The sequence below is a fragment of the Panicum virgatum genome, chromosome 4N (assembly GCF_016808335.1).
Source record: "Panicum virgatum strain AP13 chromosome 4N, P.virgatum_v5, whole genome shotgun sequence".
NCBI lineage: Eukaryota > Viridiplantae > Streptophyta > Magnoliopsida > Poales > Poaceae > Panicum > Panicum virgatum.
Window position 1 is genome coordinate 46,342,376 of NC_053148.1, and position 135,250 is coordinate 46,477,625.

At 50.3% G+C, this 135,250-nt stretch overlaps 6 protein-coding genes across 13 annotated transcripts in view; 1 reads left to right on the forward strand and 5 right to left on the reverse strand.

The window, feature by feature from the left end:
- LOC120668883 overlaps positions 1-4,359 on the forward strand; it is a 7,505-nt gene extending 3,146 nt beyond the window's left edge. Inside the window, exons 3-7 of the mRNA XM_039948675.1 lie at positions 156-248; positions 812-877; positions 950-1,047; positions 1,130-1,197; positions 4,069-4,359. Coding sequence (XP_039804609.1) covers positions 156-248; positions 812-877; positions 950-1,047; positions 1,130-1,166 — 294 coding nt within the window. The 3' untranslated portion in view covers positions 1,167-1,197; positions 4,069-4,359. The remainder of the gene's footprint in view (positions 1-155; positions 249-811; positions 878-949; positions 1,048-1,129; positions 1,198-4,068) is intronic.
- A 663-nt stretch (positions 4,360-5,022) lies between these two features.
- On the reverse strand, positions 5,023-15,169 carry LOC120668446. Its single transcript, XM_039948158.1, has 7 exons — positions 14,902-15,169; positions 13,439-13,569; positions 12,318-12,435; positions 12,036-12,128; positions 5,714-5,806; positions 5,529-5,599; positions 5,023-5,439 (listed from the first exon to the last, which is right to left on the reverse strand). Exons 1-7 carry the CDS (start codon positions 15,061-15,063, stop codon positions 5,259-5,261), a joined length of 849 nt encoding a protein of 282 aa, XP_039804092.1. The 5' UTR covers positions 15,064-15,169; the 3' UTR covers positions 5,023-5,258.
- A 799-nt stretch (positions 15,170-15,968) lies between these two features.
- Positions 15,969-18,943, reverse strand: LOC120669466. The gene is made up of 4 exons (XM_039949213.1): positions 18,806-18,943; positions 16,621-16,713; positions 16,198-16,456; positions 15,969-16,108 (listed from the first exon to the last, which is right to left on the reverse strand). The coding sequence occupies exons 1-4, from the start codon at positions 18,941-18,943 to the stop codon at positions 15,969-15,971; spliced, it is 630 nt and encodes a 209-aa protein (XP_039805147.1).
- Positions 18,944-27,870: 8,927 nt separating this feature from the next.
- Positions 27,871-78,864, reverse strand: LOC120668450 (BEACH domain-containing protein B-like). Of its 8 annotated transcripts, XM_039948164.1 has the most exons (41): positions 78,451-78,864; positions 70,562-70,625; positions 69,673-69,877; positions 68,369-68,545; positions 66,786-67,106; positions 66,206-66,425; positions 57,435-57,488; positions 56,787-57,191; positions 56,278-56,447; positions 56,129-56,187; positions 55,562-56,008; positions 55,300-55,458; positions 55,042-55,191; positions 54,815-54,970; positions 54,644-54,685; positions 54,207-54,551; positions 53,304-53,477; positions 51,808-51,968; positions 50,705-50,993; positions 44,212-44,629; positions 43,789-44,125; positions 43,393-43,581; positions 42,517-42,778; positions 42,209-42,412; positions 41,921-42,142; positions 41,642-41,818; positions 41,446-41,558; positions 34,605-35,063; positions 34,324-34,534; positions 33,940-34,161; positions 33,394-33,852; positions 33,023-33,313; positions 32,501-32,953; positions 32,372-32,418; positions 32,180-32,273; positions 31,780-31,986; positions 31,200-31,325; positions 30,747-31,118; positions 30,427-30,658; positions 28,964-29,715; positions 27,871-28,397 (listed from the first exon to the last, which is right to left on the reverse strand). In XM_039948164.1, exons 1-40 carry the CDS (start codon positions 78,597-78,599, stop codon positions 29,018-29,020), a joined length of 9,540 nt encoding a protein of 3,179 aa, XP_039804098.1. In that variant the 5' UTR covers positions 78,600-78,864; the 3' UTR covers positions 27,871-28,397; positions 28,964-29,017. The 8 variants fall into 8 exon arrangements, with proteins under 8 accessions (XP_039804098.1, XP_039804099.1, XP_039804097.1 ...); XM_039948165.1 differs by lacking the exon at positions 56,129-56,187 and having other exon boundaries at positions 56,351-56,447; XM_039948163.1 differs by having other exon boundaries at positions 31,272-31,325; positions 56,129-56,447.
- A 257-nt stretch (positions 78,865-79,121) lies between these two features.
- On the reverse strand, positions 79,122-83,133 carry LOC120668452 (L-ascorbate oxidase homolog). Its single transcript, XM_039948170.1, has 8 exons — positions 82,690-83,133; positions 82,434-82,543; positions 81,141-81,411; positions 80,951-81,053; positions 80,513-80,858; positions 79,982-80,347; positions 79,807-79,885; positions 79,122-79,619 (listed from the first exon to the last, which is right to left on the reverse strand). Exons 1-8 carry the CDS (start codon positions 82,843-82,845, stop codon positions 79,407-79,409), a joined length of 1,644 nt encoding a protein of 547 aa, XP_039804104.1. The 5' UTR covers positions 82,846-83,133; the 3' UTR covers positions 79,122-79,406.
- Positions 83,134-112,795: 29,662 nt separating this feature from the next.
- LOC120671309 (transcription factor MYB97-like) lies at positions 112,796-114,623 on the reverse strand. Its single transcript, XM_039951607.1, has 3 exons — positions 114,027-114,623; positions 113,167-113,890; positions 112,796-113,043 (listed from the first exon to the last, which is right to left on the reverse strand). The coding sequence occupies exons 1-3, from the start codon at positions 114,312-114,314 to the stop codon at positions 112,811-112,813; spliced, it is 1,245 nt and encodes a 414-aa protein (XP_039807541.1). The 5' UTR covers positions 114,315-114,623; the 3' UTR covers positions 112,796-112,810.
- Between the last annotated feature and the right edge of the window lie 20,627 nt (positions 114,624-135,250).

Sequence of the window (135,250 nt, forward strand, 5' to 3'; positions counted from 1 at the left end):
TATACATCTTTGTTTGTTTAATTTTTCTTGAGATAGATAGCTAACCAAGCCATGCAAGATAATTTGTTCAAATACATGTTTGTAATAGTCAGAATGAGACTATCGTTACTTTCTTGGTGTGCGTAAACTTATTCTTAATCCTATGCACACTGTAGATTTGTGAGATATCAGCAGAAAAGTGTGGAGGAGTTGTGATTGGTGATATCATCTCTGAACTTGACGGGATAACTCTTTACTCCGCAGCACAGGTATCACATTTGTTTATAGATTATCACTTTCCGTGTCATTTTGCTGAAGTTTTTAGTGAATGTATCTGTCCTATATAACAAATTCATATAAAACCTTGTACCCTTTTCACAACATGATAATTCTTTTAATCATTTGAAAAAATGATAAAGTCCTAAAATTGTAATATTGGGAAGAAATATTTGTTCCTGGCCTCATGATGCACTATTTGGCATTTCATTTCTGAGCCATGAGAAATATGTCGACTTGTCTATATGTTTATAATGACTTACTAGTTACTCCCTATTAGTCGTTGTCACAAGGGAGGTGGACAAACATTTTGAAATGGATGCTCGTGGGACCATGCATTGCAAAACAGAGAGAGTATTACAGTAGAATATTCCTCTTCATTCATTTTATCATCAACTGATATGGTTTTATCTCTTTTTACTCACCACTTCATCACCACATTGCTCTGCTTCCATTGCATTCTGGTTAGAGAGTTCGAATATGTTTGCATATCATTTTAACGGGAGGTTCTGATAACACCTGGAGCTGATGCCTGTGTATTTTGTGCTTTTCTCAGTTTACAGCGATTCTTCTAGATAAAATGGAGGTTGCATCGAATCCACAGAATACACAGACACTCCAGGTTAGTTTGAATAGTAATTAGTCGATAATGATTTGCTTACTATGTTAACTTTTGCTACTTACAACTGAGCAGGCAGTTGTACGGAGACCCACAGATCAGACTATATTTGTTGCAAAGCTGAATGTTCAAGAGATAGCCTCTGATGAATGTGAAGAGTCATTCCAAAATAAGTCTGTCTTCTAAAAAACACCTTTGAGACTTGTGTGTCCTTTTATTTTTGTTGATGATTGATACAATTTGCTTCAATTATAGATGGATATGGTGGAAGCAGCAGCAATGGTTTCCATGAACAGTTGTAGTGATGATACTTCAAAGACAATGTGAGTACATCATTAGATACTGGTATAATTAGGTTATGAAGGCTTATTACATCTGTTTCATCTTAGTGCATCAACCACCTCTACCCTCATGATACACTTCACACAGTTTACTAAGACAACATCTCTCTCCACCGCGCCAGTTGTGGAGCTATCTTGAAACATACCTTTTTGCTTGCATGAATACCCAAAGTTAGGATTAGTGATCAACCCTAGAACAATATGGAAATTATATAAAGGACTGACCTTACAAGCTGCAAGGCCTGTTCCTTCATTGCTATGAACCAGAACTTAACTTTATTGCCTGGCCTTAGGTATGGTGCATAAGTGGCTCTCCATTTTGTTCCTGTTTGTTACGTGTAGTTTATATAGGAGGAGCACAAAAGAGTTTGATTATGTTGTTCAGGGACTCAAATTTTGTCTGTTTTGTTTTCAATGCTGAGAAAGAAATAGAATAGGAATTAGCTAATTCTAGTTTTCTAGTTCACTGTTTAAACGTTTAACATTTCATCCAGTGTTTATGATCTTTCTCAAGGGTATGCGATGGTGTTTTACATGGTCAAATCAGAGAATGTTGAACATAAAAGATATGTTGTGTGATGACAGCCCATTGATGTTTAATTGATCTCTCATTCAGCATAATGCCCATATAGTGCTGTTTCTTGTTTTGCTGGTAGAAAAGTATAGATTCTCCCTTTTACTACCTCTGTCAATGGGATGGAAACACCTGCATCACCAATTCACCCTTTGTTTATTTGGTGCTAAGTCCTCATATCCTTTTGTCCTTTGAAGCTGATTTTATTTCATTTGGCTACATAGATTTTGCCATGGTCCATTAGCATGACACAAGCTATAATGAAATGACTGCATGTTCTATATAAGCTTGTGCCATATAAGGGAATAATGTGATATCTAGAAAATAAATAAGTTACTTATGTCTTCCTATGTGATGCGCAAAATCTATTTTCAGTTCCCAAAGGTCAACTACCATTGCTATGGGAAGTGTAGAAGGAAAAAGTTTATTTTTGACCATCCAACTATTGTCCGAGTTTGATTTTGGCCATGCAACTCTACAACCGGGTATTCTTGATTACCAAACTATCAAAACCGTTCATATTTGACCATTCGGCTGTTTTGAAAGGTGATTTCGCTGACGTCGATGACACGTGGCAGTGGGACCCACATGTCAGCCCATTTTCCTCTTTTCTCTCATCTCTCTATTTCTTCTCTCCCTCCTATCTCTCTCTTCGAGCCCCTGCTCGCGTGCGACCCCTTCGTCCTTGGCGGAGGGCGCCGCCCCGCGCTGCGCTACGCCGAGATGGCGGCATGGCTTGCCGTGCTCTTCTACTTGCTCGCCGACACGGCGGCAGTCTACCTCTACCCCAGCCTTGAGGGCCTCGCGTGCCTACTCGGCCTACCGCCAGCCATCGCTGGGGCCACATTGCTCTCGCTCAGGAATGGGGCGCCCGACGCACTCTCCGCACTGTCGTCCTTCGTTGCCGGGGGCGGCAGAGGGGCAGCCACTGTCAGGCTCAACGGCAATGTTTGTGTCCGCCGCCGTGCTCGACGCTGTCGCCCTCCACATCGCCGGCCATGGGGTCACCGTCGATCGCGTCAGCTTCTTTCGTGATTCGGGCATCCTTCTCCTAGCCCTCGCCGCCGTGGTCGTCGTCCTCGCTTTTTATCTCCCCCAGCGGCTGATGATCCCATTGTGGAGCAGAGGCGGAGGTGCTCAGGGAGCGTGGCCCTGTGGCAGAGGCGGGGGTGCGTGGATGCTCGGGGAGCGCGGACGCCCAGGAGCAGCGGCGTGGGGCCTGCGGGTGAGACGGGAAGCTCATGGCGAGCTCGAGGACGGGGACCTAGGCCGGATGATGGGGAGGCGGAGGGTGGCGGCGCTAGAGGCGCCGCTCGCTGCCGGGTAGCGCGGTGGCGTTGGCGGCTCGGCCTACCCTGCCTCGCGGTGTCCGCCCAGTCCGGTGGAGGGCGGAGCGGATCCGCGCTGCTGGAGCCCCAGCTCTGGGCCTGGCAGGAGGCTCCCTTGTGCTGCTCGATCTGCTCCGCCTCCGCACCGCGCGCTTCCGCGGCGGCGAGCAGGAAGGAGAGAGAGACATGAGAGATAAAGAGGGAGATAGAGAGAAGAAAGATAGAGGGGGTAACACTGATAAGTGGGCCCCACCTCCATGTGGCGTCCATGTCAGCAAAACCGCCATGCAAAATTACTGGATGGCCAAATGTGAACGATTTTGATAGTTGACTGGTCGAAAATACTCGGTTTTGAAGTTCGATGGTCAAAACCAAACCGGGGCTAAAGTTCAATGATCAAAAATGGACTTTTTCCAGTGTAGAATGGTTCTGTTTCGTTTTCTTGCTATAGCAAATGGTCAGGAAAGAACCTAACAGAATCTGGTTGGTTTTTATCAAAAAAGTTAAAACTGGGCTCAAATCTAGAATCTAACCTGCCAAAGCCCAAATCTGTAATCTTTTTGCTTCCAAAATAACTGTTGTTTACCTTGGAACTGAACCTCTCTCGTTTTGAGCGCGGTTCAGATTTCCAAAGTACGTGGTGATAGCCTCCCTCTCTTAACCTGCTAATTGAGATGCCCTTGCAAAGCATAGAAATGTATATGCCTCAGCTTTTTTTCTACAAGAAATGTTTGAAAAGATGAATTCTGCATGGTCTGCTGATATGCTTTCATTGTAGCACCACCGAATTGCAATTCTGTTATTATGTTTTTCCTCGGCTGTTCATGTGTCTCAAGTTCTTTATTTCTGCTATAAATATGCTGTAATTAGGTATCTAGTCTGTTATTATGTTTTTCCTTGGCTATTCATGTGTCAAGTTCTTTATTTCTGCTGTAAATATGCTGTAATTAGGTATCTAGGATGAGGAGTGCTGATGACCTAAGATATGGAAGGCCAACAAATGTTTGTAAATGTGGGAGCCAAGACTAAAGCAAGAACTAAAATAATTGTTGGAATAGGCTGGAGACCCTACTTTGTGCTGAATTTGTAATCCATCTCTGGGGCCATCAGAGTGTTGTATTTTCAGTTCAGTTCATTTGTAGCACGGTTCACCAACCACTAGTTCATTTGTCTAAACTAGCGATGTGACTAGGCAGCGGTAACTGAACAATGACTGTTTTCAAAGTTTCAGATTTCGGGCTAGTGCTGCTGTGATGGGTTTTTTTTTTATCGTGCTGCTGCGATGGTTGGCTATTAATTATGCATTGCATGTGTTGATGCGAGACAATTTCTCGCGCACCCGTGCTACCTAAAAGTTACGACCACGGGACCACATCTTCGTCATTGTCACACCGGTTGGGCTCTCCAACCAATTCCTGAGTGAGATATTGTCAAAAAAAATTCCTGAGATGTTCCAATTTTAGAAAAGATTTGTTGCAGTTGCAAAAATCGAACCTTCAAACTCCCGACACTACCTGCCACCTGTATTATAGGCGTGAAGGTGGGGATTGGGGAAGAAGCACCAGAGGGGACTGGAGCACCAGTGCACCACCCTAGCGGACATATGAGCACGGAAGAATAAACGTCTGGGATGGCGCCGGGAGCCGGTAGAGCGAGCGAGCTCGTGAAAAAGGCGGCCCACCGGGCAGTGCTCTGTGCTCCCGGCAAAGTGTTTGTAGTTCCTATTTTATTTGCGTTCACCAGGCCTTATCTAATGAACAACTTTCAAAGATTATTAAAAATTCGCATATATGATTCTAGGTTTACACTGATGTCAATAAATATAACAAACTGTTACCACAACTTTTTTTTAAAAAAAAATCTACTACATAATTTCTTGATCCACTATATAACTTTAATTGTTGATCTACATAATTTGTTGGCAGGAGTTTCAAAATAATTGATACTCCGGTTCCAAATACATCAAGTTATCCTAACACCTTATATTTAAGACAATAGGAGGGAGCATGTTCCATTGGCAAATTCATATGCTGCTCATATGTCCATACTGGCAGTTTTTAAAATTCTAATATGGACAAAATTGCGTCAACCAAAAGCTCAGAATGCTGGCAACAAGAAATAAGAGAGTACATGTACTCGTCCTAGAATGAAATCCATACACAATTCTGGCATCCAAGAGTTTGATACCCAGGTCCCAGGACCATTGGTTTATTGCTAGACTCTGAGGATTTCCATGAGAAGGATTCCCATGCATACCATTTTTCGTCTTGAAGTATCCCGCCTACATAGGTCTTAAGAATTATTGGCTTTGGAAAAGGCCACCTGGAATTAAACAAAGAGACTAGTCATTGCCTATTATTTTTCACTAATTTCACACATGGCAAGTTTAATTTAATATTCAATAATATTACTTGTTTAAACCACCGGTTGTAAGCTTGTTAACGACAATCGTTCTTTCATGTTTACCGTTCCTCAGACCAAACTGGATTTGACATACAAACAAGAGAAGCAGCAGTGATTAGAACATTCAACAACTTGATCCACAGCAACATCTTATAATGGATTCTTTTTTGTGTTACTATTCAATAGACCGAACCTTAATGCATATTGCCATCTTGTTGGAGTCTGCAAGGTCAGAGCTCGGGTTGTCCATGCGATAAGTACCTATATCCAGCAGTATGCCACCAAGCTGGTACAAAAAAAGATAGGTTAGAAAAGAGTGGTTCGTTTCGCTACGCTTTTACCGCAGGCTTTCACTTCTTGTCTACAGCAGTTCAAGTACGAGATAATGAATCAACATCAAAGATTCATTATACAATATTATGGGGTGAATTCAATTGCCTCCAGCAAACCTTGTATGAAAAATAGCATGCTAGAACGAGTGTTTTGGATGCCTCCTAGCAGGACAGCCTAAACAATCAAATGCATATGCATTTGCTTCCACTGATTCTCATGGCGAGCATGAGTGGATCCAGCACCTAGGGAGCAGCTAATGGCTGACCAACCCAGATGTTTGGATACAGAAGTTATTCAAATGCACCATTGAATAAAAATACAGAAATGCAGTTTCCCATGGGTATGAAATATGAAAAGACATGGACACTTCTGTTGGCACTCCCTCACACACACACGACACCCTCTTGCTTGCAGGTGGAGGAAGAAGATGAGAGGAAGAAGGACTCAGGAAGAGCACACGAAGTGGAGCTGCTTAAGACTCTGAGCTGCAACTGCTCTCCTCTTTATAGACACACCGGTCAAAGTGAGAATTTACAAGGCATGACTCTACAGTACAATGCAGCCATGACTATTACATGTACAGCCATCTACTGCTACCATGCTGCAACTTGCAGCGGCTACTATGCACAACAGTCCTTTGCCGCCCAAGAGTAAATGGCAGGCTTGACTGAGTACAAGCTAGTGCTACTACTACTACTAGGCATGGAAAAGCAAGCATGAGCATGGGTAATTATCTATCAATTCTTCCTCTAATTGCACTGCTCTTGCTTGATCTCCTCAACTCCAATCTTGGTCCTCAACTCTGTGAGTCGAATGCGCCCAAGTGGTTTGGTGAGGATGTCCCCGAGCTGTCGAGCTGTCTCGACATACTCGAGCCTGATCTGTCCACCATCGACGCAATCACGGATGAAGTGATACTTGGTGTTGATGTGCTTGCTCCGGTCGTGGTGGACAGGGTTCTTTGCTAAGGCGATGGCGGACTGGTTGTCCACCATCAGGATGGGTGCCCGAGCTTCTTCTCTGGTGAGCTCTGCTAGCAGCCGCCCCAGCCAAACTCCCTGGCAACATGCTGTCGCCGCCGCAATGTACTCTGCCTCGCAAGTGCTCAACGCAACGACCTTCTGTTTCATCGATTGCCAGGAGATCGGGCACACTCTAAGGAAGAAGAGCACACCAGTCGTGCTCCTTCGTCCATCAACGCCGCCCGCCATATCGCTGTTGCTGAACCCAATCAGCTCCAGCTCTCCTCTGCTCCTCCTTGGGTAGATGAGCCCGTAGTCGCACGTCCCTGCCACATAGCGGAGCAGATGCTTGACCGCGGCGAGGTGATCCTCCCGCGACTCCACCATGAACCGGCTCATGTACCCCACGGCGAACCCAATGTCCGGCCGCGTGTGTGTGAGGTAACGCAGTGCGCCGACGATGCTCCGATAGCTCGTGGCGTCCACCAAGGGGGCAGTGCTGTCCTTTGACAGCTTCACCTTCTCCTCCATGGACGTCTGGCACGCCTTGCACTAGCCCAATCCGCTCCGCTCCAGCAGCTTCCTCGCGTAGGCGCTCTGGCGGAGCGTGATGGCATTCCCGGTCTGCTCCACCTCAATGCCGAGGTAGTAGGTGAGTAGACCGAGGTCTGACATGCGGAACATCGACTTCATCTTCTCCTTGAATGCGTCGATGTCCCGCTGCTCAGCTCCGGTGACGATGAGGTCGTCGACGTACACGCCGACGATCACCAAGCCTCCATTCGACCGCCGTGTGTAGAGGGCATGCTCGGTGGCGCACTTGGTGAAGCCGAGCGACGCGAGGCTGGCGTCGAGCTTGATGTTCCACGCGCGCGGTGCCTGATGCAGCCCATACAGGGCCTTGCGCAGGCGGAGCACCCTGTGCTCCTTGCCGGCGATGACAAATCCTGGCGGCTGCTGCACGTACACCTCTTCGGCGAGCTCTCTGTTGAGGAATGATGATTTCACGTCCAGGTGATGGACCTTCCAGCACCTCACCACCGCCAGCGCCAACAGCAAGCGCACGGACTCCATGCGCGCCACCGGCGCAAAGACTTCCTCGAAGTCGATGCCCTCGCGCTGCACGAATCCCTTGGTGACGAGCCGCGCCTTGTGCCGCACCACCTCGCCGCGCTAGTTCTGCTTCACCTTGAACACCCACTTGAGCCCAATTGGCCGGCAACCGGCCGGCGGATCCACCAGCTCCCACGTGCGGTTCTCTTCCACCGCCGCCATCTCCTCCAGCATCACCGCCCGCTAGCGTGCCTCCTGTTCTGCTGCGGTGAAGTTTGGTGGCTCCTCTGCGCTGCCCAGATGTAGCTCGAGGTCGTCCAGCACATGGGCCGCCTGCCCGGGCGGACTCCCCATGCCAACGATGTCATCCACCAGACGGAATTGGAGTGGCTCGCCGGAGTAATCGGCGTCGATGTTCGGGGAGGCACTCGGCGGAGGCGTGACAAAGCAAATCAACGAAACAGTGCTCGTTGCGGCGGAGATCGGAGTCCCCTACCCCGCTCCCGAGGGTGTCACCTACGCCTCGCTCGAGGGTGTCACCTGTGCCGCTCTCGAGGGTGCCCCCTACGCCTCGCTCGAGGGTGCCCCCTGTGTCGCACTCGAGGGAGTCCCCTGCGACTCGCTCGAGGGTGCCCCTTGTGCCGCTCTTGAGTGTGTCCCCTGCGACTCGCTCGAGGGTGCCCCTGTGTCGCACTCGAGGGTGTCCCCTGCGACTCGCTCGAGGGTGTTGCTTCCCCTTCGTCGTGAGCCAGCTCCCCCGCACTGGAGTACACCATGTACTTGATGGTGAAAGAACTGCTCAGGCCGCCTGGCGTCGCTTCCCCATCACCGGACTCCCAGCCCCAGCACGCCACCTCGTCGAAGACGACGTCGCGGGACACGACCACCTTGCTGCTGGCCGGGTCGTAGAGCCGATAAGCCTTGCTCCCGCGCTCATACCCTAGGAACACCATGGGAGTGCTCCTGTCTTCCAGCTTGGTGAGGTTGGGATTCGTCTTCTTCACATGCCCGACGCAGCCGAATGTCCTGAGGAAGGACACGTCCTGCTTCCTCCCGTGCGAAGCCTCGAATGGCGGCGTGCCCTTCAGGCTCTTGGTGGGCGCGCGGTTCAGGATGAACACCACCATGCTCACCGCCTTGCCCCAGAATGCCGCCGGCATCTTCTTGGCCTTCAGCATGCTCCTAGCCATGCCAACCACCGTCTGATTCCTCCTCTCCACGACGCCATTCTGCTGCGGCGAGTACGACGTCATGAGGTGGCGTTCAATGCCCTGTCCCGTGCAGTAGAGGCCGAACTCGACCGAGGTGAACTCGCCGCCGCGATCCGTCCGCAGCACGCGTAGCTTCTTCCCCGTCTCAATCTTCACCTGCGCCTGGAACTCCTTGATCACCGCTGGCGCCTCGTCCTTGCTCGACAGCAGGTGCAGCCACATGTAGCGGCTGCAGTCGTCCACTAGGAGCAAGAAATAGCGTCGTCCACCGTGTGTTGCCGGTGTGATTGGCCCGCAGAGGTCGCCGTGGACGAGCTCGAGGGTGTCGCCAGCGCGGTAGCTCGCCTTCTTGGGGAACGGCAGCCTCCTCTGCTTCCCGGCAAGGCAGCTGTCCCACAGCTCGCCGACATGCTCGATCAGTGACAGCCCTCGCACCATACCTTGCCGCGCCATCCTGGCCAGAGCATCGAAGCTCAAATGGTCGAAGCGCGCGTGCCAGCGCCACGCCACATCGTCGCACCTTGCCGCCAAGCACATCGGGCGCGCAACGCGCAGCGCCAAGGTGTAGAGGCGATTCCTGCCACGCTCGACCTTGGTGAGCAGCTTCCGCTCGCGGTCCCTGATCCGGAGCATGCCACAGTAGATCATCACCGGGCAGCCTCGCTCGTCGAGCTGGCCAATGCTCACGATGTTGCTCCAGAGCTTGGGGATGTAGTACACATCCATCAGCACCTTGTGCTCGCCATTCTTGCACTGGAACACGACCGTGCCGCGCCCCTGGATGTCGACGCCGGAGTTGTCCCCGAACTTCACGGTGCCGACGACTCCGGTGTCGAGCTCGGAAAAGGCCGCGCGGTTCCGGGTCATGTGGTTGCTCGCGCCGGTGTTGAGGTACCACAGCTCCTCTGCCTCCTCATCTGCTCGCCCGAAGTTGACCCGCGCGCGCGGCTCGTCGAGCTCGACGTGCCCGACGCAGTCCTCTGCCTCGATGTTGATGGCGCAGACCTGCGCCATGACCAGCGCAGGCTATTCCTCGTCATCCTGGGCGAGGTGCGCCCGCTCCTGGCGCCGCGGCTCCTTGCAGTCGCGGGCCTAGTGCCCAATCTTGCCGCAATTGCAGCAACGATCTTTGTCGGCGGCACGATCTTCGCGCGTCCTTGCCGGCGCCCTCCGTCTTCCGCCGTGGCTTGCCGCACCGCCTACCGCGCGCGCCGCCTCCGCCGCCACTGCGCGAAACAGAGGAGCCATCCCCCTGCTTCCTCTCGCGCAGGCGCGCTGCCCACTGCTCCTCCGTGAGCAGTAGCTGGCCATCGGCAGTCGTGCGGGCGGGGGCCTCCGTGCGGTCCTCGACCGCCTTGAGCCGCCTGGTGATGTCCTCGATCGAGAGCGTGTTCATGTCGAGCAGCGTCTCGATTGAGAGCGCAATCTGCGCGAACCGGGGCGACACGACCCGCAGGTACTTGGTCACCGCTTCCTCCTCTCCGATGTTGACGCCAACCTGCGCTAGCTGGCTTACCAGTGAGGTGAGACGCAGCGCGAAGTCCTCGATGGCCTCTCCATCGCGGAATGCGAACGCCTCGTACTCCCGCCTGAGCTGCTGCGCCTTCGCCTTGCGCACGCGGTCGCCGCCCGGCCGCATCGTCTCCAGGCTTTCCCACGCCTCCTTGGCGGAGTCCTTGGCGCCGAGCGGGACGACGTACTCTGCCGGCACGGACTTTAGGATGGCCTCCATGGCCGACTGGTCATCTTCTTCGTCAGCGGTGCCCACAGTCACTGCCGCCCACAGGCGCCTCGCCTTGAGCATCACCTTCATCAGCACCACCCACTCGGCGTAGTTCGTGCGAGTGAGCATGGGGTACTGCGCACCGCCGACATCTCGCACCGTCTTCTTCACGACATACGTCATCTGGCTCCCACGGCCACGCTCCTGAGAACGCCCGCGCCCATGCTCACGATCCAAGGAAGCCATGGCCACCAAGCTCGAACACTCAAGCTCTGATACCACTTGTTGGCACTCCCTCACACACACAACACCCTCTTGCTTGCAGGTGGAGGAAGAAGATGAGAGGAAGAAGAAGGACTCAGAAAGAGCACACGAAGTGGAGCTGCTTAAGACTCTGAGCTGCAGTTGCTCTCCTCTTTATAGACACACGAGTCAAAGTGAGAATTTACAAGGCATGGCTCTACAGTACAATGTAGCCATGACTATTACATGTACAGCCATCTACTACTACCATGCTGCAACTTGCAGCGGCTACTATGCACAACAGTTCTTTGCCGCCCAAGAGTAAATGGCAGGCTTGACTGAGTACAAGCTAGTGCTGCTACTACTACTAGGCATGGAAAAGCAAGCATGAGCATGGGTAATTATCTATCAACTTCTGCCTCTTGGAAACCCAGCAGTATATGTTGTAGATTGTCTTCCAAAGCCCATAGCTTCCTTTCACATAGTTTAAATTTGATACATGAGTAATGCACATTGTCGATATGATATTTACAACTTAGTAGTAATGTGAAATTTCAAAAAAGTTGACTTATGTGCCTCAGAATCCATCTAAAGTTTCCTAACGCTAATCCTTCCACCCAGTAGTTCAAGTTTCACACAAACTTGTATTCTCATTCTTATTAGAGTTCTAAAATAAATATCTAAATGCATTAAAAAATAAAAATATTTTACTTCTGCAAATTGTTTAAGTGTTTTGTACGTTCTCAGAAACATGTGATTGTGTTGTACTCATGTTTGGCAGCATTTGTATATTCAATACTATCCTAGTAGCATGTGCCCTTGCTGACTGTTGTGATCAGCCCCTATACCATAATAGAATACAAATCTGATCCAAAGAAACATCTCACATCTGGCCCATAAAAGCCAAGCAACCAAACACATCCAGCTTGCATTCATTCAGCCTTCAAGCTCAAGTTGGGTGCCTCATACAAGGACATATCCAGAACATACCTCTGCTGCATTAGAGACATAAACACCATTGACTTGATTGATGATATCCCCTTCATTCAAACTAGATGCTTTGGAAAAAGAATATTCTTCAATCTACAATTCCAACATGCCCATCAAATCGAAAACCAAAAATACGCAAATCAGAACGTCACTGTAACAAGGTAAGACCACCACAAGACAAAGATTTCCTTTAATAGAACCAACATTTATGTCCTAAGTTTCATATGTTCTGTATCGATTCACTAGGAAGAAAGAGGCAAACAAGAAGACAGAAAAGCAAACCTTCTCAATAATAACACCAGAGGCCCCATGGGAGTTCGTTTGCATCTTTTCATGTGCAATAGATCCTTCTGCATGAAGAGTTTTAACTCGTAGCCCATGCCATGGTCTTACAATAGTACTGCATCACCGTTGCAATGGAAACAAAAAAATATATTAAAATTTGTGATTCTGACAAACCATGTATTGTTTTCTGCATCAGAAAGCTGACCAGCACCTTTCCTATTGCATGAAATGGCATGCAAGAGTTCTCAGAAACAAATAAAGTAAACAGATAGGTAAGTTCATATACACAATGAAGAGTTCTCACATTAAGATTAATACAGATATAATTGGTAGGTATCCACAAATAAGCAAACTAAAACCCTAAATCCCTGACAAACATAGGGAGAAGGATTGCCCCACCATAGTTCATAACAATTCACACTAAGTGAAGAAAGGCAACGTACTATTCTGATATAGTCATGAAGCTTTATGGCATTTCGCTAAGTAAAGAAGAGTACGCGTGCTACGGCTTACACCATGGATCTTCGGGCAACCAACCCGGTACCAAGACTTATTTGCAGGAATCATAGCCAGCCAATAGAACTACTCTACGGATATAGCAGCGGTGACACCATGGATCAAGGAAGAAGGTTTTGTCTTATCCCAGCAGCAATGAGAGCCTCATTCTTCTCCTGATGTGAATACACACCTTACATCGCATGCTCCTATACCAAGCATCTACCACATTTAGCACCACAAGTTCACAACATCACCGTCCCAAATCATAATTACTTTCAACCATAGAATAAATAATACTCCCTCCGTCCCAAATTATATGCCGTTTTGGCTTTTCTAGGTTCATATATTTTGTTATGCATGTAGATATACACCGTGTCTAGATACATAGCAAAATCTAAGAATCTAGAAAGGCCAAAATGGCTTATAATTTGAAACTGAGAGAGTAATAGCTAAACTTATGAAGAATTTTGCCAGTCATGAACATGTCATGCTAGCCAATTAGCCAAAGCTCCAATCTAGGGATTCCTGGTGATCCCAGGTCCCAAGGGACATGTAGAGATAGAATTCACCGAACCTATTTAGTATTTCTTTAAGTAAAGCGAGAACAATTAAGTGCATACCGGAATAATTTGAACTTCTGCAAACACTTCAACACAATGAAACTTGGCACAAAAGGAGTTTCCTTAGCGTCATAATAGTTCATCCCAATGAAATTTCCTTCTAAGTCCATCAGCGGACCCCCAACTTCTACCTGCAAAATATAATGGAAGTCACTATATCATTCAAAAAGGACATAGAAGGGTGAGCTTATAAAGTTTGGATTACATAAAGGAAAGGTCCATTTTACTTCTCAAGCCTTTTCATTTGCCCAGATAACCCCCTACTTTTTTCTCAACAAAGGACTTAACTAAAACTACAAGCGGGCCAGTTTCACTCCTGTCCCTTTTTTCTCCTTACAAAAGTTGCATTTGAAGTTAAAATTTTGTGAGATGATATATGTCGCCATACCCTAAGCAAAAAAAATTATTCAAAATGGTTTTTGGGACCATTTGCCTGTACTTTTACATCTCGAGCTCTAAAGATATCTTCCCAACCTATGAAGACAATCATCCCACAAAATTTCAACTAAAAACATGAGTTAGAGAATAAACAAAAAGGATAAAATAGTGAGACAAGAAAGTGGTTAGGGGTTCCAGACAACTGAAAAACAAAAAAACGTTGGCCAAGTAATAAGGATTAACCCTTACATAGAAAAGAAGGAATGTTACTTATGTGAAGTGGTTGTATATAAGCCTAGTTTCTATGCATATTGATATTCATCTAATAATATAAATGTATCACATAAAAGAGGGTCAACTTCATTGTTCCCAAGAGCATAGAGATGGCAAACTAGGCGTGGGCAAAGAGGTGACTACTTGTCAAGTGGACATTACATCTGACTTGATATAAACGGACATGGAGCATGGCTGCAGCAACAACAACTGTCAGGCAGCCATGAGATTCATTTTGATAATTCAATTGGGAGATAGAATTATTTAGTTTATTAATTAGCTATAATGTCTATTGTAGGATGTGTTCAGAAGCATAGTACACAGCATAGGGCAAATTAGCATTTGTGATTGGCCAAGTAGGAGAAAAGCTTTGGTAGTTGTTTGGGATAGCTCACTAAGTTAGCTCAAACATTTAGGGGCACCTATTTAATAAAGTTAACTTTATTGTCACAGAATTAAGTCTAATAAAAAAAGTTCTACATATGTTCAGAAAGAAGCATATGGCACAGTAATAGGGGAATTAAACAGATAGGTCAATCTAGGCGATAAAATTTGCTAGGTCTCTACACCCTCAAGGAGGTCACCCTCATTGTCATTGGCTTAAGCATTATCAATAATCAATAAACACCTAAAGTCCTTTTGCCAATCCTGTATGTATGGCCTAAAATAACAGCCTTCAGCTATAAAAGGGCAAAAGACTAATGAACCAAAATTAATTAGCATGGGCGTGGAAGTATTGGATGAAATTCAAATGGGGACTGCAACAATAGACACCATGATATCAACATAAATACATTCTATAATATACTCACCCTTGAAATCCTGCATGTTGATACTAAAAGTTCGTCACAGTCAAACTTGCTACTTTTTGGAACAATCTTTCCTGTAGTAACCAGTAAGTGACGATACTCTCTGTCACGACCCAATGTAACCACATCTCTTGAACAGATCTTGTCAAAGTTGATCGCCTCCATATTTGAACTAAATCTTTTTTCTGGCAGATGGAAAGGAGACTGAATCTGAATCACACAGATGTTGTGATAAAAATCATAATAGGACAGGTGGCCTTCCAAAGTTCTATTATCTTGCAGAAAATATACAGATATCTACAACAAATAAAAAAGAGTAAAAGGGAAAGCCGACCAAAACTTCACTGATTATTATAATAAAAAGATGGAGCCAACCTTCAGATTGTCAGCTACTTTAACAGCATCTGGACTTTTAACCAAATTTGCAACTGTCACAATCATGCTACTCTCTTCGAAAAAATCAACAATGGTACCAGAGCAAGAAAAAAGGTACGTGTCTCCTAAAATAAGCAAAAGCAAATCACTGAATCATTTTAAAATATAAACAAGTCAAGACTCAAGAGAAGAATAAGCAACAAATCAAATTGACAATCAGTGAAAAAATCACCTGTAAAAGATTGCAGTGCAACCACAGAAGCACCAGCCTGCAAAGCCAATCTCTCAACTTCCCAATTAGCACCCTTCAGTGTAGTTTTGAAAAGCCCAATATCCGAGGCTTCAAAATATGGGACCCATGCTGGTAAATTTTAAATAGAAAGTAACACCGAATATTACAACATTTTTTAAACGTTTACTTAATAAGGTTCTCATTAAAAAGTAGTGTGTATTCTGAGCCACTGTGAGCTACATAAAGAATAATGGTAAATAATGATAAACATGCTGTAAATGAGATCATTTGGTTTTCACTGATCAGTACCTGGTAATATTGTTGCACAAGTTTTAAATGTGACAATTTGCATGCATAACTGGCTCTTTTGTTCTCTCATGTTTCATTATTCTTATGCATAACTATGATTATGTTATTTTAAATTGTTTATCGCATGGTGTGTGACAGGATGCCATGAGTATTTTTAATAAATCATTGCTTGTACTACTCGGATAGAAAAACTCTCCTGATACCTTCCCAAAACCTGCTCATAAAATTCTTGACTAGAATACAACTCACCTCCCATGCCCATTTTATCAATTGTATCACCAACTACTACCTTAGCTGCATGGAGTAGAAGATAGAGCATAGTCAGTGACAGTATTCAATATAAGAATGAGGGGAGAAGAGAAAAAAAAGGGTCGAACGCTTACTTATATCTTCCAAATCATTATCACTAGTTTCAGGCAGTGCTTCCAGATCCAGATTCTTCCAGACATTGTTGTGGGAAAATTGCTCATAAGCACTTATCTCTTCCTTGCGCTTATTTCTTCTCTGATTCTGCTGCTCCTGCCTCAATCTCGCAAATTCTGATCTCCTTTGAATGGTAACTGAATCATCCTTCCGAGGGCGAAGGTTATAAGCCCTTTGCTCCACATGTGAACTTAGTAACCCAGTAATAGAACTCTGGCCCTAAGTGTTTGAGAGGAATAATAATATGTCACCATATGGAAACAGTGTGCATTCAGTATAGACCAATGATATATGCTAATATTCTGATTTTGTATCAAAATAGAACCATATCCACCAATGAAGTTCATGGAATAAACATAGAAATAAGTGTGCACAATAGTTACCTCTACTAGCTCTCTCCTCTGCTGGCTTGCATTTTGATCTTCACTAAATGGATCAGATGAGGATAAATCTCCATATGACAGGAAAGGCATATCCTAGCAAATGCACAAGGAACACATAAATCATATGACCACATATGATGTTCATGTAGCAACTGTGACATAAATATAAAGGTGTAAATCTTTAGATAGATACTAGATATCCATAGAACTTGAAGACTAGTCGGAAACCCTAACCTAGCCACCACCATGCCTCAATCCGAGAGAGGGATGAGGAGCAGGCAGCAGCGGCGGATCCAGCAGGGGGGCTAGGGGGGCTCCAGCCCCCCAAGCTCCCCTAATTACATGTAAAACACTGTAGCAAAAGCATCAAATCACCATTAAATTTTCACACAAATCAACATCTCTATTGTTTCAGCCCCCCCTTGCCTCTCATCCTGCATCCACCACTGGCAGGCAGGACCCACCCCGTCGCTGGCCGTCTACCGCTACCCACCAGAGTTGGACGAGTAAGAATCGTCGGAGAGAAGAGAGAGTTGTTGCGAAAGAGCGGAGAAGGCGCGGCTCTGGCTGTGGACACAAGAGCATCTCCAAGCCGAACCGACCTCTCATCCGAGCCCCGACAGAGGAAGCCCCCTCTTTCCTCTCCTCCCCGTACACCTCGCTCCCCGACAGGGGAGCAGCGCGCGACACCGTGGACCCGGAGCGCCAGAGGATAGGAGCAGCAGTAGCAACGTACCTCGTGGATCCGGCACCGCCAGTTGTTGCCCGCGACTCCCCGTCCCGTCCGCGCGGGCGCGACCGTGCTGCCGCGTGGAGGCTGCCTGTGAGGGGCCGCTATTCCTGGCTGCGATGGGAGAAGTGGAGAACGGTGGGCGGCGGCAGCGAGGGAGAGAGATCTGATCAGCGAAGGGCGGCGGCAGCGAGACCAGAGGAGAGAAGCAGTGGTAGCCGCCGTTAGGGGAGGCCGGGGAGTCGAAAAGAAGATTTCTCTCATGCAAAACCCTGCATGAGATTTTTCATCTCGCCTCTACCTCTTAAAAGGATGGACGAGAGGGTGCGTGTGCGCCGTTTGAACACGGAGATGCATCTCTACGTTTTCCAAGAATCATTAAATCAATGTAAAACACGGACGCCGCCGGTAAAATCAAATTGTGAAAGATACAAATGTTGACTTCAGCACCACCTCTAGGGCAGCTACCCTATCCTGCCATAACAGACGCTCCGCCTCTGCTTGCAACGAAGGGGATCGGAGGGCCGCGCGCCGTCTCGTCGTGCCTGGCGCGTGGACGTGACAGAGCTCCGACAAGTTCCTAGGCTCCTAGCGGCGAGCTGAGCAGATCCGGCGAAACAAGGGTGTGAGAGGCTGTGGACACAAGAGCATCTCCGAGATGAATCATGTATACCTTTATGTAAGTTGTGGCGGCGACGCTGTCCTCGAGGACGGCGGCGGCGAAGCAAGAGGGACGCCAACGAGGGATGCTTGGACGGCAGAGGGAGGCGGAAGCGGGACCGCGGAAGAGCGACGGCAGGGCCGTCCATGGGCCTGTGCAGTTCGCCCCAAATTATGGGCTTCGTTTCGTCCAGCCCAGTAATCGCACCTAGATTTAAGCAATTTCGTCCATAAACTCAACTCAAATTAGATCTTTCCTAGGCACCCATTAATCGCACTCGACATATGTCACGTGACCACGTAACGTTCCGGTAACCGCTCTCGACACGTTTCAGTCCCTCGATGATGTGTCACGACCTGCATGGGTGCCAACCTGCAGCTCATTGGGGAATTTCTCTCAAGATCTAATTGAAGCTCATCTTAGAGTTGGAAGAGTTGAAATCAAGCACAAGCCTTAGAACACTAAGGTGTTGTAATCATTGTTGTTTCGGAAACACAACGAACGAATTGAGGAGAAGCGAGCCGTCTAGCCACATTAAGCTACCAATTCAATGCAAATGCACAACGCGATTAATTTGCCACTGCTACGGAGTCCGGCCATCTATATGGCGACGAGGAGGAGGAGGAGGAGGAGGAGGCGGCGGCGGCGGCGGGTGAGCTCTCGAGGCGTCGACGGCGACTTGCGTCAGGCGACGTCGCCTTCTTCTTCCGGCCTTCCAGGAAGCACTCGAGCGACCTCTTCAGCGACGGTTTCTCGCCGCCGCCGCCCCCTCTGATCTTGGCCGCCTCCTCCACCGCCCTCGTCGCCGCGCAGATGATCGCCCTCGCCTGCTCCTCCGTAGTGGCCTCGACGCCACGGCCGCCCACTGCCGCCTTCTCCGTCACCGGCGCGCTGACGACGGCGGCCGCCGCGGTGGCGCTCTGCTTCGTCATGATCGATTGATTGGTCGTCTCGTTCAGTAGCTGATGATCTCTCGCTAGCTTCTCTGACAGCCTCTCTTCTTCTTCTCTCCGGACACGATTACGAGTCCCGGAGATAAGATAGAGAGAGGCTAGAGAGAGAAGCACGAAGGAACGTGGAATGGCCACGGGAGGCGATGGGGGGCGAAGAAGAGATAGCCGGCGTGCCTTTAAACCCGCCGGCCGGCTCCCTGCTTGGGCTGTCTGGCGCGCGCCAGCGCATGTGCGTTTTGCATGGTTAGTTGGTTAGCGCCCGCACACACATGGCACTTACCAGTTTGGGAAAGTTTGGCCTGGTTATTTGACCATGCATACCAGGCTAGAACATGAGGAGCACGTGGCCAGAAAATATTTAGGAGCGCGTTATCTCAGGCGACCAGTAAGTGTTTTTGGAGCGAGAATAAACTGGAATAAACTGAAATAAGAGCCAAAACCTTAAAGATCGGGTTGGGCTAGTGACGTGGCATCGAGCTTGCTAGCGCATGTGTATTTGGACCACAGAAAGGATTTGCGTGCTAAAATAGGAATTTAAGATCGTGCGAGATATCAATTGAATGTCGTAGATGCTCTTCTTAGTGAACTGATATTAGGAAGATATTCAAAATTTCCAAAAAAAAATACTTGACCAGAAACACTACTTCATTTTCCAAAATTTCTTGATGAGAGCGCACAATAAACGTCTGCATTTGTACTATGTTTTGTAAAAAATATAATATATCTAAATAAAAAACCTTCAAGTTCGAGCTGACGTTTGCGGAGTGGATCCATGGTGGTGGATCAATCGGTCCCATCTTTAAACACAAAATGTTAGGCTATGCACGCGGTCGCTTGTTGGACCATGAACAAAGTCTAGTAGTCTAGTAGCCTACCACTACTACAAAAAGAGCTATAGGCACCGGTCGAAAAGAGCCTTAGGTACCGGTTCTATAACTGGTACCCGGAAACCGAGACCAATAGAGTCTGCTTTTTGCATCGGGTAAATCACCTGGTGCCTATAACCTCCTTTAGTACCGGTTGGAATATCAACCGGTACCAAGGGCCGCTACGCCATTCGCTTGCATCCTCCCTCGTTCCCCGCATCCTCTCTCCGTTCCCCTGGCATGCTCCACTAGTGGTATCAGCGATTCATTCGAAAGAATCAAACACAGAATATTGAATTGACGAACACACAATACTCATAGATCCCACAAATTATTCAAAAAATTGTTCACAAGATAGATGCAATCCATACAACATGCATCTCTATTTCAGAAATCAGAAAAGAAAAAGAAAAAAGAAAAAATCACCCACGGTGGCAGCGGCAGCGGCCAGCTGCCCGTGCGTCTGCACCCCACGGCCGGCTCCCGCGGCGGTGGCCCTCGCGCCACACCCCACGGCCAGCTCCCGGCCAGCTCCTGCAGATCCGCAGCGGTGGCTGGTGGCGGCCGTCGCGCCCCATGGCTCTGCAGCGGCGGCCGCTGGTGTCTTGCGCGTCCCGCAGCGGCGGCCGGCGCGGCCCGCAGTAGCGCCCCGCAGCGGCGATCCGCGCGCCCCACAGCGCCCAGCACTCCAAAGGATAAGATAGAGAGATGAGAGGTAGAGAAATGAGCTGAGCGGTGGAGAGATAAGAGCGGCGCCCAGCACTTAGAAATATCTGGAACGAGAGGCCGCCCACAATCTTTTGGTACCGGGTGGTTGTTTCCACCGGTGATGAAACTTGACTTTTGGCACCGGTGCGTGCTATCACCCGGTACCAAAATATATCTCTTTCATTGGTTCCGAGTTTTGGCATAAACCGGTGCCAATTTTTAATCATTGGTACCGGGTTGTGCCATGACCCGGTGCCAAAGGCTCTTCTGGACACCTCGGGCTATTGGTCCAGATCAAAAAGTACCTGTTGTCATTGCATCCGATACTGATGCTCGTATTAGTACCGGGTGAAACAACAAGTGGTACTTTTGGTCTGGACCGATGACCCGTTTTCTAGTAGTGTACGAACTGTTATGAATGTATATCATGTTATGAATAGCACTTGTATTCATCATGAGGGCTCTAGGCCCGAATATATACATGTACAGGTATTAGGAAATATGCACAAAACCCCTTATACAATGGGGGAAAATACAAGAGATACATATACATCTAATACCCCCCTCAAACTCAAGGTGTATCAACGACACTGAGTTTGGAGAGATAGAACCTGTGCTGAACTCTGGTCTGTGCCTTCATAAAGAAATCTGCCAACTGAAGCTCTGAAGGCACATACTGAAGAGTAATAACATCATCCTGTACATGTGCTCGTGTATATGAAGCATCAACACCAATGTGTTTAGTAAGCTCATGCTTCACTGGATCACGAGCAATGCTGATGGCACCTGTATTGTCAGACAAAAGAGGAGTCGGCCCAGAAACAGAAACACCAAAATCCTCAAGCAACTACCGCAGCCAAGTAACCTCTGCTGTCACAAGAGCCAAAGCTCGCAACTCAGCCTCTGCACTCGAACGAGAAAATGCTACTTGCTTCTTAGTCTTCCAAGCAATGAGAGAACCACCAAGAAAAACACAGTAAGTAGAAAGAGATCGACGATCAGAGGAATCACTAGCCCAAGTAGCATCAGAATATGCCTGAAGCTGTAAAGAGCTGGAGCGCGGAAAGAACAAGTGACAAGATATGATCCCACGAAGATAACGTAGAACACGAAGGAGATGACTATAGTGAACTTGAGTGGGAGCAGACACAAACTGACTCAGGATATGTACAGCATATGAGATATCAGGACGAGTAACACCAAGATAGACAAGACTCCCAACAATATGACTATAACGAGTGGGATCTGCAAGAAACTCCCCATCAGTGGCACGAAGATGAACATTAAGTTCCATGGGAGTCTCTACAGTACGATGGTCAGTGAGAGAAGCACGATCAAGAAGATTCTGAATGTACTTTTCTTGAGACAGATAAAAATCCTGAGGTGTGGAAGAAACCTCGATCCCAAGAAAGTAACGGAGAGGACCTAGATCAGACATAAGAAAGTGCTCACTGAGACGTGCCTTCGCAAAGGCAATAAATTGAGGGTCATCTCCTGTGATGATCATGTCATCAGCATAAAGAAGGAGAAGAGTCCGACCACGAGAGGAAGTGTGAACAAAGAGCACAGGATCATGAGTACTGGCAGAAAAGCCAGCAGCAGTGACCACAGAGGCAAAACGTTGAAACCAAGCACGAGGAGCTTGCTTGAGGCCATAAAGCGAGCGGCGAAGACGACAAACCATACCCTCAGGGACCGAATACCCAGGTGGTGGCTGCATATACACTTCCTCACAGAGTTCACCATTAAGGAAAGCATTCTTCACATCAAGTTGAGATATAGACCACTCACGAACAGAAGCCACAGCAAGGAGAGTGCGAACCGTGGTCATATGAGCCACAGGTGCAAAAGTCTTATCATAGTCCCGACCATACTCTTGCTGAAAACCACGCGCTACAAGACGAGCTTTGTAGCGCTCAAGAGAACCATCAGAGCGGGTCTTAACCTTGTAAACCCACTTACAAGTGATAGGACGAACATGTGCGGGAATAGGAACAAGATCCCATGTGCCAGTGCGCTCAAGAGCAGCAATCTCCTCTGCCATAGCATGCTGCCATTCCTGATGATGAATGGCATCACAGTAAGAAGTAGGCTCAGAAAGAACAGTACAACCAAATCCAAGCCTATCTGGAGGCCGAATCGACTGCCGATCACGAAGAGCATATCATGTAGAACCCACAGCAGAAGCTGTCTCATCAGGAAGAGATGATACATCAGAAGAAGATGAATCATCAAGAGGAGAAGGTGCAACAAAGGTAGATGGCTCATCAGAAGCAGATGGCGCATCAGAAGATGGTTTCGCAACCCGCGGAGTACGTGTGTAAACATGTGTGACAAGCAGTTTACTGTCATAAGCAGTGCCCACAGGAACCGGTGGAATATCCTCCGAAAAAGAAGGGGCCACAGATGAAGGAGCCATAGAAGAAGGCTCCACAGGTGAAGGAACTACAGGAGACTCAACAGAAACCTCAGAGGAAGGCACTAGGTGTGGAGAGGCAATAGGAGTATCAGGAAACAGTAGGAAAGAGAGTGGCTCAATGACAGATGCATGAGAAGCATTAGGAGAAGGACGAGGATAAAAAGGATGAGACTCATCAAAAGTAACATCCCGTGAAACCCTTATCCGACGGCCAACAGGATCCCAACAACGATACCCCTTATGCTTAGCACTATATCCCAAGAAAACACACTCAACAGATTGAGCGATCAACTTAGTGCGCTCACGAGGTGCAAGAAGCACATAGCACACACATCCAAAAAGGCGAAGACAAGAATAGTCAGGAAGCTTGCCACAAAGACGCTCATACGAAATCCCGCCATGAAGAGAGGATGATGGCTGAATATTAATAAGATAAGTGGCAGGGGAAATAGCTTCAGCCCAAAAATGGGGTGGAATAGAAGAAGCAATCATAAGAGCACGAGCAGTCTCAAGCAAATGACGATGCTTACGCTCAGCGACACCATTCTGAGCATGAGCACCAGGACAAGAGAATTAAGCAAGAGTGCCTTGCTCAGAAAGGAACTGACGAAGTGCTCCAGATAAATACTCCCCAGCAGAATCAGCACGAAAGACCCTAATAGGAGTATCAAACTGAGTACGGATCATGATTGCAAAATTTTTATAGATAGACAAAGCCTCACTATGATTTTTCATAAAGTAAACCCATGTGTGGCGAGAAAAATCATCTATAAAAATGATATAATATCTATGGCCTCCTTTCGAAACGAAGAGAGCCGGACCCCATACATCAGAATGAATAAGATCAAAAGAATGTTTCAACACCGAATCACTAGAATAGTAAGGAAGCTGGAGCTGTTTTCCTAGACGACAACCCTGACACTGTTCTAAAGAGACATCACCAGAGACTGACCCTAAAAGACCACAACGAACGAGCATAGACAGACGCGAGCCACAGAGATGTCCCAAGCGATGATGCCACTAAGCAAAAGATGATGTGGATGACGTAGATGCAGGAGACCCAACAAGACCGGCAGAGGCAGTGGAAGGAAGACGAAGCCAGTCAAGCTCCCAAAGAAGTTGAGAATCACGCCGACGAGGGCCAGTACCAACCAGGAGACCAGTGCGGTCCTGAATACAACAAGAGTCAGAATCAAGGATCACACGACAACCATGATCAGTGAGCTGGCCAGCAGAGATAAGCTGCATGGTTAGTTTGGGAAGATAAGAAACAGCAGGGACATGAAAAGAGGGAGACGAAAGAGTTCCCTGCCCTGCAACAGAGAGAGATGATCCATCCGCAGTTTGAACAGTGATAGGAATAGATGGTGTACTAATGGAAGAAAGACTGGTGCGATCAGGAGTTATATGAAAAGAAGCACTAGAATCTAGAATCCAAGGAAAATTACTTGAAGAAGACTGAGAAGCAGTAGCAGCATCTGACTGTGCAGAGGACTGAGTAACAGAACCAGCAGCTCCCGATGGCGCAGAGGCAGCAAGGCGATGAAGCAACATGAGCATCTCCTGTGTCTCAGAACCAGCAGAACTCCGCTGAGTGCCTCCAGTATCAGAACCACCAGCACTACCTGTACCCTGTGAAGCACGACCACTACCACCTTGGCGAGGCTGATCTTTCTTCTTCTTGAAGCAGAATGCCTCCACATGAGTTTTCTTACCACAATAGCCACAGTGAAGACGACAACCCCCTCCTCCCTCAGAAGAAGACGCCGCTGAAAGAGGCGCCTTAGGTGGAGGGGTGACAGCTGTAGACGAAGAAGACCGAGCAGCCAATACTGAAGAAAACGAAGACTGCAATAGACCAGAACTGCGAAGACGAAGCTCCTCATTACGAACAGCAGCAAGAGCCTCCATCAGAGGAACACAAGGCAAACGAGAGACCAACTGAGCTCGAAGCTGCTCAAACTCATCACAAAGATGACTCAAAAAGTCATAAGTGCGCCTAGTCTCCAGAGCAACCTTCTGAGCCTTACATGAGTCACAAGTGCTGGGTGATAGTGGAGGACCAATAGAATCAAGCTGACGCCACACTGCAGACATCTGAGCATAGAAATCATCAACTGTAGAATCACCCTGGCGCAAGAGCTGCTCCTGACGTAGAGCAGCAATATAGGTAGACTGACCAGTAGGCTCATAACACTCATGAAGAAAAGCCCAGTCGCGATAGTTGGTGCCATTGAAAAGCACCGAACATCGCGTAATCTGCACACCACCGGACGACGGAACGGAAGAGGACGACATCCCAAACAGCAACGGGCGACGGCGAGAGCGCAAAGGAAAAGCGGCGGTCGACGGCGAGAGCGCAAATGAAAGCGGCGGCGGCAGTAGCAATTTTTTTTGAGTACCCTACTGATAAATCCGGGGCAAATGAAGCGACAGATCGAATTGCAAGAAGCCACCAGATCAAAACAGTAGTCCTCTTTTTTTTCTTTTTTTTACACGAGAGAAGTGCTTCTGTTAGGCTCGGATGAGAACCGCGGAAACAGAGGATGACGACTCACGCAAAACAGAGGACCCCAACTCGCGCCCGACCAGGAGACCTGGGGGCCCCGACCAGAGGCGGATGGCGGCCGCACGGGATGGGCGGCGGCCGGAGGGTGGGGCGACGGCGCGGCACAGCCCGACCAGGAGGCGCGGCCCGACGGCGCGGTCCGGCCCCGGGGCGGGAGATGCTAGCGGCGGCGCGGAGAGATCCAGACGGGCGGTCCGGCCTCGGGGCGGAAGATGCTGGTGGCGGCGCTGAGGGATCTCGACTGCGGCGCAGAGGAATCCAGTCGGCGATGCAGCTCGGGGCGGAAGATCTCGGCAGCGGCGCGGAGGGATCCCGACGACGGCGCGGCTCGGGGCGGAAGATCCCGACGGCGGCGCGGAGGAATCCCGGCGGCGATGCGAACGATCGATCGCGATGAAGAAGCTGCACAACGAAGCAGCAAGGGATTTGCACGCAAGTGCCACGTGCAGAGGACCAGGGAGAGAGAAGAGGAACCCTAACCCTAAAGTTTGGCTCTGATACCATGTTATGAATATATACCATGTTATGAATAGCACTTGTATTCATCATGAGGGTTCTAGGCCCGAATATATACATATACAGGTATTAGGAAATATGCATAAAACCCCTTATACAATGGAGAAAATACAAGAGATACATATACATCTAACACGAACCACCTTACTTTCTTTCATGTGTCGAGGCTGATGGGTCGTCCAACACTACTAGAAAAAGAGCTTTTAGTACCGTTTGAAAACAAACTTCAGTCCCGGTTCTCCAACCGATGCTAGCAAAGTGAGACTAATGACGTCTGACTATGTCACCGGGTAAATCACCCGGTACCAAAGGCCGCTACGCCCCGTTCCCCCTCTCATCCTCTCCCGTTTTGTTCCTTGCACTCTCTCCTGTTCCCCTCCCATCCTCCACTAGCAGTACAGAGATTCATTCGAAAGAATGAACCACCAAATATTAAATCGACCCAAACAAAAAACTCATAGATCCGACAAATCATTCAAAGAATCGTTCACAAAATAGATACAATTCATACAATCTCATAAAATAGATACAATCCATAGAATCCCACATGCATCTCTATTTCAAAAAAAAGTAAGAAAAAAAGAGCACCCATGGCCGGCGCAGACCTGTGCACCCACGGCGTCGGCGGCTGGCTCCCGTAGCCATGGCGGCCCATGCTCCCCACGGCGGCAGCGGCCGGCTCCCGCGCCGGCGGCGGCCCTCAGCAGCGCCCTGCGGCGGCGGCCGGCGCCCAGCACTCCAAAGGATAAGGTAGAGAGATGAGAGGCAGAGAAATGAGAGCGGTGGAGAGATAAGAGCGGCGCGCAGTACTTACAAATATCTGGAACGGAGAGGCCGCCCACAATCTTTTGGTACCGGGTGGTTGTTTCCACTGGTGCTAAAACTCGACTTTTAGTGCCGGTGCGTGCTATCACCCGGTGCCAAAATGTATTTCTTTCATTAGTTCCAGGTTTTGGCACAAGCCGGTGCCAATTTTTAATCATTGGTACCGGGTTGTGCCATAGCCCAGTGCCAAAGGCTCTTCTGGACACCTCGTGCTATTGGTCCAGATAAAAAAGTACCAGTTGTCGTTGCACCCGGTACTGATGCTCGTATCAGTACCGGGTGAAACAGCAATGGTATTTTTGGTCTGGACCGATGACCCGTTTTCTAGTAGTGCGAGAAAGGCAAATTTCCAAGCATTACTCTTCCCCGCCAGCAAATTTCCAAGCATTACTCTTCCCCGCCAGCTTATCCTACCCGAATAGGCACACAAATGAAAGTTGTGGGCGTGTGGCGCTGGGAAGAATCAGTAACCAACAGATTTGAAACCAGCAGCTGTGCTCATCAGCTAGTCACAGCTCGTGCCGAAATCTGGCAGCTGGAATAGAGGCCTGTTCTCCATGCGTGTGAGTATGATATGATGGAGATTCCGGCCTCAAGCAGCAGGAGTTCGGCAATCGGCACAACGGAGGGAGACAGATTCAGATTTCAGAATAGTGCCACAACGGAGTAAGAGCACATCGTTTGACTCTCCGTGCCGACCGCACCAAACCTCATCACACATATCAGGCAAAAGGATGAGCGTGTGCGTACCTTTCTCTTTTTTTTAAAAAAAAAATTTGCATGTGCACGACTAGTGTGAGCCGAGTAACATGACATCATACCCAATAAACCGAATCAAACAGCAGCCGCGAGCCGAAAATCAATGATGATTTTGGACATACCAGAACGTCTTGATCAATCGACAGATAAAGCCATAAATGAGTGCAATGGCGTATGCATTTTCAGTTGGTGCAGAGACCGGAAGTTGTACTTCATTTGAAAATCCTAAAATTTGACGCCATGCTTCGATAAAATTGCAAGAGCTGATAATTGAAGATGCTTTCTAACGCTCTTCACATCGAAATGGTCCATTTACAATTTGTATTTTGGTAACTACAAAACGCATTGGCTAATCTAATACATACAAGAGAACCCTACATACAAAGACTGTTGCAGGGAGTCTGTCTACCCTCTCCACAAACACCTGAAGTGGAGTGCTCCGCCCGCTAACAATTGTGTAGGCTGGACAAGTAAAGTTGCTACGCGTCTACCCTAAAGTCAACTATGGATCTAGTGTCAATCAGCATAAGTCCGATGCAGTCAGATTGAGTGCTTAATAAGGGCCATCATCAACTGAATATCTTGATGTACCCTGAAGCGCATAAGTTCAATGCATCCAGATTGAGCGCTCAATGGCCATCAGAAGCTGAATATCATGACAATGCTCATTCCTGAATGTCAGCTTTATGTAGTGATCTCGAAAGACAGAACTGTGCTTTATTATGTACAGAGTACATTGTCGCGAGAACAGTTCTATAAGCTGGTAATGACCTGCATAGGGTTTCAAGGAAATTCAGCACTTAGTATTTTCAGCCAAAGAAAAGGTAGAGTAGTTTGCTAAAGCCAAGAAATCAGTCTATAAGATGAAACTCGGCATTTTACTACTACTCAGGAATTCAGCAGTAAACAATGTTTTACAGAAGTCTAGAACTAAACCTGACATGAAGTTTTTGGATCTGATAGGTTAAAGACCTTGAATTACCAAACATAACATAGATTCAGTTCATTATATGGTATTAAAGCGTGACTAACTGTAATCAACTGCATTCTTGTTGCTTTTCTTGTTCAATGTTTTTTTTGTAAGAGTTACAGTCTTAACTCTTATTGTTCCAGATAAAACAGACACTGATCTGACCTACATTAAAAACAGTAAACAGTGGGGCAGTTCATCTCGCAGTTATATTGAGATGAACACAGGACTAGTTCTACAAGGCATAAAAACAATGTGAGTTGATAGAACATAATTATGGTGTAAGGAATATATAGCATCAAAGAAAAAGCATGAAAAGGGCCCTGCGGTTCAAAAAACAACAACAGAGAAGCAACTCTTTGCACACCTTACATGAAGCTATAATTTTTCATCTGGTGGATTTCTTGTTGCCACATGAAACTTATCCAGTTGTGGAGGTCTTTATTCTATTTCGTTGCAAGCTCCCCCTTCGAACAAGAGGGTTTTCTATTGAGAACACTAGCAAGCTACCATCCTTGGTTCCTGCTAGGATGCACTCCTCAGGGGTCACAGCTAGAGAAGTAATTGTCTTCCCAGCTCCATCATACATCCAAACAATATCCAGAGAATGCATAGAACGTAACACTACCTGTCCCTTCTCACCAGCACAAGCAATGAACTCACCACAACAACTAAGTTCCATGCAATTGAGACGTCCACTGGTTGCTGAAGAAGCAATATGTCTTCCATTGATGGAGTACATGTGCAACGAGAGGTCATTCTCAGAATATAATACCACTCTCCCATGCTGTGATGCAACCAATTTCGACAAACCAACACCAGAAGGATGCTGAATGGACCGAACGTATCTCCCTTCACGCAGTGTATGAAAAATACAAGTCCCATCTTTTGAACCACTAATTACAATGTCCAGTTCCGTGCTAACAAATAAGCATGTTATGATGTCATCATGACCACAAAAGATATGAACAGGCCTTTCCACTATAACATGTTCCTTTTCTGAAAGTTCAAAATTGGCAGTCCTCAATTTCTTATCAATCGGTCTTCCTCGAAATGCATGCCAGATCATAACAGTTGTGTCATAACCACCAGTTGCAACCACATTTCCATCAGATGAAACTGCAGGGTAAACGATCGATTTGTCTTATGTTATTGACAAAAAGGGAAAATACCACAGTTAATTTTATAGGATGAAGTAATATTTGGGATATTGAGGACCATCATATTATTTCAATATGCCGGAATTGTAATGAAGATGGAAAGATAGCAGCATAGTTACCTTGCCCAGGAAATATCTAATTAGATATCATCACAGTATTGAAAATATACAAATGGGTCTGTTTTCTCTTTCTGTTTCTTTAGCTCTCTCACAGCTTTATAGCTGCTCTGTAAGTATTCCTTTACTTTCGTTTTATTTACAATAAAGTTTCAGCAGGGGCCTCCCTTGCTGTGTTTCCCTCAAACCCCAAAAAAAAATACGAATGGACTTGCTGCACCATGTTGTTATCCAACTTAGTAAGCCTAAAATTGTTCTATGCAGTGGTCGACAGACTATATTCATATTAAAAAAATCCTATAATGTTACAGAATGCATAGTTTTCAAAAATGTTACAGAATGCATGCATGCCACAAACACAATAAGAAGAGATACATCAACTGGCTACTGTCCTTTTTTAGGGGTTTAAGCCTGAAAAAGATCTTTGTATGTTATTATTTGGAATATTTTTGTTTGAATATAATTATTTTTGCTCACTGCCAAAATCTAGTAGCTTAATTCAGGAAACTTTGGAAGAAAATGGATAACGTAAACTCACTAAATGTCTCTTGTACCTGCCACACAGCCAACAACATCCTTATGTTGCCTGATGCTCTGCATAATTCTTCCATCACTAAGAGAGATTATTTGGAAACTGTTCTCCCAATTTCCACATAAAATCAAATAATTGTCACCATTATTTTGCATTGTTGCTAAGCAATGTCTTCCAAACTTGACGTTTTCAGCAAGGAAAGTGCCAATTTTACGAGGAGAGATAACATCTGAACTGATTCCAAATAAATGTTCCTACAAAAATAAAGAACAAATGTAATAAACAAAATTGACTGGGATACCAATGTTTTAATGTCCAGTAGTGTGTTTAGTCAGGAAGAACCTGTGGTCCAGAATATGTGAAATTTCCAACTGACTGCAGCTGTGTTGTCAACCACAGCTTTACTGACAATATGAGACCCTCATTCATCAATACAACTGTGTTCTCCAACAAACCTATAAATAGCACAGCACACATGTGGCTGATTGACCTAGAAACACTCGAAGTCAATGTTATCGACTGTGGTGCAAAATACAGTGGATGAGCAATTGGGATGGGAGGTCCTCTTCTTGGATGTTTCATCCGGAAGATCTGGATTGGTGTCTGTCCAAAATTCGCTATCTGATCCTCAATAGCAGATTTATGCAACATGTCATTCATATTTTCCAGATCAACTGCACCTTCATATGTCACATAGTAAAATATGTTTGCTGCCTATCCAAAATATATGCAATAGTTAGGTAATATTCTACTGGTAATGTTTCAAGAATGCTGAAAATAGCAACAAAGTTGCACCTCAACAGCTGGTTGTCCACGTTGCTTGTAACCAAAGATGAGGTCAATCCAGTGATGGAGATTAGAGCTCACATATTCACTTTCAAGGGCTTCTCTGTTGATGTGGATGAATTCGTCAGGCGAACCCTACAATTTTGTATCGATTAATCATAGAGGGAAGTACCATACTATTATATAATATAAGAAATGTACTGTATATGTGAAAGCTAACACATCATCACCTTCAAAATTGACGTTGTGAACTGACATAATTATATACAAAAGTTGGTAACATTACAACTTACGAGGTTTGATTTTGCAAACTGAAAATGGACAAATTCAGAATACAAAAAAAATATTATCCCAACTAAGCCTGGGATGTCTTGCATGAGGAAATCTATTTTATATTGAGAAAGCTAGATATGTTAGGCTATTTAATTCTAAAATTCTGTATTTGAGAACAGTAGAGATTTTTCACATTAGGTTTGCAAAGCGGAACTAACTTTCATTAGAATAGCAACAGAACTATCCTGGTGCACAAGGAATTCATCCTCAAGAAAAGAAATATGACAAATATAACTGACACAAGAAGAATTAATACCTTCGCCCATGGAGGGAGAGCAACATTGCCTATGGGCTCACCATCCTGCTTAACACCAAGATGATACGAATTTGAATTTTCAAGAAACTCAGGCATGTAAAAGAATTCTGGAATAAGCTCTTTGACATCACTTGTACTTGATAAGCTATTTCTGTAAGCGCTATCAATGCTCTGGAACAGACGATCAGCATGGTCAAACTTGCCACCCTGCACAAGTCAGACAGACATAATGGTAAAATACTGTGACAAAATTACATTTTTTTTGAACTGTGGTGAAATACGACATGAGAAGTTCTGTATTAACAAGTCATGATTCATGAATAATGTTTCGATAAGAAGAGGAAATATGTTCAGTTTTCAAGGAAGTGTGATAATATTCCATGATGAGCGAAGTGAGAACCTGAAAGCTTAGATGCAGAGTTGTAAATGGCTCGAGCCTAAGCATGTAATGAAGAACGATTCCCATGCTAGAGTAGTGAGATCCGTAATAAAAACTGCAGGGAACAAAGTCATGGTTACTGGTGCAAATATAGTAAATTCAAACAAGGAGAACAATTGGGAATGGATGAAATTAAACTCATTAAGGTCCAACCTCGGTATATCAGGATCACAGAAACTAAGATATCTATCTTCAAAAACCTGCCCAATAAGAAGTTATGATAAGGGGAATAGGGGATGATGACAGCCTACAAATACAAATAACTACTCAGCAGTAACACACCTTGAAGCGGTTTTCATCCAAAGCACCAACTGGTTTTGAAAGATCCCTAAAAGTTGATGACTTGTTGAAATCAAGCTTTTCTGAGGTGTAATCAGCCAATACCCATGGAAATATAGGATACTGAGTTAAGTCATTGTAAGATCTTCCAGCAAGGGTGTTTAAAATCACAAGGTACTCAAAGTTACTGATCTCCCTCCTTTTCCATCTTTCTCCAGCATTCTCAGCCATTTCAAGAGCAACTCGCCTGTCGACAAATGAAATGATACTGTTTTTGCCTTTGGTACTTCCTTTCGGGAACAAAGCTTCATTCCTGAGAGAAACCAACAGAGTCCCAGCATTTTTAGTATCCTTTTGAGAGGAAAAATTTAAAAATATAGGTGCACTTGAATCATCAAAGAAGATCTCCATCGCAGTATATTGTAGTAGGTAGCGTGTCCAATGAACTCCTTTTATCTGTAAACATGTGTGGAAGGAGATCAAGGGAGTGAGCAAATGACAGGTAAGAACAGAGGAGAAAGATACCTTGGCTATGTTCCACCTTCTGTGACGTTTAATCTTGTTAGATTGGTTTTGCATCAAGACACCATTGGTTTCAATCATACCATCTCGACATCCATCAAGTCTGTCAAAACCTCCCAGATCGTTCTTGCAATCTGAATCTTTTTTGTCTTTAAATTTGCTGAATACAGATGATCCTCCAGTTCCTTCAACCAAAAATTCAAAAGAAAAATGCATAACAGTTCGTGTGATATCTAAGTATCCTGCTAATTTTCGCTTTGGGGTTACAAGAACACAACGAACTGAACAAAGAACCTGCAAAATGGAGAATCAACAAAAATCAGCAATTGTTCTGTACCTTCAGCTAAAATTTATACAGAAGTTTTTTTCTTTACCTTTGTATAATCATTATCTCCATTAGTAGATGATGGCTCTTTCTTGTCGTGTACAGTAGCATGATAATCAGAGGAATCTGCAGCATTATTCAGGTTTTGGTTTTCTAAAGGATTAATCTGGGTAGATTCATTCGCATTGCTAGTGTCTTCAAATGGTTCATAGCCAATGTCCTCTGTGATTCCCCGTACTCCTTTAAGAAGGAATCGCTTCATTTTCTCAGGAATTTTGGCACTAATGTATGGTTGGTCAGCTGAAGGACCTGTATTTTCATTCCTTGACTGTGAAGGTTGACATAGGCGTTCATCAAATTTGTAATTACGTTTGAGCTTGAACCGTCGCCGCCATCTATCCTCTGTCTTGTCAAGTTTCCAGTGAGTCACCACATCATTTGGAAAAGGGTTAGCAGACCATGGTCCCCTCTCATCCATCAAAGCACGGGAAATATGAATCCACTTATCCTGATACATAAAGTAAATAGTTATTGCATGACAATTTTCTCCTAAATTAGTATTTTCCTTGGTTGAATCAAAAAAATACTTAGTTACCGCGATCATTTGCTGATCCTCATGGAAAGCAAGTTGAGAAGCTGCTTTTCTACTGTCATCTGCTGAAAGGACTGCAGTGACAGTAAAATGTATCTCATCTTCAATGGCCTGCACTAACCATGTCTCCTTTGCGGAACTCTCATTAAGCATAAACTGAAGTTCCTGCAGCTGCTTTAAGCGATCAGCCTGAACAGCCTTCATGTGCTTAACCTCATTAGTAGCCTGAAAAGCAATAAAGCTGATCTGTTAGGGGGATGAGCACTCAGCAGAACTGATCAAATATACGAAACTTGAAACACATCCTCTCAAAGTCATGAATTTTCATTCTGTACATGCCAACAAAACAATTCCAGACAAGGCAAGAAAAAGGGCACAGAAACAAACCGCGGCAAGAACACGATCCTTCTGTATAAAGCTAAGAATGAATCCAGTCTCTTTATTGTTCGTGACTTCCGTTGAATCATCTCTGCCTAAGATATTAGTAACCAACATGGACTTTCCATATATAATAGTTTCCAGAATCAAGTGTGAAAAAACATGGAAACGTGCGCCATCATCAAGCTGCCCATACTGAGCTCTTACAATTAGTAAAGACCTGTACAAAGAAAGAATAAGGGGAAGGCATTATACACATTCAGAGGGACAGCTCAGAGTATCAAACATACCAGATCAAAAAGTGCAGCTTATTTTTGCTTTGATCATCTTCTGAAATAAGAAGAATTGGAAGCAATGACATGAACTGCAGGACACACTTGGATGCATTTTCTGATCCAGCTTTGCAGAGGTACAGAATCACAAGGTGGAAGAAAACTCTTGGAATTATCTCCTCCCTTGACGTTATAGTTTTCTCAGCAAATCTATTCGCTTTTACACCTAATGCAGTACCGATACCTCCAGATACAACAACAGCAGCCTTTTCAGCAGCTGGGACATTTACAGACTCCACCAATCCACATGGCCTTTGCTCCAAAGATGCAACCTCAACATTTGGATCCTTCTGCAGCAATTTGCTTGGTCCTTTCCCGTTCAAATTACATATAATACTCCACACCTTGTCAAAGAAGCTCCACCGATCATCACTGATATCATTTCCATCAGAATATTTGCAAGCCGTCCAAAGCAAGCTGGGAATTAACACATTTATTAGGGGCGATGCCAGTGCCCAACTACTTCGAATTCGCAAACTTCACATAATTCAAACAAAGGGAAGGATACAGAAAAGATGCATGTTCATGTGAAGAAGATTAGGTCATCTAGATCCTGGAAAACAAAATGGCACTCACTGAACCTTAACTCTTTGGTTAGCTTCATTTTCCGTGTTAATGTCGAGTGTTTAACTAACAATAACATGTACACTATTGCTTATGCAGTACATTCTAGTTGTGTCTGTTGATTAACGTGTACATCTTATACTGTTGGTGTGTATAGTTTGGCCCATCTAGAGGCCCATGTAAAGGCTACTATATTGCCCACCCATTAGGGTTTGGAGGAATACAGGGAAATCAATCCCAAACATGGTATCTAGCCTCTTCCCTCTCCCTCACTCCCTCTAGCCGCGCCGCCGGCCCCACCCGCCGCCGCTGGCGTCATGGCCGGCCGCCGGCCGCCGCCGCCGCCTCCCCTCTCCTCCTTCCCTCCCCTCTCCTCCCTCTCCTCTGCTCTAGATCTGGGCGCCTCCTCTGCTCTGGCTCTGGGCGCCGCCGGGGCCGGCGCGCCGCCACCGCCGCCCGCATCCGCCTGGGCTGGTGCTCGGCCGCCGCCGCCCATCTCTGCCTGGGCCGCCTGCGGCCCGGATCTGGGCACCGCAGGGGCCGGCGTGCCGCCGCCGCCGCCACTCGCCTCTCCCGCCGCCGCCTTTGCCGCCTTTGCCACCATTGCAGAGGCCGCGGGTGGCGCCCCTCCTCCCTCGGCTGCTGCAGGGACCGGCGCCGCGGCCACTGCCGCCGCCGCCGCCCCGGGCGCCGGCGCAGAGGCAGCTGCCGCAGCTGCCACCCCGGGTGCTGGCGCAGCGGCCAACGCCGCCGCCGTGGCCGCTGCTGCTGCCGCTGCTGGCCTGGATCCATTCCGCTGCCTTCCGCGGGAAGCAGATCGTCGCCGGAGCTACTACAGCTGACGCTGCTCTCGTCGCGGCCCTCCTCGCCGCCAAGTCGGAGGCTTCGGCGGCTCAGGAGCAGGTCCGCGCGGCTGCCCTCGCTCCCAAGCGCGAGCGCTCCGCGGCCGACGCCCTCGCTCTCCGGGTCGCCGAGGCGGAGCACTACTTCCGCGTCTCCTCCGGCCAGCTGCCCGTCGTCCCCGAGCACGGCGCCTCTTCCTCCCACCAGGCCCCGCCCGCTGGTTCTGGACCCCGGCACGACCCGATCGACCCCATGGTCGCCCAGCTCCACCTCTAGGCCGCCGGCGTTCAGAACATCCGGGCCCTGGTCACCGTCCTCCTCGACCCCACGTCCTCCTCCTACGGACGCTGGCGGGACCAGGTCCTCCTCGCCCTACACCGCTACGCCCTCGACGACCACGTCCTTGTCGATTCGCCGATCGAGGCGCGGGACGTAGTGTGGCTGCGCGGCCTGCGCCTCGACAGTGTCGCCATGTCCTGGATCTTTGGGACCATCTCCCTAGATCTTCAGGACCTCGTCAGGACCCACGGCGGCACCGCGTGACAGGCCTGGCTGGCGCTAGAGGGGCAAATCCTCGGCAACGCCGAGTTCCGCGCTCTCCAGCTCGACGCCAGCTTCCGCACCTTCGAGCAGGGGGACCTCTCCGTCTGTGAGTTCTACCGACGGATGAAGGGCATAGCTGATGCTCTTCACGACGTCGGGTGTCCGGTGTCCGATCGGGTCTTGGTGCTCAATGTCGTGCGAGCCCTGAGCAGCACCTATGACCACCTGAAGACATGGATCACCAGCCAAAGGCCCTTCCCCTCCTTCCTGCAGGTCTGTGACGACCTCGCCCTCGAGGAGATCACCAGGGGTCTCGCGCCCGGATTGTCCTCGTCCACCCCCACTGCGCTCGTTGCTGCTCCACCGGCTTCCTCCGACGCTCCTGCCACCTCCCTCCTTGGTGCTGCTCCCGCCGGGCAGACCGGAGGTGGGGGGGGGGGGGCGTGGACGTCGTCGGCGGGGGGGGGGGGGGGGGGACGGGGTGGTGGTGGTACTGGTGGCCCTGCTTCTGAAGGTATCGGTACCGGTGGGGGCCGTTGGGGCGTGCCGACTCCGGCTCCCGCTCCCGCCTCTGCCCCTAGAGGTACGCCCTGGCCATGCTTCAGCAACCCTTGGTCAGGGCGCATCTCGATGTGGCCCTTCTAGGGTCCGGGGGGGGGGGCTCGTCCTCAGCTCCAGCTGGCGGCCATGTTCACCGGTGCGGCTCCGCTCTTCTCGCCGTCCTGGACCCCGCCTACTCAGCCTATCCAGCAACCGACCTGGCCTGGGGGGGTGGGACCAGGCTGCTCTAGCGCAGTCCTTCAGCATCATAGGACTGACGCTGCCGGTCAGTACCGAGTGGATCGCCGACTCGGGTGCCTCCTTCCACACCACCCCAGATGCCGGTATCCTCTCCTCTGTTCGACCCCCACACCCCTCTTGTCCTTCTTCCATCATGGTTGGTGATAGGTCTTGTCTTCCTGTCACCGCCGTGGGTTCTGCTCCTAGCTCTTTTCGTCTTCCCAATGTCTTTGTTGCTCCTCAGATGGTTCACAACCTCCTTTCCATTCGCCAGTTTACTGCTGACAATTCTTGTTCCATTGAGTTTGACTCTTCTGGTCTTACTGTGAAGGATTCGGCTTCCCGGCATCCGCTCCTCCGATGTGACAGCTCGGGGCCCCTTTACACCCTTCGCCTTCCTGCTTCCGCTGCTCCGCCTTCGACTTCTTCTCCGTCTGCTGCTTTTGCCGTGACGCCGTCTTCCACCACCTGGCATCGCCGGCTTGGTCACCCCGGCCGCGACGTTTTGGCTCAGCTCGGCCGTAGTACCGATGTTCCATGTACTAGGACTCCTGCTGAGCACTTTTATCATGCGTGCCAGTTAGGTCGTCATGTCAGACTTCCTTTTTCTCCGTCTTCTTCGCATGCTGCGCATGCCTTTGATCTTATTCACTGTGATCTGTGGACATCTCCTGTACTCAACATGTCGGGTTATAAATATTATCTGGTGGTGGTTGATGATTTTTCTCATTACTCTTGGACTTTTCCTTTGCGCGCCAAGTCTGAGACCTTCCCCACCCTCCTCCACTTCTGTGTCTGGGTGTCCACTCAATTCGGCCTCACCATTAAGGCCGTCCAGTGCGACAACGGGCGTGAGTTCGATAACTCCACCTCCCGTTCCTTCTCCTCTCTCGGGGTGTTCAGCTGCGTATGTCTTGTCCGTATACCTCTCCTCAGAACGGCAAGGCTGAGCGGATGATTCGCACGACGAACGACGTCGTGCGCACCCTTCTGATCCAGGCCTCTCCCCCGCGCTTCTGGGCTGAGAGCCTCCACACCGCCACCTACTTGCTTAACCGTCTTCCGTCCACTGCTTCTCCTGCTCCCACTCCACACCACGCTCTTTTCGGTACCCCTCCTCGCTACGACCACCTTCGGGTCTTCGGGTGTGCATGTTACCCTAACATCTCTGCCACTGCTTCTCACAAGTTGGCGCCCCGCTCGACTTGTTATGTGTTTCTTGGTTACTCCTCTGACCACAAGGGGTACCGATGCTTTGACCTCACCTCTCGCCGCGTCCTGATCTCCCGACACGTCGTGTTTGACGAGTCGGATTTTCCCTACTCCACCTCCTCCACACCTTCTCCTGATCCCGAGCTGGAGTCGCTGTTTTCGACTGACCCGGTGGTTCAGCCACCTTTACCTGTCTGTCCTTTCCCTGCAGGTTTTCCCGGTGCACCGGCACCGCTTCCGGTGATCCCTGCTGCGCACAGTGCGGCCCCGGTGCCTCTTGTCGTGCCGTGCGTGGTCCCGGGGTCTCCTGCTGTGCCACGCGCGGTCCCGGGGTCTCCTGCTGTGCCACGCGCGGTCCCGGTGCCTCCCCCTGCACCTGCGTGGTACGCTCAACCGGTGCAGGTGTACCGGCGTTGTTCGACGCCGACACCGGCGCCGAAGGCCCATGCGACACCTACACCAGAGCTGTCGCCGCCGCCGCCTCGCTCTCGTGTCGAGCCGGCGGTGTACCACCCGCCAGTCATCTATCGGGATCCTTAACATATCCATCCCATGGTGACTCGGCGGATGGCGTCTCAGGCCGCGACTCTCTCCGCCGCCGAGGGGGAGCCGCGAGTCTCTCCGGTACCCTCCTCTGTCCGCGATGCCCTGGTGGATCCTCACTGGCGTCGTGCGATGGAAGAGGAGTACGCGGCTCTTCTTGCTAACCAGACGTGGGACCTCGTGCCGCGTCCATCTGGTTGCAATGTGGTCACCGGCAAGTGGATCTGGACGCATAAGCGTCAGGCTTACGGCACACTGGAGCGCTACAAGGCTCGCTGGGTTCTCTAGGGTTTCACCCAGCGGCCTGGTGTGGACTATGATGAGACATTCAGTCCAGTGGTGAAGCCTGCTACTGTGCGCACGGTCCTCTCGGTTGCGCTCTCTCGCTCTTGGCCTGTGCACCAGCTGGATATGAAGAATGCGTTTCTTCATAGCACTCTGTCCGAGACAGTCTACTGCTTTCAGCCAGCGGGATTTGTGGACTCCAGTCATCCGGACATGGTCTGCCGGCTCAACAAGTCTCTCTATGGTCTGAAGCAGACTCCTCGGGCTTGGTATTCTCGGTTCGCCACGTTCTTGCTGACATTGGGGGTTCACCGAGGCCAAGTCTGACACGTCTCTCTTCATCTACCGCCGTGGGGATGAGACTGCCTATCTGCTGCTCTATGTCGATGACATTGTGCTCATAGCTTCCAGTCAGCAGTTGCTTCAGCGTGTCATCTCCTCTCTGCAGCAGGAGTTTGCTATGAAGGATCTTGGTCAGCTCCACCACTTCTTGGGCGTTACTGTTGAGCCTCGCCCGTCTGGCTTCCTCCTTCACCAGCGGCAATATGCCCTCGATATTCTGGAGCGGGCTGTGATGACTGATTGCAAGCTCTGCTCCACTCCTGTCGACACTCAGGCGAAGCTATCTGCTGATCTAGGTAATCCTGTGGCTGATCCTACTGCCTACCGGAGTCTTGCCGGTGCCTTGCAGTACCTCACCTTCACCAGGCCGGATCTCACCTACGCTGTTCAGCAGGTCTGTCTCCATATGCATGGTCCCCAGGAGTCACACCTTGCTGCGCTGAAGCGTCTCCTCCGCTACGTCCATGGCACTGTGGACCTCGGTCTGGTCCTTCACCGCTCGACCTCTGCTGAGCTGGTTGTCTACACCGACGCTGACTGGGCTGGATGTCCGGACACTCGCCGCTCCACGTCCGGCTATGCTGTCTTCCTGGGCGGCAACCTTGTCTCCTGGTCGTCCAAGCGGCAGCCGGTTGTCTCCCGCTCCAGTGCCGAGGCGGAGTACCGTGCTGTTGCTAACGGTGTGGCGGAGGCGTCCTGACTTCGACAGCTCTTGGCGGAGCTCCATAGCCCGCTCGCCAAGAGCACACTCGTCTACTGCGACAACGTCAGCGCCGTGTACCTCTCCACCAACCCCGTCCAGCATCAGCGGACGAAGCATGTGGAGATCGACTTGCACCTCGTTCGCGACCGGGTCGCTGGGTCGCTATCGGCGATGTTTGGGTCCTCCATGTCCCGACCACCTCCCAGTTTGCCGACATCTTCACCAAGGGTCTTCCCTCCTCGACTTTCTCTGAGTTTCGCTCCAGCCTCAACGTCGCAGGTGGCTAGTTGTGGCTGCGGGGGGTGTTGTCCCTGTGTGTGCTTTCTTTGTTCTTCAGTCTTGAACTCCGCTGCGCCGGTAGTTCAGACTGCGGGGGGGGGGGGGGGGGGGTTGGTGTGTATAGTTTGGCCGATCTAAAGGCCCATGTAAAGGCTACTATATTGCCCACCCATTAGGGTTTGGAGGAATACAAGGAAATCAATCCCAAACATATACGTTAGAGAAAAACTGTACATCCTACAAGGGAACAACGAAGAAATGATATAGTACTGAGGCTAGTGAATGAAAGGACAGAAATATGTGGCCATAGGGTTTCATCTTGTAATCTGTGACTAATGACTGGTGATTGTTGAAAGGCCTCATCTGCAATGACTTTTGCACCACCTTTCATGGATTGTGATCATAATGACATACAGAATGGGTACCCATGTATCATTTATATATACCACTATCCAAAGGAACAAGGGCGGTGATCCTAAGCTTTGTACCATAAAACACCAGAGCCACTACACTTACCTGGTAAAAAGTTTTGTACAACTAGTAGACACACATAGTCGACTTTTGCACTGGTGTATTGGCCAGAAAAGGTGCAGACAAAAGCTCCAGGACTACCGACATTAGATTATAATCCATTTCTAAGGTACCTATTACAAAATATTTGAACACATATTTAGAAATAGGTTGGAATGCATATTTGACTAGTACCTTGTACATTGACCATTGCTCTCAGTATTTAAAATATCATTTACTGTTGACTTAATATCTTCTTTCCACATGTTTTCATGTGAAGATTCCTCTGATAGATTGGGAGATGGAAACTGCAGAAAAAAAGAACAGATATTGCTCATGCATGTGTTAATATGCCTTTTTCTGTTCAATACAAGTATGTTTAGAAGCATACCAAGAGCTTAATTCCCATTTGATTGACAAGCAACTCATGTATAAGGTTCAAAAAATGCAATACATTATCACAGCAAGGCTGAAAAAGGAAAATATTATCTTTCACAGATTTCTGAAGCAGGCTCCCCGCAATATCATCAAATATGTCCCTCAGCAAATCAAGGCTTGATAGCTGTCCCTGCATGGTCATGAATCTCAATATCATCATTCATGCAAAACAGCATACACCACCAAGCTGGTCAAATAAATTAAATAAAGAAAGAATGAGACAACACCCAACCTGTTCAAGTTTGAAAAGGAAAAAATTAGCAGTAGCCTCGAGTTGATGCCAGCCACCTCTAACAGAGCGCAGGTAGTATGAAAGGACCACAGAATACAAGTTCCTCACAAGATTTAGTTCATCTGTCTCCACATCATTGAGCTCATCTTTAGAAACTGATTTGTAGTCCTTAAATACATCAAGCTTTGTGGATGTTTCAAGCCAAGAGTTCCAACTGTGCTCCTGATAAAATCATTTCAGGATCAACACCTCATAACTAACAAGTTAATCTAAGAAAATAATGCATACCATTAAGGCCTCAATGTTTGAAGGATTTGAGTCCAGCAAACCAAGAAGATCATTCAAGATTCTTCTGCGTGCTGAGGAATCTTGACAAGAATGCATATATCTAAAGATGCAGACCAAAATCTGAGGAACGGAAAAGGGTGGCAAGCTTGAAAGATTGCAATTTTTATCCCTTGATGGATCAGACTGAGAATTTTCCTGGAGGACCTATACAGTGAAAACAACAGATCACATCTACAACTTATACTCAAACGATTGGTGAAAGAAAATTAAAGATAAACAGCAATATGACATGAAGTTGGTACAATAACCTGTTGTGGAGTGATTCCACCAAGAACACTGAAAAGAGCTGCACATAAATTGTCTGATAGCGGAAAGTTGAATAGCCTTTCAGAAATTGTACAGAAGAACAATTGAGGTGCAGCTGTTATTTCTTTCATGAGGTTCTCAGAGATGCATCTAGACTGCCCTAAGGGTAAGGAAAAAAAATTTGTTCCTTTCTTCTCAGAAGGAACCCCAGCCAAGAGCTTTCCAAAGAGCTGAAGCCCCAACAAACGGACTGGCTCAAATTCCCTGAAGAAAAATCTAGTGTTAGATAAATTAAATAGTAACTGCCTACATTAAATACATCTGATGCATTGTTGTTCTCAAATCATGTTTTACTCTGATAACAATATGCAACATTTGAAAGCATAATTCATAAAACATGAAGGCAAACAGAAGGACCTTGCAAAACAATTTATAAGGAACATAGATATGAATCTCGAATTTAAAATAGAAAGCGCATGAGGAATATGGGAACATGATTCAGTGGTTTGATAAGTATATAAGTAACTAAATCTTCTCCCTTAGAATGTTCTTTCTCCCCTCTTTCTGGAGACCTATCTCCTATTGCTGACTCTCGTTCAGCCAATGGTATAAGGTCATTACAACTTCAGGATTTTACCTTTGCCTTTGCTTGATAAGGACAAACACAATGACACTCATTATATAGTTGAGTCAAAGATAACAACTTGTTGAAATTAATTTGTTGTCTTCTAGGGTTGTCAAGCCTACCCCAACTTGCTTGGGAAAAAAGGCTATGTTGTTGTTGTTGTTGTTGTTGTCTTCTAGGGTTGTCAAGCAGCTCAAAATTTATATTAGCGATAGAAGTTGGCTCTGGGTTCAGAGAATTAAAAATATATTACCTCTTAAGGAGGTTAATGAAAATGCAACAACCACCAAGGCAATTTACGTTCTCCACAAAGGATGACAAAACTGAGCCCTGTGAGAGAGCACGTATGATCATGTCCAGTATATCCCTTATACATGCCATGTCTTGACTCCTCTCGAAAAATGCTACAAGCGCTCTTATGTCATCTGGAGAAATTCTTAGCCTGTGAACCAACATGTCATATTACGAATAGAAAATGCTTATAGATTGCTACAAACTTCTATGAAAATGTAATGTTGTCTGTGGAAAGAAAGAGTACTACTTAGAGATATCTATCATCTATAGAAGAGATCAAAACAAAAGGATACTACTTTGAGATATATATCATCTATGGAATCGAAAAGACTTGGTAGGAAGTGGAAGTGCTTACTTTAAGCTCATTTCTGCTAAACTTAAAAAGAGAAGACGAAGCTTGCGAATTTCAACTATCTTAGGTCTCTCTCCGATAACTTCTTTGGTAACTGGATGCAGCAAAGGCTTGGAAGCAACAACATGCCTAGAATCAGCCTTTTCCCAGTAATATCGGCACACAATATCAATAATCCAAGGAAGTCCACATAGAAGTGGTAAAAGCCTCCCGTCTGTTTCAAAATATTTTATCACAAGCATATAAAGATCCCTTTGTACTTCATAGCTTGCATATACCCATATTTGTGGATTTAAATAAATATGTGAGATAGCATCTTTCAGGAGAACTTTTGACATGCCTGAATATGCAGAAAAAGTATTAGTAATGAACATCTTATTGCATGAGAGAGAGAGGGAGGGATGGGGGGAGGGAGAGAGAGATTACCGCATTTCCTTAGAATGTTGAATGTATACTTTAGTGCGGAAAGAGTTTTGGTTGTGAAGAGCTGTGGTGTAGCTGATTGAAGCAAGAAGCCTAGAATAGGTAACCCAGAAAGAAGATACATCTGTTGTTGATTTGATACATTTCCATCCAGAACAGTTGCGACTAGCTCAATCACCTCAGCTGCCAATTTGTCATTGTCGACAGATGAATGGCAAGATTGCACAACATCAGTTGCAGCATCAAAAAATTGAGTGAAGAGTGGGAAGAATACAGAGACACCACCAACACAGTAAATAATGTCCTGAGGCAAGTGCCGCGAGCATAACTTTGTTCCCCCCATAATTGCTGCTTCAAATGTACTTTGGTCTGCATTATCAAGTGCTGATGACACACTGAACAAACTCCGGCCATCACTAGCCTAGGGAGAAGGGGAAAACAAAACGTATTTTATTAGTAGATCCAAGGTTTGGCTCTTGATATTAGTGTTTAACACCCAAGGGCCCAAATTTTACTCAAGTTGCACCCAGCCCCCAAAGAGGACAGACTCCGGAAACATATAGCAACTCACTTGGGTTTATATGATATGCAAATCCAATTAACAACTACTGAGTAGAACTAGCCTCATTGTTGGAGTATATTGAGCCCATGTGTATAGAGGCCCATCTAGAGGCCCATCTAGAGGCCCATGTATAGATTCTATATATACCCACCCATCTAGGGTTAGAGGAATAGAGCAATTATTCCCGTCATTATGGTATCAATAGCCTAGGTTAGGGTTTCACGCCTCCTCTGTTTCCAGCCGCCGGCTCCCCTGGTGCCCGCCACCGCCAGCCATGGCCGGCCGGCCGCCGGCGCCGCCGGCCCCCACCTTTCCCCTCTCCTCATTCCCTCCCTCCCCCTCTGCTCCGAGCGCGCAGGGCGCCGCCGCCGTCGCCTGGCCCCTCTCCTCCTCTGCTGCAGACGCGATGCGTGCCCTGGGAGGCCCGCGGCCGCCCTACGCCGCCGTCGCGATGACTGCAGCCACTGGCGCGGGTTCTCCCGGCGCAGGCGCAGCCGCGGGCGGCACTGCGGCCGCCGGCGCGGGCCATCCCGCTCCGATCCGCCCTGGGCCCGCCGCCCTGGCCGCCCCGGCGGGTCCTGGCGCCGCTGCAGCCGTGGGAGCTCCGACCCGCCCTGGGGCCGCCGCCCTGGCCGCCCCGGCGGGTCCTGGCGCCGCCGCAGCCGCACAGGCAGGGTCTGTGGCCGCCGCAGCCGCCCAGACCACCGCCGCTGCCGCCCAGGACGTTCCTGGCGCGATCGCGGGCGCGCGTGGGCCTCCTGACGCCGCTCAGGACGACGCCGTCGCCGCCGCGGCCGCCGTCGATCCCACGTGGCCCGAGCTCGGGATGCCTCCCATGAATGCGCTGCTATCCGCCGCCGCCTTCCGTGGTCAGCAGGCCGACGCGGCTCTTGCTGCGGCACTCCTCGCCGCCAAGTCGGAAGCTTCGGCGGCCCAGGAGCGGGTCCGCGTGGCTGCCCTCGCCTGGGAGCGCGAGCGCGCCACGGCCGACGCCCTCGCCCTCCGGGTCGCCGAGGCGGAGCGCTTCCTCTGCGTCTCCTCCGGCTAGCCCGTCGACCCCGAGCACGGCACCTCCTCCCACCAGGCCCCGCCCGCTGGATCTGGAGCTCGGTATGACCCGACTGACCCCATGGTCGCCCAGCTCCACCTCCAGGCGGCCGGCGTCCAGAACATCAGGGCTCTGGTCTCCGTCATCCTCGACCCCGCGTCCTCCTCCTATGGCCGCTGGCGGGACCAGGTCCTCCTCACCCTCCGCCGCTACGTCCTCGTCGACTCACCGATCGAGGCGCGTGACGTGACGTGGCTGCGCCTCGACAGCGTCGCCCTGTCCTGGATCTTCGGGACCATCTCCCTGGATCTTCAGGACCTCGTCAGGACCCACGGCGGCACCGCGCGGCAGGCCTGGGTGGCGCTCGAGGGGCAGTTCCTCGGCAACGCCGAGTACCGCGCCCTCCAGCTCGACCCCACCTTCCGCATCTTCGTGCAGGGGGACCTCTCCGTCGGTGAGTACTGCCGGCGGATGAAGAGCATGGCCGATGCTCTTCACGACCTCGGGGATCCAGTGTCCGATCGGGTCTTGGTGCTCAATGTCCTACGGGGACTGAGCAGCACATACGACCACCTGAAGGGCTGGATCGCCCGCCAGAGGCCCTTCCCCACCTTCCTGCAGGTCCGGGACGACCTCGCCCTCGAGGAGATCACCAGGGGTCACGTGCTCGGATCGTCCTCGCCCACCCCCGCCGCGCTCGTTGCTACTCCACCGGCCTCCTCCACTGCTCCTGCCACCTCCCTCCTTGGTGCTGCTCCCGCCGGGCAGACCGGAGGAGGGGGGGGGGGCGTGGACGTTGCCGGCGACGGGGTGGTGGTGGTGGCACTGGTGGCCCTGCTTCTGGTAGCACCGGTACGGGTGGGGGCCGTCGGGGCGCGCCAGCACCGTCTCCGGCTCCCGCTCCTGCCCCTGTCGCTGGAGGTATGCCCTGGCCATCCTTCAGCAACCCATGGTCAGGGCGCATCTCGATGTGGCCGTTCCAGGGTCCGGGAGGGGGGCCCCGTCCTCAGCTCCAGCTGACGGCCATGTTCACTGGCGCTGCTCCACTCTTTGCGCCGTCCTGGACCCCCCCCTGCTCAGCCCAGCCAGCAGCCGACCTGGCCTGGGGGGTGGGACCAGGCCGCTCTGGCGCAGTCCTTCAGCACCATGGGACTAACGTCGCCGACCAGCACCGAGTGGATCGCCGACTCGGGCGCCTCGTTCCACACCACTCCCGATGCTGGTATCCTCTCTTCTGTCCGACCCCCACACCCCTCTTATCCTTCTTCTATCATGGTTGGTGATGGGTCTTGCCTTCCTGCCACCGCCGTGGGTTCTGCTCCTCGTCTTCCTAATGTTTTTGTTGCTCCTCAAATGGTTCACAACCTTCTTTCTATTCGCCAGTTTACTGCTGACAACTCCTGTTCTATCGAATTTGACTCCTCTGGTCTTACTGTGAAGGATTCGGCTTCCCCGCGTCCGCTCCTCCGATGTGACAGCCCGGGGCCCCTTTACACTCTTCGGCTTCCTGCTTTCGCTGCCTCGCCTTCGGCTTCTTCGTCTTCTGCTTTTGCCGTGACGCCTTCTTCCACCACCTGGCACCGCCGGCTTGGTCACCCCGGCCGCGACGTTTTGGCTCAACTCCGCCGTAGTACCGATGTTCCATGTACTAGGGCTCCTGCTGAGCACCTCTGTCATGCGTGCCAGTTAGGTCGTCATGTTAGACTTCCGTTTTCTTTTTCTTCTTCGCATGCTGCGCATGCTTTTGATCTCATTCACTGTGACATGTGGACATCTCCTGTACTCAGCATGTCTTGCTATAGATATTATCTGGTCATTGTTGATGATTTTTCTCATTACTCTTGGACTTTCCCTTTGCGCGCCAAGTCTGAGACCTTCCCCACCCTCCTCCACTTCTTTGCCTGGGTGTCCACTCAGTTCGGCCTCACCGTTAAGGTCGTCCAGTGTGACAACGGGCGGGAGTTCGATAACTCCACCTCCCGGTCTTTCTTCCTGTCTCGGGGTGTTCAGCTGCGTATGTCTTGTCCGTATACCTCTCCTCAGAACGGCAAGGCTGAGCGGATGATTCACACGACGAACGACGTCGTGCGCACCCTTCTGATCCAGGCTTCTCTCCCCCCGCGCTTCTGGGCTAAGAGCCTCCATACCGCCACCTACCTGCTCAACCGCCTTCCATCCACTGCTTCTCCTGCTCCCACTCCACACCACGCTCTTTTCGGTACCCCTCCTCGCTACGACCACCTTCGGGTCTTCGGGTGTGCGTGTTACCCTAACACCTCCGCCACCGCTTCTCACAAGCTGGCGCCCCGCTCGACTCGTTGTGTGTTCCTCGGGTACTCCCCTGACTACAAGGGGTACCGATGCTTTGACCTCACCTCTCGCCGCGTTCTGATCTCCCGACACGTCGTCTTCGACGAGTCGGATTTTCCCTACTCAACCTCTTCCACACCTTCTTCTGATCCCGAGCTGGCGTCTCTGTTTCCGACTGACCCGGTGGTTTTCCCGGCGCACCGGCACCGCTTCCGGTGATCCCTGCTGCGCCGAACGCGGCCCCGGTGCCCGCGGTCGCGCCACGCGCGGCCCCCGGACCTCCGGTCGTGCCGCGCACGGACCCGGTGTCTTCTGCTGCGCCACGCGCGGCCCCGGCGCCTTCCCCTGCACCTGAGCGGTACGCTCAGCCAGTGCAGGTGTACCGGCGTCGTCCGGCGCCGAACTCGGCGCCGCAGCGGTACGTTGAGCCGGTGCAGGTGTACCGGCGTCGTTCCGCGTCGACACCGGCACCGCCTCCTGCTCCGGAGGCTCCTGCGACGCCGACATCGGAGACGTCGCCGCCGTCGCCTCCTCCGGCACCCTCTCGAGCAGAGCCGGAGGTGTACCACCCGCCGGTCATCCATCGGGATCCTCGGCATATCCATCCCATGGTGACTCGGCGGATGGCGTCCCAGGCCGCGACTCTCTCCGCCACCGAGGGAGAGCCGCGGGTCTCTCCGGTACCCTCCTCTGTCCGCGACGCCTTGGCGGATCCTCACTGGCGTCGCGCGATGGAAGAGGAGTACGCGGCTCTTCTTACCAACCAGACGTGGGACCTCGTGCCGCGTCCGTCTGGTAGCAATGTGGTGACTGGCAAGTGGATCTGGACGTATAAGCGTCGGACTGACGGCACACTGGAGCGCTACAAGGCTCGCTGGGTTCTCCGGGGTTCACTCAGCGGCCTGGTGTGGACTATGATGAGACTTTCAGCCCGGTCGTGAAGCCCGCTACGGTGCGCACGGTCCTCTCGCTTGCGCTCTCGCGCACTTGGCATGTGCACCAGCTAGACGTGAAGAATGCATTTCTTCACGGCACCTTGTCAGAGACTGTTTACTGCTCTCAGCCTGCGGGATTTGTGGACTCGAGTCGTCCGGATATGGTCTGCCGGCTCAACAAGTCTATCTATGGACTGAAGCAGGCTCTACGGGTTTGGTACTCTCGGTTCGCCACGTTCTTACTGACACTGGGGTTCACCGAGGCCAAGTCTGACACGTCTCTCTTCATCTACCGCCGTGGGGATGAGACGGCATATCTGCTGCTATATGTCGATGACATTGTGCTCACAGCTTCTAGTCAGCAGTTGCTTCAGAGTGTCATCTCCTCTCTGCAGCAGGAGTTCGCTATGAAGGATCTTGGTCAGCTCCACCACTTCTTGGGCGTCACTGTTGAGCCTCGCCCGTCTAGTCTTCTTCTGCACCAGCGGCAGTACGCCCTCGATATTCTGGAGCGGGCTGGGATGACTGATTGCAAGCCCTGCTCCACTCCAGTCGACACTCAGGCGAAGTTGTCTGCTGATCTGGGTGATCCGGTGGCTGACCCTACAGCCTACCGGAGTCTGGCCGGCGCTTTGCAGTACCTCACCTTCACCAGGCCGGACCTCACCTACGCTGTTCAGCAGGTCTGTCTCCACATGCATGATCTCCGGGAGTCACACCTTGCTGCGCTGAAGGTCTCCTCCGGTACGTCCGTGGCACTGTGGACCTCGGCCTGGTACTTCACCGCTCGTCCTCTGCTGAGCTGGTGGTCTACACCGACGCTGACAGGGCTGGCTGCCCGGACACTCGTCGCTCCACCTCCGGCTACGCCGTCTTCCTGGGCTGCAATCTGGTCTCCTGGTCGTCCAAGCGGCAGCCGGTTGTCTCCCGCTCCAGTGCCGAGGCGGAGTACCGGGCTGTCGCTAACGGCGTGGTGGAGGCGTCCTGGCTGCGACATCTCTTGGCGGAGCTCCACAGCCCGCTCGCCAAGAGCACGCTCGTCTACTGCGACAACGTCAGCGTCGTGTATCTCTCCACCAACCCCGTCCAGCATCAGCGGACGAAGCACGTGGAGATCGACCTACACTTCGTGCGCGACAGAGTCGCCATCGGCGATGTTCGGGTACTCCATGTCCCGACTACCTCCCGGTTTGCTGACATCTTCACGAAGAGGCTGCCCTCGTCGACCTTCTCGGAGTTTCGATCCAGCCTCAACGTAGCCGGTGGCTAGTTGTGGCTGCGGGAGGAGTATTAGCCCTTTTGTGCTCTACTTGTACTCTCATCTTGTCCAGTCTTGAACACCGCTGCGTCGGTTGTTCAGACTGCGGGGGGTGTTAGCTTTCTTGTTGTCCAGTCTTGAACACCGCTGCGCCGGTAGTTCAGACTGCGGGGGGGTGTTGGAGTATATTGAGCCCATGTGCATAGAGGCCCATCTAGAGGCCCATATATAGGTTTTATATATACCCACCCATCTAGGGTTGGAGGAATAGAGCAATTATTCCCGTCATTACTCATCACTAGGACTACAGAGATGGACCACCTCGACTTGGCCCAGAGTGTTGGAATTTATGAAATAAGTTACAAGTGAAGAAAAATTTGAACCTGTGCATTGAAACCAAAAATTATCTTTGATGAAAGGCCATCTCTTGCATCAAGAATTCCCCTGTAGAGTGAATCATCACCATGGAAAGAGTACATGTAACTAGGTCCGAGAAAATATATGCCCTTTACTTGCTCTGAAGAAAGGGCATCAGAAAACACATAGACTGGACCCATTTGACCTGTAAAGGCAAAAGTTTTTTCGAAACCAATTGAGATAGGTTCTTCACCAACAGGCATCAATTCTGTACCAATGGTGCAGTGTGTCATTGCTTCATTGACTTTTGCATACCTTAAAATTAACAAGGAAAAGTTTCAGCGTCACAAGACACAAATAGTGTTAAACAAAAATAGAAAAAAGATAGGTATGCACGAAACATAGATACTTTCTTAAATGCAAGGAAACCAAACAAAATAAAAACCTGGTACTTTAGTTTCTAGTCTTCAGGATGTATCTGATCTACCAATGTTGATCAGTGCCTTTCCTTCTTTTTTAACAATGGTTCTAAAAGTATATTGTTATTAAATAAGTATTGATGCTGTCACCAATATGCACAATAACCCTTATTTTCACTTAACTCGCACAGGAATGCATCAGTAAATTTATTAGAAACAATGTCAGGCAAACAGTTTTGATGACAAACCTACAGACATTATTTCCATGTAGCCAATTGAAATTCCTCTCGAAGTTCAAAAAGTTCGATAGCATATGCATGTGCCGTAAAACAAGTTAAAAACACTCATTTGGTAATGGATAGTCATTATAGTATCAAGTATGCAGAAATACCTTATGAAATTTTCAGTTGAGTGCAAAATATCAAATAGTGTTAAGATTTTAATATGTGATTATGAGAAAAATGATGTTTCTAATGAAAAATAGTAGGATTATGGTCTTTCAATGTTGGTGCAGCTGTGTTGTTCTGCACACTGATAAATAAAAGTTTGATACATTAATTTGCTAAAGAGCCATTTTCTGTAAGTGGTTTGCCGGAATTACATAGGACCAGAAGGCTAGAACGAATTCACACACTATATGTATGATAACAGAAGAATTTTCAGTCAACTTTAACATTCTTGAAATTGCAAATGCAGAATAATTTTCTCACCCGCACTTCTCGGATGATACTAGCTCCCCATCTATGTAACACCTCAGCTGGCTTCCTCCGGAGAAAGCCCTCCCAATTGTATGAGTAACAGAAAGGAATTTCCATTCCTTTGGTGGGAGCTTGAGTGGTAACAAAACACACTGATGTTTTTGATTGATAGACTGCCAACAGGGAAAGACCAGAGTTTAGCATGGGATCATTATTCCTGCGAAAGTTGCAAATTGAAGTTGTATAGAGTAAGATATTGACAGCTCCTATGGGAAAAACAAACATGAAGTACTTTATATTCTAGAGAGTCGACAGTCCAGATCAGGAACAAAAAAAAAGGGATTCTAAATCCAGCTGTATTGTGCATCTATAAATTAGAATATAGCTAGAGAATTGTTTAAAACATCTTTCAATAATTTGTTGTAACATATAAACATCATATTTACCTATGAGAAATAGTCGAAATTTCTTTGAAAAGGAATCGGGATAACTGCATCATGACTCATGAGTCAAATGCTTATTATCTCACACAAAAATCATGTAACATGACAAATGGATCCATATGGCCTATATTAGCACTGCGTCTTCAAAAGATGGTTCCACTGAAAGACAGATATTTCTTCAAACTACTTTATTCATAAGGTTATTCAAACTACTGAAGAACTAGTATGTTTCTAATGAGCTTTATTATGTAAACTTTCATGTATTTGTAGCAAGCTGGAAGTTGATAAATGACAGCACATGGTCAACTGATGTAACCAAGATCAATGTTAACAGTGCAGCCAAGATCTCAGATAATAGGAAAAGTGGTTGAACCCATGCTTCCTGGGTTGAAATTTGAGTTTTGTATACATATATGTAGAAAAAAAACGGTTCATGGGGAGATGACATCCCCTGGCTTTGTCTTAAGAAGGGGAGAACTCTAGCTGGCCAGGAAACTCGCTGAAACCAGTATTCAGTATGGTCAGTTTCAAAAAAGCATTCAATGTGGTACCCACATTCTTGTGAGCACCCAGAAAAGATTAAACAAAATGGCTAGCCAAGTAATAGTGCAGTCAAATATCTAGGATCCCATGCTCAGATGGCATTCTCCCTGTCACACATTGTAAAGGTGCTGGGGTTCAGCCCTGTGGGCATGTTTTTGCGAATTTACAGGCAGCTATGGCTGTGCAAGCTTAACCATCAATTTATGTCAAAACCCATCTGATTCAAACCAGTTTAACCAAAATAAACGAACCAGTAGTGAGGAATGGCCCCTCAAAAGCTAAGATCTGGTGCGTTTAGGTCAAATTGCTGGGCAAGGTTCAAGTCTGATTATACTGGTCAAGATGATGATTTCTGATAATTTATAGGTAAATAGGCAAAGAAGCTAAAATACTATCTATACACTAGTTAATTAACAGCACAAATCCCTGTAGCAAAAAGTAAAACGTACAGATCCAACAAATTATTTCTAAACTTTTACAGATCTTGATTTGATTCAAAATGTGGTAGAAAATCACAATCACCTCATATACTAAAGCACTTCTGTTAAGCACAGCTGAGCACCCCTTTCCGTCTTCTGTGAAAAAGGAGAAAAGGCCCATCATACCGTTGTCTGGGAAGTTCTCAACCCTTAACCAGCAAGAAAAAGATAGACCTCTACTGTAAGGCCATAGGAAGGATGATTTTATTTCTATACCCTGTCAAGGAAAATAGAGATACTGCCAATCAGTAAACAAATCACATATACAGAATTATGGAAGCGTATAAAATATCAAAGGAACCCATGTAGTACCCAAAAAATGATTTATTGGCAGAACATCAGTATCAAAAGCCTTCAAAGGTTCATTTTCTTTCTCCTATATGAAGGAGAGCTGTTTATGATTTCTTAAGAAGAAAAGAACAAGTTCAAAACCAACACCCACCAATTACAAAGGTTCATATTGAAATCGAATGAAAAAATAAAACATTAGGGGTCCTTCAACAGAAGGAATCCGTACAATTATACCTACTACCTATGAACTTGCAAAAAATAACAAAATAAAATATGGGATAAAAGGAAAAAGGCAATACTGTCTAAGAAGAGGATATAGACATAGTCCTACAAGTTTGGGGCATACTCCAACAACAATATAACAGCTTTAGTTATAAAGAAAACCATTAGCATTGAATAACTGCCCAATTTTGACAGAACAATTCAGTATTGAACACTCAATTCAGTGGCAGTTCAGGATTTGTAACTTTCCTCAACGACATGGGGTTCAGGCCTTCAGGGGCAACATGTCAGTGAAACCAAGTCACTAATCCTGACTACTGTTGAACTGAGTGTCCTAATATTCTAAGGTACCAATATATTTCTACTTAAAGTCTTAAACTATGAATTACAATAGATGAAATCTAAATTGCTTAATAATTAGGGCAAGACGCACAGAATCATGGCCACTGAACTCAAAGAAAGCTTCTGGACCCTTTTCCTTGAGCATGTGACTCAGACTTGTCAGAAGCAAAGAAGTGTGCTCCTGTTTGGCACCAATCTTCTCACAACGCAAGAGCGCAAAGATTTTCCTAATGTCCTTGCCACATATACTGTGTGCACCAAGTATCTGTATTATCTCTGCAATTTCAATAACTGTATCATCCTTTTCCTCTATTGAAAACCAATCAAGAAGAAAACTTAGCAATCCAGCTCTGAAACAAGAGGTTCTATTTGTAATGGATTGCTTGAGCAACTGCTGTAAGATCACAAGCCCATAGTGCTGAAGCGATGCGCTGCTCTGCCAATTAGAAATTGGTTGATGTTACAAAAAAGCATACAAATGGAAATTATCAGAGATTGTACTGTCATCTATGTGTGTGAAAGAGAGACCTTCTGTAAAATATTCAGAAGTAATACAACAGCGTCTTCATTCTGGGGAAATAAATTGGCGAAAAATTATATTAGTTAAGACAAAATTAAAGAACGAAGCATGCCATAATTAAATGAACCCAGAATCGGTAAAGATGTGTTAAGTTTTCCAAAGATTTAATAACTATTAACCTTTATAGTCGTTTTCTCATTTAACTCGAACTTGCAATCAACCAGCATGCTAAGCAATGCATCAAGGAGTCTCTCACTTGGTGACCATTTGTAGAAATCCAGTACCAAGCTTTGTAAGGTTTGATAGCCTGCACCAACTAGCAATCTAAAGGCACCCTACAAAACAAACCAAGATATCAACATGCAGATAGAGCTATGGCATGAGCCAGATGTGCCAATATGATTACCTTGGATGCATCATTTCCTTTAAGTAATAAAGTTAATGTCTCAAGGACATTAAGGATAAGCTGCTCGTCAGTAACCTCATTGATATTTCCATTCAACAAAGAGACAATATGCAGAAAACAACCTCCATTGCGAAACAGATTTTGATAGTACTAAACAAAATGAAGTATAGAAGTACATTTGTCAGCACATTATGTATTACTAGTAGGAGGCAAAAAACTATCTAATTATTACATACAAGGCCATATATGAAAACCTACCATGTGATCCATCCTTATGATCTCTCTCATGCTGACGAGAAGATCAATCAACAACTCTGAGTCGATCTTTTCCTTTTCATTTGCTCGTGCAAAGTTCTCTAAATATTTGGAGCATAACTGCAATTTTGCTGTATGATCTTGTGCTGACGATGAAGGCAACTGGTTACAGGGAACCATGTTGTAGGTCCCAACATTAATAACAAAACTGAGGGAGATAGGTAAACAAAATCTTTTTTAGAATACAAGGTAAACATAACCTTACCTTAAATAAGGCAAGAACCTGTTCCAGCACATGTTTTCGAAGGTTCTGTTCTTGGAACAAGTCAAATAAACACTCAATACAGTCAGCATTGTGCAAAACAAGAATTCTTCCATCTATCGATATAGTGACATATTCTGTAAAGAGGCTCAAAGCTAACTCTGTACACATAAGAGCGTTCTCAGTTCTGTCTTCAATACTTTTACACTGGGTAACATCTTCAGTGATCATGACATTAGAACAAAGAAAATCGCTAAAGTTCCGTAGTTCTTGTGCCTGATGGCAAGCAGCCTTAAGGACTCTTGTAATCACATCCAATGATTCAAATGAAGCTAAAGTTTGTTCTGTGGCGAGTTGTAGAATTACACGGAAGCTTTTGAGAAGAGTGCAGACTGTCGAAGGATCAGAAATGCAATGTTCAAGTGCATCCAGCAGTGCCAAGCATTCTGGCTACAATGAAAAAAAAAAGAAACTAAAGTTGAAGAGTTTCATAAAGAGATTCAGAACAAAAAAAAGGGTGGTTAGACAATTAGCCTACAAAATTATATTATACAAGACAAAAGATTTTACCGTGTTATATGTGTTTTCATTGAGTGTTGCAGCAAACTCCAAGAAGGAAATAGCTTCCACTTGAAGAATGTTAACATCAGTACAGTACAAAGTTTCAGAATCGATAGATATTTGAGTACTGTTAATATCACCATTTTGAATATCCGTACCAATATGAAAATGGGTGCCTTCTACAGATGAACCAAAGTAAAAGAAATTCCCTGAGAAAATCAGGTGCCATACCCCTTCCTCTCGAAAAGCTGGGAGTAGAGCTGGTGTTGACATAAGAACCCTTTTGAACATGCGGATGATGTTATGTTGAAGGGTCTTTGCGAAAATCCTGCAGAATGAACTCAGGAAATGATCATACTTTGTACACTAGTAGCTGTTATCTGGTAACCTACTACTAATCAGAAAGCACTTGCCGTTCAAAAGATTGATAGTCACCTAATAAATATAACTAATTAACATTTTCAAGTTGCCATTGATTGAAAGACGGACTATTGTGTTTCATATTTCAACAAGGAGTTATAATGGAAAATTGTGTTAAATTCAAAAAGCATATCTTCTGTATGTGAACGTGAAACAAAGCATCTTAATACCACTGAACAAAGCAATGACACACGATAGTTAACCATTCTGGTTAAAAGGGAGATTCATGAGTACACTAAAAACTCACTTTATGTGGTTCGGTAATGTAGATTCACTGGTACAAGCTCTGATACATAGAAAGACGGTCATAAGAATCCTAATGATCCATCTCACAGATTGCTCCAGGTATGCCGATGGGATAGATACTGCAATTTGGCTGACAGCTATTTCATGGGACCAGTAATCGATATCCTTTGAAGGGAGAATAAAGGAACAAAGGGCGTTGCTCAACTTGACAGAGTAGTCATTCCAGTCAGTTATATCAAGAAAACAAATTGGACCAGAGACAGAATCTATTGCATGTGAAGCCATGGTGTTATCCTTTTGCTGATGGAACTTCTTAATCATAAATGCAGGCCAACAAATGCAGTTTGCAAATTTGTGTACCCGTCCATTTTCACATAAAAAATGCAAATTGTTGACATTGGCAAATCTAAATAGATGTCAAGGACCCAATAAGGGGGAAATAAATATCCATATAAGATAAATAAATGCAATGCACTGTTAAAATTTTCAAATCTTTCTAAGCCATTGTTAATTAGCTTACATTATTGTGCCTCCTATGATATGGTGAAGAATTTTACCTAAACTACATATTAGCAGAGAATCTAGATATTCTGTAAGTTGCAAAGCTGATGCTAAGTGCCAGTTAAAAGTAGTTTAAGACAAAGGATACACCGCCTCACTTAGAATTTGCAAATATTGTATCTGGAGCAGAAGTATTTCACCCCTATAAGAGTGCAGAAATGTCAGAACATAAAAGTGGCAATACAAAAAAGTAGGTAAAACCTGTCACATTAAATAAGTTAAAAAATAACTCCATAAAGATTACGATTTTCATACATCACTGTAGCCTTTTTATTAGATAGAGGTAAAATGATAATTACAAAATGAACATTTTGCAATACAGTTAGCTTGCAAAGATGTCCAAAGTTGAGGAAAACAAATTGGAGGGATAGAGTCCTCAGCAACTAAATAAATACCAACATAAACAGTAAAACAGTAAGACCAAAAGAAGCACCCCAAACCCCAGCTTTGCTCCTATAGGGCCGCATCGTTACCTGGACCGTCGACCACTACTATTACACTGTAGTGATGGAGAGAATAATGGCTTGTATTCCTCCAAACCCTAGAAGGGTGGGATATATAGTTTCTATACATGGGCTCAATATACACCAACACCCCCTGCAGTCTGAACTACCGGAGCGGCGGTGTTCAAGACTAGACAACAAGAAAGCTAACCCACCCCCCCCCCCCCCCCCGCAGTCTGAACTACCGACGCAGCGGTGTTCAAGACTGGACAAGAAGAAAGTACAAAGGGCAAATACCCCCCCGCAGCCACAACTAGTCACCTGCTATGTTGAGGCTGGAGCGAAACTCCGAGAAGGTCGAGGAGGGTAGTCCCTTGGTGAAGATGTCAGCAAACTGGGAGGTGGTCGGGACATGGAGTACCCGAACATCGCCGATTGCGACCCTGTCGCGCACAAAGTGCAAGTCAATCTCCACGTGCTTCGTCCGCTGATGCTGGACAGGGTTGGTGGAGAGATACACGGCGCTGACGTTGTCGCAGTAGACGAGCGTGCTCTTGGCGAGCGGGGTGTGGAGCTCCGCCAAGAGCTATCGTAGCCAGGACGCCTCCGCCACGCCGTTAGCGATAGCACGGTACTCCGCCTCGGCACTGGAGCGGGAGACAACCGGCTGCCGCTTGGACGACCAGGAGACCAGGTTGCCGCCCAGGAAGAAGACGTAGCCGGAAGTGGAGCGGCGAGTGTCCGGACAGCCAGCCCAGTCAGCGTCGGTATAGACAACCAGCTCAGCAGAGAACGAGCGGTGAAGCACCAAGCCGAGGTCCACAGTGCCACGGACGTACCGGAGGAGACGCTTCAGCGCCGCAAGGTGTGACCCCCGGGGATCATGCATATGGAGACAGACCTGCTGAACCTCGTAGGTGAGGTCCGGCCTGGTGAAGGTGAGGTACTGCAAAGCGCCGGCAAGACTCCGGTAGGCAGTAGGATCAGCCACCGGATCACCCAGATCAGCAGACAGGTTCGCCTGAGTGTCGACAGGAGTGGAGCAGGGCTTGCAATCAGTCATCCCAGCCCGCTCCAGAATATCAAATGCGTACTGCCACTGGTGAAGGAGAAGACCAGACTAGCGAGGCTCAACAGTGACGCCCAAGAAGTGGTGGAGCTGACCCTGATCCTTCATAGCAAACTCCTGCTGCAGAGAGGAGATGACACTCTGAAGCAATCGCTGACTGGAAGCGGTGAGCACAATGTCATCGACATAGAGCAACAGATAGGCAGTCTCATCCCTACGGCGGTAGATGAAGAGAGACGTGTCAGACTTTGTTAGAAGCTCAATCCTAACTCTCATTGAGCTGAGAGGATGACAGTGAACTTGGGGCAATTTTCTAGTTTTCTCATATTCACAAACTTAAAGTCATGCCTTCCAACAGGAGGGGTGGCCACATATATATACAGCAGGCTGCTGGGCAGCAAACGAAGCCAATAATGCTAGTCTAACACTAGTCTAACTGCTGTCCTAGAGAGGACACTAACTGCTGTCCTGCAGTCCAAGATGCTAAGGACTACAAGATGCTGCAGGGGTACAAGAGATGCCTGCAGTCCAAGATGCTAAGGACTACAAGATGCTGCAGGGGTACAAAAGATGCTGCAGGAGTACAAGGGACCACAAAGACCAACAGCAAAGACTTATCCATCATTCTCCCCCTAAGTCTTGTGCGTCGTCTTGTGGGAAGATTGAGCCATCCCGGTCCTGGAGCAGAGCTCAAGGAACTTGATCCTCCCAAGGGGCTTGGTGAGCAAGTCCGCAAGCTGGTCCTTGGTATTGATGTAGCTCGCCTTGATGCTCCCGTCCTCCAAGCAGCCTCGGATGAAGTGGTACCTCACCCGGATGTGCTTGCTCCGTTCATGGAAAACGGGGTTCTTCGCCAGGGCCAGAGCGGACTTGCTGTCCACCCTGAGCTCCATCGCTTCAGTGTCTCTGCCGAGGAGATCACCAAGCAGTCGAGCGAGCCAGAGCGCCTGAGTCGAAGCGGTGGAGGCCGCTATGTACTCAGCCTCGCAGCTGGACAGAGCCACCACCTGCTGCTTGACCGACTGCCAGCTAACGAGGCACTCGCCGAGGAAGAAGAGGATCCCGCTTGTGCTCTTGCTGGTGTCGATGTCGCCGGCGTGGTCGCTGTCGCTGTACCCGATGAAGTGTGCCGCCCCAGGGCACCTCGGGTAGTGGAGGCCGTGGTCGAGAGTCCCCGCAACATAGCGGATGATCCTCTTCACAGCCTGCTGATGCTCCGTCGTCGGTCGCTGCATGAATCGACTAACGTAGCCGACGGAGAACGCCAAGTCCGGCCGTGTGTGGGCGAGGTAGCGAACGCTCCCCACAAGGTGCCGGTACTGGGTAGCGTCCACCTCCTCCGCCGTGCTGTCACGGCTCAGCTTCAGCCTCTCCTCCATCGGAGTGAGAGCTGGGTTGCAATCGGTGAGCCCAGCTAGCTCCACGACGCGCTTGGCGTAGGCGGTCTGTCGAAGCGTGATCCCGGTGCCGTCCTGGTGCACCTCGATCCCCAGGTAGAAGGAGAGAGGCCCCAGGTCGCTCATCTGGAAGGTGGCCTTCATCTCTTCCTTGAACGCCGCCACCCCCCGCATCCTTGGTGCCGGTGATCACCAAGTCGTCGACGTAGACACCCACCAGCAGGGCATTTGCTCCATTGCCCCGCCGGTAGATGGCCGCCTCGTGCGGGCTTTGCTCAAAGCCCATCCCCTTGAGCGTGGAATCCAACTTGGCATTCTACGCCCGTGGTGCCTGCCGCAAGCCATAGAGGGCCTTGCGCAGGCATAGCAACTTGCCCTCCTTGCCGGGGATCGCGAATCCCGGCGGCTGGTGCACGTAGACCTCCTCCTTCAAGTCGCCGTGGAGAAACGCCGACTTGACGTCCATGTGATGGACGCGCCAGCCCTCCTGGGCAGCCAGCGTAAGGAGGAGTCGCACGGACTCCATCCGTGCCACGGGAGCGAAGGCATCGTCGAAATCGACTCCCTCCTACTGCACGAAACCTCGTGCCACCAAGCGAGCCTTGTGCTTGACGACGGTGCCGGCTTCATCCCTCTTCAGCTTGAACACCCACTTAAGGGTGATCGCGCGGTGACCACGAGGGAGGTCAGCAAGCTCCCAAGTGCGGTTCTTCTCAACCGCGTCCATCTTCGACTGCATCGCGGCACGCCATGCCGCGTTTCCCTCGGCCTCTGCGAAAGACCGAGGCTCGCCGTCGTCGCACGCGAGGTGCAACTGTGTCTCTAGGTCGTGAGGCACCAGTCCCGGCACCGGCTGATCGCCGAGAAGGTCCTCCATCATATGGTACCGCAACGGCTCGCCGTCGTGGTACGCGTCGACGCGCTCCTTGTCGTGAGAGAGAGAGGAGTAGCGAACTCCACCGGACTGTGCTCAGCACGAGCAAGTCTCGAAGTAGACGTGCCCGGAGGAGTGGCTGTCGGTACTGGAGTGCGTGGCGTCGCCGGCTGTTGTGGTGCAAGCGAGGAACTCGTCGCAGCCGTAGTCGCGGCTGGAGAGCGTGGTGCTGCCGGTGTAGTGGGCACCGGAGTCGGTGAAGGCTCGGGGAGTGGGGTAGGCACGCTCGTCGAAGAGGAGCTGCCTACTCCCCCAGCTCCCTTGAAGTGGACGTACTCGACAGTGAAGTCGTCGTACGTCGGAGCCGAACCGTCGTCCACCGCCTTGTCCCACGCCCATCCTCGCCCTTCGTCGAACACAACGTCACGCGTCGTGCGCACACGTTGTGTCTCCGGGTCGAGAATGCGGTAGGCCTTCGAGCCCTCCGCGTAGCCGATGAACACTCCCGGAGTGCTCCTGTCGTCGAGCTTGCCGATGTGGCCAAGCTCTTTGGCGAATGCGAGGCAGCCGAAGACCCTCAGGTGGGAGACTGCCGGCTTCCGCCCGTGCCAAGCCTCATACGGCGTCATGCCGTCGAGCGCCTTGGTGGGCGAGCGGTTAAGGATGTAGACGGCCGTCACCACCGCCTCTCCCCAGTACAAGGCCGGCACCCCCCTCTGCTTGAGGAGGGCCCGAGCCATCCCCACAACCGTCTGGTTGCGCCGCTCGACGACGCCGTTCTGTTGCGGGCTGTAGGGTGCGGAGTAGTGGCGCTGGATGCCCTCATCCGCACAGTACGCCGCGAACTCAGCCACCGTGAACTCGCCGCCATTGTCGGTGCGCAGCACTCGCAACTTGCGGCCGCTCTCCGCCTCCGCAGCAGCCTGAGCACGCCTGATGGCGTCCGCAGCCTCTCCCTTGCTGCCGAGGATCATCACCCACATGGCCACATGAAGCGGGAGAGGTCGTCGACGAGCAGCAGGAAGTAGAGCCGTCCTCCTGGTTTGACCGGTGTCACCGGGCCACACAAGTCCCCGTGTACGAGCTCGAGCGGCTCCCTGGCTCGGAAGCTCGCCTGCTGGGGGGAAAGTGCCGCCTCTGCTTCGTCAGCACGCAGACGTCGCAGAGCTGCTCCACGTGGTCGAGGCTCAGAAGGTCACGCACCATCTACTTGGCGCTGAGCCGCTTCAGGGCCTCAAAGTGGCGGTGCCCAAAGCGCTCGTGCCACTGCCACGCCTCGCCGTCCCTGCGAGCTACAAGACAAAGAGGCTGGGCCACCCCGACGTGGAGGATGTAGAGGCGGTTCTTCCCTCGAACCACCCTGGCGAGAAGCTGGCGCCGGTGGTCCCAGGTGCGGAGGACCTTGCTGTCGATCACCACGCGGGAGCCGCTCTCATTGAGCTGCCCAAGGCTGATGATGGAGTTCCGCAGCACCGCGATGTAGTAGACTCCGGTGAGCATCCGGTGCTCTCCGGACTTGGCGGTGAAGATCACGGAGCCCACGCCCTTGATCTCCACGGCGGAGGAGTCCCCGAACCCGACGGAGCCACCTACGTCGACGTCCAGGTCGGAGAAGAACTCCCGCCGCCCGATCATGTGGTGCGTGGCGCCGGAGTCGAGGTACCAGCCGTCGACCCTGTCATCGTCGGAGCCGTTGCCGAGGACTCGGGCACGCGGCTCGTCGAGGTGGAGTAGAGCGGTGGCAGGCGGTGCCGCCGGATGCGGCTCCATGTCCCCGTGGAGTAGGAACAGAGCCGGCTCGTCATCCGACTGGGCCTCCGCGACGTGGGCTTGGCCCCCACGCCTCCGCTGCGGGCAGTCCCTGGCCCAGTGGCCGGGCCTGCCACAGTTGTGGCAGGCGTCGTCTCGTGCCGTCTTGGGCCTATCGGCGGCGGCGCCCTGAGCATCTTTGCGGGCGCCACCCTCGGCGCGCCCTCGTGCCCCGGCTTGGGCACCTCCGCGCCCCTTTCGCGGCTTGCCGCGCTTGGAGCCACCAGTCGAGGAAGAGGGCTCCCCCCTCCTCCTGTCACCGCGCCGGGCCTCCCACTGCTCCTGAGTGAGGTGGAGCTTCCCACCGATGGAGATGCCTCCAGAGGGAGGCTGTGGTTCGTCGCTGTCGACGACCTTGAGGCGACCTATCGCCTCCTCGATCGTCATGGTGGAGAGGTTCAGCAGAGACTCGATCGAGCGAGCGGTCTGCCTGTACCTCTCGGGGACGCAGCGGAAGAGCTTCTCGACAGCTCTCTCCTCGTCGTAGGTGTCGTCGCCGAACTGCATCATCTTCTGCAGCAGAGTGTTGAGACGGAGGGCGAAGTCATCAACATCCTCACCTGGCTTGAAGGCCAGGTTCTCCCACTCCTTGCGAAGTGCCTGCAGAGTGGTCTTGCGGGCGCGGTCGCTGCCGATACGTGCCGCAGCGATGGAGTCCCTGGCCTCCTTGGCAGTTCGCTTCTTATAAAGCGTGAACTGCATCTCGGCCGGGGCTGCTGCGATGAGAGCGCCCGTCGATCCTCATCGTAGTCGACGTCGCCGTACCGGACTGCCTCCCACATATGCCGCACCTGGAGCTTCACCTCCATGATCGCGGCCCACTCGACGTAGTTGGTCTTGGTGAGGGTGGGCCACCCACCGCCGGGACCGACGTCCCTGACCACCGCCTGGAAACCGTGGTAGCCGAGGGCGCCGCCGCCCTCCAGCGCGCCGCCTCCAGGGCCGCCGTGCTGTCACATCGGAGAAGTGGACGCCGGGAAGCCAAATCCTTCACAGTAAGACCAGAAGAGTCAAATTCGACAGAACAGGAATTGTCAGCTGTAAATTGGCGAATGGAAAGAAGATTGTGGACCATGTTGGGAGCAACAAGAATATTGGGAAGACGAAAAGAAAAAAGGAGCAGTACCCACGGAGGTGACAGGAAGACAAGACCCATCACCAACCATGATAGAAGAGGAGCAAGAAGGATGGGGGTCGGACAGAAGAAAGAATACCAGCATCAGGCGTGGTGTGGAACGAAGCCCCCAAGTCAGCGATCCAGTAGGTACTGACGGGCGGTGTCAGCCCCATGGTACTGAAGGACTGTGCCAGAGCAGCCTGGTACCATCCGCCAGACCAGGGCTGAGGCGGGCTGGGCTGAGCGGGTGGAGTCCAGGGCGGCATGAGCGGAGGAGCGGCGCCCGTGAACATGGCCGCTGGCTGGTGCTGAGGACGCGGAGCCCCCCTGGGCCCTGGAATGACCACATCGAGATGCGCCCTGACCATGGGTTGTTGATGGATGGCCAGGGCACACCAACAGGAGTAGGAGGTGTGGGTGTGCTCCGACGACCGGTACCACCACCACTCCCACCACGCCCCCCTCGCCGACGACGCCCCCCCCCACCCCACCTTGGCCTGGGGGAGGAGCACCAAGAAGAGAGGTGGCAGGCAGGGCAGAGGAGCTCGGTGGAGTAGCAACGAGCGCAGTGGAGGAGGCGGAGGAGGAGGAGGACGATCCTGTCATGGGCCCCTTCGTGATCTCCTCCAGGACGAGGTCGTCCCGAACCTGCAGGAAGGAGGGGAAAGGCCGCTGCCTGGTGATCCATGTCCGCAGGTGACCATAGGTGTCGTTGAGACCCCGCAGGACATTGAGCACCAAGATGCGGTCTCCCACCGGGCAGCCGAGGTCGTGAAGGGCATCAGCCATACCCTTCATCCGCCGGCAGTACTCACCAACGGAGAAGTCCCCTTGCTCAAAGGTGCAGAAGGACGCATCGAGCTGAAGAGCGCGGGCCTCGGCGTTGCCAAGGAACTGGCCCTCGAGTACCAACCAGGCCTGGCATGCAGTGCCGCCGTGAGTCCTGACGATGTCCTGGAGATCTAGGGAGAGGGTCCCAAAGATCCAAGACATGGCGACACTGTCGCGGCGCAGCCACGCCGTGTCCCGCGCCGCAACCGGCGTGTTGAGGAGGACGTGATCGTTGAGGGCGTAGCGACGGAGGCTGAGGACCTGGTCCCGCTAGCGCCCGTAGGAGGACGACGCAGGGTCGAGGACGACGGAAACCAGGGCCCGGATGTTCTGGACCCCAGCGGCCTGGAGGTGGAGCTTGGCGACCATCGGATCGGTCGGGTCGGGCCGAGGTCCTGTCATAGCAGACAGGGCCTGGTGGGAGGAGGCGACAGTGTCGGTGAAGTGGACGATCGGCTGCCAGTCGGAGGAGACGAAGAGGTAGTGCTCCGCCTCGGCAACCTGGCGAGCAAGAGCATCTGTCGCAACACGCTCGCGCTCCCAAGCGAGTGCGGCCGCGCGTACACGCTCCTGGGCCGCCGCAGCCTCAGTCTTGGCTTTCAGGAGGGCTGCGGCAAGGGCGGAGTCGGCCGTAGCGACCCCGGCGGGAAGGGGCTGCTTGCCCGCAGCGATGGCAGCGGCCCGGTGGGCATCCCGAAGGAGGAAGGGGCCACCGGAAGGAGGAGCGACGCCCAGGCCGGCCGCGGCAGGCAGGGCAGCGGCGCATGGCAAGGCGCCCGCGGGGGCCAGGCCGGCCGCGCCTGCGTTGCCCAGGCCGACCGCGGCCGCGGCGGCGGGAACGGCGGCGGCGGATCCGCGACGGCGGTGGCCAGGGCCGGCGCGCCCGCAACGGCGGCGGCCGGGGCTAGCCCGCCCTCCTCGACGGCGGCGGCCAGGGGCCGCGCGCGCCTGCAGGGGCAGGGGCAGCGGCGGGAGGGAGGAGGCCGGAGGAGGAGAGGGGAGGGAAAGAGGAGATGGGAGGGGGCGCCGGCGGCCGGCCAGCCATGGTGGCTGCGGCGGCGGCAGGAGGGGAGAGAAGCTAACCCTAGTCTGATACCATGCTAGAAGGAATAAACTCAATTGATTCCTCCAAACCCTAGAAGGGTGGGTATATAGTATACAATACATGGGCCTCATAGATAGGCCTAGGCCTCCTGTATGAGCCGACACACACACACTCCAACAGAGCACATTTGCAATTCTACGCATAAGAAGAAAGAAGAGGGGAAAGAAAGCACAAAAGTAATAATAAAAGCAATCAATGACGCTAAAATATACACCTTTCATTTCTTGAGATAGATGAATGCTTCAAAACTGAAAATTTAGTAGAAGGAAGTCCTAGTCCATCCAATAGAATTTCCAGCCCACCAATGCTTCTGAGATGATTCTGAGCACGAGTGCCAGAAACAGTTGATTGCAGAGTGCACAGAGTGATAAAATGAAGCGAGAGATCATTCCACTGCTCTTTCAAATTCAGCCTTTGAATGACACGTAAGAGTTCTACAAAACCATTTAGATATTTATTAAATAATAAGAAGGTATAAATTAGCACACATGATTTTCTCATAAAAAGGAATTGGCAATATGGTGGCATCATTAATCATACAACCTCTTGTTCAGTACTTTTCATAATATTTAGGGTAGAAATTAAACAAAAAGGAACAGATAAATGGTCTCGATTTAACCACACCCATAGTGAATCTTTTTCAGTAAACATGCCTATATGGCAATCCAGTAAGTACTATACTACTATAGCATCAACACAATGTACCCAACAGATGAGTGTTCCAATGATCATGTAAAACAAATACTCAGAACCATAGTATATAAGTCCAAAAGAAAACTAAAAGATATCTTTACCTACTAACCAATTGACACCACTGGCTTCCATCACAAGAACAATTGCCTTCTGCTGCCAATGTCGAACTGTATTGGAAATGGTGTGATCTGGAGAACTAGAAGTAACTGCAGCCAGGTGGCTTTTTGATGGGGTATGCTTAGTGGTCTCGACAATATGGGGTATCCTTGTGGTGGTTGTTTCCAACTTCATGAAGTTTGAAATTATTGTGATTATGCATACAAGTATACTTAGCATCAGCCTAGTATTTCTCATTGCTTCATCTGAAGATTGGTCATCTGCAGCCAGCAAACTGTTCAAGTTTCTGAGCTGAGCAACTGCAGCTGAATGTGCCAAACAAGGAAATTAATGAGATAGACTCCATAAAAAAAAGACTTGTGGATGTTAGTTAATAGTGATGAGAAGCTGTGTATAATGATGTACACTTTACTGAACAGTAAGGTATATATGCAATGAGGTCGTGAGCCTTGCAGCTTAAATCCCGACGAAAATAAAACAAAAAAAACCAAGTCATGGTGGATCTGAACATGGAGTTGGGGCCTGGGGGCCCCGAAGAGGTGGTGGAAAAGTTGCTCTGAAGTGTACACATTGGTGAAGAAATCAGCAACTTGATGTTCTAAGAATGTGCTTGACAGGATTTAGGGTTCATATTTTTTTTCTCGAACACGCAGGAGATCTGCGTATCAATATATTAAGAAGAAGGGGGTACACAGGTTTTGTTTGTTTTCCGGGGGAAACAAAAGCTGTAGAATTAAACACCACACACACCAAACTATCACTCTATTACCCTTAAAACTTTTGGCTAGACCCAAGACCAGGACAACTACCCTAACCAGCTGGTAACTGGGCGAGGATGTGAGTAATTCCTCGAGCCCCAGCAAAGTCCCACAGTTGCAGCTCCTCCCTGATGGAAGAAAGAACCCCATTCAGGTTTGGCTGCAGTCCATCAAAAACACAGCAGTTGCGGTGGTTCCAATGCGACCAAGCCACCAAGATTATAGTTGAGTTAAACCCCTCTTTAACTGGGCCATCCACCCTGCTGTTCACCTTGTCCCACCAATCATCCAAGGAGTTATATTTTCTACCTCGCTTTGAGCAGTTGATTAACCCTAAATCCATCTGGAAAAGTTGGGCCCCTGGCAAATGTAAATTCTTCATGTGGCTAGTCGCACATGATAGGTGCTGGACGGCCAATCGACTAGCTAGGAAGGGACTGCCTCATCGTGAGCATTGCCTTTTCTGTGATCAAGAAGCGGAGACAATAAATCCTTTGCTGCTGTAATGTGTTTTTTCGCGACAGTTGTGGTTTAGTGTTCTACAAGGCTCGGTTTGCAGACATTAACCCCACAACCTGATGATATGATGCTTCTAATCAATGTGATTGATCGGCTCATGCATCCCTGGATCATTGAGAATCTGTATAGAACCAGTTTTGTCGCAGAGGAGGCATGGGATCATCTCACAAAACACCAACATGAGCAATTAACAACCATTTAACCAAAGACAGGTAGCAAATGTTTGTAGTTGTAGCTCTGCTACAGCACTGTAGCATCACACAAAAATCAATACCTGACATAACTCCTACCTTTTAGTAGAGAAGTAATCTTCTGCACACCACCATAGTAGCTAAATACTCTACAGTTATGCAAGGAGCGAGTCAGAATTGCCAAGCACTCCAGAACTTGTAGTATTTGTGTGCTTAATCCCAGGTTTGTTGGTTGCCCTGGATGATGGTTTGCAGGAGATTCCAGGCTGTTGCCACCTAATAATGCAATAATAAGAACAAATATGATGTAAATTATAAGAACAGCTGCCAAAAGAAAAATCCATGTAATGAAAAAACCAGCAATAGTCTATTTCTCACTCACAACACAAGTGAGCAATCGTCAGAATTGTTCATTCAGAAAATAATCTTAATGTCCTTTTGTATGAAGTCACATTGATTAATTCTCAACAGACTTCAGGACAATATAAACTACATGAAAAGCATCTTTTCAGAGACATAAAAGCATAATGTATTTTGAAATCAGTAAAGGTTATTAATGAACTAAATTCCACAATGCAACACTAACACACTACTGCACAGCTGAAAAATGGCCTCCAAGTGCATAGACTCAACAAGACAAACCAAAAGAGCAAAAGTATAACATTTCCAGCAGTATCCTTGGACTACCTCCTCCTGATTCAACTACTTTAAGCTTTAAATGCATATGAAGAAAAATAAGTAAACTTAACTCTACTTCTTCCATCAAACAAAGATCTACTCATTGTTATGGCACTGAAAGTTCCACTTTGCTTTGTTTCTCAACTTTCTTATTATGTCTATTAAGGCCTGCTAGGTAGAAAGGCAGGAAAATCCAGGTTAAGTGCATTCAATTTTTGTGGTGTTTGCTGTGGGGTGGGCACCCTGAAAGCATGGTTTCTTAAGACACAGCAATGCTGCCCAACTTCCAGTTGGATGAACATTAAAGTAATGTATCCAACTCAGGTGTTTGTAGCCCTTAAGCTGACGGCAACAGTTCAAGCATAAGGGATAATTTAGCCATTTTTCACTAGGCTTCTCACAACTCTATGAGCAGTATATATTACTCCAAACTTTCAGCATCTATAATGTCAACTACAAAATTGGCATGACTTTGCAGAGTTCATCTCCAAAAACATGTTTTCAGGGAATCCCACAGCGAATTTGATAAGAAGCCAAATTTGTCCAAGAAGAACATTCATTCTACCCATGCTTAAGAAACTATTGGAGTTGTTTCATGAACATTGAATAGAAGGCAGGAAACTTACCACATGCAAAGTAGAATTCACAAACATCAAAATTATGAATTAAAATCACAAAAAGATCTAAGGCATATCACATGATATATAGTCATAAAAGCCACTTACTTTCAACAATAGTTGACGTAATTAGAGAAATCTCCTGAATCAGAATAAGAATGACCTCAGAAGGATGCCCAAAAGAGCATCCGGCAATTGTTGCATCGGATCCTAATTCTTGGCCAACCAATTGCTCAATCGGGTGTGGTCCCCAATCTCTGAATGTCTCTACAAATTGTAAGATAAAAATTTGAAGGGATTTCTCCTTTTCAACCTGTAAGAACACAAGATGTAATACAAATATGCCATGAAAAAAGATGTAATGCAGCATAACTATAGAAAGTTGTTGCATAAAATTCTGAACAAGTTGCGAGCAGAATAGTTATATAAACAACAGGTTAGGTTACCACAAAACATAATACAATGTTATTTACTATTAAGCAGATGCTTGGTAAATAGCATTTAAGGCGTCAACTTTTACATTTTTCGATGAAGAAAATACTATAAGGAATCAAGAAAAGTGCATGATGTCCTCATAATATTACGGATATTTTTAGTTCTAGTTGAACCAAACTTGAAATTTGGGTGAAACATATATTGCTTTGTAAAGATTTTACTTTATTGAGCACAATCAAACTCTAATCACGGTGCAAAAAAATGTTTGCGAAGCGTTAATACAGACCATTTTAATCATTAAACTTAGTGTGTGACTTTTAAAGATAGTTTGTCTGTTCATACAATTTGCATGCCGGGCATCTCCTAAATTATGCTTGGATGACATAATACTAAGTCATATCATGGATAAGATCACACAGAACAGTAGAATGTATAGCTATTTCTCTTACATAATCAAAGAATGGAAAAATCTAGTAGATTTTTAGGCTGGAAATGTGTACTAGTTTAGGATCTTAACAGTAAACAGAACTATAAGGAAACTACGAGGCTTCCAGAAAAGTACCTTATCAAATGCATTCTCATACTTCTTCCAAAGTACACTTAGGGCTCCCTCCTCTGGACTATCACTGGAAGCAGATAACAAACAATGAGGAGAAACATTCATGTAATCAAACCAAGCACCAAGGGAAACAAAAGGTCAAAAGCCAAAAGGGCTCCCTCCTCTGGACTATCACCGGAAGCAGATAACAAATATTGAGGAGAAACATTCATGTAATCAAGCCAAGCACCAAGGAAAAAAAAAGGTCGAAAGATCCAATGGCAGATTTCTTATAGAAATTAAAACAATCGGAGAAGCAGGGTGTAGAACCAAAAGGAATGTCTTCAATCCATTTAGTCAATCACCAATAATATCAAATCCAAGATGCTACGCTTGTGCCTAGCTAACCAGAAAATTTGCTTATACCCATCTTACTCATCAGATAAGAGTAAGAGTTGAAACCAAGCAGTCCACCACAACCATACAGTTTTTTGTGTTATTTGGTAGGAAATACTCATGGGCAAGCTTAGCAGCTTACCTTGAAGCTAGGCTTGGTTTAATTTTATCGAATCATGACTTCACATCAGTATTTGCTCACAACAAACAGGATTTTGCTACCATCAAGGATGAAAAGTGCACTTGGGTTGCCGCAGAAGCCAACAATGAAGGAATAAGTCTATGTCATCTCGGTCTTTGTGGGTCTCCACCTAGGACAGGTTTCGGTTCTTCTTTTGACCAGCATCTCAGACCTTGCATGGTCCTTGCTGCGTGGTGGTTGCTGCAGCTGCAGCACATTGGCATCTTAGACTAGCTTTAGCATCTAGAGGACAGCATCTAGAGGACAACAATTAGGACCTAGAGGACAGCATCTTAGACTAGTCCTTGGTGTGTGTTTTGGCTGCCCTGCAGCCCTTGTATAAAAGCGTGGCCACCCCTCCCGTTGGAAGGTATGGCATTGTGAGTGTGAATGAAGAAAAACCCAGAAAACTTCCCCAACTTGAGTGTCATCCTCTCAGCTCAATGAGAGTGAAAATTGAGCTGCTAACATCTGGTATCAGAGCCGTACTTTCCTGTAGGTTAGACATTTCCTGCACTTCTCCCTCCCAAGCAGCAGCTAGCACAGCAGCAGCTAGCGCAGCAGCAGCGGCAGTTAGCGCAGCAGCAACGGCTAGCGCAGCAGCACCTGCTGCACCCTCTACTCCACCTTCCTCACCCGAGCAGACGAGCGGCAGCTCGTCTGAGGCTGCGTCTTCTCCACGCAGCAGCCCCCTGGAGGCGCGCCATGTCCGATGCACCGTCTCAGCGCTCGGTCGCCTCGAGCGCACGGCGTCAGCGAGATGCCGAGCTCGCCGCGGCAGAGGAGCGCAGGCGAGCGACGGCACAAGCCGCTGTAGCAGCGGCGAGGGCGGCCAGGCTGGCTGCAGCGGAGCTGGCGGCGGCCAGGGCGGAGGTGGAAGCAGAGGCGGCGGAGGATGCAGCGCGTGCGGCGGAGGTCGAGGTTGAGACCTTGCGCGGCAGCCTCAGCGGCTCCATCGCCGGCGACGCCACCGCCGACGAGGACCTTGAGGAGTTGGAGAGGGAGAGAGCGCGGGAGCGGACCGCGCGGTGGGCAGCAGTCCACCCCGGCGGCGGCGGCCTGGACGGCGGCGCGCCCGGCGGCGGTCCAGGGGCCCGCGTGCCCGGCGGCGGCCTAGATGGCGGCGCGCCCGGCGACGGTCCAGGGGCCCGCGCGCCCGGCGGCGGCCCAGGGGGCCGCGCGCCCGGCGGCGGCCCAGGGGGCCGCGCGCCCGGCGGCGGAGGCGGCGCCCCTGGCGGCGGCGCGCAGGGCGGTGGCGGAGCTCCTGGCTGGGGTGCGCGCGGCGGCGCCCCCGGCTACCACGGCCTCCAGGCGGTGGTCAGGGACGTCGGTCCCGGTGGTGGGTGGCCCACCCTCACCAAGACCAACTACGTCGAGTGGGCCGCAGTCATGGAGGTGAAGCTCCAGGTGCGGCATATGTGGGAGGCAGTCCGGTACGGCGACGTCGACTACGATGAGGATCGACGGGCGCTGGATGCTCTCATCGCAGCAGCCCCGCCCGAGATGCAATTCACGCTTTCCAAGAAGCGAACTGCCAAGGAGGCCTGGGACTCCATCGCTGCGGCACGTATCGGCAGCGACCGCGCCCGCAAGACCACTCTCCAGGCACTTCGCAAGGAGTGGGAGAACCTGGCCTTCAAGCCAGGTGAGGATGTTGATGACTTCGCCCTCCGTCTCAACACTCTACTGCAGAAGGTGGTGCAGTTCGGCGATGACACCTACGACGAGGAGAGAGCCGTCGAGAAGCTCTTCCGCTGCGTCCCCGAGAGGTACAGGCAGACCGCTCGCTCGATCGAGTCTCTGCTAAATCTCTCCACCATGACGATCGAGGAGGCGATAGGTCGCCTCAAGGTCGTCGACAGCGACGAGCCACAGCCTCCCTCGGGAGGCATCTCCATCGGTGGGAAGCTCCACCTCACTCAGGAGCAGTGGGAGGCTCGGCGCGGTGACAGGAGGAGGGGGGAGCCCTCTTCCTCGACTGGTGGCCGCAAGCGCGGCAAGCCGCGAAAGGGGCGCGGAGGTGCCCAAGCCGGGGCACGAGGGCGCGCCGAGGGTGGCGCCCGCGGAGATGCTCAGGGCGGCGCCGCTGACAGGCCCAAGGCGGCACGAGACGACGCCTGCCACAACTGTGGCAGGCCCGGCCACTGGGCCAGGGACTGCCCGCAGCGGAGGCGTGGGGGCCAAGCCCACGTCGCGGAGGCCCAGCCGGATGACGAGCCGGCTCTGTTCCTACTCCACGGGGACAAGGAGCCGCAGCCGGCGGCACCGCCTGTCACCGCTCTACTCCACCTCGACGAGCCGCGTGCCCGAGTTCTCCTCGGCAACGGCTCCGACGACGACAGGGTCGATGGCTGGTACCTCGACTCCGGCGCCACGCACCACATGACCGGGCGGCGGGAGTTCTTCTCCGACCTGGACGTCGACGTAGGTGGCTCCGTCAGGTTCGGGGACTCCTCCGCCGTGGAGATCAAGGGCGTGGGCTCCGTGATCTTCACCGCCAAGTCCGGAGAGCACCGGATGCTCACCGGAGTCTACTACATCCCGGCGCTGCGGAACTCCATCATCAGCCTTGGGCAGCTCGATGAGAGCGGCTCCCGCGTGGTGATCGACAGCGGGGTCCTCCGCATCTGGGACCACCGTCGCCAGCTTCTCGCCAGGGTGGTTCGAGGGAAGAACCGCCTCTACATCCTCCATGTCGGGGTGGCCCAGCCTCTTTGTCTTGCAGCTCGCAGGGACGACGAGGCATGGCAGTGGCACGAGCGCTTTGGGCACCTCCACTTTGAGGCCCTGAAGCGGCTCGGCGCCAAGGAGATGGTGCGAGGCCTCCCGTGCCTCGACCACGTGGAGCAGCTCTGCGACGTCTGCGTGCTGACGAAGCAGAGGCGGCACTCCTTCCCCCAGCAGGCGAGCTTCCGAGCCAAGGAGCGGCTCGAGCTCGTACACGGGGACTTGTGTGGCCCGGTGACACCGGTCACACCGGGAGGACGACGCTACTTCCTGCTGCTCGTCGACGACCTCTCCCGCTTCATGTGGGTGATGATCCTCGGCAGCAAGGGAGAGGCTGCGGACGCCATCAGGCGTGCTCAGGCTGCTGCGGAGGCGGAGAGCGGCAGCAAGTTGCGCGTGCTGCGCACCGACAACGGCGGCGAGTTCACGGCGGCCGAGTTCGCGGCGTACTGCGCGGATGAGGGCATCCAGCGCCACTACTCCGCGCCGTACAGCCCGCAGCAGAACGGCGTCGTCGAGCGGCGCAACCAGACGGTTGTGGGGATGGCCCGGGCCCTCCTCAAGCAGAGGGGGATGCCGACTGTCTTCTGGGGAGAGGCGGTGGTGACGGCCGTCTACATCCTCAACCGCTCGCCCACCAAGGTACTCGACGGCATGACGCCGTATGAGGCTTGGCATGGGCGCAAGCCGGCGGTCTCCCACCTGCGGGTCTTCGGCTGCCTCGCGTTCGCCAAGGAGCTTGGCCACATCGGCAAGCTCGACGACAGGAGCACTCCGGGAGTGTTCATCAGCTACGCGGCGGGTTCGAAGGCCTACCGCATTCTCGACCCGGAGACACAGCGTGTGCGCACGGCGCGCGACGTTGTGTTCGACGAAGGGCGAGGATGGGCGTGGGACAAGGCGGTGGACGACGGCTCGACTCCGACGTACGACGACTTCACCGTCGAGTACGTCCACTTCGAGGGAGCTGGGGGAGTAGGCAGCTCTTCTCCGAGCGTGCCTACCCCGGTCCCCGAGCCTCCACCGACTCCGGCGCCCGCCACACCGGCGGCACCACGCCCTTCAGCTACGACTCCGGCTGCGCCGAGTTCCTCAGCTGTACCACCACAGCCGGCGACGCTGCGCACTCCAGCACCGACAGCCACTCCTCCGGGCACGCCTACTCCAGCACCTGCTCACAGCCCGGTGGAGTTCGCTACTCCGCTCTCTCACGACGAGGAGCGCATCGACGCGTACCACGACGGTGAGCCGCTGCGGTACCGTACGATGGAGGACCTTCTCGGCGATCAGCCGGTGCCGGGACTGGTGCCTCACGACCTGGAGGCGCAGTTGCACCTCGCGTGCGACGACGGCGAGCCTCGGTCTTTTGCAGAGGCCGAGGGACACGCGGCATGGCGTGCCGCGATGCAGTCGGAGATGGATGCGGTTGAGAAGAACCGCACTTGGGAGCTTGCTGACCTCCCTCGCGGTCACCGCGCGATCACCCTTAAGTGGGTGTTCAAGCTGAAGAGGGATGAGGCCGGCACCGTCGTCAAGCACAAGGCTCGCCTGGTGGCACGAGGTTTCGTGCAGCAGGAGGGAGTCGACTTCGACGATGCCTTCGCTCCCGTGGCACGGATGGAGTCCGTGCGACTCCTCCTTGCGCTAGCTGCCCAGGAGGGCTGGCGTGTCCATCACATGGACGTCAAGTCGGTGTTTCTCGACGGCGACTTGAAGGAGGAGGTCTACGTGCACCAGCCGCCGGGGTTTGCGATCCCCGGCAAGGAGGGTAAGGTGCTACGTCTGCGCAAGGCCCTCTATGGTTTGCGGCAGGCCCCGAGGGCGTGGAACGCCAAGCTGGACTCCACGCTCAAGGGGATGGGCTTCGAGCAAAGCCCGCACGAGGCGGCCATCTACCGGCGGGGCAAAGGAGGCAATGCCCTGCTGGTGGGTGTCTACGTCGACGACTTGGTGATCACCGGCACCAAGGATGCGGAGGTGGCGGCGTTCAAGGAGGAGATGAAGGCCACCTTCCAGATGAGCGACCTGGGGTCTCTCTCCTTCTACCTGGGGATCGAGGTGCACCAGGACGACTCCGGGATCACACTTCGACAGACCGCCTACGCCAAGCGCGTCGTCGAGCTCGCTGGGCTCACCGACTGCAACCCAGCTCTCACTCCGATGGAGGAGCGGCTGAAGCTGAGCCGTGACAGCACGGCGGAGGAGGTAGACGCTACTCAGTACCGGCGTCTTGTGGGGAGCCTCCGCTACCTCGCCCACACACGGCCGGACTTGGCGTTCTCCGTCGGCTACGTCAGTCGGTTCATGCAGCGACCGACGACGGAGCACCAGCAGGCCGTGAAGAGGATCATCCGCTATTTTGCGGGGACTCTCGACCACGGTCTCCACTACCCGAGGTGCCCTGGAGCGGCACACTTCGTCGGGTACAGTGACAGCGACCACGCCGGCGACATTGACACCAGCAAGAGCACGAGCGGGATCCTCTTCTTCCTCGGCAAGTGCCTCGTTAGCTGGCAGTCGGTCAAGCAGCAGGTGGTGGCCTTGTCCAGCTGCGAGGCCGAGTACATAGCGGCCTCCACCGCGTCGACTCAGGCGCTCTGGCTCGCTCGACTGCTTGGTGATCTACTCGGCAGAGACACTGGATCAGTGGAGCTCAGGGTGGACAGCAAGTCCGCTCTGGCCTTGGCGAAGAACCCCGTTTTCCACGAACGGAGCAAGCACATCCGGGTGAGGTATCACTTCATCCGAGGCTGCTTGGAGGAAGGAAGCATCAAGGCGAGCTACATCAACACCAAGGATCAGCTTGCTCCGTTATTTGGTAGGAAATACTCATGGGCAAGCTTAGCAGCTTACCTTGAAGCTAGGCTTGGTTTAATTTTATCGAATCATGACTTCACATCAGTATTTGCTCACAACAAACAGGATTTTGCTACCATCAAGGATGAAAAGTGCACTTGGGTTGCCGCAGAAGCCAACAATGAAGGAATAAGTCTATGTCATCTCGGTCTTTGTGGGTCTCCACCTAGGACAGGTTTCAGTTCTTCTTTTGACCAGCATCTCAGACCTTGCATGGTCCTTGCTGCGTGGTGGTTGCTGCAGCTGCAGCACATTGGCATCTTAGACTAGCTTTAGCATCTAGAGGACAGCATCTAGAGGACAACAATTAGGACCTAGAGGACAACATCTTAGACTAGTCCTTGGTGTGTGTTTTGGCTGCCCTGCAGCCCTTGTATAAAAGCGTGGCCACCCCTCCCGTTGGAAGGTATGGCATTGTGAGTGTGAATGAAGAAAAACCCAGAAAACTTCCCCAACTTGAGTGTCATCCTCTCAGCTCAATGAGAGTGAAAATTGAGCTGCTAACAAACAAGCTTTAGGAGTCCATACCACAAAATGACCTTGCTGTACTTTTCACATTTTCTCAATCTCAGTTGTACATGAACAGGTCGGCCTACAGGGCATTTTTCACTGGTTCTATCCCTTTTGAGCCATGGAAGCGAATTTGGAAATCTTGGGCACCGGGAAAATGCAAGACCTTCATGTGGTTGGCCATATGAAATCGATGTTGGACAGCTGACCGGTTACGAAAAAGAGGACTTCCTCATCCAGCTCATTGCCCCCTTTGTGAGCAGGAGGATGAGACAGTAAAACATCTCCTCACCTCATGCGTCTTTGCTAGACAATTCTGGTTCAACATCTTTCAACCATTGAATCTAACAAGCCTGGTTACCTCTTTGGCTGATTGGTGGAAGAAATCCTGGAGGAAAATCCCCAAGCAACATAGGAAGGGTTTCAACTCCTTAGTCATCCTTGGAGCATGGATTCTCTGGAAGCACAGAAATGCTTGTGTGTTTGATAAATCTGCTCCCAACCTACAGTCTGCACTACAAGCCTTTAAAGATGAATTACATTTATGGCAGGTCGCAGGTGCGAAGGGCCTTGCTGAACTCGGTGTTGGCCGAGGGCTTCAATAATGTGCAGTCCTTTTTGTGTGTTGGTCAGGTCCTTCAGTTTCTTCTTTTGTAATAGTTCGAGGTGTTAACTTAGTTCTACCAATCCCATTCTGGTCCAAGGTGGTTTTAGTTTCTTGTAATTGGAGTATTTATTCTCCTTAATACAAAGATACGCAGCTCTCCTGCGTGTTCGAGAAGAAAAAAAAGCTGTACATGAACTCACAGTTCTGTTTCTTTCCTTCTGCTATTTACTAAAAAGAACAACAATACTTCTCCAAGACAGCCAAGGTTGCACCCGTCAATATAAATGGTTTGTATAACCATTCTTTACGAATGGGAGCAGTGGACTGATTTCCAGGTATTGGCCACGCAAAAACATGTTAAAAAACACGGAATAACTCATTGGACAGTCAAGCAAAGCACTGGTGGCCCACTACTGATCTATTCGAACCACTAGACCCCGGTGGCCTACTACTGCTCAATTCGAACCACATACAGCTGCAGCTGCAGGGTCCGGAATCCGAAAGCACGGGCGCGCGACAAGCATTGGGGATTACGGCACGGGCGCTACGCTAGTGGGCCCCACGACCCTCGCGCACACAGACAAGCCGCATCTCATTTGGGTGTACGAGTGTTTGCGGTCGTTCAGGCACGCATACCTGAAGACAACGCGGGGTGTGGGCGCGTTGTCGAGGCCGCCGGCGGGTAAGGAGCTGGCGGGCGCGGGCGCCGAGCCGTCGCCACCACCGGGCGCGGGGGGAGGGGGCGCTTTGCGGAGGAGATCGGCGACGCCCCACACGATGTTCATCGCCTCCGACCCAGGCCTAGCAGGGCATCGTCATCCCCCGCCTCGCCGATCGCGGAAGAGAAAAACCTAGGCGATCCGAATCGGACCCGGGATGCGCACTCAGATTTGAGGGAGCTCAGAGGAACGCGATCGCGATCGCGCAGGGGAGATTCGCGAGCAGGAATAGGGAATTCTGTGTGGGATCGACGCGCGCGCGCGACCTCGCCTATGTTTAGAGCGCGAAATGTGGGGAGGAGCGTGCGATTTGTGAGGGGAGAGGAAGAGGTTTAGGGGGAGCTTTGCAAAATGATCCAACTAATCCGGCCGTTATCTATTTTTGAAACCGTTTGCTTCTCTAGGAAGGTTGCGCCTTCTTGCTTTCTACGCTACACGACTACGAAGACGTATTCTTCGTTGTACGTATTGTTCAGGTCCAGCCCTTCTTCAGATTTTGGCACGCATTCCAGTTCCAGTGAGTAGTGGTTGACACCGGCAGCTTTGAAGCCGCCGTCTTCTCTTCAGAAAAGATGAGAAATCTGACTGTACAAAATCTTTCAGGTCATTATGAATAAATAACGCCGATCAGTAAATATCATTAAGGAAGTGAGAACTGAGAATGCTTCCCATACAATAAATTCACTGCAAAATGTTTTAACTACAATTGCTAAAAAAAATATGGGTGGAAGTGGAACAACGCCACAGTGGAACTCTGCTCAGCAATCTGAGCTTCCCGATGTATCTCTACCCTCAAGTCCTCAACTGATCCTCACAGGTTTCGGTCACCCTTTCGTGACAGGAAACAGGGCCCTTCAGTTCAGAGCTTCTGATTCAGAGAGGCCTGGTTCGGCGTCCAGAAGCCCGGCCGCAGAGCAGCGCGTTCTTCGGGATCGGGTTCTCGTCCCGCCACGAGTTCGCCGGCGAGTACACCCGGAGGTAGAACTGCTGGCCGAGGTATTGCCGGGCCCAGCTCTCCGACCTCACGTTCCACATCCCCACGTTGTCCAGTGGCATGTAGATGGCGGTCCATGACTGAGGGTACACCTGAAAAGGTAAGAACATGTAAGAGAAGTGAACTGATGGTGTTGTTCAGCCATCAGAACAACTTTGCAGGCACAATTGTTTCTTGTTATGGCATGGTAACAATGACGCGAATCATGATGGTAATTGCATTTTTCATGAATATGAGTAGATCAAGGTGAATTATGGCGAGTGACTGCCATAACTATACCTGCAAGGTGTACCGAGCAATGGCGTCTCTGAGGTTGTAACCCTGACGACTAGCCGGTGTCCATTGCCCTCCATCCATCCTGATCATCAGGAAACAAATCACCTCTTCTTCAGTCATTCAGTCACCAGTGATATTAAAAATGTCAGGATTGTAAGAACGGAATTAGGAAATGCACCCGACAACCCAGAACGCATAACCGTCAATGTGCCATGACTGCACAAAGTTCTCGGCGTTCTCAAAGATGATCTCAACATATTCCCGCATGTTGGCTGCCATAACAGATGTCTGGAGGTAGGCACCGCCACTGGTAGGGTTGTCAGGCATGCTGCCCAGCGTGAACACTCCCGAAATGTTGTAAAAATCGGCAACCTTGAGAGGAGTGTCAGCCGGGATGAAGGAGATACTGTTAACTGCATATCTCAGCTTGCCATTGATGGTTGCCCGTGAGTTGGCGAGTCTGATAGTTCGTGTCGTGTTGACAAGACCATAGTGGTATGAACCTTGAGGGTTTGGCCTTGGTCCACTCGCTGTCAGATTCCACCTGTTCAGAGGTAGGCAACAAAAGTTATGAAATGCTTGCATCTTCCGCTCTTTGTAATAATTGATGTATTTGACTTCAGTATTTGGGAATGTTGTTAGGTGTGACATCCAAAACAAAGTTGTTTGGGCAAGATAAGATTCTCTTTGAGAATCATGACATGCTTACCGAATTGATCTAGCCTGGTTGAGAGAAAAATCGATCTCGGTTGTAGGCGCTGGGGGAGGCGGTACTGTTGCAGCCCCATTTGCATTGCTGTAGTGCAGGATGGCTGTGGTGGTGAGCACAGGGGTGATAAAACGTGTCGAGACAATTATGGAGTAGTCTGCCGGTGGTTGATCAGCAGTAACAAGGAATGAGTAGGATTGGCCTAGATGGATATCAATGGATGTGAAAGTGGTCTGCATGGTGTGAGATCCCTCCACCTCAACCAGGAGCATGGAATGGCCTTGAATCCTAATATTCACTGATGTTGCAATGCCCACATTCGATACCCGAAAACGGTATGTTTTCCCTGGCAAGATAGCGTCAAGAAAGTTTAGTGCAACTGTCCATATAAAGATGAACTTATCGGACATTTAGTTCATATTTACTCAATGAGTTTACCTTGGTCCACTGTAAATCTATTGCCATTCGAGCCTTGTCCATTAATAAGAAGCCCATCAGGGAATGACAGGTCATTTCCACTGTCTAAAATGCCTTTCAAGTCCTGCAGTAAATGACAATTTCAGTTTAGTCGTGCACCAAAGTGAGCAGTAAGATGCAATGCGAGATAGTAATCAGAATATAAACATACAGTGTGATTGAGTTTGAACCAGTCACCGGCCAATATGGTGAAATCACCAGCAGGGGGGTCAAATGGAACCGGGATCCTTGGTCTGCTAAGAACCCTGATGCCACCATAACCACCGGCTGCCTTGTGGAATAAAAGGGAAGGGAAGTAGTAGTAGCTCCCAATTTGGTCCTTGAATTGCATGTTGTAAGTGAAATTGCCACCCGGAGGGATCGGGCAGTTTGTACCGTACACACCGTCTTGCCATGAGCTCCTCCTCTGCTGAATTCCTTGCCTACAATAAAAGAAGAACAGTTATAAACGTTATCGCTCTTTTGCAGGGCCCAAATCTTCACATCCAAAATTAACATCGACCGATGATGTCACACAACAGTTCACAATCAAGTAGCCATGAGACATGTATTGAACATTTAACACAGCTCCATAGGTAATATGGACAGTGTGTAGTCTTTTTTTTTCTTATACAGGTTTCTTGCTACGCAAATGACTGGCTCAATATGGTGAACCGGAGTCACTCTTGCCACTCTCTTAAGGCAAATGAAGCCATGGATCACAATAATCTGCACATGCTCGATGCTAAGCCACTTTAGTCCCCACTGATCTGTACAAGTATTAGTTGTACACATCAGTACATGTACTCTTTTCGTCATGGATCTGGAAGGAAAGCGAAAGCACGAGTAAAAGAAAGGAGGGGACATATTAATAAAAGGGACAAAGATCAAGTAGACATATTACAGTATCAGATTCCTCTAGCTATTAAGGAAAAGGAGGGAGAGAAATTTTACCCTCTGACAGCTCACTCTCCATCAGATGACACACAGTAACAACAAACAAGCTCGGCAAGGCATCTACCAGACCAATGTCACAGCTGAGCCTACTCTGCTGAAGGAAATTTTTTAACTGTCAACTTGGGCTTAGAAGTCCTGGCTTGTTCTCTCACCACTGCCAATGTTTTGACAGCCAATCCCACTCCCAGCTCAATGTAGCTTGCGTGAAGAAAGTGGCATTCAGAACTCCAAAAGAAAATGGCATGTACCCGGGAGAAACAGAGAGGAAAGGAACACATCAAGATTCACAGCATGATCTGGGTGACGCCATTGCATCCACAAATCTAGAGCATCAACCTATGCTCGGAAAATAAGCCTGTCAGTCCCAACCCACAACCAAAGGAAGGCACATTCCGAGAGAAACATGCCAAGCCTGAACAGGCAAGTCTGCTAGTGGGGACAGTAAAGGAAAACATAGTGCCAGTAGTGTAGTAACAGAGAAAAAAAAAAGCTACTGGTAGTGGATTACCATGAGAGGAGGAAGGGGACGGGCAGGTTGTTGAAGACATTGACGATGATGTTGTCGTTGGTGACGGCTTCGATCTGCGGCCCCGGGAACTGGCCGTTGATCAGTATCCCCTGCATCACAGCCACATTCAGCTGACGGCCATTAGCAAATGCAGGTGAACCGCTCGCCTCTTACTCGCGGAAACAGAGCATCAACAAGAGCAGCAGTGCAGCAAAGCAACAAAGGCACAAGGCGCAGTCAGTCCTTGAGCTCGTACCTCCTGCTTGACGCCGAGCGGGTAGATGTCGCCGAAGGTGACGTTCCAGGTGTAGAACCTGTAGGGGTCGTCGGCGCGCGCCGCGAGGAGGAGCGAGGAGGCGAGGAGGAGGGCGGCGGCGGCGAGAGCCGATGAGGAGGAGGAGCGGGGCTCCATTCTCCCCGTCCTACGCACGCACGGTACCACACTGCCACAGTGACAGACACAGTCCGGCCCTCACTACTCACCTCTGAACCTTATTAGCTGGATGACACGATTGGCAGCAGCCGGCAGGGGTCAAACAGTGTCAGCGAGGGAAGGAGGGAGGAAGGCGGAGGGGGTCGATCCGGTGGGGATAGGGGTAGAAGAGAATGTAAATGAGGCGCGCAGTCTCCGGTGAGCGGTGATTGGTGGGGGCAGAGAGCGTGCAGCGGCAGCGCGTGTGGCAGTGGAATGGATGGATGCGGCCGGGGTTGATGGATTCGAAGCGCGTACGTATGTCATGGCGCTCGTGATCTCAGGAGGCGGGGTGGGGTAGTGGGATGAGCTGTACGCGGGGCGTGGGCGCGTGGGGGGAGCGAGAGACGGCGGGACGGGAGGGCTTCAAATCCTACGCGTACGCGTTGGGTTCTTGATTTGTTTGAGCTTTACTGGTTGGCCAGTCGTGCAGTACTCCACGGCTGAATTTCAAGCGTTTCGGCTCCGTTCACACGGTGAGCGACAAGCACGGTGTGACTCTGAAACCTAGTATTCTTTAGTTGTCTTCAAAATTCCAAAATTTTATAAGATTTTCTGTCAAATCTTTAAACACGTGCATAAAGTATTAAATATAGCTAAATAAAATAACTAATTACATAGTTTGTCTGTAATTTGCGAGATGAATATTTTGAGCCTAATTAACTCATGATCGAACCCATGATCGGATAATAATTACCAAATACAAACGAAAGTGTTATAGTATTTTACACCCAAAACTTTACGCATCTAAATAAGGGCATAGGGCAAACAAGGGCCTTGGGCAGTGGCCATAGTGTCGTACACGCTTCGGTTTTAAACCTCGTTTGTTTTTTTAGCTATCACATCAAATATTCGAATATTAATTTAAAAGTTAAATACACCTGGTTCTCGAATTTGTCCCTAAGTGCCACTTAGGTAGACAAACTCGCAAAATCGAAATCTGACACCCTAAACTCATTAAGTTGTGCCATTTAAATCCATAAACCTTCAACGGGCATGAATATATGCACACAAAAAAAGCCCTTGAGTTTTATCATCTTCTATATCTACGTCATTCGACCAGCCTGCCACGCCGACACCGCGCGCCGCCCGCCTTGCCTGACGCTGTTCGCACCCCTGCTCCACCGTGCTGCCACACGTGCCGCTCCGGCTACGCGCCGTCCGCTCTGCCCGCCCGCGCGCCGCAGGATCAACCCGCCCGCGCACCACCGGCTTTGCGGCTGCCTGTTCCGCCCGCCCACCGGCGACCACGGCCGCATGCTCTGCCCACTCGCGCGCCGCCGGCTCCGCCCACCCGTTGCCCCGCGCGCCGCTCCACTGCATGCTCCGACCCACGCGGTCCTGCGTCTTGGATGCCGCCGGAGAGGCGCGAGGGGGAGTGGAGGTGGTTCCCCTGTGCACCGGTCGCCAGAGCTGTGCCCGCCCGGCTACGCTCCTGCGCAGGCCGCTCGCGCCGGCCGCCGCGCGTGCAGATCAGCACGCCAGCCGCCGCTCCCGCTGCATGCTCCCGCCACCCGCGCGGATCCGGTGTGGTGTGGCCGCGCGCGGGGCCGGTAGATGGCAGCAAGCGGCGGAGCAAAGTCGGATTCGACCGCCGCCGTCGTGAGAGAGAGAGAAGGAGGAGGGAGCGAGGCCCCGTCGCCGCTCCGCACAGGGTACCGAGCAAGGAAGGGAGGAGGAGTGCGCGGTGGGGGAGAGGGAGAGAGGAGGGCCGGCGTGGCGAGGCGGGGAGGAGGGGTGCGCGCTGTGACATCCCGGCCTAGGGCTTAATAGGATTTATAGGATACTCATATCAACAAGTTGCAACTTTTTTTTCAGAAACCAATCTCCAAAAAACTCCGAGGTTAAGCGTGCTTGGCCTGGAGCAATTTGGGGATGGGTGACCAACCGCGAAGTCTTCCCGGGTGCGCACGAGTGAGGACAAAGTGCCCAGAAAAAACTTGTGTTGGTCTGTGAGTGTAATCTATGTCCTATAAAGCTGCCAGATTTAAGCGGGCCCGGCCTCGGAGAGGTGGGATGTTACACGCACCGGCCGCTCGCTGGTGGTGTGGCGGAAGGGGCGAGGAGGGCACGCGTGTGGCCGATGGGGGAGGGGGCGTGGTGAGAGGAGAGAAAAAAAAAGAAGAGCTTTTTTTTCATATATTCATACCTCTCGAAGGGTTATGGATCTAAATGGCACAACTTAACAAGTTCAGGGTGTCAGATTTCGATTTTGCGAATTCGTGGACCTAAGTGGCACCTAAGGACAAGTTCGAGGGTCGCTGGTGTATTTAACTCTTAATTTAATGTAAAAATAATTTTATAAGTTGCAATTAGGCTTCTAGATGAATCTATTAAGTATAATTAATATATGATTAGTGGATGGTTACTGTAGTAATTAGTAGTCAAATTATGAGCTAATTAGACTTAATAGATTCGTCTTGTGATTAAATCATAACTTATGAAATCAGATTTATAATAAGTCCATATTTGGTGCTCAAGTATTTAAACATGTGATGTGACGGAACTTATAACTGGAACTTAAAAAATCAAATCTGATCTTAGATTTCTTTTTATAAGGTATTGTCTCTGATTTTTTTAACATGTCACTTTTACTTTGTTCTAATCAAATGTATATAACTTTAACTAAGTTTACAGAAAAATCAAGATATTATTTTACTAAATATAAATATATGGCACTATCAAAAATATTTCACAATGTTTCTGAGGGAAGTAATTTCATACTATTATATAACGTGATTTTCTGAAATGGACTAAGGAGCTGGAAGCTAGAAAAAAAGTAGTTTCTTCTGATTCACTTCCCACATTGATATCTTTTTTATATAGTTAAATTTAGAGAATTGTTTTCAGCTAGTAAATTATTTCACTCAGAGAATTATACTAGAATTAGATAAAGTTGTGGCACTCAATTTTACGGGCCTGTTTGGCAGGACTCCGGCTCCTCCAAAAACAGCTCCAGCTCTGGCTCCTCCGGTGGAGCGGCTTCTCTGGTGGAGCTGGAGCCGTTTTAGAAAACGTTTGGCAAAACAGCTTCACCTGTTTGGATTGAGGTTGTAAACTAAATTGCTTTTCCCCCCTTTTTTTTCTTCTTTTTTTCCTTTTCTTTTTCCTCTCTTTATCTTTCTCTTTTCCTTTTTCTTTTTCTTTTTTCCTCCTCTCCTCTCATCCACTTGCCTGTCTCCTTCCTCACGACTCATTGCCCAGTCCCGCTGCCGCCTCCTCCGCTTGGCCTCCTCCTTCAAGCGGCGGCCCCCCTCACCTCCTCCACTCGCCGGCGGTGGCCCGCGCCTCCTCCTCCTCTCAACGCGACATCCCACGCCTCCTCCTCCTCCCATCGCGGCGGCCCACGCCGCCTTGTCGGTGTCCAGAGCCGGCGGCCCGGCACCAACTAGTGATGATGCTGCGTGGTCCCTAACCCTAGATGGTTGATGCAAGAGGCAACACAGTAACGCACGGGTTTATCCTGGTTCCGGCCACGGGGCCGTACGTCGAACAAGGGTGTGCGAGGGCACTGTACTATCTTGCACCGTAGTGCTTGTAGTAGGGGGTACAAGCGAGGCGAGAGAGGGAGGGAGGCTCCCAAGTCTCTGCTAAGTGATTGAGGCGAGTGCCAATATCGTGTTCTGGAGAGCGGGAAGAGTTGTGCGTCGTGTGGTTATCTGAATGAATGAGAGGCCCGCCTCCTCTTTTTATAGGCGCAAGGAGGAGCAGTGTACATGCTGCGGGGGGATCAGAAGTCGTTGTTTTCTCCCCGAATCAGGGGTGTGCAGTGGACATCTAATGTGGGAAGTACACTATGGTGCACTGGAGAGCAAGGCGTCGGGTGTGGCGGTTGTCCTGGGCGACGTCCTTGGTCTTGCGGAGATCGCGTCGGCGTCCTGATTGCTCCTACGGTCGTCGTGGCGGTCGCTGTGGAGGGTACCGTCCTCCTGGCGTGGCGTGGCAGAGTATCGAGGGTTCGGCAGGCGGGGGTCTTGCTCTGGTCAAGGCCCGGACCGTGTTCGAGGGTTACAGATGCCGATCGAGGATTCCGTAGCAGAGGAAGTACACGAAGTAGGCAGCATAGTGGCGGGAGCAGCAGCGGGCACGTCTGCCGCAGGTTCTCACAGTGTCGGCACAGTGCTGGTGATGGCGGAGCAGTGACCGGGGTTGGCAAACGGGACATCGATCACAGCCGATGTGCGGCATGGCGGCCTGACGCTGTCCGACCCGGGCCCTGCGGTGGAGTGGTTGGCATTTACTGCCTCTGTCCGTCGGGCGGGTGAGCAGATGGGTAGCCTCGAGCGAGGCGGAGTTAGTCTGCTCTCGCGAGGGTAAGTCTGCTACCTTCGAGCGAGGCGGAAATGCGGTGTGTTGTCGAGGGTCTCGGCGGGGAGGCCTCGAGTGAAGCGAAGATCACTCCGCGGGTTTGATGGGGGCCTCGGATGGGCCATACCGCGGAGCTGGGCCGTAAGCTGTGTGAGGACTGGGCCTCTTCGGGGTCTGGAGAGGATTTGGGCATCGTGGGCCCGATTGTCTGATTGCGTTTGCGTTTTGAGGGCGATTTGGTCCCTCAATTAGGGTGCCCCTAATTTTGGTACCAGACAGTATCCCCCGAGTCTTTGTAGGGATGAGCTTCAGCCCTGCAGAGGCTTGATCTCTCGAAGTTGTGACTTGGATGCTGGTCGTGGGGATTTGATTCTCCAAATGCAAGAAGCTTCCTCCGTGTGTGGTGTCAGAGGAGATTAGTTCAAGATCGGAGTTCGCCGACAGAGGAATGGCGGCAGGGCGCATGGCATACCTCGAGTACCATGGTGTCGCCGCTGGTGGTGTCACCATCGCGCTAACGGGGGGTTTAGGATTGCGGGGCACGATAGAAATGAGGTGAAGGGTCGGGTACTTGCGGCCTTATTTTGAGCCGGAGGCTACGGGTGGAGACGGGTCCAACTCCGAACCCAACACTAGCCGGGACGAGGATGAAGGTCGGGCGCTAGGCTGTGGATTTTGATCCTCGAATGTGTGAAATCTCTTCCATGGGGGCGCGTCAGCGCACCCGCGGGTGTATCCCCCGAGGCCTTGGAGGAGTGCTAGCACTCGTCCAAGGGCTATAAACGGCGTATTGCATGGTTGATCGGGCATGGTGACTATTCAGCTTCTCTTCCAGCCGGCCTCAGCGTTCCTTTCAGCCGGCCTCGGCGTTTTTCAGTGCTGATGTGGCGACCCGTTGCCCTTTTGATGATCATGTGAGGGGGATTTATTCGACACATGGAACTTCAAAGTTTATCCATTGGGAATTCTAAAGCTTCACCATTTCCTAAGGAAGTTTCTTCTGAAGGGGGCTACTCCCCGAAAATGCCCCGCCCCAATCAGCGGTAGCCAATTTATTCGAGGGTGCGGCCTGAGCCGCGGCGTGCGAGGAGCCCCTGAGCCCTGGCCTGTTCGAAGGCGTTCAGGGAACCCTCGTCTTTTTGTTACGGCCCTCGTCACCCTTCCGCAGGGAGGAGGGGTGAAGCGCGCCATGCTACCCAGCCCAGGCCGCGAGCCATTGTTGCTTCGGTGAGCTGTTAGCGGGTAGTTCAAGCGGACGTCCGTGCCCCGTTCGATAGGGGTCGGCTCGTGGTCTGTAGACACGTCTCACAAAGCGCTTGCAAAGGTTCGCTAGGCGGGGCTCGGAGTCATTCGATAGGGTCCAAGGGCTCGATGCTCTCCCTCGATGGGATCCCCTTGCTAGGCACCCTCGACTGGCCTTGAACACTACATAGGACGTCTCGAACTCCGCATTCGAGGGTAGCTTGTATGGCACGTCCATGCAGTCTGTCTACGGACCCTCGGTGGGCCAGGCTTCGAACCCCTGATCAGTAAGGCCTCGGAGTAATAGTTCCTTCAATGGTAAGGAACCCCCGGAGGGAATATTCCATCCTAGTTTGTGAATCGGTGCGGGGTCGCGGGTCGTGCGCGGGTCTCCCGCTGATCGTGGGCGACGTGGCCCAGCGCGTGCTGTGCAGGCGCGCCTTTTCAGGCGGCCGTCTTGGGTAGGCGCAGAGGCGTGGGCGGCGACTGGCTGATGGGACGACGCTACAGTCCTGCCGTGCCCCGTCGGTTACCGCACTGCGGTTATTGCTGCGCGTGTGCGTGGGGGTCTTTGCGGGCGTGGGGCCCAGCTGTCAGTGACTGCGAAATCTACCGCATTTAATGCGATAGATTTGGGGCCGCAGCGGTGAATCCGCCCGGCGCAGTGAATAAAAGAGGGAGAGGGGGGATCGGTCCGGACCACCTGGCCATTTTGCTCTCGCCTCCCCTGCTTCCAGAGCCCAGAGCCAAGAAGCAAGAGGAAGAAGGAGAAGAAGAGAGGTGAGCGCACCTTCGCCTTCGTTCGAGCCCACTCCTCACGTTCCCCTTCGGTTGAAACGATGGCACAGTTCGCGAATCCGGCTCCGTGGGGCAGGTCCACCGTCCGTGCGGCGGATTTGGAGGCGCTGGTTGACGAGGGGCTCCTGCTGCCGAACCCAGACCAGGCGCCGCCAGTGTGGATCGTCCCGACGCCGGAGGAGAGGGAGCCGAAGCCCCCGAGCGGCTACATCATGAGCCTCGTGCGGCTCCACGAGCGAGGATTCGGCATCCCCGCTCTGCCACCACTACAAGGTGGAGCTGCACAACTTCGCCCCCAACTCCATCTGGCAGGCGGCGGTCTTCGTCGCCGTGTACGAGGGATACTTGGGGGTGGAGACGCACTGGGATCTGTGGGTGCACTTGTTCTGCGGCGAGCTCTACACCGAGTACGTCCAGGGCCAGCCGAGGAGAGTCGCCCGCACCGGTGGCCTCACGTTCCAAGTGCGCAAGAACAGGGGAGACCTGTACATCCCCTGCAAAATGACCACAAACAACGCAGGGTGGAGCCGAGGGTGGTTCTACCTGCGCAACGACGACAGGCGTCTTCCGGCGTTCACCAACAAGGTCCTGCAGGAGAGGCCGGATGCGTGGAAGTGGGGGGTGTCGCCCCGCGAGCGCCAGGCCAAGCTCAAGGTGTTTGTCGATGCACTGCAGCATCTGGCGAAGAAGGGGCTGACGACGCCCGCCGTCCTCACGAATTTTCACCGGCAGAGGGTGATTCCCCTCATGGAGAGGAGGTTGGCGATCTTTGAGCTGACCCCCGAGGCCGCGGCCGAGGGTTCAAGGTTGTCGAGCGTGCTACTCTCCCTCGACGCCGCTGCCCAGAGGGCGAAGAGTGTGGTGGCGCACTTCCCCTCCGACCCCGAGGACCTCTGGAAGATCAAGATGCGCCCCAAGAAGGGGTACATCAGTTTGGAGAGTCTGGTGTTCGATTGTCGTTGATCTTGCGCTGTTTCCTCTCCTTCTTTTTGTTTTTGATCTAGGTCGTGCTTGTAGGGACTAAGCCGTAAAGGCTGTGTCTCGAAGCCCCCACTCCCCGAGGTCCGCGAAGCGAACCATCTGCGCCAACAGGCAGAGAAGAAGAGGAAGGATGCGGCGAAGGAGACCGCCGCCAGGAAGAGAGAGAAGGGAGAAGCATGATAAGGAGTGCGCTTGACGGAGGAGGGAGGGCCTCGCTCCGCCGACCACGCCCAAGTCCACCGAGGAGGAAGACTCCTCGTCTGGCAGGGTGGATTTCTCGGAGTCTGACGACTTCGAGGTGGTGATGGCCGTGAGCCCTCCGCCGGTCCCGCAACGGGCCGGAGTCGAGACCTCGGCGTCGGCGCTGGGCGAGAGGAGGCTCGTTCCAGCGACGCTCGAGAGGGCGCCGGCGGTGAGGGTGGATCGGAGGTCGCCCACGCCGGCAGCGGGACGAAGATCGCCCGGCCGGCGGCGGGCAGGGGATCACCCGGGTCAGTGGGCAGGATGACGTCTGCGCCGGCGGCGGCGACAGGCAGGCGGACGTTTGCGTCCGCAACATCAGCGGGCGGCAGGACGTCCGTGGCAAGCGCGGAGACCCTCGGGCAGATGGCCCCGAGGGCACAAGCTGGTCGAGGGGCGACACCCTCGGGCCAGTCGTCAGGAAGCGACAGCGTGCCGCGAGATCAGAGGAGCGGCACGGGCAAGCGCAGGCTGAGCTCCCTTTCAGAGTAAGTGATCTCAATTCCGTCTTTCGTGTTTATTTATTCGATTCTCCGGTCCTTGCTGATTTGTCGCTCTTCCCCGCTCGGTCCAGGCGCAAGGCCGCTACCCGGGAGATGGTCCATTTTGCGCTGCCCAAGGCCCTCAAGACTGCGGCGACTGCTACGCCGCATTCGGTGCCGTAGCCCCTGACTGGAGGGTCCTAGACGCTGGAGGCGGCCGCCGCAGTGCTCCGAGAGGCGGTGGCTCGAGGGGCCCAGGCGGCCCAGCAGGCCCGAGTGCTGGAGGGCGGGAATGACGCCGACCAGAGCGGCGCAGCAGCGGCTGCTCGGGTGGACGCCGAGGAAGAGGCCGGCCGGGGCAGCACGTAGGGTGCTGCCCGATCGCCCTCGCCCCAGAGTCCGCGGGGGCTTGGGGCGAGGGGACCACCACAGCGGCAACGGCGCAGACAGCGCCGGGGAACGTGGTGTCGGTGGTGGAGTTGCTGCCGAGCGAGGAGTATGGGGACTCTGAGGAGATCGACCCGGTCGCTGCGGCTAATGCCGCCGCCCGGATTGCCGAATTCATCTCGGCCTCCGAGGGTGTCCTCAAGGCTGGTACATATGAGGGGCCCCGTCATGGGGTTGATCGAGCGATCATTCAGTCTAAGGTCCCCTCGGATTTTGCCCGTGCCGAGCGGGAGGATGGCAATGCTTGGCGGGCGCATATCGCCATCGGGGCCCAGATCGAGGAGAACCTCTCCCGGGCTCTGGGTCTTTTTTCGCAAGCGAATTTCAACGTCAACAACGTGAGTGTCCTGTTCGCCCAATTACGGTTTCATGCATATAATTCCCACTCATGTTTCTTCGTCTGCAGCAGTTGCTGTCCAGGTCGCTGGACAAGAGCGCCAGGCTCACATAGCTGCACTCCCAGGTGGACTGGCTTGGGCAATATAACGCCAGCCTGGTTGCGCAGCTGAATGAAGCCAACGCCCGGGCAGACCAGGTATCACCCCTGGAGGTGCGGATCCGTGGGCTGGAACTCGAGCTGGCCCGAGCCCACGGTAAGTGTGACGCGCAACGAGCCGTAGCTGACCAGAAGGCCCAGGAGGCCGAGGCATATGAGGCCAAGATGCGGCGAGCTGCAGCGGCGTTAGAACAGAAGGATAAAGCGCTCGAGGCGAAGGAGGCTGAGTTCCAGCGCAAGGAGGCTGAGCTCCAGTGCGAGAAGGCTGAACTCCAGGACAAGGAGGAGGCTGTCACGACGCTCACCGCGACCCTCGTACAGAAGGACACCGTCCTTGCTGCGCAGGAAGTGGCCATTCGGGACATAGAGGCCGCCCTCAAGGAGAGAGAGGCCTCCTTGTCCACGCTCCGGGAGCAGGCGGATACCGCGCGGGTCCAGCTGGAGGGGGCGCGGGAGAGCATAGAGGGTAAGTAATCCGGGTTTACTTGAATTGCTTAAGTTTGCCAAAACTTATCTTTGTTCCCTTTTTCAGTGCTGAAGAAGGTGGTGGCGGACGAGACCGCGGCTAAAGAAGCCGTCCATGTCGCACTGAAGGAGCACCTTCTACCTCGGCGTTCAGAGGACCCTCGCCGTGGCGTCGATGCACTACGACATGAACCTTGAGCAGGTGGCGACGGGATACGTCGTTGCGCCTGGCGTCGAGGGGGACGATGCGGTGGCTGCTATGGAGCAGGCCGACGCCGCCGCCGAGGGCTTCGCCGCTGCCTTGTCCGAGCGACTTGAGGGCGACCTCCTTCCTGACGCCAAGAATGATACCGTCGAGGGTGCGCGCGACGAAGAGGGAGGCCTATAGGAAGTCTTGGCCATGGAGCCCATGTAAATAAATTAGTATTTTATCTTAACTATGTTTCCGCACGAGAACACTAGTTAGTGTATATTGACAGTGTGGCCGCTCGAGGCTTTGTGGATTCGAGCCCTCGTTTTCTTTACTTTATTTCCGTGTTCTCGTATGCATCTTAGATCGGTCTCTGTGAGGAAGTGTGCATTCATAAGCAACTTAGGCGTAGGGAGGTGAGTGGGGATGCCGTATCCCGGAGGCGTAGGGGGTCCCGCGGCTCGGCCGATCCCGTTCCATAGTTGCTTATGCCTCGCGTCCACCTTTCTAAGTATACAAGAAACTTAGATACGAAAATTTTTCAAAAAAACATTGGCGTTTTTTGGAACGTTCGGGGGTTCCCCCCGTAGTAGCCCCCGAGGGAGGCTTGGCTTTGCCGAGGGTAAAGCCGAGCCTGTCTCAGTGTTCGTGTGCGTCCGAGCCCCCGAGGGTTCGGAAGGTTCCCAAAAAATAAATAAGTAAAGCATACTCTTTATTACTTCGGGAAACTTTAAATATAAGTACAAACTATGTACAAATAGCTTGGAATTTCAAGGATAGAAGCGACGTAGCTGCTGAATGTTCCAAGCGTTGGTGAAGACTTCACCCTTTTTGTTAGCTAGCTTGTATGTGCCAGGCTTGAGCACTTCCGCGACGATATATGGGCCTTCCCATGGTGGTGAGAGCTTGTGGCGTCCTCTGTTGTCCTTTCGAAGCCTCAGCACCAAGTCCCCTTTGTTGAATTCTCGGCGCCGAACCCTTTGCGCTTGATATCCTCGCAAAGACTGTTGGTATCACGCTGAGTGCAGGAGCGCCACGTCTCTTGCTTCGTCCACTTGGTCTAGTGAGTCCTCACGGGCTTGTTGGTTCTGCTGCTCTTGGTAAGCCTTGAGCCTCGGCGATCCGTATTCCAAGTCCGTGGGGAGGACGGTCTCGGTGCCATAGATGAGGAAGAACGGGGTGAAGCCCGTGGCTCTGCTCGGGGTCATTCTCAGACTCCAGCTAACCGAGGACAGCTTCGTGAGCCACCTTCGGCCAAACTTGTTTAGCTTGTTGAAGATTCTTGGCTTGAGGCCTTATAGGATCATGCCATTGGCACGCTCTACTTGGCCATTCATCTGTGGATGGGCCACCGCTGACCAGTCCATGCGTATGTGATAGTTATCGCAGAACGCCAAAAACTTCTTGCCCGTGAACTGGGTGCCGTTGTTGGTGGTGATCGAATTCGGAATCCCGAACCTGAAGACTATGTCGGTGAAGAACAGCACGGCTTGCTCCAACTTGATTTTGCCGATGGATCGAGCCTCGATCCACTTCGAGAACTTGTCGATTGCTACCAGCAAGTGGGTGAAGCCCCTGGGCACTTTCTGCAAAGGCCCGACGAGGTCCAACCCCCACACAGCGAATGGCCATGTGATGGGGATGGTTTGTAGAGCGTGAGCCGGGATGTGCGTCTTCCGGGCGTAGAAGTGGCAACCCTCGCAGGTTCGCACGACGTCGATGGCATCGATGACTGCGGTGGGCCAGTAGAAGCCCTGCCGAAATGCGTTGCCCACGAGGGTGCGCGGCATGGCGTGGTGACCGTAGATTCCAGCGTGGATGTCCCGGATCAGCTCTTTGCCCTCGGGGATGGAGATGCAACGTTGCAGAACGCCCAAGGGGCTGCGTTTGTACAGCTTGTCGTCGATCAAGACGAAGGACTTGGCCCGCCTGGCAACGCGCTGCGCCTGAGCACGGTCCGAGGGTAGGACCCCTCGGATCATCCAGTCGAGGTACTGGGTACGCCAGTCTCGCAGAGATGGGGTCTCGTCAATCTCCATTGCTTCAGCCTCGTCTGGCAAGGAGGTCTCGGTCTCAGTATCCATGGCCTCGTACTCCTCCGCCGAGGGGTCTTCGGCCGATGGCTCGGCGGTTGCAGCCCCCGAGGGTTCGGGTGCCGCTCCGATGGCTTCCGTAGGGGTCTTGAAGTCGACGGACAGCTTGGCGAGGTCGCGGGCGAAGACGTTTGGGGGGACTGTGGTCCGCCCAGATGCGATTTTGGCTAGTTCGTTCGCTTCCTCGTTGTTCTTGCGCGCGATGTGGTTGAGCTCGAGCCCATTGAACTTGTCTTTGAGGTGGCGCACTGCGTTGCAGTACGCCTCCATCTTCTCGTTGTGGCAGCTGGCCTCCTTCATCATTTGGTCGATGATGAGTTGGGAGTCTCCCCGGATGTCGAGGCACTTGATGCCAAGCTCGATGGCGATGCAGAGGCCGCTGAGGAGGGCCTCGTATTCCGCCATTTTGTTTGACAAAAAGCAGGCCCGCGCATGCACCGGTTTTCATCACAGACCCGTCGAAGTGCATGAGCCAGCACTCGGCTTGGATCTGGGGTGGGGGCAGCTGAGTGTCAGTCCACTCAGCAATGAAGTCTGCCAAGATCTGGGATTTTATCGCCTTGCGAGGTGCATAGGTGAGAGTTTCTCCCATCAGCTCCACTGACCACTTGGCTATTGTTGGCGCTCCTTAAGTACCCACTTTATCCCTTGTTTATCTTTGATAATGGCATGAATTCAATATCAAAATCACTAACCGTCCTAACCCCGGCCTAATTATTAGTCATTTTCACATATGCACATATATTTTGGAGAAACTTCGTTTTTGCAGGTTTTTGGCCTATTTCGGAGCATGAAATGACGAGGCCCGTGATCGAGCACTAACACGGAGAAAGACAAAAGGCCAAAGCCCAAAGAAAGGACCAAAGCCCATGTTGATTCGAAGCCCATTCACGCACATCCATCCTCCAAGAGAGCCCAAAGGACCGAGCCCACGCAGATGAGATCAAGATACTTCGGGATTAAGCAAAGCAAATGAAGATTTAAGGAAGGATTCCCTATCCTATCCTTTCCTCGAAGATATCTCCAAGATAACGACGTCCAAAGGGGTGCAATCGTGAAGGACATAAACTCATGAAGATGCGAGGAGTCTAAACGCAAAAGATGAGACCGAGGCGAGCCCGAAAGGGGTAGGCCGGCCGGCCTAGGCCCATGGGGCCGGCCGTCCTAGCCCGTTTCTGAGGCGGTTCGGCCTCCCCTTCGACTGGTGGCTTCCTCGGCTTATAAATAGCTCACACCTTATTCAACTCGGAGCATCCATCCACCCAGAACTCGACGAAAACCTAGGGCCAAGACTGGAGGGAGACGACGGCCGCCGCAAGTCTTCGAAGTTGTCTAGGAGATGGCTTAGGCCACCCCTAGCCGCCATGGCCTCCCTGAGTGGTTGTGCCATGGTGGAGTTCATGAGCTAGTTGGAGTCGTCAATGGTATGTACTTGGTGGTGACGATCCAAACGAATCTATTATGTGAGTAATGATAATCATGTCTTCCGAATCTATTAGCGATCATGTTCTCTCTTTCGATTTCATTCTTTTCTTTGGGTTTGCTTCATCTTAGATCTATTATCGAGATAGATCTCTTAACATGATCTTGTAGTCATGGTGGCTAGAGATTCATGGCGGAACTACCAAAGGGGGTTCGACTTGCTTCAGGGTATTTCGTTCAAAGGGGGGGCGTCATGACAGGCCGTTCCCATTGAGTAGGCGGAGTATCGAGGGATCGGATTGGAGATTTTGATTTAAAGATGCTTTTGATTGAGATGCATGATTTATTTGCTCGTTAGCTTGAACTACAACTAGATGATGATAGGCCTAGTCATGTCTTTGGTTTTGCTATGATTAAGCCTATGTTCATGGATGAGATCAACCTTTACACATCACTCATATCTGTCAAAGGTTTACCCTTTATATGCAATCAATGCTTCATGTTATGATAGATCCGTTAGATTAGATGGAAAACCTTAGGTAGTTCTTTGTCGATCCACGGATTGATAAACCTTGGGGGAATACTCTAAGGGAAAAGCTACACGAACTGTGCGCTTGCGGTATACAAATCGGGGCGCTAAGGAGCGTCAATAGCTATCCTACCCGTGACCTCCCAGTTGTGGACTATCTCTCCGAGGAGGAAAGAAGAGACCATGGTGATGGGATGGGCCTCGAAGTAGTGGCGCAGCTTGCGCCGAGCCAAGATCACTGTGTAGAGCAGCTTCTGGATCTGTGGATATCGTGTCTTGGTTTCAGACAACACTTCACTGATGAAGTATACCGGCATCTAGATGGGCAGAGCGTGTCCCTCCTCTTGTCGTTCTACAACGATGGCTGTGCTGACGACCTGGGTCGTGGCTGCCACGTATAGGTAGAGGGGCTCGCTGTCCATCAGCGGTGTTAGGATCGGAGCAATAGTGAGCGACGCCTTGAGTTTGTCGAGGGCTTCTTGGGCCTCGGGGGTCCATGAGAAGCGTTCAGATTTCCTCATGAGCCGATACAGAGGCAAGCCTTTCTCACTGAGGCGTGAGATAAAATGGCTGAGAGCTGCTAGGCAATCCATGACCTTCTGTACCCCCTTTAGGTCTCGGATCGGGCCCATCCGAGTGATGGCCGAGACTTTTTCAGGGTTGGGTTCGATGCCTCGCTGGGAGACGATGAAGCCCAAGACCATGCCTCGAGGGACTCCGAACACGCACTTCTCGGGGTTGATCTTTACCCTTTTGGCCCTAAGGCAATCGAATGCGATCCTGAGATCGGCTACCAGGTCGTCCGCCTTCCTGGATTTTACGACGATGTCGTCGACATATGCCTCTACGGTTCGCCCTATATGATCCTTAAATACGTGGAGCATACATCGCTGGTACGTACCTCCGGCGTTTCTAAGGCCAAAAGGCATCGTGATGTAGCAGTACATGCCGAAAGGGGTGATAAAAAAAGTTGTGAGCTGGTCAGACTCTTTCATCTTGATTTGATGGTAACCGGAATATGCATCAAGAAAGGATAAAAGTTCGCATCCCGCAGTTGAATCAACGATTTGATCAATATGTGGCAAAAGAAAAGGAACTTTAGGACATGCTTTATTTAGACTAGTATAACCTACTCATACCCTCCACTTCCCATTTTTTTCTTAACTAGTACATGATTAGCTAGCCACTCGGGATGGAATACCTCCTTGATGAATCTGGCCTCCAAAAGCTTGTGCACCTCCTCGCCGATCGCCCGTCGCTTGAGCTCGTCGAAGCGCCGCAGGCGTTGCTTGACCGGCTTGGAGTTCGGCAGGATATCAAGGGAGTGCTCGGTGACCTCCCTCGGGATGCCAGGCATGTCCGAGGGGCCCCACGCAAACATATCGGCATTGGTGTGGAAGAAGTCGACGAGCGCCACTTCCTATTTGTTGTCGAGGGTAGCGCTGATCATCAGTGCCTTGCCATCGGGAGTCTTAGGGTCAAAGGGGACGTCCTTGGCACCCTCGACAGACTCGAAGTTGCCCGCATGCCGCTGCTTGGAGTCCATGGCCTCGTCTGCCATGTTCTTCAGCTGCGCGGCGAGGGCCTCGTCCACCGCTAGGGCCTCGGCGTGCTCGACGCACTCGACGTCACACTCGTAGGCGTGCTCGAACGAGGAACCGACGGTGATGACACCCTTCGGGTCCGGCATCTTCATCTTGATGTAGGTGTAGTTGGGGGATCGCCATGAACTTGGTGTAGCATGGACGCCCAAGGATGGCATGGTATGCTCCCCGGAACCCCACCACCTCGAAGGTGAGTACCTCCTTGTGGAAGTTGGTTGCCGTGCCGAAGCAAACGGGAAAGTCGATCTGGCCGAGGGGTTGGAATCGCTTCCCCGGCGCAACGCCGTGGAATGGCGACTTGCCGGGGCGGAGCTTGTCCAAGCCGATCCCCATGAGCTCCAGGGTGTGGGCGTACATGATCTTGAGGTTGCTGCCTCCGTCCATGAGCACCTTGGAGAAGCGGGTGTTGCCGATGATGGGATCCACGACGAGTGGATACTGCCCCAGATTCGGGACGTAGTCGGGGTGGTCCTCACGGCCGAAGGAGATGGTGTCCTCCGACCAGTCGAGGTAGGATGGCGTGGCCTTGGTGAAAGAGAAGACTTCTCGATGCTCGCGCTTGTGCTGTCGAGAGTTCATATTCGCCGTGGGCCCTCCGAAGATGAAGAAGGCGTTCTCCACCGAGGGGAACTCGCCGTCGCCACCCTTGTCATCCACGTCTTTCTTCTTGTCCTCGTCGCGGTGTGCGATGCAGTTGTAGTACTTGCGGAGCATCTCACACTATCGAGGGTGTGGTTGACCGAGCCCTTGTGGTAAGGGCACGGCTTCTTGAGCATGTCGTCGAACAGGCCGCCACTGCCCCGAGGGGGGCCTCGGGGGCCTTTGCGGTCCGGGGAAGCGACAAAGGCCTCGTTGGAGTCCTCCGCTTGCCCCTGTCCGTGCTGGTTCGGTGGGGCTGGCTTCTTTCCTTTCTTTCCCCGCTTTTGCTTCTTGGCGGGGGTCTTCGTCTTGCCGCTGCTGCCCTCTGCAGGCGCGTCCTCCTTGCGCTTGCTCGTCTTGCCGTCGAAGATGGCACCGACTGCCTCCTCGCCAGAAGCGAAGTTGGTGGCGGCATCGAACAGCTCGTTGGTGTTGGTGGGATGGCTTCGCGCAAGCTCGTGCACCAGATTCCTGCATGTCGTGCCCTCGAGGAAGGCATTAATGACCTCGACGTTGGTGACGTTGGGGAGCTCGGTGCACTGCTTGGAGAAGCGCCAGATGTAGTCGCGCAAGAGTTCATTGGACTTCTGCCGGCACCCTCAAAGATCCCAGGCGTTCTTGGGGCACGTGTAAGTGCCCTGGATGTTGCCCACGAAGATCTTGACCAGGTCGGCCCAGTCGTGGATCTGATCCGTGGGGAGGTGTTCGAGCCATGTCCGCGTAGAGTCTGCGAGGTGCAGAGGAAGATTGCGGATGATCACGGCATCATCCATCGCACCGCCTAGCTGGCATGCCAGGCGGTAGTCGTTGAGCCAGAGTGCAAGGTCCGTCTCCCCCGTGTACTTGACGAGGGTAGTGGGTTGACGAAAGCGCGGGGGAAAGGGAACGGTGCGAATCTCCCGGCTGAACACATGGGTGCCCGGAGGCTCCGGTGACACGCCCCTGTCGTGCTAGGGGTCGAACCGACCACCCCGTCGAGGGGCGTATTTCTTCCCATTGATGATGTTGCGGGCGTCGCCATCGTCAACGTGCTCGCGTGTGTCTTGGAGGCGCTCCTTCGTAGGAGGCCTCTTGATGCGGTCATGCACCGAGGGTGCTTTCGCATCGTCCGCCGCGACTGCCTTGCCCCGTCCCCCTGGTGGTGTGTGCACCGAGGCTTCGTGGCCCTGCTGTGCAGTCCCACCAGCCTTTGCCAAGGAAGCCGAACGCATACGAGACGCGGAGCTCTCAGCCTGCTCGATGAGTGCTCGCGCCTCGTTGCGCAGGTTGCGACCTGCAGGCGTAGAGGGCTCGGGTATGGTTTGAAGTAGGTAAGCCGCAGTGATGAGTTTTTGGCTGGCCCTTTTCAGTTCCAGCGGGTTGTCGACGTCGTCGGCGGCTAGGATCCGCTCCTGGGCGACACGTCTCGCCGCCCGAGCTCACGCACTGCATGCGGTGCGCTCCTGCTCGAGCGCGGTACGCAGGAGTCAGGTCTGCCGACACTCCTCGTCGAGCCTGGTCTCGAACTCCTCGAGTTGCACCAGCTGTGCCTGTCGCACCACCGAGCCTGCCGACACAGCTGGGTTCGCGGTAGGCACCACCGCTTGGTTTGGTGGTGGGGGCTCCTCGTTGTTTTCGTCGTCGCTCGGCGCGCCGTCGATAGCCCCATCCGCCAGCTCGACCATGAAGCACTCCCGAGTGGGATTATAATCCCCCTCGCTAGAGTCCTCGGAGTAGGTGAGACAGTAGTCCGCTGCGAACTGAAACGACTGGAAATCGTCGAGGTCACGGACCCCGGAGTAGTCCCACTCCGGGGCCGTGAAGTTGTCCATGAAGAAGTTTATGTCGTCGGCGATTGTGCCCACGGTGTCGGGGTAGGAGTCGTCGGGTGATGACGCGATGAGGTTCCGGATCGAGAGGAGGTGGTGACCCGGCAAATCCTCGTACGCGCCTATGTCGGTGTTGACCGAAGAGGAGTGTGTCATAGCAGCGTTGCGCATCCTGAAGGGAAAGGGCGACGGCGCAGTTGCGCCCTCCTTGGGAGGCACCGAGGCTTCACTCGGTGGTGGTGAAGCAGCGACGTCCCCTGCCGCGGCTGCAGGTTGCGACGTGCCAACCTCGACCCACGTGGGGGTGGCAAGGCGAGCCACTCTGCGCCGCTCCATGCGCGCTTGTCGCGCGCGCTGGCCCGAGCTCCTTTTGCGCTGGGGCGGTGGAGTCAGAGTGTCGGGGTTGGCCCTGGCCGGGAGGAGCTCCATGTTGTAACCGTTGCCGGTCGCGACGAAGTCGAGGCTCTCGAACCGGAGCACCATGCCTGCCGGTAGCAGGCGTGGCCCATCTGCCATCTAGGGAATAATAGGGAACGAAAAAATCACGCAGCGCTCACCCTACCTGGCGCGCCAACTGTCGGTGTCCAGAGCCGATGACCCGGCACCAACTAGTGATGATACTGTGTGGTCTCTAACCCTAGATGGTTGATGCAAGAGGCAACACAGTAACACACGGGTTTACCCTGGTTCCGGCCGCGGGGCCGTACGTCCAGCAAGGGTGTGCGAGGGCACTGTACTATCTTGCACCGGAGTGCTTGTAGTAGGGGTACAAGCGAGGCGAGGGTGGGAGGGAGGCTCCCAAGTCTCTGCTAAGTGATTGAGGCGAGTGCCAATATCGTGCTCTGAAGAGCGAGGAGAGTTGTGCATCGTGTGGTGATCTGAATGAATGAGAGGCTCGCCACCTCCTTTTATAGGCGCAAGGAGGAGCGGTGTACATGCTACGGGGGATCAGAAGTCGTCGTTTTCTCCCCGAATCAGGGATGTGCGGTGGACATCTACTGTGGTGCACTGAAGAGCAAGGCGCCGGGAGTGGCGGTTGTCCTGGGCGATGTCCTTGGTCTTGCGGAGATCGCGCCGGCGTCCTGATTACTCCTGCGGTCGTCGTGGCGGTCGCTGTGGAGGGTACCGTCCTCCTGGCGTGGCGTGGCAGAGTATCGAGGGTTCGACAGGCGGGGGTCTTGCTCTGGTCAAGGCCCGGACCGCGTTTGAGGGTTGCGGATGCCGATCGAGGATTCCGTAGCAGAGGAAGTACACGAAGTAGGCAGCATAGTGGCGGGAGCAGCAGCGAGCACGTCTGCCGCAGGTTCTCACAGTGTCGGCACAGTGCTGGTGATGGTGGAGCAGTGACCGGAGTTGGCGGACGGGACATCAGTCACAGCTGCTGTGCAGCATGGCTGCCTGACGCTTTCCGACCCGGCCCTGCGGTGGAGTGGTTGGCATTTGCTGCCTCTGTCCGTCGGGCGGGTGAGCAGATGGGTTACTAGTTCCGTCAGCCGAGGGGTAGCCTCGAGCGAGGCGGAAATGCGGTGCGCTGTCGAGGGTCTCGGCAGGGAGGCCTCGAGCGAAGCGGAGATTGCTCCGAGGGGGCCTCGGATGGGCCGTACCGCAGAGCTGGGCCGTAGGCTGAGTGAGGACTGGACCTCTTCGGGGTCTGGAGAGGATTTGGGCGTCGTGGGCCCGATTGCCTGATTGCGTTTGCGTTTTGAGGGCGATTTGGTCCCTCAATTAGAGAGCTCCTAATTGTGGTACCCGACACGCCTCCTCCTCCCAAAGCACCGGTGGCTGGCGCCTCCTCCTCCCCGCGGCCGCCGCTGGCCACCTCCTCCGTGCGGCCACCGCCGGCCACATCCTCCCCGACACCGCAGGCCGCGCCCCTAGGCTCACCGCTGGCCACCTCGTCCCGGCCCTGCAGGCCGCGTCCGTTGGCCGGCAGCCTCGTCGCCGACCCCGCAGGCCGCGCCCCTAGGCTCGTCGCCGGCCACCTCGTCCCGCGAGCCACACCCAGCGGACCCCACCTGGGGGCAGGGATGGCAAAGGGATGTCGGAGCCGCGTGGAGCCCCAATTCTTGACTCTTCCTCGCGTGTGGAAGCCGCGAGGGGCTCCATGGGCGGCTTCTCACGCGGAGCCTGTGCAAAACACACTGTTTGGCAAGGCTCCCGCTGAAGCTGCGTTTGAAGCCGCGTTTGGAGCCCTGCCAAACAGGGCCTACGTCTCAAAGCAAGACGGACGCGCGTGCGTGGAGCTTGGTATGCCCGCCGGCCCGGCGATTCCGTCACGGGCCCGATGCCGCGCAACCGCGTGCCCTGTGCCCACGCACACAGATCCGCGCCTCCTCGCTTCGCTGGACGACGGGGAGAGGCAGCAGGCGTCAGCTGCCCGCATGTGGGCGGTGCTCCCCCGCGCACGCATATGCCTCGTGCCTCGCCTTCGCCTCGGCATCACCCACGTGGACATGGCACATGGCTGACGCCAGCCGCTCTTCCCAGTGGGGCCACGCAACTCGAGCACAGAGGAGGGCAGGCCCGCCGCACCCCGCACGTCGTCGTCGTCGTCGCGCCGACCACCCCACCCGCTGCGGATTGGCGACAACCTCGCGGGCCTGCCCCGCCGGCCGGATGCCGGTTTGGCTCGGGCTGCTTCTCGAGCGGCAGCGGCTGGGGCTATAGGAGCCGGTCGCACCGACAAAAATGGTGGAGGGAGCACCCTTCACCGACAGGGCACAGGACTGCCGCGAATGGTTTGGTGCGGTGAGGCGCGCTTTGATGGTTCTCCTATCCCAGTTCCCTGGGCCCGATTGGTACACCGACAAAAAACTCGCAAGTATTCAGAGTGACATCACCAAGAACAGTGCGATTGAATGAAGCCGTGTCCTGTTACGCTGTAGCGTCTGTGCCATTGCAGTGGAAAAGTTAGTTAGCTTATGAAACGTTGAGCCCAGTAGGCCCAAATTAAAAGTTCAAACTAATGTCCAGCAGTACGCCGGTTCAGTTTTAATTTGATACTAAGCAAACTATCCTGCTATGGATCTACTGTTTTTTACTCAACATTTTGGTAAAAATAGACTCAAATCATAAGCACCTTGGTCAACATTCCAAATGGCTACGTTCAAGCATTTTTAAAACAGAGCATCTCTCTCCCCAATACCAAAAAAAATGATGTTTTGGTGATGGAGGTGCTCCAACAGATTACCACAGTGGAGTTCCCCCGGAACCCATGAACCTTAAAAATGGATCACAGAGGTGATGTGAGCGGGCGGCGACGCAAATAGGGCAGCAGCGGAAGAGCAGGTAGGGGCGCGAGAGAATAACAAACACTGAGCGGAATCTAACGTGCTTGCTCACACGAATGGGCCTGTTTGATTGCTTGCACGTATCGTATCTAGTCTGGTCCGTATCCATTGGCCTGGCTCACCCGAGCCAGGCTGAGCAGATGCATGCTCTTTTGTTTGGTTCTCTGCATGTAGGTAGACGGGTTCGGAAGAGACATTGTTTGGTTGCCTGAATGAGCGTAAATCATGTCACAAGAATGTGTCCAAATAAATACTAAAATGTTAATTATTGCTAATATTATGTCATAATAAAAGTTAATTTACCTCATATAGTCTTAATTTATTTTAAAATCATTAATATTCACTAATTATATACTAATGACATAATTACCAATGCTAATCCTGCACGGTGCGAGCCTGCCTCCCTGGATACGGTCGATTCCGGCGTTTCGCTGGAGCCTGGCCGCGAGGGCTCTTCTGCACGCGCACAGCCTGGCTCAGAGAGTGGAGCAGCCAACCAAACTGATGGATTTGCATGCGGTGGGCCTGGCTCAACCCCCGTGCAAGACACCAAACAGCCCCCTAACGTGGTTGCCTGTAGAAGTGTAGCCTGGATTGCTCCAGCCAACCAGGCTCCCCGAAGCCAGGTCCAGCACATGCAAAGGGTATGCCAAGAACATGGCGTTGAAACATGGCGGTGAAACATGGAAAGTTCATACCCCTTGCGCTCGCCCCCGCATCGCCTCCGCGTCGGGCGACCGGGGGCCGAAACCCTAACCCTAGCCGCTGCCCTCCTCCACTCCGCTCCCTCCATCGTGCCGCTGCCCGAGGAACCTCCGGAAGCCCGTGAGGTGTCGAGGACGGCGGCGGCGCGGCCTGTTCCCCTGCCTCGGGGGCGGCGGGGCGGGCGCGGCCGTCCGGCCCCTTGTGGGCGCTCGTCGGCGGCGGCGGAGTTTGAGGGCCACGGATCCGGCGTTGCCCCGACCGGATCCGGTAGCCACGCGGTGGGGGCGCGCGTTCGTGTGGTACGGGGTGCATTGCCGGGTTCGGCGGCGGCGGCAGGCACTGGTAGGCTGCAGCGGCGGCGGTCTCGGCCGGCGAGGATGGCGCTGGCGGTGCTGGCGGCCGTCGCTCGGCTTCGGCGGGGCTTGTGGCCGGCATGCGACGGAGACGACGGTCGGTGCAGGGGCCGGTGGTGCACAGGTGCTGCCCTATGCAGGGACGGAGGCGGCAGTGGCGGCGGCGATCTGCGAGGTGCAGGGCATGGCGGCTTGAGGCCGCGGGCGGCTCTGCGCGGGTGGCGCCGGAGTGGCTGGCCGCTCTGGGCCATGGTGGTCTGGACGAGCCGGCGGACATCTGCGTGCGGGTAGTGGGAATGAAGGTGAGATGGCTGGTGTTCCCTATCACTCCTCGACGTCTCGGCAGATTCGGCGCTGCTTCGGTGGTGGGGCCAGGTGGCTTGCGCTGGGTGCTCCCAGCATTGGTGTCCTCTCGTGGTGCCGTGGTGGCACTTCGAGATGCACTGAGTCATCTCTCCGGCTGAGGTGTTGCGGAGGCGACGGCGAGCATGTTGCTGCTTGTCCGTGAGTGTGTGACAAGCACCGCGGTAATCCGGGCGAAAGCCTTCACCGGCGCTCTTGTCGGTGGTAGTGGTGGCGGCGCCCTTGGGCGTCGTTCTTCCCGTTGGGGCATCACTACGGGGCGTCGTGTCCTGAAACATGGGTTCTCGGGGTGAAAACCCGATCCATTGTTTTGGACGAGCGACGGCGGGCAACGCGTCCTTCCTGGAGGCGCCGCTTATGGAGACCCGTCACGGCTTGTGGCAGTGTTGGAGGTGGTCTGGATGGCCCGTGTGCAGTGGCAGAGAAGGTGCGCAGGGTCATGTGCTGGCGGCGAGGTGCAGAGGGTCCATGGGTGCTGCTATCCTCGGGCTGGCGCACTTGGTGCTGTGGTGGCCTCGGTGACGGCATGGCGTAGGCGATGCTCTCAAAACAATTTCGGATGTTCGGGTGCTTGGCAGAGCAGTGCCCAGTGTGACAGGCGGCGAGGTCCCTGTACACTTTAAGGTGGTTGCTCGGAGGAGTGTGAGGCGGTGGGAGAGGCGAGGCCCCCACGCAGAGTGGCCAAGGTCCGTGTTTTTCAATGGTGCTGTGATGAGAGTGCTCTGCTGAAGCAAGGTTGGATAAGAGGTTTCAATGGCCCTGTGAGTGCGGCTTGTTGATGTTGGCCCCGTGGTGGAGGAGTTCTGGTAGCCGCACGGATCCACAGCGGGCTACGGCTTTTGGTGTGGTACAGCGTTGGTGACGACAGCGCAATCTTTGTCAGTTTACTTGCAACCAGGGTTTACAAAACCGATGGGTCCGGTCAAACCGCCGCCCTCCGGTAATGGTTTACCGGACCGGTTTGAACGGAAACCGGTTGAATTCAAATCCAAATTCAAAAGCACATGTATAACCGGTTCCGACCGGTATACCGACCGGTTTGACCGGTTTACCGGTCCGGTCTGACTAGTTACGACCGGTATACCGACCGGTTTGACCGGTTTTCCAGTCCGGTCTGACCGGTTACCAGAGTTTTAACCAAAAAATCCGACGGTTTAAAAGTGGTTTCCCGGTTTGACCGGTTTACCGGCCGGTTTGATCGGTTTACCGGTCGCCATATGCGGTGGGCCTTAATGGGCCGGCCCATTTTTTTCTTTTTTGATTTAACTTCATATGCCCGCAAACTATACTAAATGGATGAATTTTTGAGAAAATTTGACACACCTTGAAGTATTTTTAGGAATTTTTTTTGGAAATTTTTCATTTTTTGAATTTAAATTTGAATGTTGAATTTGGACCTATTTAGTACCGGCCCAAACCGAAACCGGGCCGGACCGGTTTGACTGTTAACCGGTCAAACCGGACCGGTTCCCACCGGTTTGGTTAACCCTTCTTGTAACTCCTCTCCCAGGTGGTGGTGGTGGTGGTGTAGTGTTGTGTTGTGTGCGTTTGTTTGTATGGTGTTGATGTACGCTTCGGCGCGTGATGTATGGTTACGTTTCTTCTCCTTCTTATATGACAGAGCAGTGCTCCTGCTATCTTTTCAAAAAAAAGAAATATGGCGGTGAAAGACGGAATCGAATCGGTGAAAGCGTAGTGTGTGCGTTCTGATGTGTGGGCCCGAGTGGCCAGCGGTGTGTGTGGAGTGTTAAACCCCGAGGGGATCGGCTGTAACAGATGTGAATGTTTTGTCAAGTAAAAATAGAGTGGTTGCTCGGCCAGGGTCCTCCGCCCTGTCGCCGCCGTATCTCGCTTGTGTGAGCTGCTCACGTCGACGACGATCGCCGGCGGCCACAGGTGTATTACAAGTGGTATCAGATTCAGGTATCCTCGGCACACCGCTCGTCTCTCAATCCTCGCTCGATCCCGTCTTGGCCAGTTTTGCTTTTCAGGCGACTTGACCCGCTCCGTCGAGAATCCCTGCGATCTCGGCGTCCACGCCCCGCCCACCGACTCCCAGTCGGCGGCGGCCACTGCAAATCGATAGTTAGCCGCCCGGCGCTGTCGACCACAGAGTTCGTGTCGTGCCACTTAGGTTGTAGCTTGTCGGGATCGATTTGCCGCGCCTTCCACCACGGCGCCACCCAAGCCTTCTGTTCAGACCCAATTCGTGTTGACTAGGATGGATGAGGACGCTCTCCGGGAGGATCGACGCTGGGATCGCGTTTCCGAGAATTTCGATATGTTGTTCTCTCGTGTGGAGGTCATCGGGGCTAATCAGCATCGCTTGGAGGCGCAGATGAACTTGGGGAACAAGGTGATGGAACAGATTCTGAAGGATCAGCAATTACTCGCCAAGCAGATCGAGGTGACGGGTGATGCAGTGGCTCGCCTTACGCTGGATCGATCACCTGTGCAGGAGGAAGAAGAACCACCCAGTCCCACCCTGAGTCACGGCTTGCCTGAACATCATCGGCGTCCTCCCAGACCGCCTCTAGCGGGTACTTCATTTCGCTCCAGATCTCACGGTCAGGGTCAGCGCTCTGCTGAAGGTTTTGGAGGTAGACATGTGATTCCTAAGATGTCGTGTCCTACATTTGATGGGTCTAATCCTCGGATTTGGAAGTCCAAATGTCTAGATTATTTTCAGTTGTGCAATATTGATGAGGCATTTTGGGCTACTGCTGCTTCGCTGAACATGGATGGGAATGCTGCTAAGTGGCTTCAGGTTTATAAGAAGAAACATGGTTTAGGTGATTGGGATAGTTTCAGTAAGGCAGTAGAGGCCAAGTTTGGAGCTCATGATTATAGGGATGCCATAGAGGAACTCTTAGCTCTGAAATAGACTACAATTGTGGAGGAATATGCTCAAGCTTTTGAGAATCTACAGTTTGAAATCAGCATCCATAATGATGGGTTTGATGATATGTTCTTTGTGACTCAATTCATTAAGGGACTGAAATTGGAGATTAGTGCTGGGGTACAGGCTCAGAGGCCTCGGGATGTGGATGATGCTAAAATGCTAGCCAAGGTTCAACAGCAGTTGTTGGAGAAAGGCAAGCAAAAATGGAACAAGTCCCCTGCTCCAGGCAAGATTCAGAATGGGTTTCAGAAGTCTGACAGCAAACCTGTTCCTCAACAGTCTTCTTTATGGAAGGAACGCCAAACTCTGAATTACAGGAAAGCTAACAATCTCTGTTACTACTGTGGTGAGAAATATGATCCAGCCCATGCCAACAGTTGCCCTCAAAGGCCTAAAGCTCAGGTCAATGCTCTAGTGACCAATGATTTGGATATGCCTCTCAATGATGAAATATTAGCAGTTGGAACTGGAAGATGCTTTGACTTCTAAATTCTATCAGCTATCCCTCAATGCTTTTAGCAGGTACTGCTCATGGTGATGCTATGAAGTTACAAGCTCTGGTCCAAAATCAAACCATGCTCACTTTAGTGGACACTGGTAGCACACACACTTTTATTAGTTCAGCATTCTTGGACAGGATTGGTGTGAAGGCTGTTCCTACCACCCCTAAGCAAGTGAAGTTGGCCAATGGCCAAATCCTTATCTCTGATCATTGGATTCCTGACATGGCATGGTGGTGCAATGGTTATACTCTCCATGCAGACATGAGGGTGTTGGATATTTCGGCATTTTATGCCATTTTGGGTTATGATTGGCTTAAACTCCATAGTCCTATGAGCTGTCATTGGGCCGAGAAGTCCATGGAGTTCAGCCACAGGGATCAACAAGTCAAGTTAAAAGGTCTGCATACCCCAAGCCCTACTGTTCCTGAATTGTCAGCTGATCAGCTAGTGAAGTGTATGAAGGGCAATGAAATTTGGGCAATGGTCATGGTTCATGAGGTCCTGCCTACTCCTACAACTGACCTCCCTCTACCCATTCATAATTTGTTGCAAGAGTATGCTGATGTCTTTGCTGCCCCACAGACACTACCTCCTAGTAGAGTGTATGACCACACTATCCCTCTTCTACCTAATGCAGTCCCTGTCAACTCTAGACCATATAGATATTCTCCACATCACAAGGATGAGATAGAAAGACAAGTAAAGGACATGCTGCAAGCTGGATTAATAGTGCCTAGTACTAGCCATTTTGCTTCTCTAGTGCTGTTAATTCAAAAGAAAGATGGTAGTTGGCGCTTTTGTGTGGATTATAGAAGGTTGAATGAGCTCACTATTAAGAATAGGTTTCCTATGCCTATAATGGAGGAGATTTTGGAAGAACTTGCTGGCAGCCATTACTTCACTAAGCTAGATATGAGATCAGGGTATCACCAAGTCAGAATAAAACCAGCAAATGAACATAAGACTGCATTTAAAACACACCATGGGCATTATCAGTTCAGGGTTATGCCATTTGGTCTAACCAATGCCCCAGCTACTTTTCAGTGCTTGATGAATGAAGTTTTGTCTCCTTTTCTCAGAAAATTTGTCATGGTATTGTTGGATGATATTTTGATATACAGTCCCTCTCTCCCTGATCATGTGGACCATTTGAAGCAAGTGTTAGAGCAGTTAAGGGCTCACAAGCTGTATATGAAGCTCAGTAAATACTCTTTTGCCCAGTTGCAATTAGAGTACTTGGGGCATATCATTTCAGGGGCAGGTGTAGCTACAGACCCTGCTAAAACTGCTGCCATGGTTCAATGGCCTGTTCCTCAGACAGTGACTGAGTTAAGGGCTTTCTTGGGACTGACAGGATATTACAGGCGTTTTGTAAGGCATTATGAAGTTATTGCCCGGCCTCTTACTCAGCTCCTTAAGAAGAAGCAGTTCTCTTGGTCCCCTGTAGCTCAGCAGGCTTTTGACCAGCTCAACACAAGCTATGACTACTACTCCAGTGTTAGCTCTCCCTGATTTTCAGAGAACCTTTGAAGTAGAGACTGATGCTTCAGACATTGGCATTGGTGCAGTGCTTATGCAACAAGGGCAGCCAATTGCTTTTCTTAGTAAGGCATTAGGAGAATCTCACAAACATCTATCTATATATGAGAAAGAGTTCCTGGCCCTCATTATGGCTATAGAAAGATGGAGACAGTATTTGCAGAGGCAAGAGTTTGTGATTCACGCTGATCACAAGAGTTTGGCTTATTTAACTGAGCAGAATTTGCATTCTGATATGCAAAGAAAAGCAATGACCAGGTTGATGGGATTGCAGTTCAAAGTTATCTATAAGAAGGGTAAAGACAATATTGCAGCAGATGCTCTATCTAGAGCTGGTCATTTGTTGGCCTTGCAAGCAGTTTCTCTGGTCCAACCTCGTTGGTTGCAAGAGGTGGTCAATTCTTATGTCACAGATGCTAGAGCCCAAGAGCTCTTGTCCCAGTTAGCTGTCCACAGTCCAAATGAACAAGGCTACAATCTGCAGCAAGGAGTTATCAGGTGTAAGGGACGTATTTGGGTTGGTAACAACTCTGTAATTCAGACCAAAATCATTGCCACCCTGCATTCTAGTGCTGTTGGGGGTCATTCTGGATAGCAGGCCACCTATCACAGAATTAAAAAGTTGTTTTGCTTGAGGGGTCTGAAAACTTATGTGCAACGGTTTATCAAGCAATGTCAGGTATGTCAACAGGCTAAACACCTTCATACTCACCCACAAGGACTCCTGCAACCTTTGCCTATCCCTGATGGAGCTTGGCAAAACATATCCTTGGATTTCATAGAAGGACTTCCTAAGTCAGAAGGGTACAATATCATATTAGTAGTGGTGGACCGTTTCACAAAATATGCACTTTTTCTACCTCTGAAGCATCCTTTTACTGCTATGTCGGTGGCCAGAGTCTTGTTTGATGCTGTCATCAAGTTGCATGGCTTGCCTGTCTCTATGGTTTCAGATCGAGATAAAGTCTTTACAAGTCAGGTGTGGAAGGAATTGTTCAGGCTGTTGGGAGTAAAGTTAGATCTCAGCACGGCCTATCATCCTCAAACGGATGGCCAGACGGAATGAGTTAATCAGTGCTTGGAAATGTACTTAAGGTGTTCTGTCTCTGATTCTCCTCTTAAATGGAAGTCCTGGTTGTCTCAAGCAGAATTCTGGTACAATTCTACTCACCATGTGGCACTGGGTTGCTCACCTTTCAAGGCTCTCTATGGGCACGATCCTTTCCTTGGTGTTCCCCTCCAACCTTCCTCTACTACATCAGTGTTGGTTCAGGATTTCATCGCTGATCATCAGCTACATGCTGAACTGTTGAAAGAACACTTGGCTAGAGCTCAAAATCGCATGAAACTTGCAGCAGATCGCCAGCGCACAGAAGTTACTTTTCAGTTGGGTGAGAAAGTTCTGCTCAAACTACAACCTTATGCACAGACTTCTTTGGTTAATCGACCATTTCCCAAGTTAGCAATGAAATATTATGGGCCATTCACAATCATTGACAAGATTGGCTCTACTGCATATAAGCTGGATCTCCCTCCTGCTAGTTCAATCCATCCTACCTTCCATGTCTCTCAGCTGAAGGCTTACACTCCGGATTGTACACCTGTCTTTTCTGAACTACCTCCGCTGATCAATCTGGATGGTTCAGATGTCATACCAGAAGGAGTGCTTGATCATCGCCTGGTTAAAAAAGGTAATGCTGCTGTTCCGCAGGTACTCATCAAGTGGTCCAAGCTACCGTCGACTTCTGCTACTTGAGAGGACTATCATGTGATCAGTCATCGGTTTCGAGAAGCTCTTGCTTGGGGACAAGCAAGCTCTGGGGGGGGGGGGGGGGGGGGGGATGTCAAGAACATGGCGGTGAAAGACGGAATCGAATCGGTGAAAACGTAGTGTGTGTGTTCTGATGTGTGGGCTCGAGTGGCCAGCAGTGTGTGTGGAGTGTTAAACCCCGAGGGGATCGGCTGTAACAGACGCGAACATTTTGTTAAGTAAAAATAGAGTGGTTGCTCGGCCAGGGTCCTCCGCCCTGTCGCCGCCGTATCTCGCTTGTGTGAGCTGCTCACGTCGACGGCGATCGCCGGCGGCCACGGGTGTATTACATGTTTGGTTACCTGTTTGATGAGAGACGGGGCATGCAGGGACAACGTTTGGTTGCTTGATTTGCAGCTCCTATCCGCTACTTTTAACTGCCTGCGTGCCCCACGTTGCACCGCACTGGCCTGGCTCGCCAGAAACGGTCAATTCTTCCGTTCCTCCGGAGCCTGGCTGGAGGGGCGATTTTGCAGGGACAAGGTTTTTATCATTACTGGGTGCAAGGTTAAATTCCGTAGGATGTGATCTTGAAGCGCATTAGAACGATCGTGGAGATATCGACATGTTTGAAACTCAAGGTCTAGAACAGGGAACAAGGATCCAGTAATAGGCTCATTACAAAAACAATGCGTACACTGTTCTCGCAGAAGCAAATACACGCTCTACATTTTTCCGGTTTCCATTTTATCAAGATTACGCGTTCCAGCTGTGCTCGTCAATTGACAGTGGTAGCAATGACATGAACTGCTGCATCTCCAGGCTGAACTCGTCGTCGGTGACGGCCGACGACGGCCCCGGCGACGGCGCCGTCGACCCGCCGCAGGCGCCGAACCACTCCCCGGGGGCCAACCCCGGGGCGGCGGCGCCGAACATGTCGGAGATCCCCGCCTCGCTCGGCGTCCTCCTCTTCATCGGCTTCACGTCCTCTGAAACGCATCGGTTTCCCAAATGCAACAACATGTGATGTGAGACGATGATCATCGCGCTCGCACAGTCGCACTTCGCCCTAATCTACATTTGGTACCACACGATTTGCACGATTAACTGACCGAAGGTGAAGTTCCATGTCGCGCCGTGGTGCATGTCCTCTCCTGGGAGGCAGTGCGAGGTGCCGTCGCTGTCGCTCCCGGCGCCGTGGACGGGCAGCCTGCTGCAGGAGACGGGCTCACGGTACGAGAGCGTGGGCATGGAGCTGACCTTGACCATGGTCGGGTTGTGCCGCGGCAGGTGGCCGTCGCCGAGCAGCAGCGACTCCAGCAGCCCGCCGCCGCTGCCGCTGCTCGAGGTGTCGAATTGGTTCGAAGGGAGCTCCGCCTGCGGTTGCCTGGTGGGCAGCGGCGGCAGGCCCGAGGAGACGAAGCCGCCGCCGTGGCCGAGCGCGGCGGCGCCGCCGTCCTGGTGGTGCGGATGGAACGCCGGCTGCGGCGACTGCTGGCTGGCGAGGTGGTGGAACACCTGCTGCATCCCCTGCATCTGGTTCAGGAGCGGGTAGTTCTGGTTGATCAGCGGCGAGTGCGAGCCCGAGGGCGACGGCGACGGCACGGTCGGCGGCAGCGCGAACGGGTTGCTCGCGTCGTAGAGGAGCGGCGGCGGGAGGCTGCCGTTGGCGCTGGCATTGCCGTCGGCGTCGGCGAACGGGTTCGCGTTCTGCGCGCGCAGCAGCGCGATCTCCCGCTCGATGTCCGGCGGGTAGAGCGGGAGGCCCGCGCGCTGCCGGCGCTTGAGGCGCGTGTTCCAGTAGTTCTTGATCTCGTTGTCCGTCCTCCCGGGCAGCTGCCAAAAACAGAAGATCATGGAGTGAATTTCCGCGGCTCGATCGATCAAGCGCAGAGAACGAAGCAAACAAAGATTAGATTTTGCAAGAACATTTGTGGCGGTGGCGGCGGCGGCGGCGGCGGCGACTGCTTACATGCGAGGAGATGCGCGCCCACTTGTTGCCGATGAGGCCGTGGAGGCGGAGGATCTGGCGCTCCTCCTCGGGGGAGAAGGGCCCCTTGCGGAGGTTGGGGCGGAGGTGGTTGGCCCACCGGAGCCGGCAGCTCTTGCCGCAGCGCTGCAGCCCCGTCTCCCGGCGCACGGCGTTCCAGTTGCCCTCCCCGTGCCGGCGTACGTGGTCGACCAGCAGCTTGTCCTCCGCCTGCGTCCACGGCCCCTTCTTCAACCCGCCGCCTCCCTCCACGCCGCCGCTCCTCGCCATCGTTCCGTCCGCCAGCTCAATCGATCGCTTCACTGCGTGACGTGGCCTCCTCGCTCTCCGCCCCTCTCGGCCCCGGGAGCAGGGCAGAGAGAGAGAGCGAGAAGACGGCGGCGATCAGCTTTTCTTCAATTCTCCGCCGAATGGGCCGCCGGGAGATCGAGAGCTCTCCTCTCCTCCCGTACACGCGCGCAAAAAACTGTCGTGCACCTAGGCCGGCCGACCAACTAGTTCAGGCACCCAGCCTTGCGGGGACCCGGGGAGCAACGCGAGCAGCAGCCGCCATGCAACCGCGCGCGCCGGCGGGCTGCTAGCTGGAACGGGGTGGTCGCGCGGCGACGGCCTTCCGCCCCTGGCGCGGAGGGCGAGGAAGGCGAAGGGGGGAGCACGGGGGAGGAGGAAGCCGTGGTAATGGCGGCGGGGCGCGGGGGTGCAGATAGAGGCGGTGGTGAGGTGGGCGGTGCAGCTCCCGGATCGCCCCCGCCAAATGCTCGCCGCCACGCGCGCGCCGCCTATTCCTGCGCGCGGCGGTTATTACCGACGCGCCGCGTGCATGGCATGGCCGTTGGCATCCGCGTGCGGAGGTGGGAGAGGCAGAGAGCTTGGGGGCAGGGGCCGAGGCAGCTCTCGTTTTCTAAGTTTAGGCGGTTGTTTGGCATTGGCATCATCGTCGAGATCGCCGGAGGGGCGTTTCGGGCCGGAGCCGCGTCCGGCTGCGTAGCTAACGTACTCGATCGGTCACTCTCTTTAGGCACCTGCGCCTTCTAGATTTGCCACTTCCTTGAGTATACAATGGATGACGCGTTGCATGGCCGAGAGTCTTTAGACGATGCCGAAATAATGGGCGGTCCGTTACAGGGAAGTCGAGTAAACTTATTAGCTTATCATCAATCAATCGATTAGTCGTGCTTTTTTTTTTTGCTCAGTGTTGGCACTCAGCTCGTCCTTACACCCTCCACAATGTTGATCTAGAGTGAAGCTTCAAATGGAGAGAGAAGAAATTAGCATTACTCCTCACATTATGACATGTGATGCCTGCGCTAGAAAAACTGGGAGTAGTGAATGTTCTTGCATCGGTGCCAACTTCTTAAAAAATTATTGTTGTGTACCAGCTTCCTTCCCCAACTGCTAGAAAGAGCGGGAGACGTGGTACTTTGTACAGGTTACGAGCACCGCTAGTTGAAGCCTGCACATTGCAGGAGCTGAGGAGCTATGCTTACTTTTTATGGTGGGTCCCGATCTTTTTCTCAAGCTTCACTCCACACTGTGGAAGGCCTTAATACTAGAGTTAGCTAGGGCTGCCCATGCAGTTGTAGATGTTAAGGTAGCAGAAAAGGTCGTGTGAGAGGTGATTTGGAATACCTATTCTTAACTTAGGGTCTGTTTATGAAAGCAAATATGGCATGGGAAATTGGTGATTAATTAACGAGAGTACATGGGATACATTATATAAGCAAGGATCGGTATCTAGGGTTTATAGAACACACCCAATCAACGGAGATCATTGCCTAATCGAGATCAATTATCATAACCCATCTAACAGCCCTAGCCGCCTAGGCTGGGCGCCAAGGTCCAAAGGCCGGCCCACTATAAGCCTTGCTAACACGCCCCCGCAGTCTGATCGTCAGCCACCGCGCACATTCAGACTGGACCTAAACTCCGTGAACACAGAAGAAGGAAGCCCCTTGGTGAAGATATCGGCATACTGTGAGGAAGTCGGCACATGAAGAACTCGAAGATCACAAACGGAAACCCGCTCCCGGACGAAGTGGAGATCAATCTCAATATGCTTGGTTCGCTGATGCTGAACCGGGTTGGATGACATGTAGACAGCGCTGATGTTGTCATAATACACCAGCGTAGCTCGGCGAAGTGGGGCATGAAGCTCCTGAAGCAGCTGGCGCAACCAAGTAGCCTCAGCAACACCATTGGCCACGGCGCGATACTCGGCCTCGGCATTGGACCTGGAGACAGTATTCTGACGCTTGGAGGACCATGAGACGAGATTATCCCCGAGAAACACAGCATAGCCCGAGGTGGACTTGCGCGTATCTGGACAACCGGCCCAGTCAGCATCAGTATATATCACAAGATCAGTCGAGGAAGACGGTCGCAGCAGAAGGCCGAGGTCGAGAGTGCCACGAATATATCGAAGAATACGCTTCAGACCCGCCAAGTGAGATGCCCGTGGATCATGCATGTGAAGACAGACCTGCTGAACAGCATAAGCAATGTCTAGTCGTGTGAAGGTCTGTTGACACCGGATTTTGGTAAATCCAATGTAATTTGAATTATGAAGGTCATCAGCTAGTGGCATACGTGCGCTGGAGTCGTAACCAGAAAGATCGAGCGTGCATGGATAGCGATCGGCAAGTCTCTAATGGCATCGGTTCTTCCAGGAAGGTTGCGAACATGGTCAAGCACACATGCATGCGTGCATTAAATTAAGAGTATGGTGACCGGTTCGATTAATTAAGAAACATGCATATGTGGCGTGTCAGTCCTATGAAGGAGAGACAAATTGAATGGCATTGACACGCACAGTCCATTCTGGTGCATTGAGATCGGCTATCCTACAGTAGGAATCGGCTGATTACTTGACTTTAAGCCATCAGAAATCGGTGACGTACATGCACACGATATTAAAAAGGAAGGGAAAATTTTAGTGCTGGGCAATTCTATACTTGTGTGCGTGATTGATTTGTAGGGAGCAGAGTCCGAGAAGGAATATACAATTTAATAGATGGATATGCTCTGTACGCCGGTCAAGATGGATATACAATTTAGCAAGGACTCTACGTGAGGGAAGTTAGAGTCTATTTATCTTAGTATTTCCTTTTAGTTTAGATTTTGCTTGTCAGACAAGTTAGTTCAGGTTATAAATATGTACCCCATCCATTGTAAAAAGTTTTATCACATGATCAACAAACAAACTCTACTTTTTACCTGCAATTTACTTTTCGACGACTTCGCCACTTTTCTTTTCTTTTCGGTGAGTTCTTTCGAGTTGATCAAGGACGCATCACATTCGAGCGACTTGATCTGCTGGTAAGTTTTCGTTTACCGAGTAAATCTGAGCTTTAGCTTCCGGGCGCATCGCTGTGGCTTCGTTCAAATCTATTCAAAAGTTATCGAGTTTATCTAGGCTTTGACTTCCGGGCGTATCGCTGTCGTCTTGTCTAGATTTATCCACCAATTACCGATATCGGCTAGATTTGTAGGTTTTTCTACGCTTTTTGGCCATTATCACACCTAAAAATGTATTAGATCGGCTTTAGATTTTGCAGTAACACTTTTATTATCTTAAGAGCTGATTTAGATCTGTTTTTAGTTTACATCATCTGAGTTACACATTCGTAGCTTAGATTTTGTTACACACGCATAATCGGCTACTCAAAGCCGGTTTTGTCGTCTAGTGCATCGGCTGATCCTGCCGACGCACTCGTTTATTACACGCTTGCATTTAAATATTCTTTTGTCGTGTATTGTATCGGCAAAGCTTGCCGATACGCCTATCTGAGGGATAATCAGAACTCCAGCCGATACACCCTCGAATTTCACGTTTACTCTGTCTCCTTGTCAATCAACAGGTCAGATTGACTGGCACGCTTGGTTTAATTTCCGTGCTTGGTGAACACTTGCTCTCGAATTCCAGTGTGTTGATTTTTACGTCAACACATCTTTTGGCATGCCCAGTGGGACCCGACATTATCATCATGAATTTTCCAACGGAGATGTTCGAGCAAGCTATGAAACAAGCAATGATCGACTGGACTAATACCTGGCGAGCATGGCGAATAATACAGTCAAAGGTGTGGATGCTGGTAAAACTATTCATCAGTTTGGTTATCATACCTTACAACCGATGGTTCTTCAGCATCAAACATCGGCTCAGACTGGCGGTTATCAATATTATGCATCGGCTCCACAGCCGATGACCTGTCAACAACCATGGGCGATGATTTATCAGCATCAAACATTAGCTCAGGCAGGAGGCTATCAATATTATACATCAGCTCCACAGCCAATAGCCTGTTAGCAACCATGATCAACGGTCCAGCAGCTACAGCCGATGACTCATCAACAACAGTGGTTAGGTAGCTATTGGCCGCAAGCATCAGTTCTTCAGCCCATGGAATGTCAGTTGCATGAGGGAGTTCAGCCACCCATGACCTGGCAGATAGTCGTTCAACCATCAATTCATCATCAGGTCCAATCGGCTATTAGGCAAGAAAAAACTCAATGGGAGGAGTTTGCACAGCTGATGAGGGTCAACGAAGATTTGTTTCCATCCTGCATGGCCAAAGTGGACAACAAAAATAAATGTGTTGAATCTGAAAGGTTGAATTCCGGAATGACTAATAAATCAAGAGATATGGATTATAAAGTACAAAATTCAGTTGGCAGATCCAAAGACGGAGACCAACGTGGAGAAGAACATAGCTTTGAAAAGCCTCACGAAGAAGAAGCTCCAGCAATTAAGAAGGAAGAGGCTAAAATCAGCTTGACTGAATGGGTAAAGAATATAAAGCTGACTTCATGTCCATACGTCAAAGAAGAACTTGAGAGGTCTGGATCAATGGAAATTGTTATGCTTGATGGCCGTCTGCCAAGGATGGCCAATATTTTATTCTTTCAACCTGAAGTAGTCGATGGATGGATGGAGGTTGCAGAGGCAAGGAAGAAGATGGTTTCTTGGAATAATTATTGCCCACCTCCCAAAAATATTATTCGGGAATATCGGCTGCTTGGAATTTGTCTTCCGTGGAAGCCAGGTGATCAGGAGCAAAAAATTATTGCCCAGAATTATTGGCTACTTGGAGATTATTTTCCCTGGGATCCCGGTGGATAGAGTTGCAACTGCATTAGATACCGCGGCCGATGAAGATTGATCGGCTAGGAAGTACATATGGGATTGCCGATTTGGAGATTAGATATAATATTGAATGAATATTGATCAAATGGCAAGAAAAGAGTAAAATATTGTTGCATTGGCAAATAGGCATTCAGGAAAGGTGTGCCGATAGCTATGTGATAGTTGGTACATCTATCGGCTCCATGGTGGAACACAATCATATTATAATATTAATATTGAAAGCTGAGGAGACATGTCTCTCGGCTACGCATTATTCCGATGGATTAAAAGGCAGCTGTGTGTATCAAGTTCATCGGTCAAAAGAGTATTTATCGGCTTATTGGAGTTAATTCAATTCAATATAATATATTCCAGCAAATTCAGCCGATATAGTGATTTCAGAAAAGGCCGATAGCCCAATGAAGGGTGCGGAAGATGTGATGTTAATTAATGGCTGATCTCCTAATTCAATTTCATGAGCACATTTACTAATATGGGTTGTTACACTACCTGAGGATCCAGGTGGCTTCATCGGCTATTGTTAATATGATGGGTCAGCCGATGGATGTGACAAAGTTTGGAATTGATTTATCAGTCTCTTTCTTCCAGCTGCCGATTATGTCATTTGTTATATTGATAGAAGCAGCTTGTTTGAAGCAGGAAACATTGAAGCCAATCGGCAGGAACATAAAGCCGATGGTTTGCTAGATGGCAAGGAAAATATCAGCTTATCGCATAAACACGAACAAGGATATCAGCTCCAATTATTCTTACCGCCACCAAGTGGGCCGATCGTATTAGCACAGTGATCGGCCAGCGTTCATATTGACGCACCAATTTCTCTGTCAGATGTTACAGGATTATCTAATCTGCGCCAAGTAGAAGGTGTCACCCCATTATTGGCTTGTCACATGCAGGTAAATGAGCCGACAACAAAGAATCGGCCGATAGTGTGCATACGTAATATTTTGGGTGGCTGTTGAAGCAAATAAGAGAAGAATAAAGAAATGAGATAAAGGCCGATACAAGTGAATAAGTTGATATAAGGTGGCCGATGAGCATCTGAAGATACGCGCGACATATTCTTGAGTATTTGGAGTCAAGAGCATCGCCAACGACGTCTTGTGTGCGAGTTTCCTTAATGAACTTCCAGAGAAAGGATTAGCCGATGGTAACGTATAGAGGATGCATCGGCTGGTGGTGCTTGTTATTGGAACCTCTGACAAAGTAGTAAGAAGCTAATCTATCGTTGGCTATGTGCATTGAGCAATAATATCCGCTGATATCACCAGTACCATGAAGAAAAAAATCGGCTGCCGTGGTCATCAGTGGGGTTACCATTTGTGAGAAGCTAATCGTCATCGGAATCTCGTAACAGCTTTGGACTTTTGTTGATCGGCTATGTGCTAATTAAATATTCGGAGACCAGATGACTGATAGGTTGACCCTTTTAGAGTTTGCATCAATCACATTAAGTGTTAGCAAGAAGTACTGCATGTAAAAGCAGACATGAGACTATCGGCTAGTACACATTCATTATTAGAAGCCGATAGAGGAGAAGCCAATAGTAGGATCAAACAAAAGCCGTCAAGCATGTCAGAGCTACGGGGAGCAAGTCAAGATTCCAGATGGTCCAGCACATCAGGGACAAAGAAAAAGGCTAATCGGCTGATTACAAGTGCAGAGACAGCCGATGGACCTTCAGAATTTGTGATTTCAATGTATTGAATTATACAGATTTGCTCCTTGTCACCGTGATCATGGACCAGGTAGCCAGAGGACGGGCCTTTCCACCACTGAAATGCAGTAGCAGCACATTGTCGAGAAGGGGGTCCGGCACACTGATTAAGAAGCTATCAGGAACGGCCAACCCAACACCGTACTCTCAACAGGTCCTCATTTTGCCATCGGCAGCAACATGCCGCGACCGACGGTACACGGCTGGTTCGAGGACATCCCGTTTCAGGCCGACTATCGACGACCTGGCGTGCAGTTTTAGAGCCCGAAGTGCGTCAGCTTCGATGATCACAGCAGATGACAAGAAGCAAGAGCTCATCCCATGCACATATGTATGGCAAGCTAACGCAGCTAGTCATTGATATACATCGGCTAATTATTTGCATCCATCATGCACGCATGTCTTCTTGAGTGGCTCCAAATAGCATGACAGTCACTTGACCAGATGACAGGTGTTGATCCCGCAGATTTCCAACCAAGCCGAGGATACATGGTTGCGGGCCTACTGATGACGCCTGAATATATTAATCGGCTTGGACAACCGGTTATACTCACTGTGGAGCAGCATACAGAACCTTAGTAAAATAAGAAGCCAAGTATTTACGGAGAGGAAGATGGCTAAGTTGAACACGCAGGGGTGGATGCATACAAATACAAGGAGCCAATGGCTTAAAGCTGAGAATTACTGCGTACATCGGCTGGAAGAAATTGAATTAGGGTGGCTTCTTACTTCCACGCACTAGCTAATGCCGAAGTTTTAACAGATCAGTGCAAGTCTATAACATGCGAAGTAGCAAGCTGATACAGTGGAACTGGATTGGCTCCTCTCGGAAGTAGCAAGTTGCTTCGTCAGATCGGCTTCCTTCGACTTCAGTGCCGATTGATCTCTCTCTGTTTGGAAGTGTCTTTATTGAATGACCTGTCGGCTATTTTCTCCTGGTCGATGTAATGAAGTGATAGCCGATGGAAGATTATGGCCTGCAAACATATCGGCTACTGAAGGAGCATGAAGTCTTGCACCTGAGAGATGCAAGTTGCTGCGAGTTAAGGAAGCACTATGGAGACAGTAGCAATGACAAGACTCCCAATGCTAGCAAAGTCACTCGATGGGATTATCTGTTAGGTCGATACCTGTTAGCCGGTCGGGCGATTGTCGTACTGCTCGTGATCCAGGTCGACGGCAACTACTGAGAAGACATGCACATATGGTGAATGTAAACATACAGCTGATGATTGTTGAGCAGCAAGAATTGATGATCACAAGAATATGATGTCGCCGCCCACCGCCAATGCTGGTATGGTCAAAGAAATCTTATTTCTTACTGCAAAAATACTTGGGGTTTTATTTAATGAAAAAATAGAAATAATTTAGCTCCTCAATGATATGAAATTCCTACCAGAGCCATATGTTGACATATCTTTGAAAAGCTTATACATATGCTACTTGTTCTTGCATTGAGCGTTGTCAAATTGTTTGCGACCCTTGCGAGATTCATTTCATACTTTTAAGGTCAAGATCACGTACACTACACATATTGTTTCTATTGCTGAGTATTCTAGATATTAACTTCCGGGCGCATCGCTGTTGTTTTGTCTAGATTCACCTGCTCAGCTACTCATATGCTGACTTCTACACTAGAAGTTACGCAAAAACATACCTTCCATTCACACGAAAATGCTCCATCCCTTTGACATGATTCTTCATATTCATCATGCAAAAAGATATGGGCTATGCAAAAAAAAAGTATATCTGTGCCCAGAAGCATGGGAAAAAAGAAAAAGAAAAATAGCCCATATCTCAAAATAAAAGATAGAGTCATGTAGAAAGGGGTGCGAGTTCCATCCAGAAAAATTCCACACACATGCACATCTTGATCTGATTGTATGACCTGTTTTCTCTATTGGGCCCGGTTTTTTACTTTGCAATATATGCGAAATATGTATGCTTCTTTTCATTCCCTACCCTGAGCTCCGTCAAAAAGCCTTATTAGAAATAGGGAGGAAAGAGGTGACCCAATGCCTTGGTGAGGAATCATACACACTGAGCGATCTGAGAGAGTCATTTGAGGAGCAAAGTTTCATTTTGATTTTAAAATCTTTCAAAGACCCAAGTTATTTAGCAGGAAGATTATGGTTGACTTAATTCTTCAAATTGGCTTTGGAAAATTGTGATAAAGAAACTTGGAGAGGCTCATCGGCTATAAAAAAAGGGGATGTGCTAGAAAAGTTTATCATGGATTCCAGTTCACTACGGTCTTCATCTATCAGGTGTTCTAGGCTTTAACTTCCGGGCGCATCGCTGTCGTTTCGTCTAGATTCATCAGGTAGTTATTGAAGTCTCAAGGTTTTCATACTGGGGCATCAGTTAAATTCGGGTAAGAAATTTAAAGCAAGACATCGGCTGAAAAAGAGCATCATCGGAAAAGCCGAGGTCTCAAGTCCATAAAGTGGACAAGCAGATTGAGGCATTGGATTTACAGAATTTCGAAGCATGAAGCATTCATACTCCGAAACTGGGGGGGCTTGTGTTGACACCGGATTTTGGTAAATCCAATGCAATTTGAATTATGAAGGTCATCAGCTAGTGGCATACGTGCGCTGGAGTCGTAATCAGAAAGATCGAGCGTGCATGGATAGCGATCGGCAAGTCTCTAATGGCATCGGTTCTTTCAGGAAGGTTGCAAACATGGTCAAGCACACATGCATACGTGCATTAAATTAAGAGTATGGTGACCGGTTTGATTAATTAAGAAACATGCATATGTGGCGTGTCAGTCCTATGAAGGAGAGACAAATTGAATGCTATTGACACGCACAGTCCATTCTGGTGCATGGAGATCGGCTATCCTACAGTAGGAAGCGGCTGATTACTTGACTTTAAGCCATCAGAAACCGGTGACGTACATGCACACAATATTAAAAAGGAAGGGAAAATTTTAGTGCTGGGCAATTCTATACTTGTGTGCGTGATTGATTTGTAGGGAGCAGAGCCCGAGAAGGATTATACAATTTAATAGATGGCATATGTACGCCAGTCAAGATGGATATACAATTTAGCAAGGACTCTACATGAGGGAAGTTAGAGTCTATTTATCTTAGTATTTCCTTTTAGTTTAGATTTTGCTTGTCAGGCAAGTTAGTTCAGGTTATAAATATGTGCCCCATCTATTGTAAAAAGTTTTATCACACGATCAACAAACAAACTCTACTTTTTACCTGCAATTTACTTTTGGGCGACTTCACCACTTTTCTTTTCTTTTCGGCGAGTTCTTTCGAGTTGATCAAGGACGCATCACATTCGAACGACTTGATCTGCTGGTAAGTTTTCGTTTACCGAGTAAATCTGAGTTTTAGCTTCCGGGTGCATCGCTGTGGCTTTGTTCAGATCTATTCAAAAGTTATCGAGTTTATCTAGCCTTTGACTTCCAGGCGTATCGCTGTCGTCTCGTCTAGATTTATTCACCAATTACCGATATCGGCTAGATTTGTAGGTTTTTCTACGCTTTTTTGCCATTATCACACCTAAAAACATATTAGATCGGTTTTAGATTTTGCAGTAACACTTTTGTTATCTCAAGAGCCGGTTTAGATCTGTTTTTAGTTTACATCATCTGAGTTACACATTCGTAGCTTAGATTTTGTTATACACGCATAATCGGCTACTCAAAGCCGGTTTTGTCGTCTAGTGCATCGGCTGATCCTGCCGACGCACTCGTTTATTACACGCTTGCATTTAAATATTCTTTTGTCGTGTATTGTATCGGCAAAGCTTGCCGATACGCTTATCTGAGGGATAATCGGAACTCCAGCCGTTACACCCTCAAATTTTACGTTTACTCTGTCTCCTTGTCAATCAACAGGTCAGATTGACTGGCACGCTTGGTCTACTTTCCGTGCTTGGTGAACACTTACCCTCGGACTCCGTGTTGACGCAAAAATCAACACACTGGATCAGCCGATGCACTAGACGATAAAACCGGCTTTGAGTAGCAGATTATGCGTGTGTAACAAAATCTAAGCTATGAATGTGTAACTCAGATGATGTAAACTAAAAAACAGATCTAAACCGGCTCTTGAGATAACAAAAGTGTTACTGCAAAACATAAAGCCGATCTAATATGTTTTTAGGTGTGATAATGGCCAAAAAGCATAGAAAAACCTACAAATCTAGCCGATATCGATAATTGGTGAATAAATCTAGACGAGACGACAGCGATACGCCCGGAAGTCAAAGCCTAGATAAACTCGATAACTTTTGAATAGATCTGAACGAAGTCACAGCGATGCGCCCGGAAGCTAAAGCTCGGATTTACTCGGTAAACAAAAACTTATCAGCAGATCAAGTCACTCGAATGTGATGTGTCCTTGATCAACTCGAAAGAACTCGATGAAAATAAAAGAAAAGTGACGAAGTCGCCGAAAAGTAAATTGCAGGTAAAAAGTAGAGTTTGTTTGTTGATCGTGTGATAACCTTTTGCAGAATGAACAGGGTATTGTTGTCGGTCAAAACCCACCGGCGAGTAGCGACATGCAACACAAAGAGCCGGGAAGTCGCCGGGGCGCTGTCAGGCACTGCTCCCTCGTCAACAGCCCACAATCCTGGCACACGCCGCGGCTTTTTAAGACGCAGGGCGTGCCACCTGACCTATACCTGATCAGGAAGATGCGAACGTACTTGCGACGATTTGCCTGCATACACAAACACGTGCAAACATAAGTCCGAGCCGTGGTCGGCTCCCCGGGACGACTCTTGCATCGGCTTTAAAGTGTCGATCGAGTCCCGGTGTCAGATTGAATCTGCATATCCAGATGGTAGAGCAAATAACTGCAAAACTGCTTCAATTAAATCTAGCTAATCTAATCCACGACGGTAAAAACTTCACTGCTAGATCGGAACATCCTACACGTAATTAGGGCTAATGAACGTAATAGATAACCAAACCTTAACCAGAAAAGAGGCCTAAGAATAAGCGAAAGCCGATTCCCGAATCAATCCCTATTAAGATCAAAGCAAAACATCTAATACGTCGCCGGATCATCCAACCCGTTTGCAAGGCCTAACCTAGCAGATATTAAGCCGATTCTTAAGTATAAGAACAAACCATAACAGATTAAATCTACTAGATAAAAAAGAAACATGGTGTTATCTCTACGCGACTAGTTCCTATGCAACGAGAATTAGTATAAGATTAAAACATGATCACGCAGAGATGACATGATATTCGTAGATGCTAAGCAACAAAAGCACGATGAATCTACTAAAAATCATGCTACGAATATCAGGATAACTAGCACTTCTCGCCATCAAAAATGCTTCAGTACGAGTAATACCAAGGTAAAAACAAGAACAACGCTGCCCTGATCGCAAGAAGCGATCAGGGCAGCATGACGCTTACTTGGATGGAACTCTAGAATTAGGGATGGCGGTGCGCCGAGAGTTGTTGTTTGCGAAACGTGATGACGTTTTTTCTTTACAAATATCATAGGGTACATATTTATAGTCCGGAGACTTGAAAAACGATCTAAACTAACGTGTCCATATCGGACTCTATCTCTAACTCAATCTGAACTAAATCTAAGGATACATGGCCCACATGGCCCAAATGCTCACGCATGAGCCAATTCACAAGCCTTCTTTGATTCCTGCTTTAAGCCCAACTCGCTTGCAGTCCATTAATTAACTCTGTTAATTTATGGCGATAACAAGTACATATTTATAGCCTAGACAGCCTAGCCGGTTACGGCACACAAAACTTGCTAAAGAAGAAATATCTAAACAAACTAATATTACGATACATGGACTCTGATTTCCTTTCTACATAATCCTCCTTGATTAAGCTTCCTCCGTCTCGCACATGGAAAGGCCGATATGCATGCGGAATCAACCCTGGACTCCATTAACCTGGATTACCTTCCATGCGGCAACCCTTCTTTATTTTATTCTAATCTCTTTTGCCCCACGCATGTTGATCCTTCCTTGTATCCCTCGTATGGGAAGCTTCCTGAGCTTTTGACTTGCATGCTAACCACGTGATTATCCGGCTAGATTATGCCAAATAATTCGTGCACCATCTGCAACACAAATAAATAGACATAGGCACGTGCAGACCCCAAATTCCATTTGACGTGCTTCAATAATCCAAATAAAATAATCCGGCCAAGATGCCAATCATGTTTGCTAATGAAGATCATGTTGTTTCCTTCACACGTAACTTCATATGTTGCAAGCAAACTCTTTTGTGCTCCTCTTGCCACGTGAGAATTCCCAACTAGCAGGCTTCCAACCCCATCGGCAACTGCTGTCATCTTTTCAAGTCAACACAAACAGCCGATTGCTTTGTAATTCAAATTATATCGGATTTACCAAAATTCAGTGTCAACACAAGCCCCCCAGTTTCGGAGTATGAATACTTCATGCTTCGAAATTTTGTAAACCTGATGCCTCAATTTGCTTGATAGATTCATAGGCGTAACACCTCGGCTTTTCTGATACTGCTTTTCCATAACCAAAGCCTTTCTTCCAACTACCCACCAGAATTCAGCTGAAAGATGAAAATCGTAGCAAACCAGAAACTGTAACAAACTTTTCTGGTACAATTCTTTTTTATAGCCGATGACCTCTCCGAACTTCTTTATCACAATTTTAAAGCTAACTTGGATAATCAAGTCAACCTCACTCTTCTTGCTAAATAACTTGGATCTTTCGAAAGATTTTTAAATCAAGATAAAACTTTGCTCCTCAAATGACTCTCGCAGATCACTCAATGTGTATGATTCCTCACCAAGGCATTGTGTCGCCTCTTTCCTCCCTATTTCTAATAAGGCTTTTTGTGGAGCTCAAGGTAGGGAATGAAAAGAAGTTTACATATCTTGCATATATTGTAAAGTCAAAAACCGGATCCAATAGAGAAAACAGATCATACAATCAGATCAAGATGTGCATGTGTGTGGAATTTTTCTGGATGGAACTCGCACCCCTTTCTGCATGACTCTATCTTTTATTTTGAAGTATGAGCTATCTTTCTTTTTCTTTTCCTTTTTCCCATGCTTCTGGGCACGGATATATATATATATATATATATATATATATATATATATATATATATATATATATATATATATATATATATATATATATTCATAGCCCATACTCTTTTGCACGATGAAGAATCACGTCAAAGTGATGGAGTTTCTTTTTGTATGTGGATGGAAGACATGTTTCTGCGTAACTTCTAGTGTAGAAGTCAGCATGAGTATATGTGGAGTTTATGTGATCTTGATCTTAAAAGCATGAAATGAATCTCATAAGGGTCGCAAACAATTTGACAAAGCTCAATGCAAAACAAGCAGCATATATGTGAGGTTTTCAAAGATATGTCAATATATGGCTTTGGTAGGAATTTTATATCATTGAGAAGCTAAGCTATTTTATTTTCGCAAGATAAAATCCCCAAGTATTTTTGCATTAAGAAGTAAAGTTTCATTGATCTTACCAACATCAGCAGTGGAGCGGCAGCAACATGATCTTGTGATTGTTAATCCTTGCCATTCAGTAATCATCGGCTATAACATAACTGGACCATTGGCTGATCATCGGCTTCACTGTAACAGGGCTATTGGCTGACCATCTGATCCATGAGTTTACCGTGTATAAGAGAGTCGCTGCTAGCCGATTTTCATATGATCGGCCTTCTCTGAAGACAAGTCTGAACTGGCCATTCCCGTCATGGGGGTTCCAGAATAACCAAATTTCTGTTGCACGACACTCTGCCCTTTCTGACTGATGTAGATCGACAAGGCATGTGAGCCAATTGCAAGCCGATTTCTTTTTTAGCTTACCGATTATCTCCACATACATGTGTCCGTGCATGGCCTTGGGAACTTCTCATTTTCATGCATGCTGGTGGATATTATTCTTCTTGCTAGCATCCTGAACGCACATGGAACTACGTTGACCTCTCTTGCTTGCGGGTTGAATGTCAGTTGCCATCAAGATATAATCCATACGTACATGCGTATATGGCTTTATGGGTTTTCTCGCGTTGCATGCATGCTGAACGATGTTGGTCTTTCTGTATGCATAGAATTCCCTTGGTGCCGACACCGGCGAGAACGTGTTTGGCGACTTAGTGGAATGCTTCATCACTCGAGGCACCAAAGAGATGACCAACAACGGTGGCGCACGGCACAGCATGGTGATCCTCACACCTTCCGACGTGGTCCACGAGCTACCATAGATCCTTGCCAGTTGCTCTGATCCGTGTAGTGAAACGATGGGAGAAGCAAGCAACTAATATGGAGTAACTTTGTTGGTTGATCGATGGCCCATAGAATCTTCATCAATAATCCATGAGCTAAGAACCGATAGCTGTGGATTTCAGTTGGCCATATATACTCATCCTATCGCCCCCTTGATTGCGACCAGTCCGGCACGTACTGTCTGATAATATCCATAGCATCTTGGAACTGAATCTTCTTTTCTTGTTGAAGAGCCAATGTATTTGCTCGGCAATTAGCAACTAGGATTCGAATTACACCTGCCTGAGTCACAAGCCTTGAAGTGGTCATCAGTCACAGTCAACATGTAGGCCCAAAGGAACAGTTGCCTGCCAGCCGAATTCTTCACGATCGGCTCCCCCAAACAAGACAGCCTCTGTCGCCGACCCTCTGCCGATCATCAACTGGCAGCTCTTTGCAGTGACGATGATTCCATATAGCTGACATCTTTTTGCTTGCATGTTGGAGGGCACCAGTTTGGCTTTCCGCCTGTGCAAGGAGCACATCGCTTTTCCTTCGGCTGATCAGCGTAACATCGTTGTCTTCTTCCATGGCGTCTTCGATAGTTGCGGATATTTTGTCCGCCCAGCACCCGGCACCCGGAACTCGGCACAAGACCACTGTCTGGGTTCATCGCGTTTGTCGTGGTGGCTAAGCTTGACGTTGGCGTCGATGCCGCAGAGCACGAGAGGAGGTGATCGGTGACGACGACGTACGGCTTGACCACACGCGCTCGATCCTTGGTGCCATGGGAACTACAGTAGATGATTGCGAAGAGCTGCATTCGCCATCTTCGACGTCGGTGAATATGGTGATGTCGTCGGGCGCGAAGCCGGAGAGAGCAATGAAGGCGCAGCACATATGGCTAGAATGATGCAGTCTTGCAGCAAACCCTCGGCTCAATATCTTTTTGGCCGATGCTTCTTCATACTGAGCAAAGGATCGGCCAACATGTCTTTATTGCCTCAAAACTTCCAAGAATAAATACTAGTCGACACATTACTTGTATGTGCCTTCCCTTCAAAGACTGATGCATGGGCCTTTCTTTTTAGGCAACCAATTGTGACCCTCGAATTTGTATGCAATCAATATCATCAGATGTGTCAAGATAGTTTTGAGAAATCACTAGCCGATTAAGAATGTATCGGCTCTCCTTAAAGCTTCATTAGCCGATGCTTTTCCATATTGTACAGGCTATCGGCTAGCACATTTGATGGTCAAAATATTACCTTCCAGCGGACAGATCTTGCCCCTCCGGAAACTGATAGGCATATCGACATCTTCAAGTGATCAGGTCGGCAACCCATATGCCTCTCTTCTTTTAATTAATCGGCTTAGCTTAAGAATAACTCAGTAAATAACAATAAGCCGATTTATTGTTTCTTCCTCTGGTTAATTCTGCCAGTCGATCAATCAATCGACAAGTCGTTGTCCACCCACCTCTTGCCATTCCAAATAGATCAGGTCCAATATTTAACCTATCGGCTTGCATTATAGTGTCATCGGCTATCGTATTCACAATAGTCTCCGCTGCCGATGAGCCGGTTGACATCGACTCCTGCATCAAATGTTTTAATGATCTATCTCGAATAATATATTGACTTTCAAAATCCCAGACGTTGAAACTCCTTTGGCAGCCAATTATATTCAACCTTGGACAACCATCAGCTATAGATGTCAACAACTGAAGTATATGTAGCCGAATTGATTAAACAAATGAATATGTGTACAATTCCTTCATAATTAGCCTGGCACCAAATCCGTCTAAGTAACACACAGCCGGCTGTAGTTAACCTCAGTTCTGTACCATCGGCTTCCCCTGAAGTTTGTAGTTATAACTCCACCAACCTTTTTTTTTATCTCCATCTGCGTTTCTTCTATTTTATCATCGGCCAATGCTTTTGTAATATTTTAATCATTCTTGGCTATATTTGTAGAATGTCTGAGATACGCCACGAGTTATAGAACATCGGCAAGCTGAATAACTGAACACCTTTAACTTCATCAGCTATCCTTTATTGCCTTCATCGGTCACCCCTCTTTGCTAATCCATCGGCTGTTACAATGGCTCTTGGTAATAATAGCCGATGAAAGAACTTCCTTTAACCGATAGAATTGGAACTAGTATTGGCTCCTTCCTTTAATATTCCCACATAGTAGCCGATTAAAAATTCAAGATTTACTCAATCCTGATGTGACACCTTTTAGCCGATGAAAATAACATGCTGAACAAAATGATTACATCGGCCAAACTTCTCTTGATAATAGCCATCAGCCGAAAATATTACTTCCATCTGCTGTCTATAATCTCCATCGGCCACTCTGTCCATTAATTGTAAACCAAATTTTTGATACCGATGTAATCACCAGAAATAATCATCAACACAAGCCATCGGTCCCATTAGGAGATGACCATCGGCTCTACGAACAACCAAGTGGGTTACTGCATCACCGTCTTCAATTATTATTGACTTCAATGTTTCCTGCTTCAAACAAGCTGCTTCTATCAATATAACAAATGACACTATCGGCAGCTGGAAGAAAGAGACTGATAAATCAATTCCAAACTTTGTCACATCCATCGGCTGACCCATCATATTAACAATAGCTGATGAAGCCACCTGGATCCTCAGGTAGCGTAACAACCCATATTAGTAAATGTGCTCATGACGTTGAATTAGGAGATCAGCCATTAATTAGCACCACATCTTCCGCACGCTTCATTAGGCTATCGGCCTTTTCTGAAATCACTATATCGGCTGAATTTGCTAGAATATGTTATACTGAATTGAATCAAATCCAATAAGTCGATAACTACTCTTTTGACCGATGAACTTGATACACACAGCTGCCTTTTAATCCATCAGAATAATGTGTAGCCGAGAGACATGTCTCCTCAGCTTTCAATATCAATATTATAATATGATTGTGTTCCACCATGAAGCCGATAGATGTACCAACTATCATGTAGCTATCGGCACAACTTTCCTCAATGCCTGTTTGCCGATGCAACAATATTTTACACTTTTCTTGCCATTGGGTCAATATTCATTCAATATTATATCTAATCTCCAGATCGGCAATCCCATATGTGCTTTCTAGCCGATCAATCTTCATCGGCCGCAGTATTTAGTGCAGTTGCAACTCTGTCCACCTGGATCTCAGGGAAAATAATCTCCAAGTAGCCGATAATTCTGAGAAATAATTTTTTGCTCTTGATCACCTAGCTTCCATGGAAGACAAATTCCAAGCAGCCGATATTCCTGGATAATACGTCCGGGCAGCGAGTAAATAATCTGAGAAATCATCTTCTGTCTTGCCTTTGCAATCTTCCGATCAATGGTCACTGATTCCTTAGCCTCTTCATATGTCAACGCTAGAGGTGTCTCTTTCTGGCCGTTGACTTCAACTGCGTTTCCTGGAACATGTTGCACGCTAATCTCCATCTTGATAGCTGATTGTGACTTGCCGGCTCTACCGATCTCGAATCCGTACTTCTGATATTCCCTTCTGATGCATGGGCATAAGATCGAGTCGATCTTAACCTTGTCATTATCATCGGCTGGAATTTCTTCCAATTCAACGTCTTCTCGCCCAATAGCCAATTGGACCTGCTGATCTGTTGCCAATTGTGATTGTGCTACAACACACTGATGATCAATTGGCTGCGGTATATTCATTGGCTGCTAAAGTTGAGCGATTGACTGTCGAGGAGGGATCGCCAGTTGTGATTCTTGAGGTATAAACTGCAACTGAACGTCTTCAACTTGAGCCGATATGACCGGCTGTGCAAATCCTTGCGGTTCTAATACAACAGATTGATTGGTTAGTGGTTGATAAGCGGCTTGTTGTTGAATCAATCCTTTGAGACTCCCAATTCCTTGGTCGCTGCAGCTGGGCCGATAGCTGAGAAAACTGCATCCCCCCGGGCCAAGACTGCTGAACTATCGGTTGTGCCTCTTGAACCATCAACTGTTGATGCATAGCTTGTGGCTGATATGCCATCGGTTGTAAAGCTGATACTTGTAGCCGATGACTACCCAGTTGATGTGGGTGGTATCCACAAGAACTCATCGGCCAAGAGGCCTGAGGAGTATGATGTGTTTGATAATTCCTCGGTTGCGGTTGGTATGATGGCTGATAAGCCATCGGCTGCAAAGCCGATGCATAATATTGATAACCGCCTATCTGAGCCGATGTTTGATGCTGAAAAATTATCGGCTGTGATGCATGATGATTATACTAATATGATAAATTGCTTGCAATTGTATTTCTAACCGCACTATGTATTGTGTTTGACAAGCCATCAGATAAATTGATCATAGCTTGATGCACAGCTTGATCAATCACTTCCTGGAACTTAATTGTATCCATTAGAGAATTCATGATAATAATTCAACAATCGGGTCCCACCAGGCATGCCAAAAGATGTGTTGACGCAAAAATTAACACACTGGAATCCGAGGGCAAGTGTTCACCAAGCACGGAAATAGACCAAGCGTGCCAGTCAATCTGACCTGTTGATTGACAAGGAGACAGAGTAAACGTTAAATTCGAGGCTGTATCGGCTGGAGTTCCGATTATCCCTCAGATAGGCGTATCGGCAAGCTTTGCCGATACAATACACGACAAAAGAATATTTAAATGCAAGCGTGTAATAAACGAGTGCGTCGGCAGGATCAACCGATGCACTAGACGACAAAACTGGCTTTGAGTAGCCGATTATGCGTGTGTAACAAAATCTAAACTACGAATGTGTAACTCAGATGATGTAAACTAAAAAACAGATCTAAACCGGCTCTTGAGATAACAAAAGTGTTACTGCAAAACCTAAAGCCGATCTAATATGTTTTTAGGTGTGATAATGGCCAAAAAGCATAGAAAAACTTACAAATCTAGCCGATATCGATAATTGGTGAATAAATCTAGACGTGACGACAGCGATACGCCCGGAAGTCAAAGCCTAGATAAACTCGATAACTTTTGAATAGATCTGAACGAAGCCACAGCGATGCGCCCGGAAGCTAAAGCTCAGATTTACTCGGTAAACGAAAACTTACCAGCAGATCAAGTCACTCGAATGTTATGCATCCTTGATCAACTCGAAAGAACTCGTCGAAAAGAAAAGAAAAGTGGCGAAGTCGCCGAAAAGTAAATTGCAGGTAAAAAGTAGAGTTTGTTTGTTGATCGTGTGATAACATTTTATAAAATGAACAGGGTACATATTTATAACCTAGACAGTTTAGCCGGTTATGACACACAAAACTTGCTAAAGAAGGAATATCTAAACAAACTAATATTACGATACATGTCCTTTCTATAGAATCCTCCTTGATTAAGCTTCCTCCGTCTGGCACGTGGAAAGGCCGATATGTATGCAGAATCAACCCTGGACTCCATTAACCTGGATTACCTTCCATGCGGCAACCCTTCTTTATTTTATTCTAATATCTTTTGCCCCTCGCATGCTGATCCTTCCTTGTATCTCTCGTATGGGAAGCTTCCTGAGCTTTTGACTTGCATGCTAACCACGTGATTATCCGGCTAGATTAAGCCAAATAATTCGTGCACCATCTGCGACACAAATAAATAGACATATGCACGTGCAGACCCCAAATTCCATTTGACGTGCTTCAATAATCCAAATAAAATAATCCGGCCAAGATGCCAATCATGTTTGCTAACGAAGATCATGTTGTTTCCTTCACACGTAACTTCATATGTTGCAAGCAAACTCTTTTGTGCTCCTCTTGCCACATGAGAATTCCCAACTAGCAGGCTTCCAGCCCCATCAGCAGCTGCTGTCATCTTTTCAAGTCAACACAAACAGCCGATTGCTTTGTAATTCAAATTATATCGGATTTACCAAAATTCGGTGTCAACACTCCGGATGTTCTGGATGGAGACGGCCTGGGCGTGGAGGTTGAGGACGGCGACAGCCTCGTGCAGCATCATGGCGGAGTGGAAGTCGTGGTGCTGCAGATGAGGGGATCCTCCATCCTTTTGCTCCTGGGGCGCCGGCTTCGGCGTGAGCGGCGGCCGCGCGATCTAGGGTGGCCTGGATCTTCGC

What these genes read in the sequence shown, in the direction of transcription:
- LOC120668446 (XM_039948158.1), bottom strand. Translation starts at nt 15,063, where the DNA reads ATGGAGGCGATCAACTTTGACAAGATCTGTTCAAGAGATGTGGTTACA. An exon ending in CAGAAGTTCAAATTATTCCG is followed by an intron (nt 12,436 to 13,438) that starts GTATGCACTTAA and finishes ACGGTGATGCAG; the next exon opens with TACTATTGTAAGACCATGGC. An exon ending in CTGGTGTTATTATTGAGAAG is followed by an intron (nt 12,129 to 12,317) that starts GTTTGCTTTTCT and finishes TTGGAATTGTAG; the next exon opens with ATTGAAGAATATTCTTTTTC.
- LOC120669466 (XM_039949213.1), bottom strand. Translation starts at nt 18,943, where the DNA reads ATGACGAAGCAGAGCGCCACCGCGGCGGCCGCCGTCGTCAGCGCGCCG. An exon ending in TCTGCGCGGCGACGAGGGCG is followed by an intron (nt 16,714 to 18,805) that starts GTGGAGGAGGCG and finishes TGCATTTGCTAG; the next exon opens with GATATGCCTTTCCTGTCATA. An exon ending in AGAGGAGAGAGCTAGTAGAG is followed by an intron (nt 16,457 to 16,620) that starts GTAACTATTGTG and finishes TCAAACACTTAG; the next exon opens with GGCCAGAGTTCTATTACTGG.
- LOC120668452 (XM_039948170.1), bottom strand. Translation starts at nt 82,845, where the DNA reads ATGGAGCCCCGCTCCTCCTCCTCATCGGCTCTCGCCGCCGCCGCCCTC. An exon ending in GTCCCCTTCCTCCTCTCATG is followed by an intron (nt 81,412 to 82,433) that starts GTAATCCACTAC and finishes CTTTTATTGTAG; the next exon opens with GCAAGGAATTCAGCAGAGGA. An exon ending in TTGCTCGGTACACCTTGCAG is followed by an intron (nt 79,620 to 79,806) that starts GTATAGTTATGG and finishes TTACCTTTTCAG; the next exon opens with GTGTACCCTCAGTCATGGAC.
- LOC120668450 (XM_039948162.1), bottom strand. Translation starts at nt 78,599, where the DNA reads ATGAACATCGTGTGGGGCGTCGCCGATCTCCTCCGCAAAGCGCCCCCT. An exon ending in TGGTGTCAATTGGTTAGTAG is followed by an intron (nt 66,426 to 66,785) that starts GTAAAGATATCT and finishes ATGGTTTTGTAG; the next exon opens with AACTCTTACGTGTCATTCAA. An exon ending in ACATTACCGAACCACATAAA is followed by an intron (nt 56,448 to 56,786) that starts GTGAGTTTTTAG and finishes TTCATTCTGCAG; the next exon opens with GATTTTCGCAAAGACCCTTC.
- LOC120671309 (XM_039951607.1), bottom strand. Translation starts at nt 114,314, where the DNA reads ATGGCGAGGAGCGGCGGCGTGGAGGGAGGCGGCGGGTTGAAGAAGGGG. An exon ending in GGGCGCGCATCTCCTCGCAT is followed by an intron (nt 113,891 to 114,026) that starts GTAAGCAGTCGC and finishes TGTTTTTGGCAG; the next exon opens with CTGCCCGGGAGGACGGACAA. An exon ending in GACATGGAACTTCACCTTCG is followed by an intron (nt 113,044 to 113,166) that starts GTCAGTTAATCG and finishes GATGCGTTTCAG; the next exon opens with AGGACGTGAAGCCGATGAAG.